Source organism: Homalodisca vitripennis, chromosome 2 (genome assembly GCF_021130785.1).
Source record: "Homalodisca vitripennis isolate AUS2020 chromosome 2, UT_GWSS_2.1, whole genome shotgun sequence".
Taxonomy (NCBI): Eukaryota; Metazoa; Arthropoda; class Insecta; order Hemiptera; family Cicadellidae; genus Homalodisca; species Homalodisca vitripennis.
In genome coordinates this window covers 129,208,841-129,353,019 of record NC_060208.1, presented here as the reverse complement: position 1 = coordinate 129,353,019, position 144,179 = coordinate 129,208,841, and the positions used below count along the sequence as shown (strand labels likewise).

Genomic DNA, 144,179 nt, shown 5'->3' with positions numbered 1-144,179 from the left:
GATGGTGGTCATTCGTAAACTTTTTATCTCGGGTATTTCAATACACAGATCAAAATTGATGTTCTTAAAATGTTCAAGCAACATTTGTTCTTACTTATTTTTTTGGTAGCTCTTAACATTTCGAGATGATCACCGTTTCAAGTAATTGAATTATACAATTGCTCAGTTTAAATAATTTCGGATTTATTGTAAGTAAATCAAGTCTACGTTTTTAGAAAGAAATGTAAATGCTTATGACAATTTTTGTCTTGTAAGGTTTTAAGATATTGAATTTTCAAATTTTGTAAGTATCACGATTGTGTTATTATGAAAATATTGTGAGTTATTGTCCCGTCAGTGTTTTTACGAATTAAACATCTAAACTAATAATGCATTTTCAGTTTGACATTTACAGAAGACGGTCTTATATAAAATCTACCTTTATTTCGACCGAGCTCCCGCTCGGTCGAAGGTATACGAGTATACCTTCCTAGGTATACTCGTATTTCAGTATATTTTGTTCAACCTGTCCAGTCATGCTAAGGAAGTATTAAATTATCACTATATTATTTAGCAATATAATATACCAAGAAATGATTTGCCCTTCCTAGAATCTCACTCAGGCAGCCTTCCGCCACAACTCACAACAGAAGATGGGAGGAAGAGGCGTCTCCAGTACTTCCTGAGTGGCATTCCTTGTTTGGAGATTACACGAAGAGCCCAACCTCGACAGAGGACAAGTTATTATGGAGTTTGTTTCTTCAACCTCTACCACATTTCTCAGAACTGGTCGCTTAGTAAGCCAGAAGACTGAAGTGGAGACACAACCAGTACGTGCCATTTAAAACTATAAACTATCATGAACATTGTCACCGTATCGTACAGATTTTCAATGCCTGAAGGAGAACATAGGTTCCTATCCTCGAAACGTAGTGTTCTTTTGTAACATATACCGATGGCAAATGTCTGAAATCCTGCAATCATTTCAAATTTGACAACACCAAAACTTTAAATGTTCTCATAACATATTCTTGTGCAATATTTCATCCGATCCATGGTATCCGTTTCTGTACCGTGGTTACCAAGAATGTAAATTTGACTCCTCTTAACAGCTGTAACAGAGTTAATTTTTAAAAGGTACTAAGAATATACTAAAACTGTATTGTACTTCAGATGCTATAATGTGAAATAAATGTTCAACACTTTTAAATTATATTGAATCTCACGTTTTGTTAGAAAATACAACAGGAGTTGTTGTTCGGGAAGTGAAATGAATGCCTTAGCCCTACAACTGGTTTTTATTTTTATTCGGGCCAATATCATCACTAAATGCCATAGTCGAGTTTACATTTATTTTTCTTAATTAAACAAGTTTTTGTGAACTATTTTGAAAAATACCTTCCTAAAGCTCTGGTACAACTTTATATTGTTTATTTCCTTATATTGCAACTAGAAAAATTAATGTTTTATGAGTACCGAATGTTCTCTCCTTGACCACATTTCACCAGGTCACAAACTCATCCAAGATAAGTCATAAACAAGATTGTTTCATATTTGAAGAACGTATATAGCCTATTATAAATATGTTTATATGATAATACTTCATATACATATATATTATATACTATATTTAGGATGTAAATTTACTCTCTTTAGTTCACTTTTTGTTTATTAACATATTATATAGGGAAATAAGAAGTGGTGAAAAACATATCTTGACGTGACAATAGTAATAAAACCAAGAACAAGTGTGTATTTGAGCGTAATATTAGTTTGCGCTTATCCAACGCGACTTTATTTACATTTACAAAACTTTAAAATTGCATGATTTATAAACGATTCAAGTAAGAACATTATGTCGTAAACTTGAAAAACACTAGTACTGTAACGTGTTCAATAGACTAGGATCGGCTCACATTCCACCTTCCCGGGGTCGGGCGTTAGTGTTGCTACGCCAGCGAATTATTATTGCAATTAGATACTGATAAAGTTTTGACATGTAGGAGAGAATGTATCGTTTGCGTACCTCAGACACATTATACATGACCCAACATGAGCCCTAATCAACTATTGATTAGATGTATGACCTCAATGGCACTTGAATTGATGTTATATTAATTTCCAGTTTAGGGTTATGTCAAAGATTTTTCTTCTGAACATTTTGTTCTCGTGGACTAATTGTTTCTTTATCGATTTGCATTTTAGAACAATACTTTCTTAAATTCATCCAACGCTTATCACGTAATAGTTATGGTAATTCAATAAAAATGTTTAGTTTACAAGTAAAAACGCCTTATAGATTGAATAAGGCCGTGCAATGATTTCGAAGTGAACGACTGACATTTCACCATTGCTGCAATCCTACTCGGGTAGAAGCAGTAAAGCGTGGAATGTAATTAAATTTTTAATTGCGTTTATGACCCGTGTTACCTCGTGTATACGACTACCTGAGGATATCATGGTTAAGTTATACGACTACGACTAGATTGTTGGAAAATAAGAAACGAAGTAAACACTCTAATTACTGTGGAAAATTTACCAAGTATCTAATGGGGATGTAAAACAAAGCGATTTTATTTTCAGTTTTAACCCGTATCAGCTCAAATAATAAAATGAGATAATCACACTGTTTATAAGTATTGCACATACTACTATGACCATGTGGCCACACCAGGATGTTACAGGGTCTGTACAAATGTATTACTGTAGTTTGTGTAAACTGTATAGCAGTAAAAACCGTTATATTGTTAATAGTTTTTTAAAGGACGTATATTTATATTTCAGGACACTCTTAATCAGGCCAAATGGCTGCAAATGCCCGAACAAACCAGCATTCTAAAGAATAAGTTACAATGCGGCTAATGGCGGCGCAGACAAATGTGTGTATTGATCCTGCGGCTGTTGAGTTAATTTTAAAATAAAAGCCAGCTACCAAAAAGCCCAACATGGACAATACACACACAATACTTACTTGTACTTTCACAAACCGAATTTTTCCATATTTGAGTTCTTCTTTTGCAACTCTCTTAACAAAACTAAGAGAATTGAAAATACTAGACAGACCGCAAAAATTTTTTATTTGTGTTCATGATTTTTATAAGTATATAATTTACGAAAGAGAAACAAGGATTTATAAATCTTGTGGTATCCAGACGTCAAAAAAGGATTTCAGTTGGGTTTACATATTTACCTCCCAGATGCCGTTTCTGTGTTGAATAATAACATCCCTCTGCATACTTCTCTGCTTCACTTCAATGGCAGATTTCCTACTCTCAAAGATAGGGTCACACCTATTATACACAAGGCATGTTTTAAATGTTACGTTCGTAGAGATTAATCCTATCAAGCTTATGCACAACTGTATATTTGGATTATTGATGAAGTGCATGTCATATTGGCATGTAGTAAATGTAGATCACTAAGTGATGTATAAAACTGTATACAAATGTCTATAGAAGCCTTTGGCAGCTGTAACATATGGCAACATTCCCTTAATATACTTAAAATTCTTGTACAAGTGAAGTCATTTTTGAAATGTCTACAAGACATATATTTTAATTAGCTCTTATTATTGTGAGACAAGACTAAAACCCATTGAATGCAAAATTAACTACCCATTACTTCCTTATTAGGAGTTCTATTACTAGAGAAACAAACACATTTACAGCTGTTTTCAATTTAATGTCGTAGATTTACAACGTACTTTTACAGATCAACAGTTAATGTCTGATTCTTATCAGTAATTAACCACCGTCTGGGCACCTGAACGCGGTCAAACCTGCAATTAACATGGAATAATTGCACGGTAAATGTAATTAGCTTTTTTAATTCCATCCTTTACGGGTGAGATAGCATCTGTAATTATTTTATGCTGGTAGTACTTTTGTTTAATGATATCTCTCCGGCACTAATTACCGCTAAATAATTTTATTTTTATTAACTAGATAGTTATGCTCTTTTGTATACGTTATAAAAAGAGTTAAAAGAGAAAATGTTTTTAATCTGTTACATCTCTTTGTACATCTCAGTTGTGGGAATTGGACTACCTGTATTATTATTTTCGAGTCTGCAGTCTACGAAGACGTTGGCAATTTCATGAAAAACATGTTTTGTTAATTTACGAAGAGACATCAAGATATTAAAAATTGTGTTATTACCTTAAGCCACAAACGTAAATGGGAAGATAATGAACAGTACCTACATGAAAACAAAAAAATAATTTAGTAAAAAATACGAATACAAGATATATGAAAACCTCAGTTATTTAATAATACTTTGTAGGGTTTCTCATAATGAACAGCTGGTTGTCTACTAAAAAACAAAATATGTTTTCTAGTCTTAAGTGTGCCTTACTTTTGTAATGCTATATAACATGTGATTAACTACTATAGTTTTTATGAAGAGTTTACAGAATTGAAATCTATTTTAAGTAATAACTATTAGTTTGTAGATTTATCAAATTAATTTACCGAAAAACTTATTTAATATAATTTTGTAAAAAAGGATATTAATAAAAATAAATGCAATTAGATTGTTTAAGTTGTTAAGATCTCTTAATCTATACAATCGCATTAAAATAAATATAAATAATCAATGTATTAATGTTCAAGAATGCTTATAAAAATTCTTCACTACATATATGAAACAATATCTGAACACAGAACGTATAGAAAATCTCAATAAAATCTGATAAATATAATTTTTTAAATAAATACTAAGATTAATGTAATCACTAACTTTCCATAAGCCTAAGATTATCCTATAATCCACTTTCACAAAGTCTGTATTTCTATTATCTTGTTATATTCCTATTATATAACAAGATATTATATATCCTACTATCATTACGCTTTTCTATAATCAAATTACAAAAATTAAATCAATGTCTCTTCTTCTCGATTAAAAAGTTCTAACCGAATATTACAGTATTTTTACATCCTAAATTAACGTCATCCAAACAATGACTTCGGCTTTTTGGGCCATTGATTAACTTGACCAATAGTTACAACTTATACTATTATGTAATCATCAATTATTAACTCTTTGCTCTGATATAAAAATATCATAGCGTACATACAATATTTTTTTAGAACGGGTTAATATAGGAATATGCACGATAAGCGGTAATAATAGAATGAGGTGATGACGTTTTGACCGAATTCAATTATTATTTTGATTACATCCGCAGCTGCTGTCATTGCCACCGAAGTTGGTTTTGCTTGGAAAAGTATTAACACAAAAAGTATTACTCTGCCTGTATGATTCCGATATAAATATTTCCGTTAGTATAAGCTTTAGTTGCTTATCTAAAGCAATTTATTATTTAAAACAATGTATAATATGTAAAATATATTTTTTTAATTCACCTACTATGCAAACAATTATTAAAGTGTAGAGTACTCAGAAAATAAGTGAAAACGATTGCATACAAAATAACGAACTGTTAGAAAAATTACTTGAGTAAAACTCTTATAAGATTTTTATTTAAATTTATCCACGAATTCATATATAAATAAATTCCACTTAGACGATGTTTTCCATTTTGAAAGCAGTGAAATTATAATTCTTGTTTTTTACGTAGATCTTCAGTCTGTAATACCAGATTGCTGAAATCCCAGTTTCGGGTGATAAACCCGTATCCTATGAGTTTCCTCCTGCCAATGAGTCTAATTCATCTTTCTTCCTACAAACTTTACTATTATCCCAGCATGTCATTGATTATCTACGACAGGTTGATATAGTAATGCTAAATCTATCTGTCGTAACATTTCCAACCGAGGTATTTCACATTTCTGGAAACCAAAGATATATTGTTTTCTTATAGGACTTTAGCGTACGTTGGTTTTCATTTCTCACACTCGAGACGAACACCTTCCTTTAAACTGATGTGAAAAGAGCTTCACGTATATCTTTTTCTACGAGATTATATTGTGTTATAGATCTACCGAAGGCCGTTTGCGATATGGTCATCGTAATAAGGCTATTGTGCAAATTAGTATTTTCTAGACTCTCCCTTCTGTTTTTTAGGATAACCCCGACTTTTTCTTTTTATCCGTGAATGGTATTGCAATAATTACTGTGTATTAGTGTTGCAAACATCTGAGACAAGAAACTAAAGTACAAAGGACCTTCATCCCAGATTTGCGACTACACCAAAATAATTTAAAGTTGTTCCATTAACAATTTCTTAAAAATAAATAACCCCAAAATTGTCAATTTTAAGTATAATTAATTAAATACGAACTAATTAACAAACTAATGATTGAGTGTCATTTTGGGTATTCAGAGGTAAATCGGTTGCAGTGGTAGGTTTTTAACTAATTGGTAAATGACAATCAGTATAAATATAATATATATAATTACTTAAAATTCAAAATCGGTGTCATGATCTGCAACTTGATTAAATTTTTTCCAGAATTAACCCTTTTATAGGTTATTAAATTTTATGTAACTTTTGTTAATTATTACATCAAATATGATGGAAACGAATCTTATCTTAGTAATTATTGTTTTGCTTTCTTGATTCCTGAAACCAGTCTCGATGTCGGAACTAGTGTACAGTTTTACATCTTTATGTTCTTGTTTAAATACTACTTTAGCTAATGCTAAAGTACATAACATAAATATGTAAAACTGTACACTAGTTCCGACATCGAGACTGGTTTCAGGAATAAATAAATTTTAAGGAAATAAATTGATAGTTAAGGTTTCTATCATTTGGTTTAAACAATCCAGAGATAAATAAAAATGAACTATCTTCTAAAATATTACAGAAGATTGTTGTTAATGTTTTATTTGATGACATAATCTATGCCAATAATAATTACCCAAATTCCTTTCTTGGGCAATTTTAGCTCTTTATTTTAAAACTGTTATTGGTCACACGTTTAGAATAACACACTTTGATCCCATCAAAGTTTAGGTCCATTACATCGACATAAATTCTTAATGTGTGACAATTCTCTGTGGTGACGTGTTTTCTGCCAATCATTCTGTAATAATAAGAGACGTTTTAGTAGCAATCCAACTGTATTATCTGCATTTCAATGAGATATTCTAAACTACTTAATATGAGAGATTAGATAGCAAACCCTCCAAATTTAACACTTTCAATTCCACTTCTGATAGTAAGAGGCTATTATCGTCCTCAACAACATATATCATCAGACATTGACAGTGCAAGGATTATATACGATATACAAAAAGGTTTTAATACGCTATTTTCCATTTAAAGATGCCAAACAAATATTTCCCGGAGAGAAGACGATTTCAATTCTAGCCCGGATATGAAAGAGCCAGCGCCGGAGGGTTGAGATATCGGGGTCAAATACGGAGGAGCTGATATCGGCTGATGTGCTGTAGACACGTCCTGTGTGATCAGGTCTAGGGGAGGAGTAAGGGGGTGACAGTCCCTCCCCCTCACCCTCACCTTCCCCCTTGTTACACACCTGGTTACCGCACCCCCCTCCCACCACACCCCCACACAAAACCCGATCTGGAGTTTATCGCTCTGGTGAACTTTCAGCTGACATTTTGGTGATAACGACTGTAACGACGAACGCCGATAAATTACTGGTTTAATCACTTCGACGACGCATTATTCTTATAAACATCCACATATTAACCAGCTACATGGGGTTTAGAGAATCTCAGTACCCGGCAACAGTCTGGTGGAAGTGCAGAAGATACTTTGAGAACAATCATGGCCTGGGTCCAGATGCTCTATAAGGATTAAAATATTTTGCTATTGGCTAGGCTTTTAGTGAAGTCTCTCTTGCCAGTTGTTACTCAACGAACTCCGATTTCTGTCTGTCTGTACAACGAGATGACCTAGAGGGTTGAAATATGGTATGAAACTTTACCTCTAAATTGCTATTGAAAATTAAACATTGGTCCTTTGGAATCTTGATTTCTGTTTGTAAAAAAGTGGCTCTAGTTCTATTGGTCGTATGGTTTATTCTCGTTTCATTAGTAAACTGTATACAGCATAGAGATTAATGAAGTTTTTCAGTAAATTATTACCTATGTGATAAATCTACTTTGTCGGATTTTGATTTCATACAAACATTTTAGCTTAATCTGCAACGTCATTCTCATACTAAAATACAAGATAAAGGGGTTTTACTGCGTTGTGCTGACTGGGATTGCTGATGAAAACTGGGATGGAAGGAGCATGGACTTCAAGTACAGTAGTTAAATAATGTATTTCGGCTCACTTTTTGTCTATTTGTTACATAAAATTTTATAAAATGAATTCAAGTTTTGTCTGCTCATGTATAGAACATTTAAAAGACAAAGTTATAACAAAATTATTACTCGTAAAATATAGGGTTGTGCCCTTAACCATGTACATGCCATGTATCAATTTAGATACATCGTCCTAGCTGTAACTCATCTCAGTTGTATGACACAATCATTATATGTGGCCAAGTAAAGAATTACAACATTCTCATATAAAATTAGCTATCATGATGTTTATTGGCTGAGCCTTTAGCGCAGTCTCTTCCGCCAGCCGATGACAAAAACATATTTCTCTCTATATGTGTCCGTGTGCAGGAATCGATATCTTTCGAATGAGTTACCTTGAATGTTTGAAATTGAGTTCAAATCTTCACCACTACTCGCTATATATCTAAATTGAAAATAGTAAATATCGGACCTTTGGGGCTTTCTCTCCACAGCAGGATGTGAAATGTATTCCCCAGCTCCCACGTCCCGGAATTTGGCGCATCTTTAACCTGACTTTAATTACACCATATTATAGTTCTTAGGTAAAGTAAGTTAGAAACTTTTTTGTGGATAGTACATCATAACTATCAAGAATTATAGAACAATGTATTTTTTACTATAATAAAAATAATGAACACATTGAAAGATGGTAGGAGGACAGAAGGGGGTGGTGGGCGGGGAGGGTCGAGAAGTTTGTTGGCGTGAAGATATCTTGGGAGACGAGTTGAAATGAGATGGGGAAACCACCCCTTTGCAACACCACTCCTTCCTCTTCCTTCTCAAGTACATAAACAATTATTCTTGGATTATTAACTCTCATTTTTCTACTTTTGTAGAAGAAAAATGTGTGAAACATGTTTTGAAACTTTCAAAGATAGCCCTACCCCCTACTTATTCTAAAAACTACCTATACGGTTGTAACCACGTTTTCCTATTCGTTGACTACTTTTAAGTGCTTCATTAGTATGCTATAATTTCCTCTTCATAATTGCTTAGTTAAATCGAATTTGTTTACATATAATGCTTACTGTTAACTAATCATATTAAATAATTCCATTTAATTTTTTTTCCTGTCGATCTCTCTACAGTATCAGCGTCAATGTCGATGTTTTTCCTATATTTCTTTCCTACTAAATTTCCTACTTTGAATCATCAAATGTGCGAAACATGTTTTGAGATTTTTAAAGATATCTCAACAGTATCAAAGACAATGTTGATGTTTTCCCTAAATTTCTTTATTAAATCCTTGATTCCAAATTTCCTACTTTGAACCATATCAGACACGGTTGAACCTTATCCATAGACAGTTCAAACATCCTATAACTAATGAAACAGAGGCATGGCTAATATGTAATTTGAGCACTTTCTGAAAATTATTTGTTATATTAAGATTTTGAATAGATGGAATAGGTATCAACCATACAGACTGTGTGTAGCGTTTTCATTATTCAAAATATGGTGTTGGTATTATAGTACGTCTTAATATTATTCTTCAAATATTAAATGTCCATTAAAAATATTAACTGTTTTCTTTAAAACTATTTCTATATCTTTAAAACATATGGTGTCAGACAGTAATATGACGTCATCCATATATAATATTATAATGCAAGCCTTATCCTTCTGGACAGGATCATGTTCATTACAACAGTTAAAAACACGATCTATACTGGTTAGAGCTGCAATAACCGATATAATGCGTGGGGTCTGGTTAAATCTATTCGATTTCTGATCCGTTTAACAATATGAAATAAAAATCTTTCTTTTGTTCTGTGCTAACCTAAAAAATTGACCCTTTACTCTTTTCACACCAGTAGACACGATGTGAGAGGGTAAACTGGTTTGGTTACTATCCTCCACCAGTTGCTGCCGCTTTGTTCTGTACAGCGCCGCGGCCCTGTATCTGTACAATGGGCTCATTGTGGCTTTGTTACGCGAGGCTTCACGTTTTACACGCGCGACTAACCCGAGTGCACTGGAAAGTGAAGCACTCATTTATCGGAGGCTGCACGTACTCTCCGCACAGCTCGGGCTTAGTTATCCCTTGTAGGTGGGATCCAAGAAATTAATCGTGTAGTTTAGATTTCATCCTGAATCATCTGTCAAGAAAGTGGAAAAACATTAGGTCTACACACCTACTCATTAAACGATTTTTCAAAACGGAATAATAGGAACTTTAGCATAAGGAGATAACTACAAACGTTAACAATCGATAGCCCTTACGTGTCTAACGTGAATGCCCACAGTTTCACAGCAAAGAGTCTCAAAATCCTTTGAATTTGCTTTATACATCGTTCGCTTGGTGTGTCATAAGAACACGTTGTATGAGCAATTTTAAAACTACGAATGTATACAAATGATAAACTAACTATTATTGCAAAATAACCGTTATTTTAAAAATACAAAATATATTGTACGTTAAAATATAAGTAAATTTTATATATTAAAAGAGTATGTAAATCATTTTAAAACAGTGGAAAACTATTAACGTTGAAGAATACGTGCAGTTCCAAAAATAAGAAGATTTTATTACACTTGGGCAAAAACATTGATCTCGTGCTTCTGCATTCGACATTACAAAATTTAATTTCATTTCTAATCAAAGAGAATAGGTGGTGCCGTTCACGAGAGGTTTTGGGCGGTGGAGATAACAGCTATCGTTGGAGATAACAGAGGATATCCCGCGGCTGCTGCGCTGGGCCACGGTGGGTCGTGAACGTTTGGGACGAGGAATGCGGTTCTCCCGGCTCGGCGCTGTCTCGCCTTCTTGCTTTGGCTCGACAGCAGGCAGTTTAGCCTCTCCACCGCGTCTGTATCTTGTAGTTCCTACCAACTACCATGCAGAGATGTGTATCTTTCACCGGTAAGAAGCATAGCATGTGGCGAGAAATGACTGAGCTACCACATTATGGAGGCTTTTGGTCTGCGTTAGCAACAAATGTTCTCGTCAATCCTGCAAGCGTACATCCCAAAACAATCCAACAGTCAACAGAAATTGATAGTGGTGCGATAGGTCCCACCATTTTTAGTAAAGTACTAGGTCTGATCGTGGAATCGCGCTGTGAATAGATGTTCCAGTGAGACTTCAGTGATTTCTCAATTCTGTGCTAGACGCAGTAGCATATTATGTTAAAAACTAACACTCTTGTATGTAGTGTTTTTAATTCCTCCTATCGTAATCTATATGTAGGAGGCCGCTGTTACTACAGCAGCTACACCCACTCCGATAGCTGACGCTTCACAATCGAAACAGATCAGAAGTTGGTGGAGATAGAACACATAGCTTTTTTCCCCCTAAATCTCTTCCAGGTTTCCAAGGAGGTGAGAGGAGAAAGGAAAAGAATATTTTAAATCCTAACAGGTGATCAGTATAGTACAGTACCGGCACGAGTAGCGTGATGTGTAATCTGATTATTTGGAGATAATGTTTCCAGGCAAGGGAGTATTGAAATCGGTCCTTCTCTGCACCTGGCCTCGGCACGAACCCCTCGGGTGACATCGGGCCTTATAGAATTTCGAGGTCACCGTTGGGTTGGAAATGAACAGAATATTGTATTAATAACTGGATCCCAAAAAACTAGCAATCCAGCCAGAAAACCCAAGACAGTGAAAAGTACAGGAAGTCTTCATAGATGGACTTCTTGCAAAGTTGTAATCTTTGATATTGGTACAAAGTACAACTTTACTAAGAGTAGTTTCAATATTCTACTAAAGAAGCATTTTAGTAGTAAATGACTTTTAACTAGTAAACAAAATCAGTTAATAAACAAGATTAACTATTAAGTAAGGTAAACAAATTTAGCTGATAAACCAGGCTGGTTTGTAAACAAAATTTGATAGTACACACGAGTAACTAGTGACCCAGATTAGTTACTAAACAATATTAGCTAAAAGGCAAGGGTAATAAACCAGGTTAACTAACTAGTAAACCAGATTTGCTCTTTGGCATAACACTCACATAGCTACTAAACAATGTTAGCTAAAAAGCAAGGTTAATGAACCAGGTTAACTAGAAAACCATGCTATTGCTACCGAACATACCACTCACATTTATTCATTATACTCATCCTTTATTCACAATTCATCCCTAACGGCCGTCTTGTATTTAGGTGCTTATAAACAATGTTAAATCTTTTGTTCCGGTCATAGTGTTCCGGAAGAAATACCACTTTAAACACGTGGTCATTCCCGAAACCTTTCTATTTTTATTAATTATTGTAGTCGCCAAAACATTCTTTATCGTGTTATTTATGAGCAATCTTACTTTTGGTGACGTATTCTTTTGAATCGTGTTTCAAGGAAATTTATGGACAATGTCCTTTCAATTTGGTTTAGAGGTTTTTGGGATGTCTACCTCTTGATGGTCTGCGTCGTTGTATAAATGAAATTTTATATGAAATATTGACTCCATATTTTAGTCTTCTTTCAACTCCATATAATATTCCTAAATCAAATTCATAAATTGATTATTAGAAAATGTCTAAATGTATTTGTTTTTTTATTAAATTGAAAAGGTTTTTTTATGTGTTAATAAGTGTGTTAGGGTCATTCGAATTTTTTTTCCTCCTTAGTATTATTTTTACAATTTTTATAAATTAATATTTCCAAGTTTTTGATATTAATGGTTTGATTTAAATTTTCAGGAAATATTAATTTCACGCAAGTCAGGTTATTTGATTTCAATGCGTAAATGTCCTCTATATCTGAAGATAAAATTTCCAAAGAAATCCATTTCATTTTCATGTTCACTCCATTTTAATTTGTATACTCCTGGTTATAAAGATACTTTTTATCCAAACTCTGTTTTAAATTTTTATATTTTGTTCATTTTTTGATAACTGCTTGTTCAATTACAGTATAATGAACTATAATATGATCTTCACATTTTACACCAAGAGTAAAAGTGAAGAGTTAAAGAGTGGTTATTTTGAGGTTGAGTGGTACAGAGGGCTTAATAGCCCTAACTCCGCCTCTTTAATAAAGACATTTTTTATTTCATTTCATTTTACTGAGCATGTGAATAATAGCAATATATTAGACAAATATGTAAATTAAAGTGCAACTAAAATTATGAATATTTTACCTTTAATGCAATATGTAGACTCAAGTATTTTATTTATTTATTACTTTTGTTTTTGTTGTATTTTAGGCTATTATTTACTACTGTTATTGCCTTAATTGCGAAAGATGTAACTACGTATTACAAATTAAGACATTCCAAGGTTTTTTTTAGTACACATAATTTGTTATATATTTATAACATCCTCATTTGGTGAATCTAATTCTACCTAAAATAAGGGTGGAAAAGCACTGCAGCGATTGATGTGGAATGTACAGCAGCGATTGATGTGGAATGTACAGCAGCGATTGATGTACATCAACTGATCGCGGTTATAGTTCATGTAAAACACCAACAGGACAACATTTTATCGGGCAAGAGCACTAATAATGCAGTCAGATTGGTGGCTATTTCCTGTATTATACGTCAGTCGTACGTAAGATGAGATAGTTTATGTAATTGCACTATAGCGCGAGCGTTGACAATAAACGAGTTTTATACCGTAGCTGTTTCTCGTAAATGTTCCCATTACAGTTATGTGTACTTTACTGCATGTTTAATGCAGGAAATATTCTAATTCCATGACAAATCGATTAAGAATTAATTGTGAGAAGTGGTGGCTCAATGACATCAATATGAACTAGACGACCTGGAATAAATATTTCAACTACACGTACTATAACGTATTCTACACGTAGACTAACCATTTCATCCTGTATGAAAACCAGAACAGAGGTCTCGTCATGAATACACCAAATGTCCTTCAGTAATTCAGTAAATGTTCTTTTTTAATTCAGTAAGAAAGGTAATCCAAACCTAGGCGTCTACTTGTTTGTAGTACCTAGAACTAGCCAATAGAATTCGCTGGTGTTGCGCTTGGTTCCGCTTTTGGTCAGTCCGTAAGATAAACCGGTGTGAACAGTGATTTCTGATTTATCTTTACTGTGGTTAAGAAAGTGTAACTTTTTAGGGTCATTAATTTCTAAAATAAATCGTCGATTTTACATGAGTTTATGATGAAAGGTTGAGAAACATTCGGTCATAAAATAATTTATCACAAATTATAAAAACAAAAAACTATGCATTTTGAGTTCCAAAGGGATTACCAAATTCAAGTCAAGGCTATACTTTCATTTGAAATGTGCCATCTTTAAATGCTAATGACATTCGAAGCGTCAACCGCAAACTAAGATAAACCCCCAACAACGAATTTCTAAACGAATTTTAACGATTGTTATTTGTCAGCTGATAGAAGGAAACAACAATAGGCCTGACAGCAATAATTGACAACGGAACAAACGGTGCCAACTTTACCAATTAAAACTTCCCTCCTCTCTCCCCTCGCTCCTGGAAGTTTTAATATCTCTCAATTCCTTTCAGTTCGTAGTATTTCCTCTCCTTTAAAATTCAAGGTCGGCCTCCGCCTACCACTGCGCCTGAGACGAATATCATTACAGCTTCACTTTAACGATTAAGAATTCCCATTACGCCTTTCTCGTCTCGCATTGTCCGGACAATTTATGTCGTGTTAAGTTACAGATCCTGCCTGTCTGAAGTCAAGATATATTACCATATCGCCATTTACGATCCGCATCAACGGGTTTATTCTGTTGTTGGATCCTGTTGTAAAAGTTTCCTAATTTTGAAAAAAGGTAATCTTGATTATGTTGTAGTTACATAAGGTATCAAGCCGTAATTAGGTTAATAGTGACAAAAACACGTAATTACCACTATACTTTGGCACATCTGTAATCTAAAGGATTATGGAAAGTGTAGGAAGAAAGAAAGTACATTTGACCTCATGGTTTCTATCTAAATGTCCCTTCAAAATAACATTTAAAGGATCTTAATCGAGGATTGACTCTTGATCATTGTACTCGATGCTATTTAGTTCATGAGCCAATTAGGTTTGTAATACTCACATCATACGGTTAGATAAATACAACCTGATCGAGGCTTGACTCTTGATCATTGTACTCGATGCTATTTAGTTCATGATCCAATTAGGTTTGTAATACTCACATCATACGGTTAGATAAATACAACCTGATCGAGGCTTGACTCTTGATCATTGTACTCGATGCTATTTAGTTCATGATCCAATTAGGTTTGTAATACTCACATCATACGGTTAGATAAATACAACCTGATCGAGGATTGACTCTTGATCATTGTACTCGATGCTATTTAGTTCATGAGCCAATTAGGTTTGTAATACTCACATCATACGGTTAGATAAATACAACCTGATCGAGGATTGACTCTTGATCATTGTACTCGATGCTATTTAGTTCATGAGCCAATTAGGTTTGTAATACTCACATCATACGGTTAGATAAATACAACCTGATCGAGGCTTGACTCTTGATCATTGTACTCGATGCTATTTAGTTCATGATCCAATTAGGCTGGTAATAATCACATCATACGGTTAGGTAAATGGAATGTTAATCAATTATATTTGCATAGTTCGAATTGAATTTTCACCATGAATTAAAAGTCAACCGTTTCTTAATTTTGAACGACAGTTTTTGGGCAACTACGGATCGTGCTAATTTGGCCAAACATATATTACATAGGGTATTGAAATGAAATGAAAATGGCCCGTTTTTATAAATTTTCTTAAAAATATATCAAATTAATATTGGTATTTTTTTTTAGTAGAACGGCTTTTTATGTATAAAACTTATAAAATATTTAAAGTAGAACAGGGTTTTCTGGGTATTTAATAATTGAACCACCAGTTGAAATTACGCCGCCTTCATTGTCAACACTGAAAACCCAAAAAAACTTAACCTAAATGTTCAACAGAATAGATATTTCTAATAAGTTGATGCCCATTCACAGTCTGGTTTAGAAAAATTCATCTAAATGAACAAATGTACCAAATAGTAAACCGTTCGTTGATTTGCCACCATATTTTTTGCCGTGACGATCATCATTTGTTTTTGCCACTTTTCAGTCGTCAATATTTGTTTAGAGCGAATAGATGTATTATAATTTGTACTGTTTTGTTCAGTTTATAATAATTAGTGTTCTTTTTATTAAATGCGTGTCTTAGAGATATTATGCACTTAGTTGGCATGTAACATGTTTGCTCTGATTTTCTATTTATACACAACGCTGTGGTATGACTTCAATATGTTGTGTGACCTAGAATGTAGCTGTGGTAGGTTAGTTACACACCAGAGGAAGAGATCGGATTATCTGAAAATGATTACTTATCACTGAACGATGATAAGTGCCGAAAAATTTCATTTACATTTCAATAAGCAGAATCTTACATCAAAAAAATCCTAAAACAGTGTATTAAAAATTATTTGAGTACGTAAGCAGGATTCACTCGTATGACTGCCTCCAAAACTGTAAATACACAACAAGCGCCAAATAAATGTTATTTGATAAGAGCAATGATTCATGAGGAAAAAGGTTTTTAAAAGAGAAAAAATTATTCCTTTTGTATATAATTTGTAATGTAGTCATAAGTTAAAAATAAAAACTCCCTTTCAACTTTCAAGACACTATACCAACCTTTTTATTCGTCTGCCGCCAGAACAGAAAACAATCGACCGTTTTTACAATATCTAATCCCACATAATGTACTGTCCTAACTTACAAGTGTCATGACATACAGCACAAGTGTTGAAATATGTCCAAATGTACTATAACATAACGGCCCGAATAATGCCTTTGACCAGAGTGGGACATTACAAACTTGTAGGTTATGCAGTATTTGTAAATGACGTTTTAGTTAGTTAGACACTTTTCACCATACAAACTAAATACTTAGTATAGTTTCAATTACTACTCGAGCGAGAAAAAAGTTAATTTCTAGTATGGTAAAATATTGAACCTTACACGTTATCAGTCATCACGTACTAGGGAAATCACTTAGTGGGAAATAAGTCCTTAAGTTACTGTTAAATTACGCTTCAAACTGTATCAAAATTTAAGTAAGGAAACTTTACACCCGGCTTCGCGTTTCGCAAGTGTTTTTAGTTCAATTAAGTACTCGTTAAGTAAAATATACTAATTTAGTTAAATTTGTTATTCATAAAGCAAAACATTACAGATGGTGTTACAAAATTATAATTAAATAGTAGTATTTACGTATCAAATTTTATTGAAAATTCCAGCTATGATAAAATAACGAAAGCAATTACAGATTAAACTAGTTCGTTCATTATTTTAACAAGGACATTCAAAGGATGGTCGAGTTAACTGCAGTTTGTGCATGTTCACAATAGTATAATTCCAAAAAAACCCATGTTTGTAGTGTATGCCAAGTATTATTAATAAACTGATTTATATATGTTGCATTGTTACAACGTATATATTTTTACAATATCTTTACAGCTTGTTTCATTTTGAACCTCCTTTAGAAGAACTCATGAGGATTATAACACCTGTTACCTCCCTTTTGCTACACTTTTAGATTCATATTTTTCAGATAAGTTTTATACTTCCTTTTGTTATTGAAAAGCTAATGGATCAAAGTTTATAGAAACCAATAAAACTGACTTTGGTTACGTATAGAGGCTATCATTGTTTGTCAAATAATAACATATTTATAATCTGTTTGTGAGATTATACAGCAGCAATACATTCAAAGACAACAAAGTTCAGCTAGATGAATGAGTAATTGTGTAACCATCACACTGATAGCGACATATCAATAACTGATACGAGATATTAGCTCTTAATCGTCTCGAAACTCTTATTGTTAGAATTTACTTATCAATTTGTTTTTCATCCAGTTTTCTGGCATTCTATATAAATAAATTTTCATTCCATTATTTAATTATATTATAAAATTAACTGTACAGTACGAATATGCATATTGAAAATTATTCTCTTAAAATATATGACCCCAAAATATGTGTTATCCCAAAATGTCTGATTTCCTTTACGGTTTCATGCTGTAAGTCAATGCTAGAAACAGTTTTGAAAAACCCTTCCTAGGTTAAGATCACAGAAATCACTCCTGAAATGCTTTTGAACTTTCCTCAACTGCTTCATAAATTTCATATTTAATTTCACTAACATGAATCTAATACTGAAATTTTAAAATAATTCCCCGTTATCATCGCTTTTTAAAACTATCAATATTATATTTGTTCTAAAAGCAGTGACAAGTTACACTACATTTTCACTGACTGACAAACAAATTAGTGGAAATGTGCATTATTTTCTCATTCGTGTAGAGCGATATACTTAAATTAGTAGAATAACCCATTCAATTAATTAGCTACCAACTGAACTGGTTCACTTTATGTAGATTGTTTGTTGTATTCGGCTCTGAGAGTGCAATGTTTTATGTAACGCTTGGGTATTAGGGAGAAGATATCGTCCCTCTATCTTCAAAGATTTAGGGCATTAAACAAATTACATTTTAATCAGTTTATCTTAAAAGTACCCTCGTCCCCAGGGTTGTTATGAGCTTCACTGCCTTGCATAATGGTTCGGCCGGAATTATTTATTATAAGTGTACAAAATATTGCAATAGATTTTATGAACTGCACGATATACCTCTCATATATTTTGTTTCAATGGTGATCCACCAATTAATTAAATAAGATTCACACTCAGAAATAAACTATTACGGTCGCATTAACAGTAAGACGTAAAAGGCGTAACATATTAATCCGTTCTTTTATAACATATTCATCAAATTTAGGACAAACCAAATACTCAATCCTCTCTGAAGTATTATGTATGGAAGAAATCCAGAAGAACTGAGAGAATATTATTTCAGAGGATGCATTTAGAAAACATTACAATTTTGGAGAATTTGTATAGTTAAGAAAACGTGTTTTGTCTCCCTTAAAAAAACGAGCCTTTATATTATTTTCATATTTAAAAACAAGTGTCTACAGTAGTTTCAATAGATTACTTGGAAGTTGAAATTAAATTTTAAAATGGCATTGTGGAGCATTTGGTTGAGGCAAAAGTTGTTTGAGTTGTTTAATTCAAATTGTTTGTTTAATATATAAAGAATAGGTTGTACTATTCGATAATACAACTAATTCTTTGCTTCAATAACGTTACTTGCAATGAATTTAAAACAGCTAATACATTTCACTTTTTAACAAAACTTTCTGAGAGAATTAACTTACTAATCTGTAAGTAGTTTCTTAATTGTAAGTATAAACAAATATACAGAAATAGTGTAAAAAACCTTGTCTGGTGTCTGGTATCTGCTATAAAATTCCCGAGGTATGAACGCCGACAAAATATCGACTTCGGGATCCCTTTTCTCCCCCTCGCCCTGCTGGGATAGGCTACGGCTAAATCCGTCGCCACGTCAGTTTACAACCCCCTCCACACCCCCCACAGTTACGACGGCAGTTAAGTCCCTTGTCGTTCCCTACTTTTATTCCTCCAACAGGCGCACTAATCCCTCGTCGTAAACACAACTGTTAACAGTAACCATCCTTCTGTTTGTACGCGACGTTTAGTTCTACCGTATAAAGGCACTAGCTTTGATTTTAGAAAAAAACTTCATTCTCACTAGTTAAAGAATTATACTTGTTTTCTTTTTCATTTTCTTCTTTTACTTTACGCCATCGTCATGTTGTGTTTCCACATTATTTATCTACAACAATACTGCAGATAGAGACACATGGAACATCAAGTTAATATTTAAACCTAACAACCAACAATTGTCTGAAAATGCAATAGTTACATTGGCTCTTAGTTATTTGGCTCTTATTTTCTCTTTGATCTAGCGAGTAGCTAGACTTATTCCCAAAACTTTAACATTAATCAACTGGACTTGTTATATGAAAAGGGCATTCTTTCATGTTATTAAAAAGTCTTTCCAGATTTGTTTCATTGTATTCACCTACAGATATACAAACATAACAGATTATCAAACTTTGTGTTAAGCAACTGTGTTAAAAGACTACATTTTGATCATGTAGCAGTCGTTCAATCGTCTGTTGATCGCAACAACAAATGACAGAAACGGTAAATATAAATATATTACAGAAAGGTACTATACATGTTATACTTAAACCCTTCTGACAATACAAAAATATCAAAAATTTAAATTTAACTCTTAAAAATTTGGTTCAAATGGACAATTTTAAAGTACATAACTTGGATATCTGTTTGAAAAACTCCCCTAACAAGGAATTCAGCCGGCCGCCGCGCTAGTTTGGTGAGGGTTGAAATGAGAGGATATCGACCGGGTTAAAAATATGAAACGACACCTAAACAGACTGGGCTGTATACGGTTAGACAACCTTGATTTAACCTTTATTTATTTGTCTGGCCGTCTTATTTGTCTGTAGGATTTATTTGCCCTAATGCCGATTAAATTAATTTCCTAACAGTAACAAAATTCTGAAAAATATTTATTGAAAATTTTACTGACATAGTGTTTAGAATGTCATGTACAGTATAGCTGTAGAAAAGTAGTATACACAAATCTCATGTTATACACCATAACACAACTCGTTGGAGTTTAGTATCCACTCCAACCTGTTTTGTTATGGCTTTAATAATGCGACGGCTGGGTAAAATACTGTTAACGGGTTTAGAGAAAAGTGTTTGTCACGAAACGATACTCTCTCCCAGTCTTAAAAAGGGAGAAAACAAACTCGTTATAATATTCGACTTATCATTGATAATCAGAACATACTAACAGTAAAAGTAATTACTCTTTAGAAAACTATGCTTTGTGGAGTATCATTAAAAAATAAATCATAATTATCTGGAAAGAGCTATTAATAGCAGTCATTAACGGTTCAGAAGAAAAGAAATACTGGAACCTTCTTTTTCTTCAGCGCTTTGATTAAGATGTTCAATGAAGCATCGAAGTAGTATTAACGACCTGTCTTTCTCCAATTAAATATTACTTCAATTAAAGATATAAAATATAATTTTACAATCACTATTACTGCGAATTATTCGTCACAATAACAATTTGAATAACTCGTCCAGCAGTGAGATTTATTAGAAATATTCATAAATTACAAAACTAGAACATAAAACTTATATGTAAGATCAGGTATTAAAGTAATAAATGCTCATTTGTATTATACGACACGAAAGAGTACGTTTTATGGATCAGACTAAATGTCTTTTACACAGTAGAAAAACACAATAATGTTGAGAACTAATTAAGTCATCTGACTTGAATACTAATTTAAAATACTAACATTAAAATTTAGAGCAGACTTTGAGAACATTATGAATTAGAGATCTTTGATTCTGTTACCAGAACAGCTCTTGGAACAGGAAGTTTCAGGTGTCATCTTTATATTAGGGTTCATACCTAATTGTTTTGCATTTCATTTTAACGAATTGTTGCAATCACTAGACTATTAGTAATTTCCCTGCAAGGATTACAGAGACTAGTTTATTGTGAGCCAGACCGTGTATTTATTAACGTAGTCCAGCGCGTTAAATTTCCAACCTACCGGGAATTATCTAGATGCCAGGAAAGAGAAGAATTATCAGCATCCACATGTTCCAGATACTGGCGGAACTTTGTCTGTCCAAATACGACTACAATTAGTACTACCGCCAGAAATGTCGAGTATTTCGCTCATGGATATTATATAAACTGGTCGACCGACCGATCCGACTCTGGTGGTTGTACGTCGTTTACTGGGAACTCGGTAGTGATTAATGTGGAGAGATTTTCTCACGTGTGAATTGTTAACCAAATACCGAGGTCCTGCTTGAGTTGCTACCTTGTCAATGACTTTTAGAAGAAACTGTTTTTGCTCTTACAAGGCGCATTATTATAATGCGCCCAGTACCGAGTATTCATAATACGTAGTCTTCCTCAGTGCCAGATATTTTTGACGTTTTTTACTGCCTCGCCAACTATTTCATGACGCTCTGGAAAATAAACATGATAGGGCAAATAAATAATTCTTAATATAAAAAAATAAATTTTCAATAAACTGTTTTTGTGTTGTGTATAAAACTACTATTTTACCATGTTATATTAGTTTATGAACCTATATTCTTCTTGAGTACCTCAGGAATAATATAATAAGTTCCTAAAAATACTTAGTTTACAATTGAGTTTACAGTTTTCTATATAAGTTGACAATTTTGAAACATCCACACATGGGCTTCCGGTTGCTCATTGCAAATACCGTATACGGATTGTAACGAATGCAATAATGATAATCATACTTAACCATATACATTATACATGTCATAACAATTCAAAATAACTTGGAAGTCATAACATTTTAGGAAATCGTTCATTTACTAAGTGGACTTCAAATATTCTAAAGGCAGTTCTAGTCGGTTTTTGGCACTATCCAAAACCATATCATGATCGATATAGTTGGCCCTGAGATGTTACAGAAGGTTTAGGCGACAAGTCACGGCTTATGAAAGATCTACTTCAATAATGGTATAAACCAGTCACAGTGTCTGTTTCAAACCAATGGTGTATTGTATATTGGTAATGAAGCATATATTAAGAAACGAGTCCCAAAACTTAGCACTAGTTTAGCGTTTAGCATGTTGTTGTGTAAAAGTACTTTCCTCACAGCGACGCATATTCTCCAATTCGACTGCAATGATTGCTCTCATAAAACAGCCAAAACAAAACCAAACAAAGTGAAAATTACGATTTGCATACGCAAACAGCCAATTGCAACCAAAAAGCTCACTGATGCAAAATTCCAATTCGTTCAGACAACACCGTTTCGCAGATAACAAAACCGTACATCCAACATTTTACAAAAGGTCAATGTTTGTTAAACGTGCGGAGAGAATGAATATGCATGCGAGTGGCATTATGGCAATATCTAGTCAATGCAGAGCAATAATTGGACTGGGTAAGGATTAACTATGTAAATTAATAACCACTCATTTGTACAGTGGAGTAGTTGGAGCGGTACAACTATTGGCAGATGTCCACGACAGATAGACAGACAGACATGTCCCTCGGGGGGGGGGGGGGGTTATCGACCAGCCACACCCTGTCACACCCCTCCCCCTCCCAACTGCCACCCCACCGCGTCTGATTGCGAATCCGATTGGATTTTTCCCTTTGTTTGCCCAATTAATTTCATTCACCGCTACTTTCGCAGTATCGGCATGCCGCTGTGGTGAAACAAACGCTGAAATTTTAACCCCTGCGCGTTCGGTTAATACCAAATTACATTGGTTTGGTTTCAGGGACTTTCAAACGTGCATTTATGTTCTATATAGAATTATACCAATGATTTATTCGGTCATGATAAATAAAAAACGTTTGCACATTACTCGGTGTGCACGAACTTCTTTTGAAAGTTCTATGACATTTATGTGGAGGAAGATTTGGCAGAATCGTCACATCGGTATCCCAGAGAGTGTATGATTATTGTTACGAAATATTTGTTAATACAGCATTATATAAGAACCATGTCACCTATATATTGATAATATTCCAGATATAATTTTGCTTTGGAATCAACCTGCGTCTGTTGCACGCTGACTTCCGACGTTTCATCCATGACGTAGCTATGAGGAAGGGCTGTTCAATGTCAATGTTGAGATCAGTTCCGCTTCACCTTCCGCTCAGTGCCTTATCTGAAATCTGACGCTGTCACAGTCCTGACTCCTGAAATATTGGAGTCCACGTCCGATTGAAGAGATCCAACAAAATCTAAGACGAAGTTACAAAATTTATCCCTTCATCGTTTGCGCATCTAATAAAACAATGAGAACACCTCTTCATCTACATTACACTTTTGTATAGTCTAGGTGTGTATGCTGTCGAAAAAAGTTTGAGAGTTAAGAGTTAAAGAGATGCGAGTATTTTTTAACTTGCTCGTCGCCGACCTTTCTGGAACTCTTCAGACGAGCGTTGACTTCAGATCTTTAAGAGTCACGTCTGTGACGGCGCTTAAACGTGAGACTTTTTCGACGCATCTCTCTTTTTTTAACAACATCAACGTTTCAAAACTTTCCCAATAGAGTACCGCAATATATATTATATGGGTACTTTGTCTCCGGTTTCACAGTTTCATGTTCCTCGTGGAGTTCCTTTCCTCAGAAAACTATTTTGATCCGTATCTTACGTCTTGATGCCCAGATATATAAAAAGGGAATTAAAGCTTTCAAATAAGGTTTGTTTGGAATAAAGTTGCTTTTTGTCTTTCTCGAATAGCTCCATCATCTAACGTGTACAAATTATCTTTCTTTTTGGTACCGCCTTAAGGCTGGCATTGAATATCTTAACAACTTCCTGCACTATATAAATCTTATTGTAAAGACGATTTTAGAATGCAACTGTATGCTCAATTAAAAATGATATTATCAACATACTAGTGTTAGACGCTTAACACTGTTGCCCTGTGATTGTATATTTAGATAATTGAAGCGCAACAATAATCGATAATGGTAATAGGCTACATATCGCTATATACATTATATATTACCGAGACTACAGCAAGTCAGCTTATGCATCTGATATCAGCTTACAACCATCGTGCCATGAAGCGATTACTGGAGAGACCGACAAACCGGGCATTATCCTCCCCCTTCCACCCTCCTATTCTCACCCCTCCCCTTCGGCAACAATCAGCTAAGAACAGCTGATTTATTTATTGGCTCTGTCTTTACAAGCTTGATTTAGCGCCCACAGCTGGCCGATCTGGCACCCACTCGACGGTTTCGGTTGGATAAAAAAATAAACCGTGCCAAAATATGATCGCGGTTAACAGATACTTCTAGATAGCGTCGGTTGGTTGGTCATGTAATCGTAATTTCAATACAAACAAAATTAGGATAATTAAAACTGGTGTCTTTGAGGATATTAAAGAGCCAATGCTATTATGTTACAAATAGATTGTGATGATTTAAAAAATATTTAATAAAGGAAGGAAAAGGAGTTTCCCGGACATTTGCCATAGTTCAGAGATACAAGAAATCAGTATCACTACGTTTCGAGATTTGCATCTCATCTCTTCTTCATGTGGATAGCTAACTTAACAAATAGCTACAATCTAGGTTAAAATAAACAAAATAAGCATACCAAAGCGTTATGACACGCGTTTCACGCTCCTTCTATGGTCAAAAACACTCGTTAAATCTTAAGACACTGTTAAGCAAAATCTAAATTTGAGAAGTTTGTTTTATTTATTTATTTGTAAATTAAATTTAAAATTGTAAAATCATTATTTTCGATACAAGTACAATGTATTAATAATTTGTAAATATATACCGTGTGTATACGCGACTACTCGGTTTCATGTATTAACCTGTCTTTAGTTTTCGCTTAAGATTCGGAATACTATATGTTATATTTCACAATTGAAGAAATACCTTTAAAATCATTATTAAATATTACTTACATAATTGATTCTACTGCAAATTGGGAATTTCTGAATGAATACTATAAACACAAAATGTATATTTAGCTGAGATGATTATTTTAAACTACATGATAACCTCGATTATTAATCTAATATTTCAGCTTAAATTGAACTTTCCGCTGTCCCCACACAAATCTTATCTGTTGTGTTCTAAGTTCAATTTATTTACAATGCGTAAATTGTTTTGTTTACTACTTAACTTCTAAGTATTGTTTTTCTATTTTGTCCCATACAACGCAATGTTTTTCTTAAACATAAATTACAAAGGTTTATGTTATATTTCAGAATTGGATTGTGTTATACTATACTGTTATAGGTATTTATCATAATTTTACCGTATTTTACAAATAATATATTAATATGTATAAAAGATGTAATAAAAATGTTAAATTAGAATCAACATTATGTAACAGCATTTTTTATGCAAGCAAACATGTTTTTAATTAGCATAGTTATTTTTCCAGAATACAATATAAACTAAGAATTGTAAGCAAAAATTTAATTTAATTATTCCTGGTGAAATATAAAAACATAAAAATACAAAAATGAATATTACAAGCTTTAATTTGTTACACAATTACTGGCATATAAGTGGGTAGTGAATGAATCATGAAAGATGTATAGTATTCAAATACATTTTACTGATACGTCCATTAAAGTTAAAAATAAAACGTTTCATTAGATAAGACTAACAGTGTTAAGCTCCACCTAAGCTGATAATAATTATTAATTAATGTTTCTTCAATGCGTTGTGTTTTATTATCTGAGTTCTAAGAACGGCTTTTGAATCGACATCTACACCAATAATGTTTCTTCAATGCGTTGTGTTTTATTATCTGAGTTCTGAGAACGGCTTTTGAATCGACATCTACACCAAGGCAGCGTATAATATCTACCACAACCTCGAAACGTCAAATCGCCCGTCTAGGTGTCGAACAGAACACTGATCTGTGATAGGTTAGAGGTGGCTAAGTGGTTAGGCTAGGTTATTAGACAAACCGGTCCCACAGCCGCAGGGGTACCAACCTGTCATTAACTCGTATTTATTACCTCCTCTACATCTCAGGGAGAAATAATTCCCCTATCAATTATCTTTGTTTTGCCCGTACTCAGGTAGTTCTGCGCTCTGTTACTGCTTGCTGTCCGTGTACAATTAAAGCACTCTGCGTGTAGTAACAGATGAGCAATCAAGTTGGCATTTTACGATGTCACGTCATTAATGTGCTAGTGGTATAAAATATATAAATTACACAGATTCCTAATTGACTGACGTAAACTGTTTATACGAGATTATTTTATTCTTATCAACTCCATATTTAATTTTTAGGGTCTTTTTCGTTTAAGGGCCAGCACCTTACAAACATACTATACCTGACTGACAGTGCATTTAATAGTTTTTTTTGTGTGTTATTAGTTCGTAGGGCAGTGGTCCAGGTACTACTTCTAGTATAAACTCGTCTTATCTTTTCAGTGATAAAGGCGCGCCGCTTATCTTTTGCCTGTGAGTTATACTTAGTTTTTCTTGTTCAATAAAGCGTGGTGAGTTGATCTGGGCTTGGACTTTGCAAGCTCGAGTTATATTTTTTTTTTAAGCGCTGCGCAGCGGGCAAGCATTGCGTGATCTGAGTTTTGAATATGCAAGCTAGAGTCTTTTGTGCTGGCCCTTAAACGAAGAAAACCCAATTTTTAGTCTACATGAAACTAAATCATTACGAACCAGAGACTCTTTACAATTTCGTAATTCTATTATCTGTCATTATTGCTCACATCAAAAAAGGAAATACCGGGTTTCTCAAGCTTTTGTGACATTATATTACTAAACAAAAGTATCTTCTGTAAAGCTGTGAATAAATGCAATTGTGTATGTTCTATTTCTTTTTAAACTTTTAAAAAAATTTCTTAGGCCATATTAATAATAATATGTATTTGATGTATGTGTGGTAAAAATTCCTTTTGAATTTAAAGTTAATTAATTATATTTAAAGGTCATGAGTCATTTATACAAACGTCTTCTAATGTTAGGTGACGCAGTTTCATATCTTTCGCTTGCAATGGCAGTGGTTGGCTCTTGAATGACGTCACCGAGTAACGGAATAACATATTGCTCGCTATAAGGAGCGCAGCACACTGTGAAAGTGTCTGTTGCATTTCTTTACTCCACTAAAAACATGTTTGCTTAAGATTTGTTTACTATACATCCATGTCTGTAGCGTGGAAAGAAGCCATAACCTCATTAGTTATCACTGTGGATAAGAGATAGAGCCACTGTGCTGTATATTAATCTGCGTCTCTATCTATAATTTATCTTATCTCTAATCTCAAACGCGCTCTAGCCAGAAAGATGACACAGTTTTTCAGTGGACGAAAACTTACACAGACTAAATAGGCTAATTAACATGTCATGAACTAAATAAAAGAGTATAATTTCATTCCCGAATTGAAAACATCTGTCGCTGATCCAATTTACAAGTTCAAAATTAATTGTTAACTCAAACATAGAACTAAGATCTTTGACAATACCTCAAGATCCTTTATAAAACATAACTAATTCTCTATATTCTTTAATTTAAATTTTGTAACATAAAAATGCCTCATTTAATAAATTGTGATTGTAAATTAATTACAAAATGTAAATTTATGAATTAACAGGATTACAACAGTGTAATATAACGTAATATATACTTATCAATATCGTGTTTGATCAACTCAAACATACGTTTTAGAAAATACTAAGATGGGTTATCATGGTGAAAGCTAACCTAACTTATCGTCCAAGCCATTCAAGCTTAATTGTGATATATGGCCTGTCCGGTCTTAAAAATGAGAGGCTCTTAATGATTAGCTCAATGATCAGAGCACGCTAAGTAAGGATGTAATCGTATGATACCTAGTCTGATGAGGTTGTAAGATTATCTATCTCTATTAACCTTTGATATTTCTGTGAAATGAGTCATTCATGAATGGTCAGTAACAATTACATAATACTTCTGTACCAGACCTTTATACCTTTGCTCGTTAGGAGCAATTATGGTAACTTTGAATGTTCTAGGTTCTTTGATTCTTCAGTTTTTCATCCTTATGTTTTGTTGCTGATGATAACCTTCTCTATAGCGCCACTTTGCGTGATTTTCTAGCATTACATTGTTCCATGATTTTGGCATGTCGATACAAATTTCAAAATATATTTTTAATGAATTCATACTCAATAAATTGATTCAATGTTTACAGAGCAAATGTTTCTACTACAAAAGGATTTCTAGACTGGTTGTAGTACGTCGGCTTTACAAATACAATCTTTTCGAATTGTGCGAAAAAAACACATTCTGGTCTGATAATTTGACAAGTTTAGTAAATGTTAAGAAAATACTTTTATTTTAACCCAAATAGTTAAACTTTTCGAGCTCACCTAAACCCGAATTGAAAAGTACAAACTGAGGATGTACAATACATTTATGTTGAAATTCCCATACATTCTATTCGAATAAAATCTATTTTATTTTATTCTACTAAAGAAATTGTTAAACTAACTTATAAATTAATTCAAATTCCCTAGTTATGTATATCGTACACTGGAATAATAATATTAGATACCAATTTTGTATTTGGGAATGTTATTTTCATTTTTTTTAAATTGATGGACAAAACATATATTATAACATATATATATATTACATTACATTACATATATTATATTACAATAACATATATTATTATTACTGTTATTTGATTAAAACTTACAGTGTTTGATCTATGATTTACATTAGACTAACACGTCAAGTGTTGTCGACTTCACGGTAGTTAAAGTAAACTAGTTCTTGAAACTAACCAAGTAGACCTATATTATTAAGGGATCGACAAGCTATTCGTAAACCGAGTCATTGTCTGTATGTTCGTCTGAGTGATAACTCTTGATGGAAAGGTCCTAGCGAATTATCGCACACTTACAAAAACCGAATCAGCGCCCTTATAACGTTTCTCTCTGAGAATATACACGGCGATCTCACATCTGAAAGTCAGGAGCGATAACACAACAACAATTATTTCCATCATAAGCGATGTTTTTATTGTCCCCACATGGTTTACCCGTGCATAATGGAGTGATGTGCTGTCTTGCCAATCTCACGTAACGTTAACATTGAACATTAACACGGTTATAGCGTCGCCGCACACGACATTAACATTAACAGAGGTACTGGGAGGTAATGGCCCATTAGAATATAATATTCCCAGCCCCAATGGCGGTTTGGCGTGTGCTCGGCCTGTAATATTCATCCGTGTCGCGTTCATTGCCTACACGGGCAGACTGTAATCGATTGTTTGTTCGATTGCAGTGAACCCAGTGAAATGCAATATGTTTCGGTGGTAAAATTTTATTGGTTATAGTGTCATTCGCACGCATTGGGACTTCGATAAATCGATGACAAATTGTTTTTCGATACCCGTCAACTCGCCACGTTTAGTGGAACAATATTTCTGAAGCACCCACAATTAAAACCAATAAGCAATATTTTTATCATGGTTTATTTTTTTAACCTCAAAGGTAATAAATAGTTTAAATGTTTGATCTAAGAAATGTTAATCCTGGAATGCGATTAAATATTTCAAAAATTAAATAATTAGTTGGTATTAATTTTCTATTAAACTTTTTGTAGTAAAATACCAAATCTTAACCTACTGTAAATTGTACAGTCACCTCTAAAATATATTCTATGATGAAAAGCAAAATGGAACACTAGTATATTTTAAGAGGGCCTGTTGCCATGTTAGTCAATTTTGTACCAGGCCCAAGAAATAATGACTGAAGGGAATAAATTCATGTGTTTAATAAAATATTAACTCGACACGTTAATTGTTTTTTTTTTTTTTAATTATTATTATTATAAACATGGTGCTCCGTTCAATCCCATTTCATATATGTACTGTATAAATGCATATTCTTCAATTGCCTCCCGTAATCTTGACTTAACATTGACCAAATAACTACTTTAAATGCCTGCTGTTTCTCGGGGAATTATACAAAACTATATTTTTTTCTGTCTTTAGAGAATGGTAGTGAATAAAAATATATATAAATCAACCGAACCGACAACAGATATCGAATTGTCACATTATATCTATGTTATTAAACATATGCTATTATTACATAAATGTTATTAGTATATTAGTGTTGTTCTGAGTTGATACCAGATTAGGACAACAGGAAAATGGCATAGTTGAAGTATAGAAATGGAAATAATTAACCATCTCTCTGTCAACCGCCACATGTACGCGTATTAGATATGATCTGAGCGAAACGTACACCACATGCTATCTCTCTTGTACACTCACATACGGATACACACACACACACACACACACACACACACACACACACACACACACACACAAGCAGCTTGCTCTGAATTATCCATATTCAGAATTAACCAGAGGTAGCAAGAATATGTTTCATAAATGTTTATGTGCATAGTAGTAGTTTCGTTGCTCATGAGTCATGACCAACAATTTGAGACTATTTTACGTCAAGTTTTTATGACACTCGGTGTAAAAGGATATCATTATGTCCAATGTTTGCCATATTATATTATCAAAACTGAAACTTTACCTTTAGAAAGCAAATAGTTGTCACTTTATCATATGACAAAACTTAAATCGCAAGTTTATATATACACAACAATGACCATCAACATGAGCAAACCAACACCCCCAAAAAAATAAAGAAAGAAAGAACAAGCTCAAATAGTGCTTCATGGCACACAAGTTATGCGCCAAAACATCAGACATATACATGAATTTCTGAACCAAAGTCTGGAGAAGTGTACACTAAAAGTGTTACACAATACAGGCGCATTACTGCAACACAGGACACACAACACAGCACACGTGTGTCTAGTCTTGTCCAGTGTCTAGGACAACTTCATTATAGCGTGTTCATCACCATATTCTTGTTCGCTCATTTATCAATTTCCGTGTACACGTTTCACATTGTTTTTCAACTGGTGATACCAGTTCTGTTAACGCAGTGTTACAGTAGATGTAGCATAACTATGGAAAATGTCTTAAATCACGTTATTATTTAAAATACTGAGCTATATCGTCAATATTGAGCTTAAACAGTCACTAAAATGTCAAATTACAATATGATTGAATAAATACATCACAATATGAAGTCAAAACGTATCCTATAATATTGTATTTAAACATGATCCATGTCCACAAGCAGTTGGTTAAGTACAACAAAGCTGGATACGGCCTTATAATGAATCTTAATACAAAAATATATTGCGATACAACCTCAGTTGAGTTTTAGCGATTATACTTGTAAAATAGTATACAGTTAACTATGACAACAAGAAAACACATTATTAAAATTATTTCATTTCATTTCATTAAACTATGAAGATAGATTGTTCTGAGTTGAAGCTGTGTAGTTAATTTCAGCTGTTCAATATAATTTTAATACACAGACACTTGCAAAATATAAATGTAGCTTATTTCATAAGAGCTTATTAAATCCATCGTTTGTAAAAAACCTAAATTGCACCTTTGTAAAACCTTAAAAAGTTTTACGTGAAAGACATATTTAACTTGTTTCCATCAAGTCAAGAATGAAAGAAATTGTTTGTTTGAACATTTCACAATATGAAACTGTATTTAATATAAACGAAATACATTTTAAACTTTGACTCGATATTAAAAGCCGAATGCGGAAAACGCTCGGGCAAAAGGGTTCTCTGCATTTTCGTTTTGAAGTCGGCGGACCGTGAATAATAATCGCTTTCAACTAACTAACCTAATTAGTCTTGGGGGGAGCAGAATCCGCTGACATATTGCATAAACTTTGCATAAACCCCTCCCCTCCCCCTCAACCTTCCCCTAACGAAAGGAGCGTTGAGGGAGGGTTCACTTTAATCATACAGCCCCAGGAAGAATGACTTATTTATTGCCTCAACTTTATTACTCTTTTCGTGTCGAGTTTAAATTTTGAATGGAATGTTTAGAGCCCCATCCATTTTCACTTGGAGACAATAATCACTCGGTACTTTTAATGACTGAGGTCTCCAGAGGTTAATGAGCCATGTTGCGGTTAGAGGTTATTGTGCAGGAAATATCAGTTCAAAACACTTCTTTTACCACATTTAAAAACTTAGTAGTGGAGATTTCAGAATTTTAAATACAATTCGATGAAAATCCGTTCATAAATCTAGAATATGATTTACATATGATAAATACAATTATTGTTGTAATAAATCAGTCGTCTAGTTTATATTTCACATGTATATATTCTTTTACATAAGATATCACAAAATTCGTAACAAAGAACAGAGTAAAAATATATAAAATCGCTCAAATAAATTACTTAGATTAATACATCAAGTCAGAATCGGATTTATAACTATAAATATATACAATATTATATATAATATATACACACACATATATATATATATATATATATATATATATATATATATAATATTAATAACATTGTACACAAAAATAAATTCTATTTATTTCACTCAAATTAATATGGGTACACTGAAAATCGTGCACTGCTAAAATAATTTTAAAATGTTTAAATTTGTTAAATAATTATTAATGGTCGTTTATAAAATAAGATAGATAAAAGTGGGGGAGAGGATAAATCAGAAATACATACCGTATATATTTATCTTTATCAAATAAAATTGTGTTTTCATGCTGAATAGAAAAGGTTTTATTAGTGTAAGAGAATTCGGAAGATATGGTAAAAATAGTTTATTTAAGTATGTTACACAGTTACCGTTATCCGGCTTTGATTTTAGACCCAATGTATAAAAATCCGTAGATTATTACTGTTATTAAATATTTGTTTAAGTAATTCAAACATTTCCCAAAGCTTTTTCGATTGGCTGGTGTAAGAAAGCTAGGAATAAAGGTAACGTATACGTCCACAGTGACGTCCACATACTTATGAATGATCTTATGAAATAGTTAAGAATTAAATAAAGTTCTATCTTCAAGACCTTTCTTCTCCTGATATTTTAGAAGGAGTGGCACACAAACACATGTGAATAACAATACAATTTATACAATACATAACAATACATTCGAGTACGTTTGAAACTCGGACTTGCAATACGGCACAAGGAATTTTTAAATTTACTAAAAGGTTTGTCAATTCATTGTGGAAAATAGAGTGATAAAAATTCTGAAACGTTGAACTTATTAATTTGCCAGTTTAAAATAAATCCATTATTTTTATTTAGAACTGTGATTTTTATTTTAGACAAACCAGATAATATTTAATAGTTAACAAATTTAGTAATAAATTGTACTTAATATTCACTAGGAGCTTACTAATCAAAAAATATTTTATATCGTCTTGGATGTCTTATTGTTAATTTAAATATTAATACTCTGGAATATTAATATCTACAATCCAAGTCGTTATAATACTGTATATTCGTATGAGGATGCGTGTATACTCTCACAGACACGGGTGCTCACCTGCTAAATGACAGGTTCAGAAGTTTTATGTACATAACGTTTTTATTATTTTGTGTTGATCTTATTTGCTTTTTATTATTCTTTTTTTGTCTATGTAGGGGTAATTTGTTTATTTAGATGTGCGGTGAAATGGGCTTAGGGGTTTAAGGTTGAGTAAGATGCATCTATCTTCGTATCTGTGTTGTCCAATTGTGTGTAATACATTGCAGTTTGAGAAATACGTTTAGTAAAGTATAATCAACTACTTTGTAGAAAGTCTACATTCGTTATCATGTATGCTTCATTTGCATTTTCATACTCCTTTGAATGTTTTCTGCCGCTTCACCCTATTATGACGGTCGGTTTAAAGAAACCATAATGCAAAAATACTGCCAATGCATGACATGTGAATTTTCTGTAGCTGTAAACAACGCTGCCTTACTGCGTTTTCTTGAAGAAGCCCTCGTGCAAATGTATACGTATTAAAAGAGTTATGTAACGTCCATTGCCAAAGAGGTATTCCAAAATCTAACGAAAGCATAATCTACCACGCCAAGCAACCAACGTTAAATAAATAAATCTATATCACTATGGAATATCATAATATAAATATCACTGAGATTGTGTTTTAAATCGAAACAAGTTGTTAGTGAAGTATGCTATTTCTCCGATGGAAGAGTTTTTTTTTTATTAAACGTTGTGAACATTGCATGGCATCACGCATGAGCTTAATCATATAGACAACAAATCTCTCGTAAGAACTTACATCGTATGTCCAAACGTGTATGACATCATATCTCCACTTGTGGTCGTCTGAAAGGAAGTCTAAAACCTCTAGACATGACAAACCTCATGACAAATTTGCAAGTCACTCTATTGTTCATATATATTCTAATCCAATGAAAAACTACAGTATTTAACTAGGCTAAATTGGCCCTTTCGCGGATCAATGACGTTAACAGTCACAAAGGTTTATTGCTGACGCATCGGCAGTCCATACTCTACTAATGCGTTATACTCGGTGCTGGTAGGACTGCGTTTAATTTGCCTCTTTTTTCAGTAACACAGCAATACTGAAGTTGTGGCAACTATAAATAGATCTGCCCTAACTTTAGTAACTCATCCACATACAGACTTTCTGCATAACGCATTATTTTGGTTTACGTATATAACCTTTTTCAAAATATAATAACAAATATCAATCTGAAATTTATACGCATTCTTTTAAAAAGATCTGAAAAGGGTAACAATTTCGTTATGTTTTTGGAAGTATGTTGTTTTTATTTAGCGATTAAAGAAATTAAAAGTAAATCACTGCGTTTTTTTCTCTTACTTTCATTTTCATATTCTATCTATTAAAACAAGGTTTAAGTTACATGTTTAGTAATTTTTAAATTAATCTGTATTTAATGTTCTGCTTAAAATGATTTACAAGAGTGCATATTTTCTTTCTAATATAGTGTTTTTAGCAAGTTCTGAAAGTAATCTTTCAATCTTACGAACCAGTGGCTGAACAATGATCAGAGTTGTATAATTAATCACACGAGGGTTCAACAATAATAATTTGTTTGTTATATTTCAACAAAAAGCCTTAATTGTACATTGTGTGAACACTTTCAGAGTTACAATGTTTTCATTTTTTCGAGGATATAATGGTAGATATAAAATTAGCGCTATTCTCCATTGTTTCCAGGGTATTTTTAGAACACTCTCTATCTTTCAAGATGGTTTATGGTTTAAGGTGTCAAGTGGTCTCTGTGAATAATGTCTCGAACAACAAATTCATAATTCCTTGGAAGCTTATCAAGATTAGGCAGCTCTACTTGTACGCATTAATCAATGTGGAGTGGTTCGCGGAATTTTCTTCCCTCTTTAAGATCGAAAAGCCTTTGGAAATGCAGTACCGTAGTTAACGTATCTGAAATTGTGTGACAAACAACGCAAAGAAAATAACAATCACTGGCTTATGATTATTTTTTGCAATATTTAAATCACTCAGCTTTTCACTAGACACTATGAAATCAATTGATCTGTTGTAGAAAGTAAGGCTGTTTCTGTTTCTAGCCAATAAAACTAGGTCTGCAATTTATAGTTGACTTACCCTGGAAACAATTAGCACGTTTCAATGGTTCTGTTATCTACAGAATTTTCTAAAGTAGGACTGTTTCGGTTTCCAGCCAATAAAACTAAGGCTGCAATTCATAGTTGAATTATCCTGGAAACAATTAGCACGTTTCAACAGTTATGTTATCTACAGAATTTTCTAAAGTAGGACTGTTTCTGTTTCTAGCCAATAAAACTAGGTCTGCAATTAATTCATAGTTGAATTATTGGAAACAATTAGCACGTTTCAATAGTTATGTTATCTACAGAATTTTCTAAAGTAGGACTGTTTCTGTTTCTAGCCAATAAAACTAAGGCTGCAATTCATAGTTGAATTATCCTGGAAACAATTAGCACGTTTCAACAGTTATGTTATCTACAGAATTTTCTAAAGTAGGACTGTTTCTGTTTCTAGCCAATAAAACTAGGTCTGCAATTAATTCATAGTTGAATTATTGGAAACAATTAGCACGTTTCAATAGTTATGTTATCTACAGAATTTTCTAAAGTAGGACTGTTTCTGTTTCTAGCCAATAAAACTAAGGCTGCAATTCATAGTTGAATTATCCTGGAAACAATTAGCACGTTTCAACAGTTATGTTATCTACAGAATTTTCTAAAGTAGGACTGTTTCTGTTTCTAGCCAATAAAACTAAGTCTGCAATTCATAGTACAATTACCGTGGTCGCGATAAGCTTGTGTAAACTGTTCTGTTGTATAAAGTATATTTCTAACCAATGAAATTAGGGTTACATTAAGTCGTAGTTGAATAAAACTGGAAACCATGTGTCTTAACTGTTCTTTTGTAGAATGTAGAGTTATTTATAGGCAAGGAAATTAGGGTAGCAATTTATAGTTAAATGTGTCTCAATTAATCTGTTGTAGGATGTAGGGTTAATTAAATGGAAATGGTTAATTTATTGATAAAAATTCGGTTGTAGAGAGCAATCCTAAAGACAACATCAGCCATAATGACAAATGTTTGCAGTATGCAACATAACAAGTTGCAGTATAACAAGTTTGTTTTTTCATAAGTGATTCCAGAAAACTTGCCATCCAAAACCATTTTCAATAGACGGCTTATTAGAGTTGTGTCAGGGCTGTAATCGGGAATGTAAGTGTTTTACCAAAAATATCAGTATAAAATTAGTTTTAGGTACTTAAAATTACCGTACAAAAATCAATAAACCCTTTTTAATGACATGATGATACTGAGGGATAATGAGAGCAGAGCTGTGGGTAATGGATTGAAACGTTTAAGGGGCTGTTACAGGAGCAGGGAAATTGTAATTCGCATCGCTCCATCACTGTGACGTGTCTCAACACATTTCGGGGGCAACAACATTCAGTTTTGTCCGCTTCATTAGCTTTCAGCTTTCGGAACATTTCACTGAAACTGTCAAAGCTGTAACACTCTCTCTGAGTGCTCGGAACACACAATCAGACAAAGTAGTTCTCCTGGTCACTGGGTGATTACTTAATTATCCTTTTTATGAGTCTATTGACCTCCATCCATTGACTCACTCGAATGAAGGTCATGTCAAAGAGATCTAATAGAGTATAAATGGTTCCTTAGTCTTCCTACGCATTAGTGAATGGCTTGGGAATCAGTATTACATACTAATCAGTTCAATAACAAATCTTTTTATTTCTCAGTTTGTGGTAATCAGAAATGTCTGTACTTACATGATTTGAAGAAGAAAGAAGGCCCTTTTTCGGTGGTTTAGATTAGGTGAATCAGATAAAGTCAAAACTAAATAGCAATCCGTAATATACTGTAGGTCACATAATTATTCTTTGCCATTATTTATTTACCAATCAGAGAAAACAAATTCTATCACACAGTCAATTAAGGTGACCTACTCGGATACCACATTTATACTAATTATACTATTATATATCACTTAGTCTGTAAAACGTTTTGATTCAGAATTCTAGAATGGTCTCTATCGTTAAAAAACGTCTAACCACCAACGCTTTTGCTTATCGTTAAAAAAGCAAATTCACTAGCATAAATGTAAACAAAGAGGAAAATGCCAACTAAACATGCTGGCATTAGCAAATGAGCTCGCTTAATGAATGGAACAAGTCCAATACCGCCGGGGCAATATTGATTGAATGGCTCTTGATTGAAGCAATGTTATTATTCAATATGATGGCCATGATTATTCATGAGTGATCCCACCGATGCGCTATCATATTGTCAGTGCTAATGGAGGTATTGAATGCAGAGGCACTATATTTCATCGTAAACATTTCGAAATTAAATCACTTCAGCTTGATGTAAGTTTTTATTGTTAAAAACATATAATCCCTGAATCGTGCTTTAGTTAATTATAGCATTTCAAACATAATTCAATCAGTTTTTAATTACGTTGTATTATTTTCATTGCTCCACAAACATTGATGTAATCCTGTTTCCAGCTAAGTACCAAAACGTGAAGAATCTTATTTATCAGTTCGGTTAAAAATGTCCCGCGTCACTTAAGCATAATATTTGTTAAAAATTGATTGACTTGAAAAAAAGGCACGTAAAAAGATATAAATGTGTAACTCTTCCTATTTTTAGTACAATTTACTTAACATTAAGTTGAGTAGTAACTAGTAATATAATCACACTAAATCATAAATTCTAAACTGATATATTTGGTCCTCGTCCTTGACTACCATCAGTCGACTGAGTATTAGATAATTTCAGAACAGAACACTATAGTAAATTTAAAAATATATTTCTTATACACAAAATGGCTGCACTCTATTCCCTCACTTTACATAAACACTTTTAGTGAATTATAAAGTTTATAGTGCGTATTTCTCAATAACAAAGTGAGTGTTTTAATCCCACTCTTGGTAACAATCAAAGTTAAATGTGCTCATACCTCGATCTCGATGTAACGCCTCTTGAAACCGAGTGCCTGTGTGTGTATTTGACATTTTTAAATCGCATTTTTAAACAATATTTAGTAAACTCTTAATGTTGATATGATCTAACAATTAAGTCATTTTAAAATTTTTCACAATAATTTCATAATAGAAGCAATTTCAAATATGTAAACTAGAATGTCTAAAATAATATTATAAATTCAGTTACAACAATACTTTGACTTTGCGGTCGCAGTAACTTTTTAATAAGTCGCTAATTTTTTGTTACATTTCAGATTGTAAAATGTGAATAATTTATTGTAACACTTTCAACAAAAAAGACCTTGGAACCTTTTTTCAGTACAGTAATAAACTTTACACATTTAAAATATAGTATTTTCAGTTTTTAACTTGGTTTCAGCCATCTACCTTGTAAAGGAACTGAATAACTACCCTTGGTTATTATTTTGTTACATAATATCCATGCCATTTATATTAAAAATGCAAATATTCAGAGTAATTATTGAGAGAAGATTTGTTTTCTCTTGCAGCTTATCTATATAGAATACCTTGGCTTTAAAAGTGAACAGTAACCATCTTTAGCTAAGTTATTAATTATAAATTTTTCCTTACTGCCCATTCATTATATTGGGCAATTTTGGATTTAGAAGAGGTGATATAGGGAAATAGTAATAATCCCGGAGGTATGCATTCTTGCTCTGCAATAGACATATAGGCTACTAGTAATTTAACATTACAGAATTCGTTTTGCTAAGACAAGTTAAAGCTAAGTGTGTTATGAAATAAAAATTACAATAACACTACGATTCGAGATCTGCAATCTAATCTTTTTCTCAGGTGGATAACTAACCTCACACTTAACTACAATCTAGGCTAAAATAAACAAATCATACCAGATCATTGTGACGCGCATAAGGCAGGAATCACAAGAGAAATATTGTATGTTAACTCCATTCATGTGTCTCTAAATTTTGAAATTTCTATTGGTTAATTCTTTCAAACCTCTTTAAGTTAATAAATCGTATCAAAGTAAAAAGTTTACAATATTTTAAGGTTGATTAAATAGAATTAAAACAGACGGTCGAAGAATAAACAAAACTACATAAGTTTCTGCTTGCTTGCATTGCGTTATTGGCGTTTTTTTTGGTTCTTAGAACAATATCTTTAACATCTTTTAATGCGAGTTTTGAAACACTCTGTATCGTAAATATATAATATGTGATACTGTGAGTTACGTTGTACACCAACTATTAGCCCTTAATTCAAGTTAATTATGTCAAATACACATATAATAAACTAATAGCGTTTCCGTAATTCATTTACGATATGAACTGTAGCAGCCAATATACGTATATACATATCTGTGGTGTGAGCTAAAGGCAATTGACTATTAATTATTTCGGAAAGTGTTGATTACTCTGTGAATTTACACTCGCGCAGTATGCTATTTACCGGATCCATTTAAATAATGGCATCCAAAATTACTAGAACTGGATATAACACGAGTAGTTGAGTTACGCGAAGTAATTTATTAATGGGGAATAAATTGAACATCGGATAGTTTGCTCTAACAGATAATATTATGATAGAACTGCCGGCTTGGAAAATGGATATAACACGAGTAGTTGAGTTACGCGAAGTAATTTATTAATGGGGAATAAATTGAACATCGGATAGTTTGCTCTAACAGATAACATTATGATAGAACTGCCGGCTTGGAAAATGGATATAACACGAGTAGTTGAGTTACGCGAAGTAATTTATTAATGGGGAATAAATTGAACATCGGATAGTTTGCTCTAACAGATAACATTATGATAGAACTGCCGGCTTGGAAAATGGATATAACACGAGTAGTTGAGTTACGCGAAGTAATTTAATAATGGGAATAAATTGAACATCGGATAGTTTGCTCTAACAGATAATATTATGATAGAACTGCCGGCTTGGAAAATGGATATAACACGAGTAGTTGAGTTACGCGAAGTAATTTATTAATGGGGAATAAATTGAACATCGGATAGTTTGCTCTAACAGATAATATTATGATAGAACTGCCGGCTTGGAAAATGGATTCCCTCAGCCGGATGCTATTAAGGCGTGTGCGGATTACCATGGTTCAACATATTCGTTGATATTTTATTTTTTTATTCTCTTTACGGAAACATAAAAGGCAAACGTTAGTTTACTGTTTTTCCTGGCATGCGATCTGGTTCGAATTTTGAATAATCGGATCAAAAGTTACACCAGCTCCTAAAATATCAGTATTAGTAACACAATACATTCTTTTATTTAATTTTTTGTTCTATACTACGTTATATTATCCAGTAAAATAAATGTTCATAATTTGAAAACCAATTAATTTTGAAGTAATACTGTAACCTAAAGTGTATTATTATTAGAAAAAAAGCGCTTTTAAAGTGTAATGCCAGCCCTGTTTTAATTTAGTCCAATTAGCAAAGTTTCAAACGATCCTTTATCTACACTAATATGTAGTTTTGATAAATAAGTTTCATTTGGCTATATGACTGATATGTAGTTCATCTTAATTCAAAATTAATCAGTTAGTTAAAATAATGTAGTTATAACAAACACCTTGCCACGAAAATACTAAGCTCCTCTTTATATTGTTTCATACAAAATACATTTCAAAGTAAATATATAAATGTAGGCTATAGTAATTTTTCAAATTTAAAACAATTTACACGTTTCCATAACGATACATAAAGTATGTTGAGGTATTGTATCAATAAATCACTAATCTAACCAATAAATAATATGCAATACTAAAATTTTGTTCAACTATAAATTTTTATCAACTTAGTTTTTACACTCTGTTACATTATCGAACACTGTTTTGTGTAACACATAATGTTGTTCGTTGGCGATAAGACACACACAGAAATTACTCTGATATGACAAATCCCAGCTGAACAACCAATACAGGAAACATGATCAGGTGTAGCTGGAGGTGTTGTATGTTGGATAAACATTGTTTATGCCTGTTTACGGGTAGGTACAGGATAGCCTTTACACAAACTTGATACAACATTGACAGTACAAGCCACGTCGATGTAATGGCAATGTCGCTCAGTTACTATACCCCCCTCACCCCATTCCCTGAGGATGGGGGTGGAGAAGGGTTGATTGCCTCCAACTAATGCAGATTTAATCACTGCAATGCCGCTTTCAATGTAATAACGCGTTCGATTAGATTTGGTTAGAGTGGTATTATTTCTTTGCTTAATTGTTTCTTTTGCAGTGCTCTGTATTTCTATTAATACATTCACAACTATTATAATTACTTTTTAATATGTTATATTTTAATTGGCTATATCTACAATTCCTAATTAGTAGTGTCAACAGAAAGTTTACTTTAACTTTCATTGTTCAATTTGGTCTTTGGTTTAGAAACGTCACTGTTTCTTTGTCATCGTGACAACTCACAAAATACAATGTCATATTTTAATTTGATTCACAATGTGATTCACAATTTATAACAATTTTACAGAACCAAGAACAGTTCGAAACCTTCAACATAACATTTAGTTCCTAAGATTTCTAATGCATCTTAGACAACTAACTAATCACTACTGGCATATTTAATAGTTCTAGAAATTTAAGATTTAATAAATGGAATAATTTAAGAATTAATAAAGAATAACTATAATAAATAATAATTTAACGAATTCTTGTGTTTTGTGCAAATCGCTTGTCCTAAATATCGTTTAAAAAACTGTTAAACAAATACACAATCGTTTACCCTTCAACTTCTCAACATTTACTGTATGGTGTTGGCTTCAAAGCATTGAACTAATTTACTTAACTTACACAATTTAGATTCAACCGAGTAACGTTAAAATCTATCAGAAACCGATATTCCACGCCTTTTGTCTAGCAGGTAAACAATTTATTTGTATTGATCACGGATAAAACGCGTGAAGGATTGAAGGTTTATCTTGTTTTATGTACTGAAGAAATATTGTTGTAAAATTGTACTACAGCAGCCCGCACGAAAGTGATCCTATGGTGGCTTATGGGTCTAAATCCTCCCTCTACACCCCGCGTGGCGCCCAACACTGTTGCCACTTCACGTGTATGGGTATTACTGATCCGTCTCACCATCTGTCAATCATCTGTAGAAAGCAAACCCCATCACCTTTTGGCGTAAACAAATACGTTTAATATCATACATCTGTTTTAAAAACTAACTGTTTAACATACAGTATTTGACCAGTATTTGACATAGCCACGTCTTAGCAGAAACAGCTCGTGGTCAGCAACGACATGGCAACACTGCCTAAAGTCATCTGAGTAATGTTTGTGCTGGTTACAAAAGCTGAAGTTTTCTCAATTTTATAAACGTAATACATTTGTCCCGTAGTTTTATATTTTCAGTATAGTTTTAAATATTAAACTAATTAATATTTGTTTAGTTACTATGTTTAAAACATCTAATTAACATTTTTATTTTTTAATTCCACTTCATTTATCAAGGTAAGTTTCCCTCTAAAACTTCAAATAGTTTTGTAGTAAAACAAACAACATACGTTATTTGTTTATTCTAAAAAAGAGATTTATCTGATTTATGGAAGGTTGATAGTTTTTTTTTCCTTACCTAATAAAGAACGGATTTGTGTTAAATAAAAAATCGTTATTTAAGTATTTTTCTAAAAATTGTATTTATTAAGAAGAACAAACTTTCGTAATAAAACTAAAAAAGTACAAAGTACAACAAAAGATTTTTGATAATGATAAAACAAAATACCATGTAGAAATATGAAAACATAATACGCTTTTATTTAATAAGAATTGAGTTAATAGGCTACATATGTTTTGTACTTATTTCTTTGTTTGTTTAAGGTGGAAGAAAGGTTGCTGAATATGAAATCACCCATCTCATGCTTGGTGGATAAGAAGGACTTTTGCAGAGAAAATCCCTACTTCAATTTAGGAAAAACGATATTTATGACAAACAAAATGGCACCTTTGTGGTTTTAATCCGTGAAATACAAAAATAGTATACGTATATTAAAAGTCTGACAGAAACATTCCATTAGGTCTAATTAAAAATTTAACAATTGCAACATTGGGACGTTATCAGTGATTGGTAAATACTTAAAGTGGGGAGGGGTTGAGTGGGGGGGGGGTTGAGAGGGGGGGGCACTCGACGATCCGATGCGGCATTGATAATCCAGCATAATGAACTGCTAATGGATGCAAGTGACCTCATTAATACTTGCTACGTCACCAGTTGACGGCAAATGGAACAGTAAATAGTAAACAGATTACATGTTTACATCGTGTCGGTTAATTAACCCCAGTTGATTGGTGTCCCTTCAAAAACTACAGAATTGACATGTTTACTCAAGTCTTCAACATAAATGAATGAATCTACTCGAAACTGCAATGGACGTGTGCCAGACTTGGAACAATGTTTTCGTATATTTTCATTCTAGTCTTCAGATAAACACTTAACGATCAGTGTGAATTTATTTTGAAGCATAATCTATTGTTGTTATTAGGGTCTAGTTTAAAATACGTGATAAATAATTAAATTACAAAACAGAATCTATGGATTAAGTAAATTTTAAATTGGAATATCTCACTATTAAAATATTCTTTAAGACTTTACCTTGTGTTTTAACTTTATTATTTGATTATATTTTGAATTATTTATCTCCTAGTTCTTAACTTAACTCTTAGTTTTGGAAATTTGTAGCTAAGCTAGTGTTAACGTGTCATAAATTATATCTTCTATGACATACTGGAACTTAGAATTGGGTAATTTGTCTTCTTAGATGCATCCCTTCGTATAGAAAGTATTTCAAAATAAATGGAAAAAGGTATATTTCCAGTAAAATGTGTTAATTCCTTTTGACTCCTCACATAATACCAACATACATCAACTTGAGTCCGAAATTAAGCATTTATAATTCTATTATATTGTTTGCTCCTTCCTTGCACCACAGGACAAACAATTATAGGTTTGGCCCTCTGTGACTGTTCACATCGTTCACCTGAGCGTTAGCAAAGGCTTAGGCGACTTGATAAACGTTCTCTTCTATTTATCTGTCTACATGATATATAGGGAACTAATGTTGCTTTATACTTGACATTTGCACGAAGCTTCATTTGTACTTAGGTGACATCGAGTTTGATTATGGTAGATACCAATACATCGGATTTTGCTGAGTATCGTAGGTTGAACATGCACCAACATGAAACTCATTCTTGTCTACGCAGAAATAAAGTTTCATGCAAAATTAAAAGCCTACAGATTAATATGTTTTTGTCTACAGAAATACAATTTGTCCATCATTCGAGTAATATGTTTCACAAACGCTCAGCAAACAAACAGAGTCATGGTGATTTTTACAACTGTCAGTAATTATCGACTAGACAATGGATTTTTTCCCTAGAGTCGAAAATGTTGCTGTTATCTAGTTTCCAATTCCAAACTACACGCAAAGATAACCTGAACTTGTAGCTGTCTGAAGAGCTACAAAGCGAAACTGATTCCAATATACCCAAATCTCAATTCACCTCAAAAGTCTGACCTCCAAATAAATGGAATATAGAACTTTATCGTCGCAACTCGATGACGTATGACAACATGAACGTGACATGTAAAATTTTGGACTATCCGAAAAATAGTTCAGTTTGAGCATCTTTGATCTGCAAAGTTCTCAAGGCTCAAGTAGGCTAGGTAAGTTAATATTAATTAGTCAAGTATTTCCTAGATGACGTAAAATTATACTTCACAACGTTGCAGCTCAGCCTCAAAAGTCTGAACCCAGCTGATCATTTTGTAACAATTCAGGGTTCACATCCTGTCCTAGAGTAGAGTTGAAACTGAAATCTGTTACACCATAACTATAGAGGATTGAAGAGACAGGAAACGCAAATATGTCAAGATTTTACGCCCATAGTTATGTCTCTTTGCTATGTTCACCCCCACTTAGATCATGAACTGTGTTATATTTCCTTAATTCATGGTAACGGAATAATTTAAATAACCGATTCCTATGTTTGAATACTGGATCATTTCCAACAACCGAACTCTGCGGAAACCACTTTTTCAAAATAGTAATACGGCGAAGCATATATAGAGAAAATGTTTTCGTGTGTCATTTTTTTACCATTAGAAGTACCGTATTCGCCGAAAGCTTTTTTGAATGTACTTTGAGCTTATGACATTAGAGGTGATAATTTGTTGGTTTTATTAAAGCCTGTAAATCCTGGAGGATGGTTGATTCAAGGCCCAAACAAACCAAGAGTTCAGCGCGCTCCCCTTCCGTTGTTTATCCTGGGAAACCGTAACACGTGTAGGATTTTCGTGCGTGGCTTAGTTTGTTTTGCCCATGAAGCCACGCACTGTGCGGCCCTAGGTCGGGTGTGGTGTAGGAAGGGAAGGGGGGCAGTAAAGGCTGTACAATAATTGTTGAGAGGGAAGCGAGGGAGCTGCACTCACTGCCGGTAGAGATATTAACATCCCCCGACCACCCTCCCCCCACAACCGCTTCCGCCTGTACTTGACGTTTTACTCATGCGAAACTGTGAAACCTTTATATCAGCTCGAGTACGCGGATCGCAATATTATTAGTTATGATTGAGAGGTCGAGAGGTTTATTAACACTCCCTCTTTGTTCTGCTGTTCAATTGAAATTTTGAATTAATGACATTTTGTCAGGAAATGCCACATGAGTCTCCCTTTTTTTCTCTCTGAATCCTCAAATAACACAGTTATTTCATAACTTCAACCGTTCGCGTTGCTTAGTAGGATAATGTCACGAATGGGCGAAAATAAATAAAGTACCTATCAAAAAAGGACACTAGATAAGCCTCAACATTGTTCTAACGTATGTACAATAAATGTTTGATTTTTAAAAGTAATATTATCAACTTTATTTGCTAGAGCTATATTCAAAAATCCATTGGTTAACAAATATCATACATCCCTTAGGTTATAATAATGGAGTTTAAATTTATTTATTGACATTGCAAAATACGTGATTTATAAATTTTCAAAATAGAAGTACTTATGAATTTCTTCAGAATAAATAATCCGGTTTCAACAAAAATTATATCCGAATCCTATTATAACTGTTGAACTTTCATTTGCCTAGATATGCAATTGTATTGATAGACAGTGGGTTATATACCAAAAATATTGATCCTTGATGGAAATGTAATCCAAACCGTTACAGTCATTCAGAATGTTTAAGTATTTTTACAAATTGCAATTGTATTGATAGACAGTGGGTCATATACCAAAAATACTGATCCTTGATGGAAATACAGTCATTCAGAATGTTTAAGTATTTTTACAAATTGCAATTGTCAGTGGGTTATATACCAAAAAATATTGATCCTTGATGGAAATGTAATCCAAACCGTTACAGTCATTCAGAATGTTTAAGTATTTTTACAAATTGCAATTGTATTGATAGACAGTGGGTTATATACCAAAAATATTGATCCTTGATGGAAATGTAATCCAAACCGTTACAGTCATTCAGAATGTTTAAGTATTTTTACAAATTGCAATTGTATTGATAGACAGTGGGTTATATACCAAAAATATTGATCCTTGATGGAAATGTAATCCAAACCGTTACAGTCATTCAGAATGTTTAAGTATTTTTACAAATTGCAATTGTATTGATAGACAGTGGGTTATATACCAAAAATATTGATCCTTGATGGAAATGTAATCCAAACCGTTACAGTCATTCAGAATGTTTAAGTATTTTTACAAATTGCAATTGTATTGATAGACAGTGGGTTATATACCAAAAATATTGATCCTTGATGGAAATGTAATCCAAACCGTTACAGTCATTCAGAATGTTTAAGTATTTTTACAAATTGCAATTGTATTGATAGACAGTGGGTTATATACCAAAAATATTGATCCTTGATGGAAATGTAATCCAAACCGTTACAGTCATTCAGAATGTTTAAGTATTTTTACAAATTGCAATTGTATTGATAGACAGTGGGTTATATACCAAAAATATTGATCCTTGATGGAAATGTAATCCAAACCGTTACAGTCATTCAGAATGTTTAAGTATTTTTACAAATTGCAATTGTATTGATAGACAGTGGGTTATATACCAAAAATATTGATCCTTGATGGAAATGTAATCCAAACCGTTACAGTCATTCAGAATGTTTAAGTATTTTTACAAATTGCAATTGTATTGATAGACAGTGGGTTATATACCAAAAATATTGATCCTTGATGGAAATGTAATCCAAACCGTTACAGTCATTCAGAATGTTTAAGTATTTTTACAAATTGCAATTGTATTGATAGACAGTGGGTTATATACCAAAAATATTGATCCTTGATGGAAATGTAATCCAAACCGTTACAGTCATTCAGAATGTTTAAGTATTTTTACAAATTGCAATTGTATTGATAGACAGTGGGTTATATACCAAAAATATTGATCCTTGATGGAAATGTAATCCAAACCGTTACAGTCATTCAGAATGTTTAAGTATTTTTACAAATTGCAATTGTATTGATAGACAGTGGGTTATATACCAAAAATATTGATCCTTGATGGAAATGTAATCCAAACCGTTACAGTCATTCAGAATGTTTAAGTATTTTTACAAATTGCAATTGTATTGATAGACAGTGGGTTATATACCAAAAATATTGATCCTTGATGGAAATGTAATCCAAACCGTTACAGTCATTCAGAATGTTTAAGTATTTTTACAAATTGCAATTGTATTGATAGACAGTGGGTTATATACCAAAAATATTGATCCTTGATGGAAATGTAATCCAAACCGTTACAGTCATTCAGAATGTTTAAGTATTTTTACAAATTGCAATTGTATTGATAGACAGTGGGTTATATACCAAAAATATTGATCCTTGATGGAAATGTAATCCAAACCGTTACAGTCATTCAGAATGTTTAAGTATTTTTACAAATATGTGATTTTTTTAATAAAGCAGTTACAAACTTTTAACTTAAATTAATTTGAATAATGTAAATAAATAGAAATGTACATGCAAAATTTGACCAAAATTATTTGTTTGGTTACAAAATTAAAGGTCATGTCTTGCATATAATAATCGTAGGCGCGAACAGACGAAAAACAATTTAGACATTTTAGACTTTGGTGACGACATTTTTTATCTTCACAGAATTGTAAATGAGAAACTGCAAGGACTTGCAATAGAATAAATTATACCACCTCTCAACAATGGACACTTTCATTCCAGGGTTAGAGAATTCAGCTCGGCACAAAGATCAAGAAACCTTTTTACATTCTTCATATAAACATTAGACTATTACGACTAAAAATCGTGAAACTTATAAATAAATCAACGGTGATATTGTAGAGGACAGTGTCACCTGAGGTACGATATGTGACTATTAGTTAAATGTCGAACCGGACACCGCGGACGAACCTTTGATGTGGTTCTCGCAGCGGCAACTGCTGGCTCAACAACACTGACCGCACACAATCAATTTGTCTGATGAAACTTTACTCGTCGTTATAGCATAGGACTCATCTAATGAACGACATTTTACCACTTCAGAGGTAACACAGCTCTTCTATTAAATTTGAACTGTAAAAATCCACAATATTTCAAAAGAATAATGAATGTAATGGCTTAACTCCATGCACATTAATCAGCCAATTGTGAAAAGGATATTCAATAGTAAACATTTTTTGGTCTAATAAAAATCATTGAAAGACTTGATTCACATTTTCTAATCACCCACAATATTAATTATATTTAAGAAGATAAGAGTACACCAGATCATATGTCAAATATCCTTGTGAATGAATGGACCACATCATTAACGCTCAACCAAATACAAGGTAAGGATGTGCATCATCTACGAACTGGAACTTGCCTTTGTTAAAATGTAGGTTCATGGAAGATTTCAAAACTAGGAACCATTCTCGAAATATCTACCTTGAGTGATAGCCCGTCTAACACTCAGCCAAACACACGGACGGACATCGGCAATCATCATCAACGATTGTGCCTACGAAGAAATTAAGGTTATTGCAAAATTGTATGTCTATAAGTCAGTTCGTTATCGAGATATCCTGCGACTGGGCAGACAAATAGACTAACAGACAAACTATAGATTTTTCCAGCCCTCTGAGATAGGCTTCGTGTCGTATCGGCTTAACGATAGGCTTCGTTATCGTTCAACCAATGATAAAATGTAAATTAATCAAACACTCACATCGGGTTTCAGAAGGGATAGCAAGAAGATGTTCGTAACAGAACAACATCCTTAAGCGTCAATCATTGTCATTCTTTCTTGAATAGCAACCAATTTATTGATCGATTAGTCACACCCACCATGATCTGTTCAAAAAGGCACTATGTGAAACAGTAAGAAAAAAGACGAGTTAATGTCTATAAAATATTTACTAAATATAAATATTCTATTGTATTTTTCAATGTGGAACCTCTCTTTCAGCATCATAGTATGAATTTAGTTCAAGCACTGGCTTCGTATTTTAGACTATATTTCAGTTGTGTACACGTGTTCGCTATAAATTCTCATTCAAAATTGCTCTCTGGAACGCGTAAACGGAATGAAAAATAAAATTGTCTCCAATAACTAGCAAAAATATTAAAAACTTGAAACCTTTCTGAAAAAAAAATCTTTTTTACATATTTTACTATTTTACAAGCTGACAGCATCCTGCTGATACAGTCACAGGTTACGAAGATTTTTGAATCTGTGGTCCTTGATAGCCTTCAAGCCCTTTTTTCAACTTTTTTGATCCCTGAGCAGCACGGCTTCACGGGCGGCCATTCTATCGTCACGAATTGTGTCTAGTATGAGTTCATCTTGACAGCCTTTGCAAATTACTCTTAATTTGATGCTATTGAGAAGTACCTCGATCGAGACTACCTCGATTTCAGCAAGGCTTTCGACAGAATCAACCATGCCCTCCTGATATCTAAGCTGGAGTCCTACGGAGTTTGTGAACTTATGCTGTCTTGGCTAAGAAGCTATCTAACAGACAGATCGTCTATAGCCAGATTTAGGTGAGGGTTCACTGACCCTTTAAGTGTAAATTCAGGTGTTACCCAAGGCTCCTTACTGGGCCCCTACCTGTCAACCGTTTTATCAGCGACATTGGCGAGACCATCGAGGGCTATTTCTTGCTGTTTGCCGACGATATAAAGCTGTTTGCCGACGATATAAAGCTGTTTGGCGAGTTCAATGAAATCGATGATAGCTTCGTTCTGCAGCGTTCACTCAATAATATCTCCCAGTGGTGCAAAGATAACTTAATGCAACTTAATACGTCCAAATGCATGGTAATGTTCTTTAACAGAGGTGGCACCGTTCTCCAAGCTAGTTGTGATGTCCAGGGCACAAGACTGCAGCATGTGAAGGTTATGAGGGATTTGGGAGTGCACCTTAGTCAAAAACTTCCTCCTGATCATGATATTGACATAATGCGTAGCATTCCAGTAGGGTGTTTGGGCTTTTATCACGTGTAACAAAAAGTGGTATATATTTTATATATATATATATATATATATATATATATATATATATATATATATATATATATATATATATATATATATATATATTTAAATTCTTCCTAATAAATATAAGGAATAAAACCGGACCAAAAACAAATTCTTGAGATTCATAGACTTTCCTATTAGGTACTGCGGAAGACACGCGATGGCTTAAACAACAAAGCTAATTAACTGTTTGGCAATATAATAAGACAAGAGAAGTACCATGGGTTCCTGCAGAATACCAAGGTCTGTATTGCATAGCACGCTCTTTCTAAGTTTTCCTCCATCTAATGTAGGAAATTTCTTTCAAGGAGTTTACCTATTACTGAGAAATCCATTTTAAGTTCACATAATAGTACGGCTGGATCGACCACGAAAGAGTCATTTTCATTTTTTTTACCGTGAAGTTGGTGAAAGAGTTCCATTTTTATTAGGCTGAATGACGTACCAAACTGTGTTTGTTCTGCGCCTAGCTGATGTATCCAAACTAGGCCTATCAGAGTGAACATTGTCCGTTGTTTCTTGATGTCTCGATATTTCTTTAGTATTGCGCACAAATAACATTATTATTCACTAACAAAGTTTAAGCTCATTTAACGTTAGAATTTGTATTTGGAAATCCTGTTGTTGACATACTTTTAGATCTCCAGTTTGAGCGTGGTAATCAGAGACTATCTTTATGCCTACTTGAGTGTCCTGTTCTTGTGCGTAAATGTTTGTGAAAATATTTTGAATTAATGATATGTACCCATTGAGCTCCCTGTTATGCGATTTTATCATATCTCTGCATTCGAAAGAAAAATTAATTGGGTCATTTCTTTAGCAGCTTCGTTTTCAGTACAAATCAGTATTGAAATCGCTAACTATAATGAATTAAAATTGTTTCAAATAGATTCCAATCTTTCTGAATTATTCATTCGGTTGAATTATTCATCAGAATCATTCAGAGTTGAAAAACAATTAAATATTGCACAGATCGGAAAGTGGGGTCCTGTAAACAGTAAGAACAAAACACGGAGTTTCAGTTAACTCATCAACAATACCAGCGAGCTCACAAGAGCTCTCTGTGCAGAATCCGGAAACTTCGACAGCACGATGTTTGGACCCGCCTGAAATAGGATGTAAACACCAGCTCGTCCTTTAACGGGCAGACAATAACAAGATATCACAATAAACCCGGACAATGCACAAAATATTCATTTCAGACCTTCTTACAAATTATTTCTAGAAGCACAAGATCCGAGACAAAAGCAATTCAGCTTGTCCTTTGGCTTGTCCCAACACCGGATTACTGTCCTGAGAGGATCTTTTTTAAATGATTGTATTATTTCTTCTCTTTTAAAAGATACTTAAGAATCTTACTCAGTAGGGTTTAAGGGATAAGTGTGTCTAGTTGCGTCATAATAATGAACAAATTTTAGAGACCACGAACTATATTGATAACATATACATATTATGCATTTACTTGATGTAACTATAATTTTTATTAAAGTACCTACAGTATTCGCGAGAGTGTGTAAATAAAAAAAAAGTAGGTTCGAGCTGAATAACTGAAGAGTCTAAATTACTGCTATCGCGATATATTTTCTAGGTACGCCTTGTCCGCATAATACCAAATTTATCGCTCCTAAATCAATATTCATATTTTAATTTCAATGTTTAACTCTAAAAAGCAATTACATTTGCAGTTTTTAGTGACACTAAGCTATTACTGGACATATATATTTGTATGAGGTCTTCATAATTTTCTGTACACAATTTGGGGGGGGGGGAATCACCCCTCTCTCCGAGTCACTCCCGAACACGCCCTTGTATCTCATATATTACATAATCCTATATTCAATACCCGGTTGATTACAGCAGAGAGACACAAGTTACAATCCTTTGTATGTCATTACAGAAACTCTGCTTCGTCTTGTACGACGTGCTGTAATGAGGATATTGTATAACTTGTTAGGTAAATACTTATTGCCAGTCAAAATGCAGCTGTAAGTTAGAAACTCATTTGTGTGACAGGTCTAAAGAATTGTGAAGCGTCAATGAAATGAAACGAAAATGAAATGAAAAATTGTTTATTTAAACAGGCAAAGTTAGTCAATCAAACAAACCTAGTGGGAAAGTGGCGACAAGTGCAAGTCCTCGCAGAGGCATTCCGAGAAACGCTTCAAAACGACATCAGTCATAATGGTAGACCCGGCGGAATCGTATAAACGGAGGAAATAATTCAGTTCCCGGCAGTCGGAGCGTCCACAAACCAGTTACATAAACCGGTAATGACAGTGAGGCTCATGTAACCACCGGTGGTGGTGCCACTAACCACCTAACCACCGCCCGGTGGCACCGGTGGCCATTACAGGACAGATGCTGCTGTCATTATGGCAGCTCTCCGAACCGTAAACTGATGGCACGCCATATGGTGACAGCCTCATAATTGGCGCTCGTGGAAACGCTGCAAAAACCTTCATTAATATAATTAGGGTGAATCGTAATTTGTTGGTTATTTTATGGACTCTTAGTTTATTATGGATGGCTCGATGTTTGAGACAAGTAATGTTTGTTATGGATAACACGATATTAGATACAAGTAATGATTACTATGAATAACTCCATATTTTGCTTATTATGCATAGTTCGATATTAGATACAACTAATGTCTATTATGGACAGTTTGGTATTATACACAAGTAATGTTCTTATGGATAACTCGATATTAGATACAATTATTGTTTACTATGGAAACTCAATATTAGACACAAATAATGTTTACATGGATAGTTTGATATTATACACAAGTAATGTTAGCTATGGACAACTCTATATTTTACACAAATAATGTTTATTGTGGATAGTTCTATATTAGAGACAAATAAATTTTATTATGGATAACTCGCTGTGAGACACAGGTAATCTTTATTAATTTCTTGCAAGTGCTTATTCCATTTATACGTAAACACATGTTTACATTAAGAATACATTAAGAAAATGTTAAATAATAAACTAATGTAAATTTATTTAATCTCTTCCTATGTTGATTGTGATTCTGATGTAGCAAGAATGTACAAAATTTAGCTCTGAACCTTTGAAATACATGTAAATCAAGTCTGTGCAATACAAATTGATTGATTAAACTGTTGTTGCTGTTACCAACTGTTGTTCTCCTGAGTTTGAGTTATTATCAATTGTATTTCAACTTCTTTTCTTACAAATATCTTGGTTATGAGACCTTCTGAAAGTTGATCAGAGGTACAGTGAACAGTTCTTAACGGTGAAATTTTTTTATAAGCTGTTATATATTTTTACTCTACTGTTTTTCATTGTATTCGCAGAGTTTTTTGGTAATTTTCTATGAATTAGCACGGTGTAAAACTGGGAAAATTTTGTACTGTTTTGTGTTTGTACTGTCACAATGTATAACATATGCGTGTTCAGGAAAAGGATGAACTTCTCTGCACCATTAATATATAGCACAAAACCTTCATGAGTTCTAGATTTGTATTTTTTTGTCAAACCCTAAGTTCAGGGACGGATGGTGCCCTGTGTCGAATAAGAGTTACAGAAAAGCTAGAGCACAGTCTCACTGGAAAATTGTTTAAAGCGCGATCCGATGGCCAGACCTAGGAACAAACATTGGCGGGTAAAGCACACCAATAGTAAATTTCGTTGTCACATCCTGTCTCAGTAACACATCTGATTTAATTATGTAATCAGGTTTTTATTTTATTTTTATTATAAACGTATTAGTAAGTACATAATAGATACAAATTACACATAATGTAGATATGGTAGGAAGAGTTGATTGAATTGAATTTTGAGTTCAGCTCCAGTTCACCTTCCAACTCGGTTGCTCCACCGTGCTTACAGAACGTGTCTATCACATCTTAGTGCAGTCAGTTGTGTACCTGATGAGGCAATAAGACTATATAGGTGCTCTGATGTCGAAACAGTGTAAGTGTTTCGTTTTGAGTTTTTTCGTTGTCGACTTTCTTTAGGTCTCTTCAGACGAACATGACTCCAGATTCCAGGAGCCAAGTCGCAGATGCTGCCATAAATGGAAGGAGAACTGGAGCTAAACTCATTTTTTATAATTTTTTATAAACCATTAGCCATGGCCTACTTGATTAATATATTTTGCATACATACAGGAATAGGAATTATAATTTATAATTACCACTGGAACCGGATTTTAATATTTCAGAGCGGCTGGGGCAAGTACCGTTACACGGAGTAAAGTCATAAAAAACAAGATCCGGTCGCTTCAGTCCAATCGGGTTGAATGGATCAACAGAGTAGTAGTAAGTAGTAAGTGGTCAGTAGTAATGATACATAGTGTATACAGTGGAAAATAAATCCAGGAATATTTATAAAATAATATAACATACGTATGTAGTTTATATTGGTATAGTTATACCAAATGTTTTTAAATATTACATTTGTACAGTAAAAAAATAGTTTGTCTATTTTAAACATTTTTGTACTCGTATATAAGAAGTAAGAGAATAACTTTACCTCCTACAAGTTGAATTCACAGGAATGCTCAGTTATGATGACACTATCGTGTGAACCAAAGTCCTTGGTTTAACGTGATTTAATTCAACCTTGGTTAGCATCACAATTTACGAACATCGTGAGGAACCTCTTTATGTTACTTTACAAGACATCCTGTACGTATTTGATAGAGGAGACGGTGAGATGGCTTTAGCACATAGCAGTGTTTTTACAGAAATCTTTGGAAGATTTTCTTAGTTTTGTGCCACGTGTGAGAAGTATTTCAAAATTAGTTGATACTACAGGAACAGTCCATATTCAAAATAATTGCATTTGAAGGGTCTTCAAATTTACTGTCCAAATAAGATTTGATCCAAATTCCTAGTACGGGATAGGTATAATATTACCAAGAGTGTACTCAACCCATATACTGTATACTACTGTATAAATTGGTAAACGAATTCCTCAAATAATTAAAATTAAAAATATATAAAATACGTAAAGGAGTTACTTTTTCATTACATGAGTGTTTGTTGTGCATCATTAGATAACGTTAATATTGGGCAATGTATACTATACTGTTTATTTTTTTAATAACAAAAATCCAAAACTAACAATTTATGCAATAGTATTGATATACATAGTACATTATTATTATCTTCAAAACAAAAATTTTAGGCATGATCCTAAATAGCAACGATTAATTTTAATGAAGCTAGAACATACTGTGACATTACATACTACTAGAATTATGTTTCATACTAGCATTACGTAAGTCGCATTTGATATACATTTAAGTATAACATTGTTAATTATATTCATTGTCATTTCGTTATAACCTTCTGAACTCGGTAACATAAATCCCTGCACATTACACAGCAGCTATAGTGTGAAGTGTTGTTTCAATGGTAATGCTGAGTTTAGCTCCATTCCACCTCCGGCTCGGCGCAGCTTCTGAGATCTGACACTTTCACAGAAGTGATTCTTGGAATGTGGAGTCCACATCCGTCTGAAGGGATATTTGTGTTGATCAGCAAGTCAAGATATACGACATCAGATAGGCTTGTCAAAGAGTCTTGTCATCAAAGATTTTATCATGCATGATAAGTCTTGTATGTTTTCCAAAAGGAATAAATGTGTTATTCAGAATCTATAAATACTGTAACAGAACATAATGGTGAGTATACAGAGTTTACCAAATGAGATAAAAACTTACAGAACTAATATTATTTACTTTATGATGCCAATATAAGTTTGTCCAAGTAAACCTATGACAATAAAAGTTATTTAACGTCGTCTCTGCGTTCATTGACCGCAACGGACACAATACGAGATTGTCATGCGCTGGCGCAGAGCATGCGCAGACTCAGGAAAGGCTAATTGGCCAAGCCAAGCGAAGCGGCGACGTTGGTACCCGTGTTATGTTAATCGGGAACCACTTGATCTCGCTAATTGGCAGTTGGTACCACTGCGTCCTGCCGACCGTTCTTCTCCCGCGTCTAATTTGTCCGGTCAGGGCTGCCACCTTGACGTGAAGAAATCATTAGTGGCTTCGGCTCACTCACGCGACCAACAAAGGCGCCGCCTGAGCTGTTTTTTAGTTGTGGTGTTTTTTGCGAACGTCGGAATCGGTTTTGTGTGTTTATTGAGACCGAACGCTCGTTTTATATTCCTTCAGCATAAGGAATTTTTCTTTCTGGAGTTAACAAAAAATGCTCTGATGGAATTCCTGTACCTTGCTAAAATATGTTTGTTAAACAGTGTATCAAATGACTCAGTAGTCTCTAGATCCAGAATAATTTGCATTCTTGGCAAGTAGTGATTTTCTCCACGTAAGTTAGCTGTTTATTATTGAACATTAAAACTACAGGAAATTTTAACTAAACAAATTATGGCTTGATAGTGTCGAGGTATAACTTCTAAGTTTTGCATCCTACTTAAGCTGATCCAGTTTTCATAAACTTTCACCAATCAGTGATCGTAAGACGTTTCCATAATATCTTTAGTTCAGTGTATTCTAGGGGTGGTGAACGTCCAGGAAGTTCTGAATGTCACAACTTTAAGTGTTGACGGTCGGGATGGCGTATTTTCGGAACATCTTGACCACTCCGTGTAGCATAATAAGCATGTAAAGTGGATTTCAAAAGATGAAGTAAGCCTTGCGAATAAAGTTCGAAACTGGTCAGTAAAAAAACTGCAGGTTCATTGTTTGGGGTATCATATAAGATAAGGTGGACGTTGTTTTCAACCCCTTGTTTTTATGTGGATAATATTATGAGATCCATTACCAGAGATTTTGGCTTTGGAATTGAGAAGCAAACAGATAAAACTCTTTGAATTTTACGGACTAAGTTTTATTAGTGGAGTCGCTATACGATCGTCAAGCAAATCTGGTTGGGTAGGTGAAACAAGTGAGTTCAGCACAAGAGTTTACCTCTTGTTCGACTGCATTAATTGTTTGTCTCTTATCTTGAGGGTAGGTGTTTTTATTCTAGATATTTACCTATCGGGACGTCTTTAACATTGCCGGTGATTTCAGATCGAGTCAGGTTAGAAGAAAGTGAATGGGTACATTCTCTTACATCTTAAAAGGCAAAACAACAACTCATTTGAAAACCCATTAATGCTTGACAATTATTTTACTAGCACCTTCGAATTTGTTTTCATAACAAGTTTGTGTAGTTGTGATCGCTTGATTGCTCTGTTCAACCTTCAGTTCGCTAATGGCTTCTGCTGCAGGGCCATGCTGGCAATTCACAGGCACTCCACCATGGGATGTGAAAGAGAGCCTTATATCCTAAGAATGACACTTAATAATACTTTTCCCTCTGACCTTAAACATAACATTCATAACTTGCCTTTAAATGTGAATTAAAAACGTTTTTCTGGAAAGAATGCCATTTACAATAAAAGATCTCTTCTCATAACAACTTAATATAATATATCTTTTGTCAATATGTTTTATTGCTTTATAATTTTATTTATTCTAACAAGCACTGCTTTAGTAAACAATTTTACTTGTACGTAACGTTCTTGCATTACTTTGCCTAACTTATTTATAAATATACTTGTATTAATTGTAAATTATGTATTGAACGAATAAAAGCTTTGATGCTTTGAAGGCATGAACGGGTGACCAGGTGTTTTCTCCTTGGCTTCCACATTTTCTGCTTTGATGATTCGCAGATTACGAAACATTGTATTACAAGTTGTTATATTCTTTCGTTACAGCAGCTTTCCCCAAAGTGTGTCGAAAAGCGATTTACTTAAGAAAGGAATGCCTTTATATAGAGAATCGTTATTTACGAATTGTCTATAGGAGAATTGATGGGCCAGAAAGCTTCAGGTTTCACTCTCTCGGAGGATTGCTATGTCAACAGCGCATTTCCCCTAAGATGTCAGCAGCACATTCAGTCGGGATTATGTGTAATTGGTCCCTATTCAAGTCGGCTAGCTTCCAAGACTATTTATTTACAAGGAAAATGCAGCATTTAAATATCCAGCGTGTCGGCTGTCATGTATCGAAGATTGGAGCTTGTACTACAGAATGCATACATTCAGAAAGCTTGGTGGTCTTGTTAGGCTACGACCTCATCAACAGGTGTGTAATTCTCAATCTGACTGTGTTTGGCAGTGAAAGGGTTCTTGTTCTCTTCATTCTGAATTCTCAGGAATAAGTTTGACTTTAAAACAAGTCTATCTTATTATTGAGATAATGGAAGGAGTTTTCTCATTCAGGCTTCCTCTACACAGTGACGACGGTACTAACATTATATTTTCGTACGATGATATTGTGCGGATCCACGCTGCCGCAATTCCTGACAGCCAATTACGTCGCGTCTAAGGATTTTCTCATGCAGGCTTCCTCTACACAGTGACGACGGTACTAACATTATATTTTCGTACGATGATATTGTGCGGATCCGCGCTGCCGCAATTCCTGACAGCCAATTACGTCGCGTCTTGGCGTGGAATCTGGATACCACGACTCGAATTCTCCGATACAGCCTCGCAAACTAGTATGCGTTAGTAATTAATTAGTATGTGGAATTAAACGATCAGCAAGAGATTCGCGCCAGATAATAAATCATCCTTCCCACGTGTTAGAAGATGGGAAAGAGGCAATTGTGGGTCTCACTGAAATTCTCCATTCATTTTTTCCAACAGTTTTCTACTTTATTTATGTTTATGTAAATTCTGCTATAAAAATGCTTCAACGAAGTAGTAATTAAGTCCAAAAAGTACTTTATAACATCACATAAAGGTGTGCAGAGTTTAGATTTTGTAGTGGGAGCCGGTACTACGAGATTAACAGGATGTCTCCAGACTTTTTATTAACCCTGTATAATAGTTTGCTGGAATGCGAATTATAAGATCTAAAATAGAACTTCCATAGAATATATAAAAGCAGTAATTGGAGAATACACAATTTTCACCGTTGTGATAAAAAAGGGGACTTCAGGAAAATGTGTTGCTTTTGCATAATTCTGTATTCTTTTATTTGTTTCCATTTGTTTGCAGTTTTTCATTTTAAAAGTATTGGTAAAATCCATTGTTTAACATTAAATCCTATTGTTCAATATTTGTACAAATTACCGTTGGTGGATGTGTAGACCCCAACGATATAACAGTACCCCAAACAAATAAATCAGTCACCATTGGGTACGGAGTAAGCGCACATACATATACGCTATATTTTAATACATATACAGAGTGTTCCAAAATGTTCTAGCCTAACTTAGACAAGTGCTAGAAATAAACAAAAAATATTTCGTGACTAAATGCAACACCTTGCTATTGGACTATGCCGGCAAGCAAATGAATTTTTTTAATTTTCAACACGTATACACTTACAATAAAAACTCAAGAGCATGTGTATGCGTCTTTTTCATATATTTATAAGAAGATGTCCTATAATATTTTACGACCAATAAATAACGGCGAAAAGTTCGTATGTGTAAAATTTAACTTGGTTTCACTACATCCGGCTCTGAACCAATATTATGGAAATGAAGAAGATGTCACGGCGCGCTGGTAAGAAATACTGACATTGAAGTCGTGAGAGCGTTGTGTAACAAGACGAGATGATACGGGCGCCACCAGGACCCGAGGGGGCATGAGGGCATGTGGAAAATTATTATCGTGTAAATGAGACAACTGGTGAAGTAGGTTGACGGTTAGATGGTGATGAAGTTTTGAGCCTGTAATAAATATTCTAGCGCTTATTGGTGTGGAAATGAAGCAATCAGTGGAACCGGTTGGTCTATTGGAGGTAAACGTGGGTCGGTTTTATATGTTATATAGAATCAACTATGTATTTTATTACTTATGCTTAAAGTATAGTCGAATAGTCAAGCATTTAAATAACCGGCTCGAATAATTCAATTTTTAGGTGGTAAAACAATACTAGGACTCGATACCGTATTTGTCGAGTACAGTCGATGCTTATAAACACTACGAGGTTTGTTAAATTATAATAATTCATTGAATTTGTTCAATTTAGACTAATTCATGTGATTTTTCTTGCCTATTATTACCAGTATCATCATTATACCTGGGCAACAAAGCGGTATTGAATCGATGTTTAAAGTCGATACAAGAGAACCGATGAGCACCGATGGTAAAGTAATAATTGATCGATACATGGTATTGAATACTACGTAATATCATTACGCCCCTTTGAAACAGAATCGAATCTAAGCAGTAAAAAGACTGGTACTGAAAAGGAACGATCCGAATAAAATTCATTTAAACGTTTTTCCTTGTCAATTGTCCAATTTTCAAGTCCTATTGGTAACTCAGTAGCCAGTGTATGATTGGAGTTTAAAATCTTACAGGATTTGAGATAAATCAACCTATCCTTTGTTAAATACTCGGAGTACGATATGTACAAAGTGTTTATGAAATGTGGATCAAAACTGTGAAAAATGGTTACGTAGATTTTATAAGACAGAGAAGTATGTTCTACCTCCTCGTCATGAAGTACAGGCCTGTCCCTATTTACAATCTTAAGATGAATATCATGAACTTACTTAGCATTTATTACTTCTATCGTTTAGTAATACCTGATATGAACGCAACGGCCAATGAAATTCATGTCATGCTTTAATGTTTATTTTATAACAATTCCTTTCTCGTCAGACTTGTACGTATAGCCTTAGTAAATACTTTCTCGGCTACATATAAAAAAGGAACATTTTCAGATAAAAGTGTATATTGTAATCTGCACTCTTACGCTCCACCATCTATTTCAAGAGCTGGCTAACGTTACTTTCCTTGCACTTAAGTAAAGGTATTTGACAGCTACCAATCAAACCGTTAAGCGCCTAATCCAATTTCATAAAGACGATAAACAAATTTGTTAGAGTTGTGGTTTTTAGTGTATCATGAAAAATAAATACCATTCCTACCTGAAGATTTAACACTCATTGCAATTTAATCTGAAAACGCCACTTCTATTAAGTTTTTAATTAATGATTTTGAAAAGTAACAGTAGACTACTACGGGCAATTGCCACTTATTATTTTACCTTGGAACTCTCCAAGTAAAATCACTCATCGTGAACCGTTACTTAACCTTTACTCAGTAAACTGAACTCATAAGGTTGTGACTGTTCGCCTACAACTCTATAGGTGGGAAATGATCACATCTCGTAGGTGAGAACTGAGACGACCTGGCTGAGTGTATTTTATTGAGAACGTGAGATCCGTCAAAGGAGAGAACAGTGAAGTACGAAAGTCGACCGTAAAACGGCCTGTCTCAGCTATAAAGGTGGCTAAGTGCCGTTTACAACTGGACGTCCAGAACTCGTGTTTTGTCGATAATCGCCAAGCTCACTCCAACGTTCTCTGGCGCGTTGTTCCATATCGTCTTGGCTCGTTCCAACTAGACGTCCAGAATTCGTGTTTTGTCGATAATCGCCAAGCTCACTCCAACGTTCTCTGGCGCGTTGTTCCATATCGTCTTGGCTCGTTCCAACTAGACGTCCAGAACTTATGTTTTGTTTATAATCGCCAAGGTCACTCCAACGTTCTCTGGCGCGTTGTTCCATATCGTCTTGGCTCGTTCCAACTGGACGTCCAGAACTTCGTGTTTTGTCGATAATCGCCAAGCTCACTCCAACGTTCTCTGGCGCGTTGTTCCGTATCGTCTTGGCTCGTTCCAACTGGACGTCCAGAACTCGTGTTTTTCGATAATCGCCAAGCTCACTTCAACATTCTCTGGCACGTTGTTCCATATCGTCTTGGCTCGTTCCAACTAGACGTCCAGAACTTTTGTTTTGTTTATAATCTCCAAGGTCACTCCAACGTTCTCTGCAGCGTTGTTCCGTATCGTCTTGGCTCGTTCCAACTGGACGTCCAGAACTCGTGTTTTTCGATAATCGCCAAGCTCACTTCAACATTCTCTGGCACGTTGTTCCATAACGTCTTGGCTCGTTCAACGGAATTTCATTTTATCTAAGCTTATAATAAATAAAGCTACACATTGTCCATTTGGAGAAGTTGATTGGTGGATTAGTAAACCCATTTGTTCTTGCACTCACGGTAGACTGTTCATCCGATGTATTGCCACAAATATGTGGAACATAATGCACAGTTAATACGTATGTCATAGAATATTTTATTCCTGCCTAATTTATCATTGAGATTTAATTTAACATAAGTGAGTCCAAACACGTGAATCGTATTTTAACATGGTTTATTCGTTTCTTTATTGTACAAAATGTAAAACTTATGTTATAATGGTTGTTTGTAACCAACTGGTTTGTTTTATTTAACAAAATAGCCGAATAAATAGGAAATAATCAATACTACTGGAACTTCTTAGAGCTTCTGCGTATACATGTAGATGGTATTACTTACGGGAATTACTTCGAAAATACGACTGTCACTGTTTTGTTTATGTCATTATTAAAAGTTCACAGAAATGATTAATGGAATCACGTGACTTCCTTTAGGACGTTAAACTCTTAATAGACGAAATATAGGCTGCTTTAGGCCATGCGCCTAATATTTCTTTGCTTTGATAATGCTTTTAATCGTCAAATAACTCAGTGACCATCGACCACTCTTTGCTACTGCATCATTGTTGGATTATACCAAAGAAACTTTGTGTACAATCACCTCCTAGATGATGGTAGATGAACCCTGATCCCTTATCAGAGGTCAAAGATAGCGGCGCGACGTCTGAGAGAGCATGAATGGGTATCAAGTCGAGGTCAAGCGGTCAACTGATGCCTCTTATCACAGAAGGGCATTGTGTCGTCTGCGTGGTAGTCCACGTGGTCGTGAATGGCCATGGACCCATCATAGGCTGACCCTCTTTTTAACATTCAATTGAGGAGCCTTAAAAAGTAAAAGGGCAACATTACGTAGTAAGAAAATAGTTAGATTGGGATATCATATGAAATACTAGAAGAATACATTACAGTAAACATCAACCTCTCTTATAGTTAAGGATTGGACACAATTTTAGAAGCGAGATAGCAAGACTTTGTAAAACCGAATTACGCCATAGATTTGTGTGTGTCTGAGGTTTGGGAGCATGTGGATTAAATCAACAACTATTATTGTATATACAAAGGATCTTATTAACATAAGGTGGACATTTAATTTTTTTTCAAATCACTCAGTTTTATTTGTCAACAATTTTTGTTTGGTTTCGTCACAGTTATTAGTTTTTATGCTGCGATAATGGTAATGCATTAGACAGTGATCTTTAAGTTCATAAAAGGTTAAGATTAACTGAAAACGTCAATAATGGTGTATTTAATGACATTAAGAGACAATTCATCTTTGTAATTTACAATGTTGTAATTCATAATAGATTAAGCTGCGTTGTGACTTTCTTATCAATGAATTATGTTCCATTAATAAAACAATAAATACATATTGGTTATCTTCTAACATAATACTGTCAGTCGTATGTATTGATTTCAGATTCACGATTTTATCCCAACTTGGATTAGGTCGTAAGACTACCAACGTGTTAATGTGTTGACACTTCATTACAGCGCAAGTGTTCCATGACCAACACAACTTTCCAATAGCTCAAAAACTTTGTTAATGTAGATTTAATCTGATCCAAATCTAAGAGATCGCCTATTACTTTAATCGGCTCATTATGCCTGCCTTGTATCCTACAGGGATCGGTTTTATCTGCGCGCGGGGACCAATTAAAAATGTTGTAATATGTTAACGGAGACTCGTACACACGCACACGCGCGATTTAATTACGGGAGTAATGCCTGAGCCGCGGCGCGCCACCATTTGCATCACCACAGGAGCGTAGAGAATGTTATTAAAAATGGTGAAGATTCTCGGGAAGCGATTAGACGGAAATGAGAACCGGTTTTTCACCAGCTCATTAAAAACATGACGGCGACTTGTTCCGAGGAGCGAGGAATCAACCTGTTCGTGTTACCCTTTAGAATTTGGGGAACTGAAGATCGCAGAGATGATTAAAGCAGGTACTTTACAAAGAAATACAGATGTACAATTTATGTCCAAAGTTCTACTTATTTTTCAAGCTCTGTTTTTACTACATTTAAAAACTCTTCTGCAATGAAGGTTTTTAAGGACTAATACAGGTCTCGAATTTAAATTTACCAATTTTTCGTGTTTATAAGGAAAAATGAAAATTCAAAGATGATAAAAATTATATATGACCAAAATTAAAACTGCTTGAATATTTGTCAAAACAGTGCTGAAATGCTTGGCTTGTGAGAAGTAATTTTTTTCTAAAAGAACTAAAAGTTAGTCAGTAGACTTTTTGACATTGTGTAGTTGTAATTTTCCGATTTCCTTGACTTTCAGTCCAGTCTGTACTTAAAAACAGTTTTTAGCCGTGTTTAGAGATATAGTAAAACATGATGATGTAAAAGTTACTCAGTTTGACAGAACCTTTAGTTTAATGTATAGCACGGCATACCATTTCATTACAATTACTTTAGTTAATTCGAATTTTGACTTTTAAAAATTTGGAGTAGGAGGTTGTACTCAAAAATATTAATAATCCTGCCTCGCGAGGTATCATTCAAAAGGTATTTTTATGTAGAGTAATAAATTAACCCGGATCTTATGATAACAACAACCTTGATTTTGGGGATGGGGAGAACAGAAAACATCTGTGATTTGGGACACTGTATATATTCCTATCAGTTACAAGTTTGCCAGTAGTCATTAAGATCACCCTCCGTTGTTTCATTAGTGAACTTGTACGCCAATTGTTATTCAAAATGAACTAGCCTAAGTTCAAGGTGTTCTTTCAACAGAAGCTTGAGGCCCCCATAGTGAGGGGAGTGAAGAGTGTACGGTACGGTGGTGTGCTTGCCTACGTAGGGCTAATGCTATTGTAATGCTAAATAAGGAGTCAAGCACCTACAGCTGAACCTATGTTTTCTTTCATTGGGCTGTACTCCGCCCTTCCAGTTAATACACCGGACAAAACCGTCAGGATGTGGGAAGTCTGAATAGTCGAAATTATACACGTATATGCTTCCTTATCCCGAAAAGATTTAGGTACTTTTTCTTTTATATTTGGCAATAGTTGACTTGGAAATGGAGTATAGGCCCTAATATTGTATGTTTGAACACATGTGAATTTTAGATCAACGAAATTACTTTAGAGGTAGCCGGAATCAAGATTTAGAATCCAGTAGATAATATAGAGAAGATGGTATGTTTTGTTTAAGCAGAGAACAAGGGCTTGTATTATTGGTCTCTGGTTTCAGTCAAATGTAAAGTCTAACCCTGGAAGGTTTATTCAATCTATTTGTCGCCCATCCAAATTTTGAACTAAATGTTTGAGATTGTGTGTTTAATTTGCAATTTCATATCATAGACTTCATGCATAACAGAATATAATATGTTTCATATCCTCCACGAATCGAGACGCCAATATCGACCAACAGTTTGTGACTTTGTAGGAAGGTCCAGGATTCAAATTTCACTTTCCTCTACAATTACGGAATTTTATTTTGTAGTGCAATTTATTATTCCAAAATAATGTGTTTGTTAAGTATACTAGAGTAAAAATTGTAAAATTTGGCTCCGATATGTCCTGGGAAAACTAAACAATGGTTAAAGTCACTTCATTCCAAAGTTAAATCCTGAATTCTTCCTTGGTAACGACATTTGGATAAACGCCCTCCAAAGTCATCATTTTGAATACTTGACTTGAAAAGCGAAGATTACAAGTTTCTTACAATAGGCATTGATTCATGTTCTAATATTTAGATTGCCATTAACTGTCTGTATTATCTGTTTTATATACATATGTAGCCTATAAGTGAAATGTAGGTACAGTAGTGTGTTTTTGGAACTTATCAGCCATAAATTAGCTCCCTGCGTGTAAATACTAAGGGGGTTATGCTAGTTTCTTTTCAACAACAGGTTATTTCTCAAAGTAAAATTTAATTTAATATTATATACTAGTGCAATATAAAGTTTATTTCAGATTTACCTTAAAATAATAACACGTTAAGAGTTTCTATCGCTTTTGAGTACTTTTTATGCTGCATCGTATTTCAGGTTATACTCACATCTGAAACTAATTCATGGGTAGCACCGATAAACTCAGACCGCTTGACCAACACCTGCAAGATAACAAGGCTTCCTAGGTACAATATGACGTCATCACATAATAGCTTGTCGATGGCAAACGCAGTGTACAGATCAAATCACTAATAAATAATAATGTACATGAGTTTACATATAAGTTGCTGAATAAAGCCAGTTGCCATATTAAGATGGCAGATCAATATCTCTTTTTTGTGCTTAAACAATATTACTTTCAAATTTTTAGTTTTCTTACTTTGAAATTTCGTCACCAACGAATGTGAAAGTGAAGGTCTACTGTATATTCAGAACATATTAAATTACGCTATTGTACATAATAATATCTTATTAATAATTTACTTATTTTCATATTACAGATACCAAGAAGATATATTATAAAATTAACGTTATTTCGAAATTACATTATAACATCCTAATTTTTAAATTTAGCCAGGAACTATATTGCGTACGGGTAATAATTTAGTCATATTCATAATGAAAAGGCATGAAAAACTATGCGTATAAGGTAAATTAATACGCTGCAGCATTATCGTGGAGCGCTAAAGGGCAGCTGGCCGAATCGTGTCTAGGGGCGGTGCTATAGGAAATTTCCGCCTCTTCAGATGTCTACTCTATTCTTAATTTATTAATGTAACAATGCATTTATTATGCATTCTAAATTTCTGATAATCATTCTACGTCTTGAGTATCCTTTATAGGAATACTAAAGGAGTGGCTTTAAAACTTCTAAATGCAAAAATATAAAATATAATTTACTTTGTCGCCTAGATAAAGCAAAATATCGTAGTTATTTAGAAAGTAACGACTGTCGTTTAAATAATGGGAGGCTTTCTAGATTAGTCTTCGTCATTACAACATTCACTATCAATGTGTAAAACAAGATATATTGAAACGATCTGTGTATTCCCTGAGAATAAGTTAAACATATGTTATGAAAACGTAAGTACGTTATTCCCCAAGTTAGGTTCCCGATTTATATTCCTGAAAATTTAGGTTATTCTTTCGGTATTTTACAACCATAATTGTATACCTGTTACAAATAACAAAACAAATACATAGTTTTTCCTCAATAACATACCAAACTGTGTTGTTTTTCTATGATTTTGGTAGTTAAATTAAATGCCCAGAATGTAATACCAATACCTTATTTAATCTTAAACATTATCATCCACGTGACTTGAAGTTTGTTATTATGCATTTTAAGGTACCGTAATCTAGATTTTTACGGTCATAAACAATATTATAAGTTACAACTTGTATGTACTAATTTAGTGATAGTTTTCAAATAATTCATTCATTTATTATGGTTTCTCAAGTTAATGCGTCCTGTACTGTATGAATGGTATTTTTCTATACTCTATACCATAGATAAAAACGTATTTCTATAAAGGAGTACTATGTATTTATGTAATATATCTGCTGAAAAATAGGTGTTATTATGAAGGAGGCGGTCGACTGAACCGGACGACTGATGCTCAAAAGTTGCAATCTGCGTTAGTAAAGGTTAGGTTATGTTCGTGACATCACAACAGTAGCGGATGTCGGAAGCCGCACATCGCCGCCGGAAGCGGTTGAGTTTCGCGCGCTTGATACCCCCCTTCCCCTCACCATACACTCCCCCCGGCGTTCTTGGCCTAGCTGTCACTGGAGGTGGTTTGGGGAGGGAGTAGGGTGATTTGGAAGCCATAAAACTTGGCAAGTTGGCGTGTAAAGTGCAAGGGTTACTTTGACTTTGTCAGTTATCTTCTCTCACAAATTTTGTGTAATAAAACCAGTAACTTTGATCGAACGTAGTGTTATGAATTCTAAAATTAACTAATAAAAAGGAACATTTTATATATGGAAATAAAGAGAGGCCTATAATACAAAGCCAATTTTAGCAATATTATAACTGGTTGTGAAGGTTAGTGCCTCAAGAATTTTGGGATTCTTCCAGTATTTAATATTTTAAATCATGGAAATCGATTATAGATAAGTGGGGTCATTTCTAGTGTGTCCCCGCATTTTCTATTTTAATTTCTATAAGTTAGATTACGTTACTAGAGCTACAAATGTAATTTCTAAAGGTAATTGAGGTTAGGTTAAGCTAGGTTTTTGACAATAATTAGTTCGTAGGGCAGTAGTCCAGGTACTACTTCTAGTATAAACTCGTTTTATCTTATCAGTGATAAACGCGCGACGCTTATCTTTTGCCTGTAATGAAACCTGCGTTAGTTCTGTCTGAGTTTTGTGTGTGTAAGCAGTCATGTTTTTTCTTGTTCAATAAAGCGTGGTGAGTTGATCTGGCTTGGACTTTGCAAGCTCAAGTTATTTTTTTTTTCTAAAAGAGCAACTGCGCAGCGGGCAAGCATCGTGTGATCTGAGTTTTGAATAGGCAAGCTAGGGTCTTTTGGCGCTCGGTACAATTTTAAAACTCTTCTCAAATCATTTACTGCCTCTATTAATACCGATAAGACTCACGTTCTGTAATAATGAATGGAAAAAAAAACAGTTGGTGGCTATAGAAATTAAAATAGAGAATGCGGGGACATATTAGAAAAGACCCAATAAGTGTATAAGTGTTTACTACCAGATGGGAGCGAAATATTTATAATCGTTCATGGGAGATATTATATAAGGGATAAAATTATCTCTCACTAATATACATATTAATTGTGAAGGAAACACAATTTTCAACTGCTTTGTAGTAATGAAACCTATGAAATGGGCAATTGAAAAATGAAGTATTTATGCCTACTGTTTTCTGTCCGAGGTTTACTGTGAAGATTAATCTATTATCATATAATTTGAATTTCGCAATGAAAGAGGTGGCCGAGCGAGATGAACAGAACTTAGCAATATATATTTGTGGAATATATTTTGTTAAATATTTGTACCAATGGACCACCATACTTATTCAGAAATTACCGTATTCCGTATAATCTTGAACAGCAAATACTGTGACATCTACCAATATTGGAACTTGTCACTTCTTACTATACACATACATTTTAATTCTTAGTCCCGATCAACATTGCACATTTAACATCACGAGCTTGGTAAATTTAATTACTTACTACACTAGGTAAAATTAAAATATTCCTAGGTACACTGTGACGGCCTTGGTGAGGAGAGAACATAGATCATAACCGTACAGCTATTGCACCACTAGACAAACAAAGACAGTGAACAAACAGCAGAAATAAACGTGTGACGCAAGTTAAATCAAACAACGGTTTCTAAACAGTAAAGTGAACAAACAGACGCCATTGGAAAGGAATGACACGATGTGAGGGTGAAATCAGCAGCGAAGTGTCTAGCCTGAAGACAGCCAATTCGTTCAAACTGAAATAGACTCAAAGTCGACCTTACCCTACGAGTAATTCTTTGTCAAGGACTTATCTACCTGACTTTCTAAAGGGTTCCCTTTACGGCTGGGATCCCTAAAGGTCAAATACATCCTTTCAACTCCTTTTCATCAACTGGAAAGAACGTCAAATGTGCTCATATAAGCAAGGGCGTATCCAGGTGAGAGTTATTTGGGACAAATCCCTCCGATATTCTGTTTGACCTTTTGAGTATTTTCAATCAGACACGACTAAAATCGTTAAAAGCTTATGAAAATATTGTGTACACACATATCTGGACGTATTCATAACAGTTTTTATTATTTTTTTCTAAATTTATAATTGTACATGTACGCTCTTAAAACTCCAAAATTATCTCCCCCTCCCCCCAGAAATAGATTTTTGGGTACACCACAGCAAATAAATGACAGACCGAGCTGTATTTTTTTATTGGCTCTCACTAAAGAACCAACAGCACACCCATAAACGAATACAATTTCTGGAGTTAGGCGTTAGTTTTTAACATTTAAATAGCTTTGCAATAATAATATATACTTTACCATTCGAAACATATCTGAAATTCGTATTACTAACATCATAATCTGGTGGATTGGTAAATTTGGAAATGCAAAGAACACTCATATTAAGGCTATTTTGGCTAACTTTTATTAAACCGAAGATAAAACTTAATCCTTGCATGCATTGATAAATATGAAATATTGCTTTAACAATGAATTTATCGTCGATTCGAAAATGAATTCCTAACTATATTAAAGAATATGAAGGGGCCTAATTTGAGGAATATTCATCAGTTATTCTGTTTTGTAGATATTTACACTTAAAGATATTATTCTTCTCCTCGCTTTGAAATTGACTTAGGCCCTAAACCTTCCGACTCCACTTTGGGTATCTCTGTTGTCCACTATTAACGATTTTGTTACCAAATAAATAAAAAGGCGTAAAAAAGTAGACTATGTTATCTTGTTAAAAGGAGAAACCAGAGACAATCAATCCGTCATATAATTTCCGATCCTATAAACACGATTTGGTGCTTCAATTAAACGTATTCGATTCCTCGAATTTTCAAACGTATAGGATATGTGAGCCAACAAATCAAGTTGCTGCTGCTTCAACCATAAATCACCGGTGTCAGTGTCAGTGTCAGTTACGTTAACAATTTTTGTTGCCGAACGACGTGCTGTCACGTAACGCTGACGTACTGTTGTTGAGGTTATGTTTGCTCCGCTAATCTCGCACTCCCAGTTTTAGTGGTGCTTGGCGAGAGTTCTCCTTCTGCTGTCTTTGTCAACAACTGCGTCACTCACACATTCCACCGGTCACGGATGACACCCCCCACCACCTCTACTAATGTGTCTACAGCCTCTATCTCTGTCCAGCTCACGGTGTTTGCTCGATCTGTTTGGTGATAAACATTTACATTAGTACCTAACGGTCTAGAAGAAACGACCAAATAATTTCTTCTGGCGCTTTGGTGTTTGTCGTCGAGGCAATATTTGAATAGTCAGTTTGTATTTTAATTTATATAAGTAATAGCACGAATTGATTCTTTGTTTGAAGTTTATTTTTGACGATGGAGGGATTGTGAAAGAAAAAGGATTTTTCCGGACATTGCCATCGTTCAGTGACAAAAAATCAGTAACACTACGTTTTGAGATCTGCGATCTGATCTCTTCTTCAGGTAAATAACTAACCTAACACATAATTACAAACTAGATGAAAATAAACAAATCATACCAGTCAGGAATCACAACCATCGTGTTGTGTGACAACTTCACTAACTTTAAAACATGCACTTAATTAAATAGATCTCGAAACGTAGTGTTACTGATCTTTTTTCACTGAACGATGACAAATGTCCGGAAAAATCCTGTTTCCTTCACGAATAGATTGGTGCTCAGACTGGCACAAACCTTGCCGGTTGATGCACTTATTGCAATCAATTCGTGCCCCGAAGTTACGTCCATTGTATTTTATGTCAAAGATAGAAAAATTCTATTCTAAATATGTTAATTTTTCAAAACTAAAATATGGAATTTATAAATAACAGGTATTGCTTTAATCAACCATCCTTCAATGGTATTGTACTTATTTTTCGTACGTTTGAAAGTAAAGCTTACAGACACTGTTTACTTGACTCAATTGATAGGTGTTTCTCAAAGGTTTAAATGAGTCACAACTGTGCCTAAATTCAAATATACACTTTCTTCAACATCACTTGTATTATTAAAGTAAATACAATGGAAAATTGTGAAGTTTCCTTTTTTATTTTCTATTTAAGCCTTATTTAAAACTGTTAAAAACCAAGTCGCATGAAACTGATCAAGTGATTGACAATGATGCCAGAACGTGTGTTCTAGAATGTTGGGAACAAACAGTAAGCAACACGAGATGCATCCATCCAAGACAAAGCCATGAAAACGCAAGGACTGGACTCCATTGTATTCCCGGACAACTCTACTGTACTATGACGTTCTTCCCGAGTTTGCCAAATGTTCATAAATCGAACAGACTGCTTTCATTACAAGAAACCTTTTTCACCACTAATATGTCAACAGTAAAAACAGTGTAGAATCTTTAGGAGTGAGATAGACGGTAAGAAAGAGGCAGAGAGTGAGAGATGTATATATGCACAAAGAAGGCATCCAGCGAAGCGTCAAAATTTACGATAATTTGTTGTCGGTGACGTTTGGGTTGGCACGACTGAGGCGGCGAGGCGGCAACGCCAACTCCAGCTGTTGAGACTGGACCCTCGACCCTCTCGCCCCTTGCAAACACTATGGACTGTCAACAAACAGAACTAATTAATCAATTAGACGCTCGTCCAAACCAGGAAGGGTTCTCGGTTGGTTTGGACAGCCGACTCAAATGAACAACAATAGTGTTTCTTTTTATTTTCTTCCAAAAAGGCACTGACCGCGCTACTGTCAACAATAAACACTTCCGAAAGAGCGCCAAACAGTAGGAAATAAAGAATCGGTGTTTATGTTTATATTTCGTTCTATCAAAGTTTTACAAATATATTTAAGTAAATTACAATATATTCATTGCGATGTATTTTTCGTTGCAACACACTGAACGATAATCGTTGCATGTCACTTAAAGGGTTGGGGTTTCGAATAATATTTAGGGCATTATACAATTTTTCAAAATAATGAATAGCACATGTTTTCTAAGAAATAACTGCTTAATAACCCACAAAGATTTGCCCCTTTTCGTGCTAGACCTTGAATTCATTTCCACACCCCCACCCGAGCGGACAGTTCTGGAAAGGCATGGCTCAGACGTTCTTTATTAAAAAGTTGATTTTATATGAATGCGTTTGAGGTGTTATTTTAGTAATTAGGGAAATTAGTAAAATTATTCTTCAATTTAGAAAAAAAAAACTATTATATGTTCTACTTGACCCAAGGCAAATAGCCTACAGCCTTAATAAAGAGTGATTAAATATCACGATCTATATTGCGATTCAAAAGGACGATTGTTAGGGCAGGGCTTTATGAAGTGAGGTAAAGAATTAAATATTTTTGGTCCCAAATATTGTAATTGGATAGTATCGCCGTCTTCAATCACACACCTCACTCTCCGTTGCTCAAAATACATATAGTTAAACAAATTGGGAGTACCTAACAGAATTTACAATGCTCAGTTTGTTACTAATGAGCAATTGCAACGTGCCATACCGGCCGTGTGACGTGTGTCCGCACCCTTATCGTCTTATAATATGCTTCGTGAGATCGAGAATGCAGACAGATTTTGACCAGTTCTCTCGGATATAATAAATGGTATATCATGTGTGTTGCCTATAAGAGCTTTGATAATTTTAAAGAACATAATTTTAAAGAATTCCATCGTAAATTATATCTGGTGCCATGTCGACAACATATATTATTTCATACGGCAGACATCAAGACATGGACCAATTATTAAAGCCTTATTATGAATTTTTTAGTGTTTCCAATGAAAATTACTCTAATAACTAGTCTGCTGGACGCAATCGGTACAGCCATAAATAAATCGCCTAATGAATAATAATCAATTATCAGTCGTAAGTTATATAAAATGTAATCATTCACTTTTCAACGACAAGAAAATTGTCGCCAGTAACAGGCTGATATTAATTTGACTATTAGCTGACGCCAAAATCGCATGTTCCAATCGGCGGCCATAATTGATGCAGTGGTGCCAACTGCCGACAGAGACTGGAGGGAGTGTAGTGGCGGCCCTGCACACAATTGGAATACTAACCGGCACTTCATTATGCATGCCTCGTTGTAAAGCGCATTACCTGTTACATTTTGTATCTCTGTTTGTGGGCTACATTAATAACTGATTGTTCGATTGTCGAGCGATTCCATTTCACTTCCAATTTTTCAAGCGCGACTTACCCGATAATGGGGTCGTTTTCCGTTTCCAATCTAATTCAATTGGATAATACAGTGAAAACATTGTTGCTGCTATCTATTATGTGGGTTTTATTGGTTTCATTATGTTCTTTTTGATTTATAGATTTAGATCAACAACGCAATATTTACGGATTTGGTTTTTGTATTGAAAAAAAGTAACAACAATTCTACAAACAATTGGTTTGAAATTGATAAAGTAAAAAGCCCTATCTATAAAAATAAATTTTTGCATGTAAAACATTTCAAATTATTTGAGATACAAAAAAGACAAACGAGTACCTATATTCCTTGACGTTTGGGTTAGGAAAGGAGAGTCCTGGATACTTAATGTCATTGATGATTTTGATTCATATCACAAACGCTTCCTCTTGTGACCATTCAAACCTTGACAGAACAGTCTTGAGGGGGAGGGGGGGAGCTCAGTGGCCTTCTTGGGTACTTGAGTTGCTAGATGGATTTTGACCTCATAAACAATGAACCCCTTGTTAATGAATTTTGGGCTTGTGTATGAATCTCTCCCAAAATGATGTTGCTTACTAAAGACCCCTAGGTATTCTATCCCATGCCTTCCAAATTCTCTCCCAAAAAAATTATTTGTTATTCCAAGAAAATTAAAGTGGCTTGGTCTTTATAGTAGATATTACGATAGTGCAGCAATATCTGATGTACAAAACTCTCAGCTTTCACTTGAACTGTACTTCCCCCCTCTTCAACTGTGTTATATATATTTTCATTACCATTTTGTTGTAAGAAGCTGTGTTCTTTTACTATTCTATTAGATTCTTTGATTCTGATGCATACATAAGTTACTCCAATAAGATTAAGAAATAGTTTTTTAATTGGCAAGTATTTTGTGGTTAGACGAACAACACAAGCTGGACCATTACTTTAAATACAGAGTAAACTTTGTTGTTCATCACTTATTGTACTTTCATTAGGCTGTAATACTACTATAATACTACGCAGTCTTATTGGCTGTAAGGACCAAATTATTCAGTATTGCCAATCATACGAGTACAAGTGGTAACCATAAAACCTTCCTTGTTTTCCTGTTCAAATCTTCATTGCACACTTTTCCTCTTCCGACATTGAATCTTCTACGCGTTTTGTCCATTTGTAGGAAGTTTTGTAATCAATCTACAAGTACCGGTAGAATCCTCCCGTCACATAGATTAGAAACATTTCCCATTGAAATACTTTACACTATTGTAAAGTATTTCAAGTATTTGAAAGAAGTATTGGCAGTAGTCAAAAAACATGAAACACGATTATAGAATACTACGAATTGTAGCCTATTGTAGTTATTTAATGCTTTATAAATAAAAATAACGCAGTTTTATTGACATACATTTCAACTAGTTTCTAAATCTACAAGACAGTTTTAACAGCACTTAAAAGTACTTTGAATAAGTTCGTTTTGGTTTTATTTCTCAAGATACCGTTTTTCATCCAACAACGTCTTTCTCCTCGCTTACTTGTAATATAGAACTAAATTAGGAACCAAATGGATGGATTTCTGTAGTAATAATTCTAATATGCTGAATATGCATCTCAATTGTTTCATTGTATATGCTCGTACTTGTATGTTCCGAGCATCACGCAACTATGTACCAAATAAACTATTATATTAAACAAGAAGAATTCAAACCCCTTTCTATTACTGTACATTACAATATATAAAAAAAAACTTAAGGGCACCATTTTCTTCAATAGGCTACTTGGTAGCAGTTTCATCTTTACTTTACTTTACTCAGTTTCATCTGTAGACTATAACGTGGGCATTTAAAGGCAATAGAGTTAACATCTTGAAAACAAAATAATTTATTCTTGTCTGCTCTTCAACAACGGAGCCTAATAACAAGTTCTGGGACCGAAAACAGTTTCACAACACGGACTCACAGCGGGGTGCTTTTATTACAAAACGATCGTGTTTGTTTTATTTCAATTCAGAAGGCGGACGACAAATAACTGAAAAGTTGTATTACAACTTGCTTACTTGGTCTTGCGCTGGGGGACTAGTTTTTTTTAGTAGGCAACCTAACCTCTCCCCTAACACCGAGCGCAAAGATCCCATCACCGTACACGTTCCTTTGTGTGGCTCAGCGCGCCTCTACTGGCTGTTGCTAGGTCGAGCCGCAGCTGGCCTGCCGTGCCGATCGCTCTGCTCAGTGGAGGTCCTACTGCCAGCCGTGACGAGTGAAATGTGCTTGTGCTGTAGTGTTGTGTGCCTGCCCGAGTGTTGTGAGTGCAGTTTAGTGTTTTAGTGTAACCGACCACCAAAAAGGAATACAATTTTGTTATTGTTATTTGGTTTATCTGTGATTTCGGTGTTACTGTGATACCATTACATTTGAAGGAATATACTTACGCCCATTATTTTGGATAATCACGTGTTTTCTGTTGATGGAGCTACGCATATTTCGCACACGGAGGTCAGTAAATTTGTTTTAAAAAGTATTTTACAAGCTAGTCAATAGGATACTAATTAGACTTACTCAAAACTAAGTAAGTACATTCCCTGTCAGAGATTGTACCTTGTAGATGCACTGTAAAGCAATCGATTTAGTACACAAATTAGTTTTAAAATAAATAAAAAATAATTTTCTTTGTATTGATAAATAATTAGTATAAGCTAGTCCCCAGTTGTTGCAGTGAAAAAGAGAGTCATTCTACTGTAAGATAGACTGAAACTATGTAAATAGAAAACTGAAGAAAAGGTAGTATTCTACTCCTAATAACTAAGACGTAGATAGAAGCCATATAGAAGAGGAAGCCAAATAGAAACGAACGAACGAACGAACGAACCTACGATGCTATTTGTTCACAGTACTTGTCCACCCAACGATCTGTATTTGTAGCTAGGCTTGACTTAGAAACTAATTTAATTGCATGTAATTGTTGCCTAAAAATATCGTAATATAGATCCTGAAATTTAATCACTCTTTATTTAGGTGTAAAGGACATATTGCCCTTGTTGGGTCAAGTAAAACATATAACAGGGGTTTCTAAATTCAAGAATAAAGAAGGTAGAAGAAGCATCCTTAATTTGACACTAAGTAATTTTGTTTCATAACTGAACATTGTAACATTCTAATGAGTGGAAAATTATATTTTAAAACATGTTATGCCATTATGTAAATATGCAGCATAAAACAGTAAACATGCTGGTTTCTAGTCACTTTTTACATAATCTCAAATTTTCATGTTATAATGCTTATGTTATGATTATATAAAGTTGTTTGTCATAAGATAGTTATTACATGACAAACCATGTTATTTACTGAGTTGAGAGTTCTAAATTCAGCAGAACCTTTTAAAATGTGATTTTTATCTTTGTATTTTGTTTATGGTCATAATGTAAATATTTTTTATCTTTGCAACTGAAATTTCACAGGAAGTCACGTGATTGCAATAGTGAGGGGAACATGAGAGGGGATGGGCTTGTCCCGATTCACGTAGGGAGGGAGGGGAGTGGATTAAGTCTTGTACTTGAGGCTATTTATTCAGCGTGTAATGCCCCTCTTGTGGTTTTTAATTGTCTGCATAAAGATCGGTATCAATCAAACCAAGATTAAATGATTGGATGGTATAAATTATTCCAGGACATGAGCGCTCTGAGACTCAAAATTAAATTCACCATAAAATGACACCACTAAGTTTCCATGTCTTTTTAATCGATGGAAATTAAAAAATTACAATCATCCGTACCAAACCGATATCCATACCTGGTGGAAGAAATCCGGTATGACTTAACGTGGCAACGGTCGATGTGTACTACGAGTCATCAAGATGCTTCATCACTACCTTCATCATCATCATCATCATCATCAGATTAAATGGTAAGCATCAAATCGGCTAAGCGAAACGGGAGATCCGTTTACTGGATGTCATAAAACTTTTATAATGTCTTTTAATTTTTTAAGTTGTGAACGTATCAACAGTTTTATACAAAGAGTTCTTGGCGAATACAAGAAGGAAATCTGGAGATGAAGATGGAACTTGAGTTTTATTAAAATATTTGTTGTAGATATTCATAGTTAAACTTTGTTTGATGTACTCAATTTGATTTACACGGATTTTTAATAAAATCAGCCCTAATATTTACGTGTTTTGGATCAGCGCAAACCGAGGAAATAAAATAAATGCATTTGCTACTATAAGTTCCGGTGTGATTTCTTCCACAAGAGGTCCCTCCCTTGAGATGTAAATGGACTGAGAGTGGTGGGAGGGGGAGGAGTTGTCAGCCGCTCCTGAATTATTGACTCCACTTCTGAACTTTCAGGGTCTAGGTTGTTGTTCCCTCACCCACCACCCGGCTCTAGAACCCGTAGGTGCACATTGCCTGTGGACCCGAGGTATATTGTAGCTGCACGTACGATGTACTCGTGACTCTCGTAAACGAACAAGAAAGTATAAACTAACGAAATTGCTCTTTGAAAAGAAGATGAGCCTACTTGTCATGTAAAAACAGCAGTAAACTAGACTGTGTTTTACCGCACTCTTCAACCGACCGACTTTCATTGCATGTAGAACACAAACCTTCCTACATTATCTTGGATGAGTAAATAATAAGTAGCCTCACTCGAAATTGAATTTGAAGATTTGTATGTTTTGTTAATAAAACAGATATTACACTCTTGTAAATTTGTTGAGTTTGAATATATCGTGTGAGAATTGATAAATGTTGAACAAATTGTGTGCTTTATGCTGATGACAAAGTAGATCTGGTATAGGTACAGAATGTATTGGAATATAAAGAACAGCTGTTCCTCTCTTTAATTATTTCAGTTCCTCTGAGCAGTATAACATCAGTTACAATCCCAACTGCTCCTGTTAAATTGAATATCATTATTTTAGTATGAATGATATTTAAGTGTGTCTACTTGAAACATCAGTGATGGGCCAGGGTTCACGTCGGCCCCGAATAACATGTAGGGATGGATTCTATGTAATCTTGTGGTGTAAGGGCGTATGTTTCTAATAAGTGATATTGTATGTTGATCAAGTATAATTTCGAAATACGAATCTTCCCGATGTATCTGCTATTAGATTCCGCTCCTCTACACCTTCCTACGCTGGGGCCCCAAAGGTCGACCAGCATAAGTCACCTTTCCAGATATGTTAGTGACTCAGCTGTCTTGGGAATGGCAAATAGTTATTTACATTCTCCTAATATTATACCTGGCCATGTTAACAGGAGGTGCACTCTTAACTTTTCTTCTATTATATCCCCCGTTTAGTGCGGGTTTGGTGTCGGCAACATTGTGAAGCGATGGCGAGAGCACCCTTCTCCCTTATCGCGGGTTCTCAGGTGCACGTCATAAGACATTTCTTTCAAAGTAACAAATTTTAATTTGTTTGCTCTTAGGAAAATGTTTAATGTATATTAATATAGTTATTAATTTTGCTTTACTCATAAAATATATGTACAAACAATAAAAATCCGACAGTTTTAGGTATTGTTTGAGTTAATATTATAAAATATAACAACATTAAACATTATGTTCTAAGTTATACTATTTTTTCAATGCTATTACTTGTCTGATCAAAATATTGATAGATATTCATGGTCGTGAGAAAATCCTCTTTAATATATTATTTCTTTTAATTACATTTTAAAGAAAAAGTACGGTTTTCAGAAAAGCCTAGTTGTGAATCTTCTTCAGATCGGATAGCGAGCTCGCTGCGTTGCTAAAGTTGCAGAGTTGCAGAGCACGCAGTGTAGTTCCAGTATTCATCGTCTGGTCGGACACGTATGACAGGCGGGACGAGATAGCGAGCCCGCTGCGTTGCTAAAGTTGCAGAGTTGCAGAGCACGCAGTGTAGTTCCAGTATTCATCGTCAGGTCGGACACGTATGACAGGCGGGACGAGATAACGAGTCCGCTGCGTTGCTAAAGTTGCAGAGTTGCAGAGCACGCAGTGTAGTTCCAGTATTCATCGTCAGGTCGGACACGTATGACAGGCGGGACGAGATAACGAGCCCGCTGCGTTGCTAAAGTTGCAGAGTTGCAGAGCACGCAGTGTAGTTCCAGTATTCATCGTCAGGTCGGACACGTATGACAGGCGGGACGAGATAGCGAGCTCGCTGCGTTGCTAAAGTTGCAGAGTTGCAGAGCACGCAGTGTAGTTGCAGTATTCATCGTCTGGTCGGACACGTATGACAGGCGGGACGAGATAGCGAGCCCGCTGCGTTGCTAAAGTTGCAGAGTTGCAGAGCACGCAGTGTAGTTGCAGTATTCATCGTCTGGTCGGACACGTATGACAGGCGGGACGAGATAGCGAGCCCGCTGCGTTGCTAAAGTTGCACAGTTGCAGAGCACGCAGTGTAGTTCCAGTATTCATCGTCAGGTCGGAACAAGTATGACAGGCGGGACGAGATAGCGAGCCCGCTGCGTTGCTAAAGTTGCACAGTTGCAGAGCACGCAGTGTAGTTCCAGTATTCATCGTCAGGTCGGACAAGTATGACAGGCGGGACGAGATAGCGAGCCCGCTGCGTTGCTAAACTTGCAAAGTTACAGAGCACGCAGTGTAGTTCCAGTATTCATCGTCAGGTCGGACACGTATGACAGGCGGGACGAGATAGCGAGCCCCCTGCGTTGCTAAACTTGCAAAGTTGCAGAGCACGCAGTGTAGTTCCAGTATTCATGTATGACAGGCGGGACGAGATAGCGAGCCCGCTGCGTTGCTAAAGTTGCTGAGTTGCAGTGTAGTTCCAGTATTAACATTCCTCCAGATTCAATTCCGAACAGAAATTCTTGATTAATTCTTGTGAAGTGAAATTTAAAATGTGTCAACTTATTTATTAACTTTTACATCGTGTATGGGTAGGTTTTCGTGAAATGGAGATATCAATATTTAGTTCTCTTATTTGAAATCTCCATTTACTCAACATAGGCCTAAATAATTTGTTGAACATTTAACTACAGTTTAATACCATAGATTTCGGTTATAGAACTATTGCTATGAATACAAATGTGTGATCATGTAAAAGTATCCGTCATTACTGGCTGAGTATAATTCATTAGAGAAAGCTATGATTTATTTGGGTTTTTGTAGTAGCTTGTTATGTCAAGGAAGTCACCTTTTTGTTGTTACGTGAAAGTTGCCGCTAGTTTTATCACCCAGTTAAAAATCTAGGGATAAAATTAATTATATGAACTTTACCAATGAAAAAGCGGAGTTCACACATTACAATTATTCTTAATTTAGTAAAATCATTACCGAATTAATCCTGTCATGGCTACACACCATATGAGAATAGAGATAATTCACATTAACCATTATAAACTTTTTACCTCTTTAAGTACTGAAAACAGACTTAATTTTTTAAATTTATTCGTTTACCATTATATTATAACCAGGTTTTATGTACTAAGTAAAACGTTTATGTACTTGCTGACCGTCTGACATGATTGTAAATTTTATCGTTTCTTTTGTTCTTAGTCTATTTTCACTTCTATTATAGCCTACACAATGTGAACCGCGCTTTTGGCTGGAGCAGTAGGACTGACAATGGTGTGCCACCTCGGTTATGTATCGTGTACAGTATCCGTTTTATTATTTTGGTTGAGCAAGAATGGTGGCAGGCGTACATCTTATTTTAAATTCAACCTTAACCAAAAAGGTTTACACAAACCAGTCAGTTTATGCAAAACACGTACATACATATTTTTAATAAAACTTTTGGTCGGAAAAAACGAATTTTGTCGGTGATTGAAGTTAACTTAGTCGTAATTACGTTAAAGACGGATTTCCTATCTTACTATTATTTAACACTCTTTCCAATTTGTGTTACTGTGAAAGTGGGCCAAAAATGTACGGATACCAGCGTTTGACTGGCCCGTTTCCTTTTTAATTCCTTGAAACATTCGGAATCTTTGCTGTTATTTTCCTTTAAAACGGAATTTCCTTGTTTATTTTACATTTGTGGCAAATTACAGAAAAGGAGATGGAAGAAATGTAACGGATGATGATAAGACACAGTGGTATGTGCACCACAATACTGAACCACAAACAAAGGTTACCAAAGTTACCACATCAGAGACGGGACCGGTTTTGGGTGGTAACTCATCGATATTTCACCCCTCCGATACGTACAAACCAATTAGCTAACAAGCTGCTGTGGTTTCACTGTCCATTGTGCCCTGAACTATGTATATTAGGTAATGTTACGGGCGATTTACAGCCATCATTCGTCGCTGAGAAGAGGGCTACTAGTTTTGTCGCCGATAACTGAGCGATAAGCGCTGTTAAGAGCGATAACGATAAGTGGAGTAGGGAGATAAGAGTAATCGCTCAGACCTCTCATTAACTGTCGGATACGGGTACAAACAAAAACCGGGGCCCATTAGTCCCCGGGTTCTATTCCGTTCCCCGCCCTGCAATCTGCAATCTCGTGCACGCACGCGCACTCATGGCCGCAATTAGCGTGCAGCAGGATGTATGCAAGGTCGTTAATTAGCACGGATTAAACCTGTTATTAATTGTTACAGTAGCACCCGTAATATAATTGCAACAACAAATTAAAGCTGTTCTAATCGTTTCGGTTAATTGGGTTGTATTTAAATACAACGGTAGCGCATTGTTTTCTAATGGGCATACTTTGTTTCAGTTAGTTATTTCGTTGATAACATGTTCTATTTCAACATTAATTTATTTGTACACACAACAGCGTAATTCTTTTTCTACTACATGTACAGTTTGAATAGCCAAGTGGTCTACAGTTTGAATAGTCCATACATTTTTCGAGAATTTGGTTTTTCTATATTATAGGCGAGAGTAAAAAAAGACATTGAGTATCCAAACTTAATAGTTAACTTAACGATTTGGAAATCTGTAAAATAGTTACATCACAACAAAATACAAACATCGCCAGATCATAACAGCAAGTGTGTGATAGATAAATTTCATTATTTTAAATATTTTTCATTTAACACTACATAAATGTGCTTTACAGTATTTACGAAATAACTCAAATTAATTTAGAAAACGCTCTGTATAAGTTTCACAAATATTTTCTTTTAGTTTGACCCGAAATCCACATGCTGTCTATTGGACAATGGAAGAAGTAAACATGGCTTAAAATAGTTCTGAATTCGTAAACAATTAGTAAACAACATTTTAATGTAGGAATACTTCCCTAAGAGTGTCAATGATTGACAGAGAGAGGTGTCAGTGTGTGGGCCGAAACAGAGATAGAAAGAGCAGTGGGCCCAGCGCCGATCCCTGGGGCACCCCACGCAAGGTCGTCCCGCCTCTATAATTGAATAGCCCGACCAGAGGCGATGATATATCTCTCGTCTGTTTGCATAACTCGTTCCCGGGCCTGGGACGGACGGCCGTGGCGTGGCGTTAGCGGAGATTGCCACCTCGATTCCGTCACCAATTTCCTGTTCGACTAATTGGTCGGCTTCCTCAGCGTCTGTTGTCCGCTTGACGTAGGAATTCTAAGACTTGTAGAAGAAAAAGAGCTCGTTTCTGGCAAGTCCCAGAGGAATGTCGGACGCAATGCGATTCCTGGACTTGTGTTACACTGATTGCTTTCTTGCCAGTTTTAACAGGTGTGGAAGTCAGTTTAGTAGTAGAATCTACGATGGCTTGATGTCTGCTTTGAAACGATTTGTCATGGGGCTTGCGGAATTTGTCGAGATTGCAATCTTGTAACCTGTATAGACGTATAAACTGTTACATAATGATGTTTCTGATTGCATTGATAATTTTAGAGTAATTCCATAATTATTATTTTTGCTGCTTATATTAAAATCTATATGATGAATTCGAAAATCAAGGTTAGATACGTTGATACGATTTGCATTGTGGTGGAAGTCCTGAATAAGTGTATTTCTTTCTTGACTACATTATTGATTTTGGTATTTTAATTTTTAAATATATTTATTATATCTTTCGTTTATGGCAACACCTCTTTTGGATGTAACTCCGGAAATTGTTATTCGAAATATCTGGATATGAATATATTAATATTTTAATTACATAATAAGACATTTTATAACTCGAGAAAATTACATTTATCTCGTCGTAACGTAGGAACGAGTTTAAAGAGATCAACAAAGTGTTTTAGTAATCATTCCAAGTTTCTTGGCATAAACTTTGATAGTCTAGAGTTATAAACAAGTGTTTTTTCTTTTGAACGTAAACAAGGTTGTTATCCAACAGATTGTGGCCTCATGGAGTAATTAAGCAATTTGACGAACTTGACCGTTTAAATAATTTCTTAGTCACATTATTTTTAATGGGTTTTCTCTAGTCCTATTGATAAGGGAAACTCTATTTTTAATGCTAAACCGGTATTTAAGTTTTTGTGTTGATAGAGTGTCGTTTAAAAACTCTTAGGCACATATTTGCATAACCTGACTCAGATAATCTCTCTATTACAATTTTGTTCCCAAAAATGCATATTCCTAACTCAAAATCTTAAACCCATTCATACGTAAAATGCTTATTTTAAAGATACATTATATTCAATCATTATTTCTTTTACGTATTTCTTCAATACAAAATTATTTTTTCATAATAACAGACAAAATTTGTTGTAAATTACGGTTTGAGACCATTTACATAATGCATATATATATATATATATATATATATATATATTATGTATATATATATATATGCATTATGTAAATATATATATATATATATATATATATATATATATATGCTGTTTCATTTAGATAATTAAGTTTAGAGAATAAAAATCTCAGTTTCTATATAAATTACTGGTCTACAAAATTGAAGTTATTTTTTTATGATCAAAGAAATTGTGGTTAAGTCCCTGCCTATTATTTACACAAACCTATCGGGTAAAAAAGTCGCATCTTTCAGTATAAATGCCAAAAATTTTGTTTCACTTTATAAGAGTTTTTCAGTTTTATTTAAATTTTTGTTACATAGAAAATTAAGCAAAGCAATATTGTGATATAAGAAGTACAAAAAGAAGGAAGTCTAAATGTTAAAGATAATTTTAGGATTTGCTACAGTGCACCGGTGAGGCGCGTGATTCCGCTCCTCTTGCCCCGTTACAGTTCCTGGCGGTGAGAAGTTCTCGCGGAACCCTCGGTGGTGGAGCCGGGCCTATCAGTTTCGCTAGCAACTGGAGTGGAAAGGCTGGTTGGGAAAGGTGAACACCACACCGGCAAGTGGTACCGACTACCTGAAATCCGCTCAGATCCGGTTACCTGTGCAGTCAACCTTCCCTGCCGTGTCACTTGTCGTTACGTGGCGTTAACTGGGCTCCGTGGAGCGACCGCATTCTACCCGGCTGGACACATTTCTAATCTTAAACGCGAGTCAATCTATGCAATGTGCCTCTTGTGTCCATTGTTATCTGAGTCATCTTTGTCACAGAAAACTGGCTTAGCTCTCACAATTGTTTTTTTTTTTTATTATGAGACAGCCTCTGTTTTCGTCGTTCGAGGCTTTTCAGAATCTGTGCATATTAACGCTCTGCTTCTGACCATATTTGGCAGGCTACAGGTTTGTCGGAGTTGGCCGAGAAGGAAGTTGCTGAGCTCGATATGCTTTGTCTTATGGCGGTGCCCTAATAGCTACTTACAAAGAACCTGGAGGAGAAGTTGTGGACTAGAGGCCATTTGACAATTTCGACTACAGGTTTGTCGGAGTTGGCCGAGAAGGAAGTTGCTGAGCTCGATATGCTTTGTCTTATGGCGGTGCCCTAATAGCTACTTACAAAGAACCTGGAGGAGAAGTTGTGGACTAGAGGCCATTTGACAATTTCGACTACAGGTTTGTCGGAGTTGGCCGAGAAGGAAGTTGCTGAGCTCGATATGCTTTGTCTTATGGCGGTGCCCTAATAGCTACTTACAAAGAACCTGGAGGAGAAGTTGTGGACTAGAGGCCATTTGACAATTTCGACTACAGGTTTGTCGGAGTTGGCCGAGAAGGAAGTTGCTGAGCTCGATATGCTTTGTCTTATGGCGGTGCCCTAATAGCTACTTACAAAGAACCTGGAGGAGAAGTTGTGGACTAGAGGCCATTTGACAATTTCGACTACAGGTTTGTCGGAGTTGGCCGAGAAGGAAGTTGCTGAGCTCGATATGCTTTGTCTTATGGCGGTGCCCTAATAGCTACTTACAAAGAACCTGGAGGAGAAGTTGTGGACTAGAGGCCATTTGACAATTTCGACTACAGGTTTGTCGGAGTTGGCCGAGAAGGAAGTTGCTGAGCTCGATATGCTTTGTCTTATGGCGGTGCCCTAATAGCTACTTACAAAGAACCTGGAGGAGAAGTTGTGGACTAGAGGCCATTTGACAATTTCGACTACAGGTTTGTCGGAGTTGGCCGAGAAGGAAGTTGCTGAGCTCGATATGCTTTGTCTTATGGCGGTGCCCTAATAGCTACTTACAAAGAACCTGGAGGAGAAGTTGTGGACTAGAGGCCATTTGACAATTTCGACTACAGGTTTGTCGGAGTTGGCCGAGAAGGAAGTTGCTGAGCTCGATATGCTTTGTCTTATGGCGGTGCCCTAATAGCTACTTACAAAGAACCTGGAGGAGAAGTTGTGTGGACTAGAGGCCATTTGACAATTTCGACTACAGGTTTGTCGGAGTTGGCCGAGAAGGAAGTTGCTGAGCTCGATATGCTTTGTCTTATGGCGGTGCCCTAATAGCTACTTACAAAGAACCTGGAGGAGAAGTTGTGGACTAGAGGCCATTTGACAATTTCGACTACGGATTTGAACTTAGGAAGAGTACAGAAGTCACTGCCTCACTAGATTGAATCCGTTTCCCTTGGAATCTCAAATAGGATTATATTCAGTTCGAATCTGCCTCGAACGACAAGAAGGCGATCTTTGGACAGAGGTGGTGCCATAACGTGTCAGAGATTACGCTCGCGTGTTTCAGGTTTACCACAAAACTCAAATAGGATTATATTCAGTTCGAATCTGCCTCGAACGACAAGAAGGCGATCTTTGGACAGAGGTGGTGCCATAACGTGTCAGAGATTACGCTCGCGTGTTTCAGGTTTACCACAAAACTCAAATAGGATTATATTCAGTTCGAATCTGCCTCGAACGACAAGAAGGCGATCTTTGGACAGAGGTGGTGCCATAACGTGTCAGAGATTACGCTCGCGTGTTTCAGGTTTACCACAAAACTCAAATAGGATTATATTCAGTTCGAATCTGCCTCGAACGACAAGAAGGCGATCTTTGGACAGAGGTGGTGCCATAACGTGTCAGAGATTACGCTCGCGTGTTTCTGGCAACGTCGCGTCGGGGAGTATGAACATTTGTCATGTTTATTACTGTATTGCAAATGTTTCGATAAGCTTTCAAAACAGCAGCTATTTAAAGTTAAAAAAAAGAGAATTTGTTATACCTCAGCTGTGATCATGGAGCAAATTGAGATTGGATCCTGGGATAATTTATAAATAATTATTCTTTCACTTCTTCTAGATAAAAGTGCTAGAAAAAAATATAATATAATATATAAAACATATATTTAAAAGTTGTGAGATAAAAAGGGAACTCGTCGTCACCACAATTTCTGTTTCCAATCAAACCTACCATTATTTAATGCCATTATTCATATAACAACAGTGTCAGCATCCCCGCAGTATATGTTAATTTGTAATATATTATTAAAATTAACTTATCTAAAATGTTAGGCATTTTCAGTTTATAGGGATTCTTATTTGGGCTACAATTTCACACAGAGCAAATTTAACCTACAATTGCATTTTTACAATGTTAATCTAGTAGAGTTTCAAATTAGTGAGATTTCAATACATTATCATTAGGCTATATAAACTCCGCTGTAAGCGAATTTAATTTCTTTACTAAGGTTTCGGTTTCAAAAATACTCTTTTAATATTAAATTTAGAGGACTAATATTTTCATCGTTACTAAGTAAATTTAACCAAACTATGTCCTTGATACTAAATTTTATCAAGAATACTGATAATTTGATTGGTCTTAAAGTGAATCTCTCACTGAGAGATAAAATCAGAAGTGCAAATATTACCAACTCTACATTCTGTCAGAATTAGTCATAACTTGGATGAACACGTAATACGTAATATTTACGATAAACCGAACATAATAGACGTAGCCTATTTAATGTACTAGTGCTGAAGTGGAATGTCGCAGTTACGTAATTTCGTTGTGAAATTGCTTGTGAGAAATGTAAGAAGAATGCCTTGTTATATAATATCACCTTGCTCTTCTTATATTAAATGTTTTGCAAAGCGAGGTTTTTACCTTTTTATAGTTACAGATTAAGAAGAATGTTTTACACTGTAAATTTTCCTGTGGGTTTTAAAAGTTGATATCTCGATGGTTTGACGTCGTAATAAAATTTTAATCTTGGTCTAGATAATTATTACCGCACTGAAAAATAAAATAAATTTCTTGTATTCTTTTGAACCGGCTGTTCTGCGATCATATCGATTTTCCCCAATAAGAAAACTATTTTCATTCCATTTTCCTAGGATTCTGTGTGATGTCTCATTTTAAATGTATGAGATAAATAAAAGTATAAGCACTCGATCTTTTCCGTATATTTATTATTGAAAATTTAATCAAGTAACTCATCAGTTTTCTCCGTACGAAACGCATGATTATTAGAAATGTACATCAACGAATTTCTCAGAACTAATTAACGCCTGTACGGTAAATCTTGAAACGTGAAATCTCAGAAAACTCCGTTCATTCCCTGATATAAACCTCAAAATACTATATAGTTTCGATACAGACAACTCAGATCTCACAACTCTCACCACGACATTCCCAATATAGGATAATAGAGTGCCAGGTATGACGTCACAAACCCTGTCGTTCACGACCAATGTCGGAAACGTAAGTGGCGACCTTGCCGCCTAGGCTAGACTACTGTTCACAGGCCAGACCTCCACGGGTGAATTGTATGGTAATGCGGCTCTAGCCAGAAATTACATCACACTGCAAGCAAGGTCTTTCTGTGCAGCTTTCATCTCGCCGACACCGACACGTCTAAGTTGACACAAACAGGTTTGTTTGCTGCTGTGGTGTGTTTGTCGGCCCTTCACATGACAAATATCTGCGTTTCGATTCTTGACGGATTCTTTACCGTTGTTGAATTAGTTAATGGGATAAAGATAAAATACCTTAATTGTCCAAGGTGGCTAAAAACTAATTGATTGAAACATCTATTATAAACCCAAGAATATATATTAAAAAACCAGAAATACCCATACATCATATGTTAGATGCATTTGGTAATCCGAAGGCTAATTTTTATAATGGAAAGCGTTAAGAGTATTTGAAGCGGGTGTTACTTCATCTTTATGTTCTGCTTCATTGATATTTTTTCTCGTTCTAAAACTACAATGAATCTGGAATGTTGCTCCGAATAGTTTTTACAACTCTTTACTATCTTAAGTTTATATTGATATTTTTTCAATGATTTGAAACACTGTGTTCTAAAAAACTTAGTTAAATGTCATGTTTTTGTTTTAACGAATGACAGACAGATCCTTAGAGAAATCATGTCACTATTCGTCCTCTAAAGTAATCGAATTGTGTTTACGGAATTACTTCATTTTTAGTTTTCATCTGGCGTTCCTGAGTGGTTAAAAAGATTTTCTTTTGTACCTCTGAAATAAAAGAGGGAAAAAGTGAAAATAGGGTAAGAAAGAAAAGACGGAAAGAAGGGTTGGAACCCCTCTATACTGGTCCTTTTTAGTTTTATTCACGGAACACTTGAACGAACGAGTTGATATTTCTATACAGCACACGCAGTTCTGAAGCGCTTTTACTTTGCCAACTACTATATTTGTCCACATAAAGGGATCTTTGATTGCTGTCTCGTCGAATCCAAACGGAAACCCCAATAGGGGATATATTGGCTCTTGTGTATCGAGATCTCTAAGCATCGATTCAACCTGAGCCTGTTTTAAATATCCGCGAAAAACTCAAATACGATGTTATTAGCATCAACATTTCTCTTCCATAACCAGCGTCGTCACGCGTACTTAGTAAATATATTTTCACAGGCACCACACGAGAGGCTTTTCGATTTGAAACACTGCTTAGTGCTACTCTACCTTCTTGGTACGGGAAGCCGCTGAATGATGACCACCTACTCTAGCTTTGCACCATGTCAAGTATCAAATAACGGATGCCTAGAAGAAAAATTCTATCGTCGCAAATTGTAGCGAGGTACATTTTGCACATTTACTTTACCACAGCTCAGATTTATCAGGCATTCTGTTTTTTTAATTATTATTTCAAAAGGTACTGCCCAAACACGAAAATAAAATATGTAGATAGTGAAAATCACGGAAATTTAAGGGCTGTTGGGGGTAAATAAAGCTTGTGGAGCGCTAGAACTAATCACGCTATAAGGTACATCTTCTTTTTATGGACGTCCATTTGGGATCCCCAAGAGCCTAAATTATTAAGTACACGTAATTCCAGGCCAAGCTCTTCTCCTAAAATCCATAGAGATTTAATTGTTTAGGGGCTGCAACACATAAGTTATAATTTCTCTAGCCTTTATTCTCTATCACCGCTTGCCAAAGAAAGGCCGTTGGCAACACGGGCTGAGGCTCTTTGGATTTTAGTTAGAGATATCGCAGATTTAAATCCTGTCTGTGACCGAAGCACCCTTATTCTGTTAAGATCCTCCAACAGGTCAGTGGCCCATTATTATGGGACAAATAAAGCTCAAAAGATGGTCGGCCTCTTCTTTTTTTTCTATAAAACAATTCTTGGGGGTTTCAGCTCCAACTTTCGAAACCTCAGTGTGCTCGGTTAGATCCCACAATCCGGATGAGCAATCTACCCCTTCAAAACTAAAACAATCATGTATATATATTATTAAAATCTTCTGCATGAATTTAGTTTTCTTAAGTTATCTATCTGCTGATTCATTTGATTAAGTCTGAGTTGATTTGTATTTAAGATAGTGAAAACTGTCGGATCCCTTTTATTATTCTATATCAATTTATTGGAGACTTTAACGGCCCGTAACCGCCGCGGGTTCCTGGGAGAAGAGCGGTCAGCCATAAAACTGGTCGGGAGAATGTGGTATTGAATACTCATTACCATAATACCAGGAACCGGTTAGTTAGGAGTCATTTCAGTTTTTATTGTGTCCGGCAGTCAAATTAAGTAGCATGTCGTCGGTTCCATTACTGTACCGGTATTTTACATTATCAGTAGGCTGCTGTGACGAATAACTTGTACATGTTCTTGTTTGTTTAACAATTACTTTTTACAGTTGAACTTTACATGTAGCTCTTAATTGACTTGTTTATGTTTTCCTGTTTATTTCCCATTAATCCATATACAGTAGCCAATCAGATATAATTAAATGTAAGTAAAGTAGGCAATTATTAGATAACCAATTCTCTTTGCGCAAACAAAGGAATAATATGCTGTGGTAATAGGGGTCAACAATATTAACGACAATAGTACAAGGAACATTCCCCTTTTTGGAAAATTCTGGTAACGGTACTGACCCAGTGTGTATGATAAGTAAGTTACGTGGAATATAATTATCATACAAATAATCGCACTATTTTTACGTTGTATTATTTTATATTTACTTATCAATGAACATTTACATTACGTCACGTCTTACAGATAAATAAAAACACAATACTTTTTATAATGAAAAGATATAGCAATCAGTAACATTTACAATGGCTTGAAAAACATTTGAACTAGCTAGTGAACAGCATACAAGCATGTGGAAAGAACTAAAAATAAGTAATAAATAATAAGTATACAGCAGCAGACAAATAAAACATTTTTATAAGGCAAAAAATAATACTAATAGAAAACATCAGCTCAGTAAAGAAAATGCTTTAATTAAGATTAAGAAATATTTAACTGGAAATTGGAGAGGAAACAAGTTGAAACCCGAGATGACTGTTTACCATTGAGGTCTGTATTGTATGTCTTGCACACTTTATGGAGATGTGTGGAACTAACTTGCTCTCCGTCACATAGTTCGCATGTGTAGGGGTGTTGCTGGATCAAGTCCCTGTATTAATGATACAAATTGACAGTTTTTGACAACCCACAATACATTCCTAAAACATTTTTTGGAACAAATGATTCTATTTTAAATTTCTCACATTTGTGCATTCTTTTAATCTCGCATATTACTGTATTGTGAACTGAAAACTAATTAGTTATATTTTTGTACATGCATCATATAGCCTAGGAAATAGCCAAGGAAAATAGATTTGAAAGCTAGTTTTTCATTGTTGAACACAATTTGTTCCACTGCCATTAAATTCGTTCTGGTATACGGAGCGGGAGAGGGAGCGGGAGCGAGAAGACGATAGCCGCCGCATTATTACTGCAGCGCTGACAGGGAGCGAGCGACAATTACCACCGTATTAGTCAAGGCCTTCCTTTCTCTGGGCCGATTGTTAGCCGACCCATTCGCTCCCGCTTTACCTTGTACACGGAGACAAGCGACCGCTGGAGCCGTTCACAGGAGCTCTTAAATAAGTTACAATTGTTTTCCTTTTACCTACGGTGATAGAAGTGTTGGTTCAGTCTAGATTTTTTTCTATAGTCCAATCTTTCTGTTTAGTTAATTTAATTAACTTGTTACGTCAGTAAGATCATTTTTTTCTTTGGAGTAGCAATGTAAAGATTTAATTGAATGAGGACTATAATCGTAATTATCTTCCTGATCTCAATATGTAAGATAGGTCACGTTGTGACAAAAACGTCGGTTTTTCCAGGCAACCAGATTGTCAAAAACCCACCACCCTTGCCATATTTTCTAGCGTCTCTTTTCTTGCTGGAATGGTTTCTTATCCTTTAACGAATTATAAAGTTTTCGAAAAATTATAAATTATTAACAGTGAAGTGTTACTGGCACGAGTGGCTATTTAAATTTAAATAAACATTTTAATAAGGTCTATTCACAGTTTTAAACTTAAAGAAATAGAATTTCCTCCGAAGTTATTAATTTGGTCTCACAACGGTAGTTTTTTATGAGGAGAAGCGAGCGGGTAGGACAGCTATATCCGGTTCTATCTGTGGGCTCTGCTGTGATGGTTTCATTACAAAACACGCTCTCAGGTTTTGAGCGGATAGTGCAGACGAGCTGCCCCAGCAACAGTAGGGAAGGGGGTGAGTGGCTAATCATAAGTAGCGGCTGGCGCTATTATTTGAGGCGTGTAGCTGTAGAGGGCGCCTACCCCTCTCCCGGGGGTAAGGTAGGGTGGCCAGCCCTGACTAGGGGGGCACACATGGGGAGGGGTAATCGTGTGTTCCGGACCATTGGCTAATTGTGTCGCCACAACTGCCGTGCTGATGGGTGGAGTGGGGGTGTGGGGCTTGCCTATCCATATATCAATCATGGTAACAGATGGCCTACACTGTACTGTACGGGGTTAGCTTGTGCACGAACGATAGCGCTGTTGATTCCTCAGGCTTACCAACTGAGGATACTGATATTTGACAGTTATTCATATATTACAAGAAATGCTGGAAAATCTATTACTTTTTGATAATTTGTCTAATTTAATAGACAGATTTACCAGTCCTGAAAAACATTTCTTGGTTATTTAATCCTTATTGTATCAAGGCTGTAACTTTATTTCTGCTGTAATTATAACACACAGGCTTTTACTATCAATTTTCAATTTTAATTTAAAAAAACTCCTAACTCACCTTGATAATTCTTTCTTTCATTTGGGCTACTGCAGCACTTACTGCTTTTCGATTTATATCTTCAACGCTCATGGTTCGTACACTAGTGATAATGGAAGTATGCATTTATAATTGTCCTCCTTGAAATATGATTGCTGATTGCTTTGTGCGGACGAAATTAAGTACAGTACATCTTAGTATATACACCTAAAACCTTAATAGTCCTAAATCCAGATGATCAAAGGTTGATTATGTTGTCTGTTTTATTCATTTAACAGCTTAAAACTGCAATTATTGCCAGTGAAACAGTTAAACATTTGAAATTTCTCAGACGTATGATTTAGGCGTTACTAGCATATCGTCTTATCTTTTCGCAGTGAATGGTTTAACTTGAACAATTACAAAAATGATTTCAATAATCACAATATCACATTTGAATAAATCTATCGCAATACAGCCGGAGTGTAAGTCCCGCACTTGAGGAGTTTAAAATATGTTCAGTTTGAGAAGTCCAGAAAAAGCCATTTAAACATTCAATAATAATCTGAATTCATAATTATTGCGATTTACTGGTTATGTAAAGGTACTTACTTATTCTTAAATTCGTGCGGATATAGATATACCAGTGTTACAGCTAATCCTACTCTTTGTTTAAAGTCGAGTATAGAACGATCGACGGTATGAAAGAACAACAGAATTGGAGAGATATGCCATCGGTATGTTTTACACCTTTAGAATAATAATTTCACGATAATTTAAATGGTATTATGTTTTAAAGTACCAATCATTATTTTGATCTGAATGTGTAACAGATGTCACGTTTTAAGAAAGAACTCAGTTTACGCAAAGGGTGTTCCACTTAATCAATAAACCAGACGACGCGACGTGACAACTCGAGTACTTGTGTCTGCTCTATTTTTCAGGGATTAAATATTTAAACACAAGGATAAGCCAAAAATGAATAATTGTGTAACTCTTGCCAATGAACAAACTGAAGTTAATATTTACAACAAAACATAATTATATACTATTTTATAAAAGTCTAATGGTGTCTGTCTGTGAGTTACTCAGTCACGTAAAACCTAATAGACCGATTGTACTAAAATACTACATGGGAATATTAGGGACCCTTATTAACACACAGGACTACACGTATTTCGAAAATCCCTTCTGGCTACACCCCACTAGTCTTGAAAACTCTCTTAACACCCCATTATCAATTATATTTATGGACTTTTCTTAATCAGCAGGTAGTAAATGTGTTTTTAATCACCTTTGACACATTTAAACTGATGATAATTAACGTTTGTTGTTATCTGTAAAGTCAGTTACATATTACACTTAGCAATAATTGTCATGTTACGTGCAGACATTTTCTTTGTTGTTCATCTGGGATTGTTTTATTGGTATGAATCAACTATGGTAAAATGACATGAGTTATTACATTATAAGTGCGTCAACTGAAAAGCTCAACTTCGACTTTAGACGTAGGATTTTTCAACACTGACCTAAAATAATCCAATTTTTGCTGAAATCATTGGAGCTATTCAATAAAATATGAAATATTGGAGAGGAATTCGAGAAATTTCAAAGTACTAAAAAAAATTCTTTGCTAAAAACTTAAATCTATTAAAATGAATCAAGGGAGTGGAATATCTTTAAGTTACTATCACATCTCTGGAGTGTTTGGAATGCCATTTAAGAAGAATATGCTAATGGTGTTCCTGTTTTCAAAATGAGATTGCGTGCGAAGCCGCGGATAATTAACTACTTTCATTTACAAGTCAGGAGAAACACACAAACAAGTTTATCACAGAAACATAATCTGCGCAACACTGCACGCCTAATAGAGTTACGTTTAGAATGCAGAGACGAGATGCAAGTTCGTGTTTTTATGCTGTAATGCATAGCACGGGTCCGTAATCCTAGAACTGGATAAACTGGTGACCATCTTGATTTTAACCTCGTATGGACAATGTTTAACCTCTAACAATTCGAACACCTTAACTTTGTCATAGAATTATTTTATACTAAACAACTCGTTTTAAACATACAGTATAGGTTTTCATATTTGTTATACTTGTTTTTTTTCAAATTATTTTTATGTTATCGTTTAAATACTCAACAAGTAATAGAATACGCGTTGGATGCGTAGTAATAATTATCTCTATATAATGAGCCATAAATCACAACAAAGCTACGACTAAAACTAAGGACATTTGACGTTTAACACTGCCCTTAAGAGGCAAAATTCAAGGTTGTTTCGCTACAACCGGCTAATGGTGGTATATCAATCATCATGGCGTAGTTGGTTACTGCGCATCAGCAATGTTGGTTCAAAAATTCTAAAACTTATCTTTCGATTTTCTTTTTATTGACTGTAGTTTAAAGGCGTCTCTTGCTGCAGCACAACAAATATGAGCCATTTGTAGCAACTCTGAAGAATCGCTGTTCTTCAGTACTATATAAGAATCGTAACACGCTGTACAGAATTGTGGGAGCGCCACGTGGAGCTCTTGCCAGTGTGATAAGTTATCGCAACTACCACAGACAAGTCTGACACGACACGACACACTATACCGCGTATCTACACTGTACAACGCCCATTACTATAATCTACTGTGTGCGGCCACGGCCTTTAAACTAATATCCGATAGTTTCGTCGCTCTGCTATCGCCAATTTCCGATTGCTACGTTGTAGTTTACACGTGTGTGTGTCCAATCGCGACCTTTCCAACAGTTAGCCTTCATTTTAAATGAGCAGATAAACGTCTAGAACCCTTCAACACGGACCAGACCTTGGACGCTCAGGTGTGAAATGTAAAGTTTTTCGAATGTATTTAAAAATTGTTATTAGTCAAGAGCTTCATGGCAGAAAAATTTTAACAAGATGACGCTCAAATACAATATTCTTACAATCGACGAGATTTGGATTGTAGATAAACTGAATTACACATGTAATAGGGACATTTTTAGTCCACATGGAACCACTCAAACGTGTCTCTGTGTTTGTACACATTCCTAACATACGCAACCACAACACAAACAGGAGGTGTATCGTAAAAGCCGCTGTTCACGCCATTCTTTTTCTTAGAGTGAATCAAGAAATAACATTTTAGGATTTATTTACGTAAGTAAATTTCATTAGATTAAATATCTATTATGTGGGTAGTTTTCAACCTTACATTTGTTTAATCTTTAATAAATCTGTTGCAATAATTATTTCTGTGGTTCTTGTAAGTTAGGCACGTAGCAGTTTACAATACAAATACTTCTGACTTATTAGGCCTACATTTTAGAATTGTATTCGTTTTTAACCATATAAATCCTTTAGTTACTCAAAGGATCTACCCTAATTTCATCCAATTTCACGTTATACTCTTTAATCTAGCGGGGAAATTCCATCTCTAGCTATTATCATATTTTGGTGTACATTTGTTCATAATTTACACATTTATTCATGCTGTTCAGAACTTGTCTTGGTATTTTCAAATACCAACGGATGTCGTCATAGATTTATATAAAATGAATAGTCTAGGTAATATGAAATGCAGGCTGAATCATAGAAATTCTGTAACCTAAGTAAACGGGAAGACCAAAAGCCTTATTTGAACAGAATTCCGAACCACTTGTTTGCCAATTCAGTCTAATGTATAACACTGGATGACATATCAATTGAATATTTTATACGGCCGGAACATGACAGGCATACCTTTCTTCAAATCAGCACATGCCTTTTTGTAGTATCGCTTGTTCTCCTTTAAGTTGAGTTAATGTTATTTGGTATTTCCTAACCCTTTTAAAAATCCAACCAGTTTCTGTGAGCAGAGACTGGTACTGCAGCAGCAATCTCTAAACCGATACTTGCAGAATGGTGTTGTCGTTATGTGTTTAGTTTCAGTTTTTGGCATAGACCTTTCCGCTGTTTTTCAGTTCAATATCGTTTCCTTCTCCGAGCCCAACTATGGATAGGGAGTATTATACCGGATACCGTTAATGACAGCTTAAGTACTTCCTGGCTCACAATACATTACCATTAGGGCCACCAATGATGCGTGGCTCCCCCCCTCCCCCTCGTGAGAGAGTAAGTAATGTCACCACAATCACCGGATGGTGACAGCGTGACGCGGTCACTGTGGAGGTTGACTTGTAGGAAGGGTCGATGACCCAAAGTTCTGACGAGGCGCATGACTTCATTGGATTATTAATACAAATACAATTCGGTCTGTTTATTATTTAGACAATTCGGTTAATATTACCAGTCAGTCAGTCGTCTCTCAATAAATAAGTAAATTCTTAAAAACTTACAAAGTCGACGTAAAGTTAATAAAATATCTTTTACACTTTGTGTATTGTGTCACTCTCTGCAATTGTATTATTAAAACTATGCATGTCTATCTAAAGGTATAGTAGTACATTTTGTCACTATAATCACAAGGAGAAGTAGGCTACATTGTCGAAAATTTTAAAAATTGGAAACGATATCAACATTTATTAATAAAAACTCAATCATTTTTAAACTTTCGTAGCACTTATATTTTAATACTTATATTTTTAGCATTCAAGACCCTTTTGATGCCTCTAGACGTGCACGTCTCTTTGTGTCTTGATAAAACCTGTTGTGGATGTTCTAGGAGAAAATAAAACGGAGGAACAGTATAATGGACAGACGGGTTGGGAATATGAATTGGTACTTGCCACGCTTAATTGGAAATAGAAGCTTACAACGAACAATTCAAGATTTGTGATTCCTATCCTCTTAAATCGGGACTTCTGGGAATCGCGGGTAAATTACCCAAGTACAACTTTAATGCGTTGGAGGTTGCTAATGAGTTCATAATTCCTCAGATTCAAAATAATATCCGATCTACAATTAATTTTATGACTATTTTAGAATAATATAAACATTTCGCAGCACCTGTTTTATTCTTCTATATTTTAATTCTTGTTCTAATTGTGTTTTATGGTAGTCGTTCCAATTACTGTTAAATATTATTGGAGTTGTCCATCTACTATACAGAATTTTATAGGCTAATAGCCTATCTTACTTTTTTTAGTATAACTTTTATTGCTATACTAGAGTCAACATTTTCAGGGTTAAATATGGCCACTACAGTTACTCATGACTTGCTGTGTTGGTGGAGTAGGTAAGAGTATAATAAGAACCGTTTTAAAACGAATGTTTTAAAACAGAGACATACAAACGCAAAGTACGCTATTACTATATTTATTAGATGGAAAAGATAACGGATCTAGGAAGTAAATAGCACTTTGCTATTCAAGCTGAAATATTTGTGAAGAGAACACAACCAAGAATCGTTGCTGTTGACTCAGTGAGAAGAAATATTAGTATCTGTGAGAAAGTCAATTCAGCTATCAGTTTTGTGATAGGGAATGTGATGACACCAGGAAGTTGTGACACGTCCCCAATGTGGAGCTGTAAAAGTCAACAAAGCGTAGTGAACTGTTGGTTGTTTCGTAATCAAGACATCGGCACTGCCGAAAATGATTGAATAGTTTAAATTATACTGGCCCTGTCTAGTACTCTGTTCAAATATTTTATCCAATGCTACATTTTTACGACATCGCCGGCGCTCGAACCCATGACATCTTGATCCCCATCTGTGGTAGAGGCCAAATAAATATTCAAAGCGATCCTCTAAGAGCAACGAGCCGGTGTATAAGAATCGAAACTAAGTATCATCTGGTGACATGATGAAAAACATCTTCTTGATCGGTTAATGTAAAAAAGGGTAAAGTATTTGGGTTTTTATTTTCCAACTCAGCAAAATGATGGAATTAAAATGGGGGATTCCAAGTAGGTTGTGCTAGGGTTGGAAGATTTAATTGTTGCAAAACTCCTAACAGAATAAACTAATGCAAACCAAGCAATCAGTGTCGATATTACAAGTATATTCCAATAGTATAAAATATAATTGTAGGTATTTTAACACTACAATAATAGTACTTGGTGGGAGGAGGGGAGTTGCGTAAATATGACACATCTTCTAAAATGACTGAAATTGTTTTGTAACAAATATACAGGCCTAAGTGCTAGAAACCGTTTAATATAGAATATATATATATATATATATATATATATATATATATATATATATATATATATATATGGTTTACCTATAATTTGTAAAAATTAAAAAAAGTTTTATCTTCCTTAGTACACTTGAAACAAAGTTATTTTCATGTGGAATGTGGACTGAAAACTAAAAATATATCTGTAGCCAATTGCTCTGCGTTGTGTATATTATAAAGAGTAGCCATTGAAAATTTATTACAGCTCGCCCCCTTGCTTACTCTGTAATTTGTGGGAGAGGTGGAGTGGGAAGCGTCGCTGTCACACGTGCAGAATAGTCACGTGATCGTGCACGTGCGGGGAGACCACTCCATAGAGTAAGCAAACACGCCCGTTTGGCGCCTGCTTACTAACAAGGGTAGTGGTACTCTGTGGCGCTCAGCTGGGGCGAACAGCTTTGTGAGTAGTCGATATCGATTTGTCTCAACATAATTGTTTACATTAGTAGTTCCTCTGACGGAATATTGATTATTATAGTAGGCTAGCACATATCCGCGGCTTCGCCCCCAATTTATATGCAACATTCCGTGTATTTGTTTGAATTGCTCCCATGATTAGAAACACTTTTAACTATTTTAGATCAATGTAGAGAAACTCCATACTTGAATTCTAGTTTTCTTAGTGAAAGCGCTTGTGATGTAATATGATATGGTCCGATGATATTTTTAAAATGGGATTATTCATAGATCGTGCATCAGGTACCCATTTTACAGTGTTCACGATTAATAGGACCAAAAGTTAAACAAAAGTGTGAGTAATTCTTGCTTCAGGTTTTTCACTTCTAACTCAAATTGTATTTCCAACACAAAATTGGAGTTTGCTACTTTGCCCCGAGAAACAATATAAATAGAAATTTATAATTTCTTAATGAAATTGGATTCTAAACAGTATAGTTTTCTAAATTGTACGGATATAGATATTGTTAATGAAAATTAAAAAGTAAAATCAACATCATTAATACTAACACATTTCAACACTTACATTATGTCAGTTGCCATCCATATGTAAAGATTATGAGTTCTTGCTTCCCAATCCATGTCCGGTATATCATACTATATCCTCGGTCCAGTCTAGGAATTATATCAGTCTTTGTATATCTAATCAATATCGTAAAGTGGCCTACGTCATCAGTGAGAAATGGATGCGATGTCACATCGACGAGTTTGTCATAAAAATTGCATTTAGTGACTCGTGTATTGATTTCTGACCCAGAATAAATAAATTCGTTTGCCTTGTTGCCACGATATTGAAGTTAGAAGTGTTATTACTTTTGTTGTGCTTTCACTCTATAATGTAAACAAATTGAAAATATTGGTTAAAATAGTTAAACATATGGTCATGTTGTTTGTCATAATACAATGTTTACACACAACTGTAAGAGACCAAGATGGGATTTTTCCTGCTTAAAAGATCAGTGGTGCGTAGCCCTTGAGGATTTACGAAATAAGAATAGACCTATGTTCATCCTTAGGATCCTATGAATGTTCATGTAAAATTTCAGCAGAATCGGTTGAATAATAGTTTATACGTGAAAGCAAAACAAACAAAGGCACTTTTGCATTTATAATATTATTAGGATCGCTGTGGCATCTGTTTAATTGTTGCCATCATAAGCTTATTTAATCAGAATTATTACTGTAAATCATGTCTACTTCAGTGTTACTGCTATTTATTGGTTTGTCTTTTTCAGGTTAGTGTCGTCCATTTTGAATGGTTTTTGTAAGTATAAATATTTTTTTATTTTAAATCTGTAGACCTTTCTTATTTTACCTGTGATTTTATAAGTCTGTAAATGCATGTGTAATCAAGACATTTTTTGTTTCTTCATTATTTTTGTAATTTTTTTATTTATAACGTAGTACAGTGTAACATGAAAAAGTATTGCGATGTTTGAAATCGAATGAAGTTTCATAACATTGGTTGAAACACTTTTTCATTTGGCTAATTGTAGAGTAGTAGATAATTTTATGATGCGGTGGGTGGATAAAAATATTAGTTGTGCTATAATCAAAGGCTGATAGATGACTCAACCGATACTAGAGCAGTGTTTGATTGCCTGTGCAATCTTACTATGCAACGCCAGATGAAATTTAATCCCATAGTTCAAGTCTATCCGCGTCGTATTTCATAGGCTGTTTTTATTCCCCTCGGGGATTAGTAACTGCAGTATGGTGCAGAACATCACATCAGATTCATTGCATTTACGAAATTTAATCGTAAGTACGTATTTTTACAATGAGTAATGTTATTATTTAACGTATGGTGCTAAAACTCTTAGACGTTCGCTTACCTTACATCAACATTTTTTAATTGCAATATTCTAAAACATCAACAGTGTACAACTTAGCTGCCGCCGAGTATCTAAGGCTCCAATTTTAACATAGAACAGAGTGTAATTAAGACGTGGAAACTCGTATCAAAGCCATACATGTTTCACTCCCGAACTGGGATTTTAGTGCTTCAATGATAATGAATTGTTGAAAACTCCACTATCTTTTCATACGAATGATTTATAATTTATATTCAAAAGAAAGTTTCGTGTAGGAAGATCTATACTTCATATAAATTAGAAACAATTAGTACACTCAGCTGATCTTTTTTTTAAACAATTTATTATTATTAAGACTTTAAAATAACGGTTTTAAAAAATTTCACATTTATGGATTCGAGACGAGTTATCATTTAATAACTCATATTCAGAATTTGTCTGCATGTTGAAATCGGAGCCTGGGTAGTATGCTGGGGTGGCTAAACTAGCGTTACAAACGTAAAAATGCTAGTGAGTGAGAAGTTGAGTTTATTTTTCGTTGGGCCATGAAAGGAGAAACTATTTACCTTTTCACCGGGGCCGTTTTGGACGAACGAGTGAAGCAGGTATAAATAGAATTTTGGTTGAAAAGGGAAAGGGTGTGACAGTCACTCCTGAGGCGCCCTAGGCGAAGGGACAGAAGACTTGTTGACGTGCCACATTTACGGTATTGTAAACACGTCGCCTGGGTGTCTTATTCTGTCCGGAGAACCGTGACCGTTAAAGGATTATAGAGCTAAACATGCCACTACACACACACTAGCTACACAGCTGACCGCCACAACCAATTGTAGGTCTGTTCTATCAACAGGCACCGTGGTGTACATAACTACTCACTTATTATGTAATGCGTTAAAATAATTTTATAAATATTTTATCTCCATATAAATAAATAAATACTGAGCCTAAACACGGAGAATAAGTATAATATTGTTAGTGGGCCAATATTGATTTTAAATTGGTCATTTTAAATTACTAATCATAATTACTAATTCGTATGAACATTACATTTGGACTCTTTTCTATTTAGTTCTGATAATTGCATGATAATAAATTTAAAACATTAATAAGATGATTGATGTGTACTGGGAACATAATCAATGAATGACTGACAGAGTAGTCCGACCATTTCGACCGTGAATGTGCGTGTGAGGGCGCGGCGAGTGTCCGTGTCCCTTAGGAGCCTCCGTTCTGCGGACATTCACGTTCTAGTATACTGGTGCATTCCTAAAATGTCTATACTGTTCTTGTGTTTCAGTTCCAGAATTTAAAAAGTATTGAAAACATTCGGGAAAAACTACGTACAAGTCGAGAGTACAATATAAATGCCTTCTACAAGTGACAAGTCGACAAATAACGTGAGGTGTCGAGAGCCTGTATATGCCAACTTGTGATATCGTGGGCTATTTCAGCCTCAAGCCAGTTACTGTAATAGAAAATACATTTGTCGTCCACTTATAGGCAGACAAGTCGACAAATAACGTGAGGTGTCGAGAGCCTGTATATGCCAACTTGTGATATCGTGGGCTATTTCAGCCTCAAGCCAGTTACTGTAATAGAAAATACATTTGTCGTCCACTTATAGGCAGACAAGTCGACAAATAACGTGAGGTGTCGAGAGCCTGTATATGCCAACTTGTGATATCGTGGGCTATTTCAGCCTCAAGCCAGTTACTGTAATAGAAAATACATTTGTCGTCCACTTATAGGCAGACAAGTTGACATTCGGCTATATAACCGAATCGATCAGTACTCGCGTAATTGGTCCGTTTCCGCGGTTGCGAGTCGGAGTGATCTGTTCAGAATCGGCAATCGCCTCACAAATCAGCCAAAGAGAAACCCCGACCAAAGTGACGAGTATTTACTCACTTAGTCATAAATCCTGCCGCCTCCTTAATGTTGGCTCGGGCCGCTACCGCCAGCACACACTCAATCAGGCCTAAATACGGCTCGCGGCGCATGCGCAGTGTCGGCGCAGGCGCAGCTAATGGTCCGTCACTAACTATGCTAATGGTAATGCTATTCAAGGGCAATGATCCTAACTGTGACTTTCCCCGACACAAGGCCGCCGCGCCACCTGCCTCTATGACCTTTTCAGGTTATGTAACTCCGATCTCGCTATATTTACATTAGCATAGACCACTTAACGTCTTGTTCATGACCCTCCAGGCCAACTCGATTTGCACCCAACACAACACAACACGTCGAGTCGGCGACACAGTGTGCACGTTTTATCACTTACACACAATTAATTCAGTTTTCGTTATTATCCTTTTTAAGAGGGGACATTTTGTGTTTACAGAATCTGTTGAAAATGACTAAATACATAACTACTCGGAACTTGGTTTGAACGAGGCTTTGGTCAGGCGTGCGTTGACATGTAGGAATTACACAAACTGTGTGATTTATTCGAGTGGTAAACTCTTTATTTGAAAACCGTCGTATACAATTCTTTTATTAGAATTGCTGTGTACAAATAAGCAAAACTGTATCACGATGCGATCTGTTGATAAAATTGGAATTCAAGTGGGTAAGAAGACATAACCACGTAGAATCTTATGTAGATTCTGTAATCAATTCAATCAGGTTCTTGAGCTTTATACGTTCATTTTCTCACCAGGCATAGATCAACACTAAATTTAATCATATTCAAAACTGTTATATTCGCTATTGTTATATGTTGAAACACAAAGTATAACTCTACGTTTTGAGGATTGAAAATCTCCTATTACGTATCCCTACTTATCGAAGCGATGGTAAATTGCCGAAGTCCTACCATCGTCAGTAACAAACTTTAAACAAAGAATATTATATTCCGTATAATAAAGTAATCATACGGGTAATTTCATTTACGATTCCTTGGGGGGATCAAGTGTAATTTATATTTCGGTATAAAGTCGGACTTTATTGGTATTGCCTACCAATATCATGCTGTTTACTCCAGCGTATATTGTCGCACTACATACTCCTCCGTAATGTCAGTAAAGCTGATGTTAATCCGTCAACAGGTGACTGACAGTGACACGTAACGATTGATTACGTTTTAGTGCGGTAACTGGGTGGAAACAGAACGTAGGCTACTATGGGTGTTTTCTCTGGATCTGCAGCAGTGGAGCTGTTTCCACCTTTCGTACACAGCAATCAGTATCCCGCATCTTGCCAGGTCTTGCGTGAACTGTAGGCTACTAGCGGTACTTACTAGTGCTCGTTTGTCAGAAATGTCCAATTTCGACGAGTTCATTCTTGTCCTGGCTCTTCAGCTAGGTTATTCATTTCTTCTGTGTGCACATATAACTATATAGAAACATATGTTTATTGCTACTATGGCGATACCGTTTATCACATTTACCGTTAACTCTTAACTAATTTTTTTCAGAAACAACAATTGGAAATGTAGTCATGATTGCATTCTCTTTTAAGCTAATATAATTTATTGGACAGGCTGTCCTTGAAGATAAACTGCCCTAAATCCTATCTCTGTTTTGGATTTTTGTTTACCGTACCGTAATTGTAGTGACGAGTATCGGATATTCTGAGTTTCAACCACACTCCCTAAAGCAGTGAGTCTCTAGCTCTCAAATGTGAGCCAGAATGGAACAGCTCTAACGTGTAAGTACAGCGTGTTGGCCGATGATCAAGACCGCCAGAGATGTAGGTTAGCCCGAGGTTAATCTGGCGCAAGCTCGTCTGTCATCGCGGAATTTGGAGCGAACGGCTCTAGCGCTGAACGGCGATGCGCTGCATTCCGCGGTGTACACTGCAGAGCCGTGAATACGGTCCGCATCTTCGTGTCACGGCAATGTTCGTTACAATGTTCGCGAACATTTCTTTGCTCTTTCTATGTGCGTAATATTTCGTGCAGTGTACGTTGTGTTTGAAAGGTTTCGATGCTTCATTCAGTTACAATGATGTGTACAAATTTTCAGCGTGTAACAGGAGTGTTATGTTAGCTAGTGGCTAATGCGTGCTCGTCACACTGTACAGAATTTGTTTCGCGAACACGCTGACTTACGGGTATTTGTTACGCTGATAAGTTTTGATGAGCAGATACCTAACAGTATGAATACAATTCGGATCCAGTGAAAGTACGTGGTTCGGATTGGCAACATTTATAATTACAATTTTCGAGATGGTTAGTAACATATCGAAATCCATCAGTCGTAATATGAGATATGATAAAAAAGACATTAACATCCTTCCTGCAAGTCCTGCCTTTGTAATAGAGAATTCACGCGTTCGTTTCCGGGGAATTCAATAAAAATATTAAATGTTTTGGACGGTTTCCCCTTAAAACGTAACCATTTAGTTGTCACTGAGCTTTAAATAAATCCACTTGAATAATCGTTATTTTGCCTAAACAAGCAATGATAACAACATTTCATCTTTAATTAATAGTCTAACCTTTAGTGAAACGATTTCTACGGCAAAGATGTTTTATGTGAATTCTGTTAAGATTGGGAAGAATTAAGGTTATTGTTGTTCATAGGAAAATTAATGTATGGAACACAGTCGCCAGAATATTTACCCTTATATCCCAAAGTATCAAGATCCACGTTATATTTACTATTCCATACACACCAGTGTTCTTGATGAGGTGAATGACGTTGAGTTAGCGTGTATGAATGATAAACCTTTATTTGGTGTAATTATATATTAGCAGGTAACGAAAATTATCTAAATATCAAATTACCAAATAAACAAGTGTTAGGGAGAAATCTTAAAAACGCATAGCCTATCTGATTATATAGCCTGCGCAATAAATTGGTTGTGGATAGTGGTCAATTGGTCGTTTGAGCACAATTTGCGTACAAGTTAGCTGCAGGCGAAACTGCTTTTAAAATGCCTCCCTTCCAACATGGGACGATAATCTATATTGATCATTTAGTACGCAGCACACCATTGCTGTCCTCAGTCACCGCTAACGCACGTGTACCACACAGTGAATTTGTGGCATATCCAAGTTATCAAACTTTTCAACTAAGACACGTTTTATAAGAGTTACAGTATTAATTGCTTTGTGAAATATTCAGTGTGTCCGTCGTTTTAATATATCAATAATTCATCTCCCAGTAGTACGTGAATTTGAGAAAAGTTCACTTATAGAGTAATTTAAGCCGTCTTTGTCCCACATATCTAATATTTGCACCAAGCGGGCGCTTTACTTATTTCTAGAACTGAATGCTATATTCCAAGTCAGTTTTTGGATAGTATATCAGAAGACAAAATGCAGATGTTTTGACAGATAACGCGCTTAGGTTTCCTTGACATTTCCGCAAGTGGGTTCCGCCAATGATCGATTGGACCGACCGCTCGGAAGATTAACCCAGATCCGATTCCGTGGCCGGGCGCCAGCAGTCGACTGGCCGACACGGTTCAAGCTATAAATCTGGCGTCGATGGCCTGCCCGAGATACAGAGCACAACAGTGGCAACGGTAAACTGTGCCAACTGCTGTAAACATCCACATCCACCCGCCTCCGAGCTGCTGTGCTGCTCTGGCTCGTAGCAGACTCGCTATCTCACTCCGCTTGTCCACGTGACCCACAACTAGGATGTTAGTGGTAATGGTAAACTGTGCCAACTGCAGTAAACATCCACATCCACCCGCCTCCGAGCTGCTGTGCTGCTCTGGCTCGTAGCAGACTCGCTATCTCATCCTGCTTGTCCACGTGACCCACAACTAGGATGTTAGTGGTAATGGTAAACTGTGCTAACTGCTGTAAACATCCACATCCACCCGCCTCCGAGCTGCTCTGACTCGTAGCAGACTCGCTATCTCATCCTGCTTGTCCACGTGACCCACAACTAGGATGTTAGTGGTAATGGTAAACTGTGCCAACTGCTGTAAACATCCACATCCACCCGCCTCCGAGCTGCTCTGACTCGTAGCAGACTCGCTATCTCATCCCGCTTGTCCACGTGACCCACAACTAGGATGTTAGTGGTAATGGTAAACTGTGCTAACTGCTGTAAACATCCACATCCACCCGCCTCCGAGCTGCTGTGCTGCTCTGGCTCGTAGCAGACTCGCTATCTCATCCTGCTTGTCCACGTGACCCACAACTAGGATGTTAGTGGTAATGGAAAACTGTGCTAACTGCTGTAAACATCCACATCCACCCGCCTCCGAGCTGCTGTGCTGCTCTGGCTCGTAGCAGACTCGCTATCTCATCCTGCTTGTCCACGTGACCCACAACTAGGATGTTAGTGGTAATGGTAAACTGTGCCAACTGCTGTAAACATCCACATCCACCCGCCTGCGAGCTGCTCTGACTCGTAGCAGACTCGCTATCTCATCCCGCTTGTCCACGTGACCCACAACTAGGATGTTAGTGGTAATGGTAAACTGTGCTAACTGCTGTAAACATCCACATCCACCCGCCTCCGAGCTGCTCTGACTCGTAGCAGACTCGCTATCTCATCCCGCTTGTCCACGTGACCCACAACTAGGATGTTAGTGGTAATGGTAAACTGTGCTAACTGCTGTAAACATCCACATCCACCCGCCTCCGAGCTGCTGTGCTGCTCTGGCTCGTAGCAGACTCGCTATCTCATCCTGCTTGTCCACGTGACCCACAACTAGGATGTTAGTGGTAATGGTAAACTGTGCTAACTGCTGTAAACATCCACATCCACCCGCCTCCGAGCTGCTCTGACTCGTAGCAGACTCGCTATCTCATCCTGCTTGTCCACGTGACCCACAACTAGGATGTTAGTGGTAATGGTAAACTGTGCCAACTGCTGTAAACATCCACATCCACCCGCCTCCGAGCTGCTCTGACTCGTAGCAGACTCGCTATCTCATCCCGCTTGTCCACGTGACCCACAACTAGGATGTTAGTGGTAATGGTAAACTGTGCTAACTGCTGTAAACATCCACATCCACCCGCCTCCAAGCTGCTGTGCTGCTCTGGCTCGTAGCAGACTCGCTATCTCATCCTGCTTGTCCACGTGACCCACAACTAGGATGTTAGTGGTAATGGTAAACTGTGCCAACTGCTGTAAACATCCACATCCACCCGCCTCCGAGCTGCTGTGCTGCTCTGGCTCGTAGCTGACTCGCTATCTCATCCCGCTTGTCCACGTGACCCACAACTAGGATGTTAGTGGTAATGGTAAACTGTGCCAACTGCTGTAAACATCCACATCCACCCGCCTCCGAGCTGGTGTGCTGCTCTGTCTCGTAGCAGACTCACTATCTCATCCTGCTTGTCCACGTGACCCACAACTAGGATGTTAGTGGTAATGGTAAACTGTGCCAGCTGCTGTAAACATCCACATCCACCCGCCTCCGAGCTGCTGTGCTGCTCTGTCTCGTAGCAGACTCACTATCTCATCCTGCTTGTCCACGTGACCCAACAATTAGGATGTTAGTGGCAACGGTAAACTGTGCCAACTGCTGTAAACATCCACATCCACCCTCCCCCGTGTTGCTTGGCGTCAGTACTGAAGATTATCTACTGTACATTCTGTGCTTTACATTTTAGCACAGAAGCACTACACTTGTAGTACAGAAGTATTGAGCTTATAACATAAAAGTATTTTACTTGAAGTACTGAATACTGAAGTTTTAGATTGTCACTGGTTTTTCACGCGAGATTTAAATGTACCATTTCCCAACAACGCAAAGCAGATTAGTGTCATTGTAGCTTCTGTAACAGACTCGCCTTACTTACTTCATAGCCATAAATACATAGAGGAAATTTATGTATTCATTGATTGCAGTAATGATATTCCAATATTTTGATATGTTTTATAATGATAAGGTAGTTTATGTTAGCTAAGAAATTGGCCTAAGAAATGTGTTGTTGAGTTCTTAATTGGTTATTGATAGTGGAATGATAACATGATTATGTTATATGCCACAAAAAAATCAAAAAGAACGTTTCGAGAACCGGCATTCTCTGTTTTATTCAGGTGCGAATACTTAAAACGTAACCTTAATGCATTTGTGCATGGCGCTTTTTGAAAGCAATCAAGAACATAATGTGAATGGAGTAAAGTACGGGTCACAATATTGAAGAAACCATCTTGGACCAAACATCACGATACATCAGTACAAAGACAGTCACCCAACAGGAAGTACTGGGTTATAGTACATTTGGTTGTGTATCGTATTCGACTTTCCGTGTGTTAGTATCACGATCAACGTTTAATGAAAAGTCGTGTATTACTTACGCGTATATCCGTAAATTGTATCAACTCCAGAACGAACAGTTGTAACATTGAAATAGTTCCTGTTGTCTCTGCATTAGTTTTCTTGACGCTAACAAATATATAGCCAGGAAGCAGGGATTGCGACACTGAGGAGAGGAAGTTGCACGATCTCCCCACCGCACCCTCCTACCGTAACTGCCCCAGCCATCGCTTTCCGCCCCAAATCTCTCCTTTGAGCCCGCGGGGAGCACTGCCTCCCGCATTCACGTATTCAATCTCCCCAAACCCCTCGCCAAACACAAAACACCATCGGTCTTTTGATAAAGAGAATATTTGTTATACCCGCGTGTCGTTGATATTCAGAAATGTTTTCTGTTATTTTAAAGCATTGTCTGGAAATAACAGCGGGGATGTAAGCTCAGTGGGATTCGAGAGCTGGTTATTTAATGCATGTTGGAAACGATGAACGATTTTGCAATTTTGCGTAGTACATTGGACTTCATTTATTCTTGTACAAATGGAGGTTAGACAATACTAAAATTATATATAGCACATTGATGATATCTAGGTTAGTGTGGTGAGTATTCGACGTTAGTCACACAGTACAATACATTCGTCTCCAATAGTACTATAAAAACCTATATGTATAGAATTAAATGTTTTTGTTATGTTTCATGTAATACTGTAGGTGATCGAAAATGCAGTGCCGTTTAAAATGGTAACGATTAAGATATTCATTTTTGTCGCCTTCTGGGATTAAAGTAGAGTTGAACTAAAAATAAAATTTTTCTGAGAATCGTAATAAATTTATGTTTTTACAATTAACTACACAAATTCTAAAAAGTTTTCTTCTTTCGGGCATTATGAAATAGAGACGTACTCAAGATTGTGGAGGGGAGTAAGAGTAAAAAAATGAAAAATGTTGAATTCTTAACAACTAAACAGATTATCGCGGTTGAATTCCAAAATATTTGTGGATATTTAGTTCTCAATAACGACGTCTACTTCACAGTCGAGGTTAAGATGGGAACAGTGGCCATGCCTGGTAGCCGAGTGTTAGCGTCGCAACTTACCGCCCAGAGGGCCCGAGTTCGAGTCTGGATTTGTGCCGAGTATTTTCGCATGCTAAAAAAAGTAATAATTTCACTCTTCCTGGATTGATGCAATGTGATCAGTAGTTCCGGGTTAGAGACTCTAATCATTCGCAAGGATATAACAATACTGATTATCGAGATAACTTTCCTACCGCAATAAATACTGTATAATCAACCCTGGGAAGTGTAATATAACAATCTGACAGCCTTAGTTCAGATTCTGATTTGAGCTTCACAGAAGATTCCGTCAATATTTCCTGTAGAATTGTGTTCGAACCTTTTTAAAATGAACTTTTGGTAGCTGTTTTTATTTACATAGAATTTGAAAATTTAGAATTTCTTCCCATGACAGGGCGTTTCCCTTTGTCTTTATGGTGTTCTATCAGACTTGATATCAACTCATTTTGAGATGAGCCCACAGACATGTTAGAATGCGCTCCTGGCACGGTCATTATCGTGGATAAGTATATCGGTATATCAATAGCAACAGCAATGACTAAATACGACTCCGGGCCTGGCACACAGCTCACCAGGAGGCAAGGTGAGGTGACTACGTAGTGACCTTGTGCAGCTCGTGCCTGCAGAGAGAGGTCATGACCCAGCCAACCTCCGGCCTGCGGTGTGGACCTACACTGTACACACGCTTGTATTTGTACAGTCTACCAGGTACAGTACCTGCCAACAGTTGGTCATCACACGCTTTACACCTTCTGATTATACCCCGATACTGCCTGTACGTAGGTTTTGCCTTGGATTGGAAAAGTTGTGTGTCAAGGCGAGTACGGTCACAATTACTAAACTATTGTTGATTGAGATGTATGTTTCAATATTTAAGATCGTCATTGATTGGGGGAGTGTTCTTTGTTTGATGCACCTGTTCTTATTGGTAGTTACTCAGAAACACTGGCCATATTTTCCAGAACGTTCGTGTATCATTATTTCGAATGGCGGCAGTCAAATTCTGCGAAACCACCTAGAATACCTGATCGTTGCGAGATTTAAATTTAATTCTGCTGTACTCAACCTTCAGCACGTTCATTATGTAGATCATTCAGTATGGCTGCAGTGTAATATTTGAATATAGCTCATTAAAAGTATGTATGATCGATCAAAACAATCGAGTCCTGAAATGGAGCTAGGTACTGTATATAGACAAAGATGTAACACTGAGATATAAATTAGAGAAGACTCACAGCAGGCTTACTCATGGAGAAGAAAGTAATCAATATACAGTATGTGAGGTGCGTTCATGAGAACAACCAATCATCACCTTTACGAACATACGAGTAGATATCAGGACAACCCGACTGATATTCTATGAACACTAATAGAGAGTTAAGTCGAACTAACAACTCTCAAAAAGGTCGGTCAAGAAAACCGAATCGTGCCACAAAATAGTAGATGGTAACATTTAAGACTCGACTGTACTGGCGGCAATCTTGGTTGTAGGCCCATAAGGACTACCTATGTTAATCCCCTTTCACTTTTACGGCCTTATGTTTAGTTGCAGAATCATGGGAGTTGTCTCATTACAAAAATAAAATGAACACACATCCTAACGATTTTTGTTTCTAGATATTGTTATTTGTTATTCAAACATTATATTAGTAACGTATACACCAGTGAGTGAGTGACAGGATACGGTGTGTGGAGTAGCCCCAGCCTGGTCACGCACGCCCTGCCCAGATCCTCGCCTCGCTTCGCCGTGTCGTGTCGGCTCAAGTAATTGACATAATTACCTGTAATGGTGCTCACTGCGGCGAGTGCGTGCGTGCGTGCGCGCGCGCGCCTTGGCCCTCTCACCCCCTTATCGCCCCTACACGTAGCTGCTGCGTGCGGTTTGTAATTGAAACTCCCACCCTTCATATCTCTTTCATACGCCTGGTTGTGTTTCACTGGAAACTTTTTTTTCATTTTTGACATACACTCTTGGTTATATTTTTTTATTTTCGTTACTGGTAGTTTATTTAGTTATGTGCAAGTTTACTATACACTCTATATTATTGGAAGCATCAGATAATCTATTGAATTGTATTTTACAACTAGTTTGAGTATGAACGCTCTACAATTTAGAGGTTATGTTCGTGTGTTTTTGTGCTATCATTAATGGAGTGCGTGCTTGTAGCACCTTGCGTAGAAAGTAACCCGAGTTGATGTGTATAGCTGACAGTGACCGGGCAATGAGGAGCCTAGAGCGGATGTCGGCGTGATGTCCGGGACAAGTGGGACAACGACCGGAAGTGGACGGTCAGCTGATAGTAGCCTCTATCCTGTCCACCGGCTCACTTCCTGTACATCTCTGTCACAGCTGACGGCTGACTGTTACCGAACAGCAACTCATCCCTGTACAATTCTGTGTTATCAGAGTGCTTTTTCACCGGTGTTATATGCTACGCTCTACATCGATAAAACCGTGTTTGTAAAATACGAACCAAAAACTCTCGTGTTTCTCAGATTCTCATGTATTATTATACAAAATAATTAAGTAACAACAAATTAAATAGAATCGAATAAAACAGAAGAACTGCCTAAAACAAGGGTTTTAACAACAGTGCGCGTATTAATACTTCGTTTTAACTCACGTAGTAACTCACGGGAATTTTGCCAAACCACTGCAATAGCTATCACAGTTTGCTGCTCATTAAAACGTGTTGCTTAGATTTTAATGATTTTAAATCGAAAATCTAGAGTCGAAATGTATATGTGTGCCTGTAACCGAACTTGGTGTCAGATTATACGTACCTGTATGTTAAGAGATTGATATAGAATTCCTATTTATTGTATTTTAAACCCGTTTCGTTCTCATACTTACCAAAAATCGTACGATCTTTTTGGTTGGTTTGATATTGTGATGAGAGCTTTGAGGGGAAGCTCATGTGTTTTGCTCTTCTCTGGAGATTGACCTGCGAGCAGATTTAAATAATGAAAAGTTCGCTTGGTCAGAGGTTCACCCCAAAGTGGAGGAAGGAGCGGTTGTACAAGGAGTAAAAGTGGGGCCTTGAGCGCGGTTTATGCGGCAAAAACCGCACCGCACACAAAGGCATCCAAGGCCGGGTCTGTCGGAGCGTGTAACGCGGTTGGCTGGCCTCCGTTCGCTGCGGCGATTGTGGCGCTCCGGTTGAAAAACAGACCGAGCATAATCGCCTTTTAATTGCGCCCTGGAACACTGGCGCGACACGGTGACCGGGTGACAAATTAGATTAAATTTAAGACGCTGCTGGATGATTATACTTGCATATTGACAGGTTCACGTCCTCTGGTCGTCAAAAAGTGAGGCGATTCTAAAGTACTTTTGGAACACCGTAGAGGAGCGGTTGGTACTCTGCTCCGGTTCCCGAGTGTAATACAGGCTCTACACTACACGTACTCTAGATTCTTTGTTTGAAGTTTGTCATTGACGATGGAGGGTTTGGTTATATTTTTCTCATTTTTATCTTTCTTTTTTAATGAACTAATTATTTTTCACCTGGTGAAGAGGTTAAATTACGATCCTCGAAACGTTGCGTTATAAGTACATTTTGTAACATACAACGATGTCCGAAATCCTATCACTAATAGATGTTGTGAACGGAAATAGTTTGTAATTTTGGACAATTTTACGTAGCAGATACTTTTTTATTACATACGGGTCTAGAAGTCACTGTTCGAGTAAGCTTATTGCCTTTGCCGCGCCAGACAGACGAGTGACAGCAGATGCAGAAAGTGGTGTCTTTTGTTCGTTCCAGATAAATATTAATTATCGTTTGTCGATACTTACCTGCCTGTAAATACTTATTAGGTCCTTGTTCTATTCGCTGATATATATATATATATACTTGACTCATTCAGAGTTAATCAATTGAACATTACAAGTACCACACGTAGTATAATGTTTCACTATACGGGGTGTAAATTAAGTCCTGATACGCCTGGATATATTCCAAACGGATTGATATATCAATTTACAACCTTCACCATATTTACTAAAATACTTTTTGGATTTTTGAGTGGTTAAGAAAACGTCCTCTTTTCAATTTTTAATTTCCAAATTGCAACCTCTATCTTCTGACATATCATTTTAAAGGTCTATTCAATCGAAATACAATGACATGAACAAAACATCAGTACGACAATGCTGGCAAAAGTTATGGGCAAATAACCCCTTACATTGTAATGCCACCTAGAAAAAGACCACAAACCCAAACCATGCAAGAACCAAAACAATGCACACCAGAAACATTAGTACTAAGTAAATGCATCTAAGCTGGGCACTTAAAAGACTTACTAAAAGATATCACGCATACATTGTGTTGAAATGCACAAGACATTGGTATTATACCTACAGATTATCTTTATTTTTTGCGTTATTTGCCTATAACTGTTACTAGAAACGGCGTAAAGGTGTCATTGTATTTCAATTTAATAGAACTTTAAAATGATATGTCACAAGATAGGGGTTTCAATTTGAAAACTTAGAAGTTCTATGGTAAAGGTTGTACATCGATATCTCAAATCTGTTTGGAATATATCCAGGCGTATTGGGATTTAATTTATACTCTGTATGTACGAGTACTTCCACAAATATTCGTGGAAGAATTCATTTGACCGAATTGTCTCTAAACATCTGCGACGAGAGGTAAACCGACCACCGGGTAGGGCCTCTGACAATTGACTTTGTACCGATGAACGGGTTGCTGGAAAATCCTTGGCACTCGGTAAGTGAAAGAGTAACTGAAAGAAATAAAAAGCACTAATTGGTGTGTGTTGGGCGGTGGCCAAGAGCGAGGGACGGGCGCGCGGTTCCGGGCGTACTTGGGCCAGAAATAGCGGACATCTGCTCGGTCGCGGGGGTCTTCTGGTTATTTATGGCTGGTGCATCCGTAGTATGTATCAAATTGTCCCAACCTCGCAACTTCACTATATACTCGTTGGCACTCTTGCTGACATGTTGTAATTCGTGAAACATTGTCTTAAAGGCAAGTAGGTAAGGAAGTTTCAAGGGTTCAAATTCCTCAGATTTCCCTTTCCGATAATAAGACTACTAATGATTGGCAATTTTAATCAAAATATTAATATCGTATGGGTCGTCGTTTCTTTGTTTAAATAATTATTCTTGTTATATTTAGACTACCAGTAGCATAACGTAACTAAATTGATAAATCAGGTTTTTGTAAGAATTTACTTGCTGGCTGGTGTTTGTAAATATAAAAAGCACCAGAGGCGCTAGTGTTGTTTCCACGACGAACAGCAGCCTACTATAGCCTTCTTTTTTCTCCCATGTACATGTCCCATGCGCTTAGCAGCTTTGTACCACGACTTTTTCGCTCCAGTTTCTTCAGTCACTATCACTTTGTATTGTAGGAATAAGCGTGGTTTAGTGACTGTAGTTTTAATAAACATCAGATTGTAATAGTACATAATCTGGTTTCACGTGAGCTGTGAATTCTATGGAGTTTCTATTTCTCGACCATTATAGGTCAAACAGGTTAGTAGAAGGATGTATTTTATAAACCTCTCACATTTTCGTAATAAACTGTTAAGTGGATATGTACGCCTATTTTCAGCAAAACAAAATTGTATTCTGTTTTCTTAACAAACAACTTTATTGCTAAAACTATATGGAGTAATTCAAAGTGTTATTATTTTAGTTTGAATGTGTAAACATGAGTCAAAATAACCCTAGTAGCTGGTAAAAAAAAGAGAATTCAGAGGAAAACGGTGCAATACAGAATGTGACATTGAAGTTGAGGTTAGGGTAGGCCTGATTAATACACTCCAGCCCCATCCAAAGACCTATTTCAGCCAGAATTTACAAAAAAATGCTTACATGGACATGCTAGGCAAAATTTAAATAAAAGTTTCAACTCCGGACTATTTTCCAGGATACCAAAACTTAATGTTTATGGCATTCAAAGTTTGAAATGTGGTACATATGACACTTGAGACAGTTTCAATGAAGGAACAGAGATCAAATTTTCCGATTAGCAAATGTTGATTCACATCAGGGAGCACATTGCTTGAAAATTATTGCTCTTGGTCGATGTTATGAACCCCACCTTAACATAAAATTATCATAGTGCATTTAGGGCAGGTGGGAAGAGTAATGCCCCTCTCTTGGCTATGGCCTTAATTTGATTTGTTTTAGAAATTACATTTTGGGACTGAAATTTTAGGATTCCATTTAAAATTTTAATATTTGTACAAAAATAAATTTCTCTAAGTCCATTAATAATTGAGTTGTTAATTTTTATAAAAATTTGAATGGCCCCCACATTGGAAAATACTGGCTTACCTATTTGGCCAATGAACTTAGCCAAGATATTTGTAAGAACAATCTTAGTACCAAATTTGAACTTGTTTCAGCATTTCTTTTGCCGGTTCTTAGCGATTGAAAAATTTGTAATTTAATCAATATCTCGAAAATGTAAATATGATATAAGAATTGCAGAATACATTTGGGCTTTTTTGGACAGTCATGTTTCAACAACTCTCATTATATAGGCTATTATAGATATATATATATTTTGAAATTAGAGGAGGCCATGTTTAGTGAAGTTAATTAGAAAATTTATGTAAATGCTATAATGTGGACAATGGGCAGACTTTAATATGCAGCCTAAACTCCTTATTCGATTGCTATTATTGATTGGTTCAATTGTTTTTATCCGAGGGATAATTCGATATTACAATTTATTTAATTTAGCATATGGTTTCAATTTATTAGCTATAGTAATTTTAATGTAAACATTAAACAACAAGTAATAAATAATATTTTGAGACTTTGAAAATGGCGATGAATATGAGGAAAATATGTACATGATATTTCTATAAGTGATGAGATTTGTTTAAATGGCATCAACATGTGGATTTGGCTCCTCCTAACCCATGTGGAGAATTCTTTCCTCAATGTCACAATTAAAAGCAGCTTTTACTCGTTGATATCAAGCTGGCCAAGTTATAAATATTGTAAGGCTTCTTTGATATAAGTCTAGGCCATAGTTGATTTTGTTGTTTTGTAACGTTAGTGTTAAATTTATGTTTTTAAAATGGTAATTTACTAGATTCTTCTTGTTAAATGGTAATTTATTATGTACGATTTTAACATACATCGAAGTTGGATAATATATCAAATTGTTTGATAATAGCAATCAATTAACGGAGTGTAGGCTGCTTATTAAAGTCTCCCCAGGACAATTCCAGTAGGTTGATTTTGTATACAAAATTTAGATCTAAAAGCGATCAGGAATATGTTCCCTGTCTGAGTATTATAGGCTATATATTATCTGATGTCCAGCAACCTTGGCTGTGCTGGGAGGGCATTTCACTACCGATACTGATCCATAGAACAAGGAAGGAATCTCTTCTCAGGATATATTGTGAGATAATGGATTAAAGTAGCCAATATTCAAAACAAGCACATATTCTCCAGTGACTAGACAACTTGTCTGTGTTTTTGGGCATTTTACCTGTTACTTAGGTTGTAATAATTAGAGACAATGCTTTTTAGTTAGGGTAATTCAAAGTTTAAGGGATCAGTGAACCTTTTCACATAAGTATTTTGAAAAATTATCCAATAAGGAGGCTTTTCCATTGATCATATTTTATTTGTATATATACTTTGTCTTCATTTTTGAGACAATATGAAACATATTTCTATTTCTAAGTTGTGAGATAAGCCTATCAAGAATTGATTGTTATCTTGTAACTTGTTAAAAAATCAACTATGTCGCCATTACTCAATCCTATAAGGATTAGAATTGTCAAGTCATTGGTGTCAAAAACATTTAGATAGCAACTACACAACATTTCCACTTGTGTGATAAGAACTGCAATGAACATAATGATAGCCTTTATCTGACTACGCCTGCCATAGTGTATGGTGGTTTTACAGCTGAGATGCTATCAACACATCTTCATGCGCCTGGTATAAACTTAAATGTTTTCTCTGTCACTCTTTCTCTCTCCTTATAAAGACAAGATAGGAGTACCGGTATGACACATGATATGTCACTTAACAGGTTTCACTGAGGAGGCATGCGACATTTCAAATCTACAGGTAATTTTTTTTTCTCGAGATGTCCTGCAGACAGATAGACAAAAATATCCAGAAAGAAAATTTTATATCGCAGCAGAGAAAAGAGAAATTGTGTCAGCGTACTGAGTGATAGGCTATAATGATCAGTAAAAGTCAGTGGTTGCACACCATTAAAGAACTTAATCTTATCTATCTATAGGTAAATACATTTTCATGCTAAATTTGAAGTGTACAGATAAAATCTTTCAAGAGATATCTTGCTATATGACACAATCTCGGTTTTTGTTAGCTATGTTAGGTTAAGAAAATATAGATGTATTAAAAAATAAGAGTAGAATATGTACCGAGTGCAAAAATTAATCTTGTCACCAACTTTTTACATTGACTTTCCTTTCTCTCTACTCTATGATTAAAAATATCACATGTTAAAGTCTTGTACGGGTGTACTCGGTTTATTATTCTGCTATTTTTTGTTGCCATCTTGGTTACCCATAAGACTAATGTTAAATTATTCGCTAACGTTCAGCCAAGTCCGATGAAGTGACATGCACCATCATCAAACTCAGTGTTGCTTATATAGAAAAGAAGCTTCATGTAAAATTCCAGGTCTATAGATAAGTTTTTTTTAGATAATGTGTGGACAGACAGATAGATAGACAGACAAGCTGGATTAGACAGGCATTAAATACTGGTATTTTTAGTATTTAATGATGAAGGTAATCTATTGTGATCATTCACCCATCTTATTAAATTCCATTCACGTAACTTATTAAATTCTAAGATTTCTTGATAGATTATGACTCAAATACAATTTTTAATAGAGATTACTAATAAAAATTTAATTGAATTGATAAAACTGTTCCTTTAGATGCAATTGCTGAATAATATTAAAAATGTGTTCATGCAGTAAGCATTGTAGATCATTTTCATAGGATTTTATATAACATCATTACCTAATTAGTAGCTAATTGTTTTGTTCCGTATGCGCTCTTGACAAAAACGTCTTGTATACATAGTTAGTTTATGGATGGCTTTAATGATTGCAGTTGAGATCCATTCTCTTGACTTCAATGAAAACAAGATGTTTATTGACATATCCTAGAATAGCTTCACGAACAGCTGTACAGCTGCACGACCTGTTATTGAAAAGGCTACATTTTAAATTTGCAACATTTTTTCCCTTTAAATCCCTTAACACATAGAATAAATGAAAACTAGAGCTGCAAGTGTAGTATAGGTTAAACTACTTCATATATCCATATAATTTGAAAGGACTCATAATAAGTTACTTCTATCACCTATTTAGTAACCAGTGTGGTATTTTTCAGTTCTTTACTCAATCATTTCAGTTTATTTTTATTAGAATTTTAAGGCAAAATTGTAGATTTTCAATTCAATTGAAGGTTGAAGACTGTACAACTGCTGGTTATGTTAATTTAGTAACTAAGCTAATATCAGTTGTCACGATATCAGAAGTAGAGTAATATCTCATAAATTTGTGGACTCTTACCTTGACAGTGACTGTGATCAAGGCTGCAGTTGGCTGCATGCGATGACCGATTTATCGTATTCATGCAACTGTCAGTTCAAATTCAGAAAGTACTAGCAAGGTCCAGACAAGTGACTATGGCAATTAAAGTAGTCAACAGAGTTTTGCTAACTGCTCTAGTCGGTCAGGTTTTGGTTGAGAAGCTGACAAGAGTAGTTAATGTAGTGATCATGGTGCCAACTGTGTTCAATCTTCCAAGAACATTGTTGTAGTTCAGTATTGGAAGGTACAGAGAATCTACTACATGACAATACAGTTGGAAAAATTATAGACGGCCTTGTAGTCAAGGTGGCAAGAGATCTACTATATTGGAGGCCAGCATCGTTAGTTATAATTTGATTTCTGCCCAAGCCTTCACATTTAATAAGACTACTCATATAGTTGATTAACCATTTATGTATTGTGGTTAAAAAATTGTAGGTTTTGTTACAGTTTGTTCGGAATATTTTATAAAATCAAAATGTACTCACATCACCCCAGTAGGACAGTAACGAAATACAATTTTCTTTTAGAAAAACAATATACAGTTATAATAAAATAATATATATGTAAACCCATATAAATGTAAAATCATGTTTAATAGAAAATAAGTTTTATGTACAACACTTCTGTTTGCTTCTGTTCGTTGATGAAATGTACTCGTACATAACATGTTACATAGACAATATTATTCTAATATACCCAATGAATTATTTTGTTATAGTACTACAAGATTAAAACTTATTTGATTACATTATAATTATATGATTACTTAAATTTTTAAGTCCTGTAATGAAAAATCAATTACCACTGATCCTTTAATCAAAGTGAAAGTACTAAGATTATTCTAAAACATACGGAACAAAACTAAGAATTAGGAAAATAATAAGGAATTTTGTTATATATTTAGATATGAATTACATTAATACAGTTTATTTTATATTTTGCACAATGTAAGTGTCATAATTCTGTTCATGTCAATGGTAACAAAGATTGATTACCATGATTTGATTTTACCTGCTTAGATAGACTCTGCACTAGTATTTCATCAGTAAAATGGATTATTAGTTGTCCAAAATTCTTTTCCCAAAAAATATTTTTTGCACACCTACTTGGACGACTCATACATTCTTGAAAATTCTATATGATGGTACTGACTTGTCCATATACAGTAAATGTTTACTATTCAATGTGGTTACTGGTACTTAGTGAGGTGTTGTGTTCCAGGAGATAAGATGGTTGTGGGGGGCGGGCCGGGGTCAGCACGGCCCTCAACACTCGGCTCGGCTCCCTCATGGCTGGCCCAATGAGAGACAACTCGCTGGACTGCAGCCACCGAACCAAGGTACAGTCAAGCAAGGTCTAGAAACACTTGTCAACAATCTTTACATCAGGTGCAATACTGTAATCTGTTCTTATGCAGAGTCCCTATAGATGAAAAATGTAGTTGAAGATGTTGTAACAGAATTTATCTATACATAAGTAAAAGTGTTGTAAATCTGTTTTATTTGTCCAGATATTTTCATTTAAAAACAGGTACATCATTCAACTGAAGGCCAAATAAGCTTAATAATTTAAGTCACCTTTAATCCTATTATTTAAAACATATCTTCTCTTTGTGTGGTTGTGAAGAACATTGATGTTGCAACAACTTGACATGGATTGAAGAGTTAATCAAATAGATTATGAACTCTTGTCTCTAAAGTCTTTGTCTGAATTTGCTTTTTAAGCAGTCCTGTATTGTGGGTACCCTTTACCTACCCTAGCTTACTTGAAACGCTAGGTTCTAGTTTCTGGCATCTCTACATGATCCTTAATTCAAATTCATCAATATTATATTTATTACCAAAAACTAATGATTACCGTTTATTACGGTTTAAGTAGAATTTTTACTAATAACAGCCAACTATATTTGATTGCGGCTTTGTTCATTGCTGTATAAACATTACTTCAATAATATGAGAGAACCGTAATTAACAATTTAGATCTGTAAAGGCATCCTCACTAGGTCAGCAAAGTAACTCGCCTCTCACTCAAAAGTATCCTCTTCACATCTGCATCTAAATATCTTTCCCTTTCGATAACAAGAGATTTTCAAGTCGACTGTTTTAATGATGATGACTGTCGTCATTTTATTATTTAATAGAAGATTTGTTTATCTGGAAAGGTCTCTGTTACTATCAAATGGTATCCTTACACTTACCTGCCTCTCATTGCACCCTTTAAAAATAACGATTTATAATCTCTTACAAATTATTCGTACAGTAAATGTTAATGCACATGACATGATTTTTTTAAATGTACTGTCCCACTTTTACCCAAAGCTATTTTTTTCCACTTAACAAAAAACTATTTCTACAATAACATTATTCAACAAAGTGGCAATGAGCTTTTGGTTGAAGGGAGTTTTAAAGTAATAGCTCAATTTATCCATAAATGTATAATGCATGCTGATTAACAGTGATCCATCCATTGTGAGCAGGTGGCAGACCCCAGGGCGGCGACGGCGGCCAAAGCGGAGACCAACTTCGAGTACGATGACAACGAGTGGGACATCGGCATCGGAGACCTCATCATAGATTTGGATGCTGATATAGAGAAGACCAACGAGCGGACGAGCGGAGGTGGGCCCATGGCTTCGGCGGCAAGCGGCCCGCCTACCAAGGGCAAATTGGCAGTGGAGCATTCGGCCACCGTAGACAAGGGGTTGAAGATGAAGATCAAGCGGACTAAGCCCGGTACCAAGACATCTGAGGCAAAACATGAAATTGTCAAGAGTGGTGAGCAGCAGAACGGTAGCACGAACAGTGGGGAGAAACATGCGGGTAATAGTGCGAGTGCAAGTGCTAGTGCGAGTGCGGGAGTGAAACGTAACTCGAGTGGCCACAGGAGGGACAAGGCCCGTGACAAACACGAAGTGAATGGTGTGGTGCGACCTGGTGGTGTACAAAGAGTGGTGTTCCCAGTGACTGTGTCGGGGCCCGGGCCCCCCAATCCCCCCGTGAGTGAACCCCCACCTGTGCCCTCCCCTGCACCTGCCACCCCCCCAGCCATCCAACCACCTCCCGCCATAGAGGAGCCAAAGCCTGTGCCTGTGTCGCCTACGGCAGCGGCTCCCACCTCACCTCCGCCACCGCCCAAGAAGGTGAAGACCTCCTGTCCTTCTGATATCAGCAAGGTAAGTCTTGCAATAATACAATTGAAATTATCATTTTTGTTTTTGAATTTTTTTGGGGGGGGAATGACTTGTTTGGAAATCTATAGAGTGCTTATTGCCGTTGGTGGAGGTGACGAACCTTTCCGTTATTACCAATTGACATAAGGTTCAAAATTCATTTTTATTTATTCTATAGTACACCAAAACAATTATCGCTAGAGTGGCTGTATACTGTGAGTAATAGACAGCAATGTTCTGGAAGGATACAAAGATGCTATTCCTAGTTCCTTTCCTATCAATACACTTCTGCCCTGATCATATGCATCCCCTGCATGCTTCCAACAGTAATGCAGACCATGAAAATCCACAAACTAAAAGATAAGCCTTGCTTTGGAATTATTTTATGTGTGTGTATATATATATATATATATATAATTTCAATAAACATTGAATTGCAAAAAGTACGTGCTCCGCCGGGATATATATATGTGTGTGTGTGTGTGTGTGTATGTATGTATATGTATATGAATGTATGTATGACATTAGAACACCAAATAGACTAGGTTACTATTTCATAGGTAGCCATTACTAGAACTAAGGAAAGTTATACTATATTGCAGTCCTGATGTACTGGTTGTTTATTCTAGATAGAGAGGACATCAAGTAGGCTTAATGAAAAACTTTTTGAAATGAATTCTATTGTTATGATCAAAACTCAAGGTAGTGTTGAGTTTGCAATCTTGCCATGATCAAGAGAGTATGTTGAAACTGTATGTTTATGATCATTGTAATTTACTAAGGTTACAGTATTATTTATTTTGTTCTAGTTTTTCCCCCTTTACCAATTAATAAACAATATATATACATATACAGCTCTGAGAAGCCTACTTCTGTAAAAAGACAACTAAGATAGGTTTCATAACAGTCTTTAAATGTATAGTAAAAGACTACCTTAATCTTTTATATCTGCACTGCTAGCAGTTATATACTGCTTTCACGCAATTTAGTAAATGTTGCACGTGTATAACCACTACTGATTTTAATGAATTATATTTCCGACGCCAATGATGAATTTACCTTGTTGTCGTCACAATTAAGAAAATAGGTCAAAAAGTGTATGTTTATCCCTATGGTAATTTACTGTATTCTTAGTATTTTTGTTCCATAATTGATTTTACCTTATTTCCCAATGGGGAAAATATATATATCACAGATAAGCGAAGCCTACTTCGGTGAAAAGTCAACTAAGGTGGGTTAAGGGGACACTATTTACATGTTTGATTCTTTATAAACTGAAAAACATTTGAAATATTTTAGAACATTTATAGCTGGAATCGGTACATTAGTTCAAAAGCACAGTCCAACGAACTTTCATCTACCTAGTTCTTGCCGACTACTTCAAAGGGAGTCTTTGGAGTCAAATTCTGACCATTTTATGTTTTATGAAATTTTTTAAAGTAGGCGAGTATTTACCTAATCGCTAAAATCAAAACACGATTTGAAAACTAATGCTTACTTCTTAGAGAATTTACACACAATAAATGTAAACAAATTGAACATAGCGGTTAAATTAATTAAACATATGGTTGTGCGGTTATAAATCAATTTTTACCCCGAACAGTTGATTACATTTGACAGGCTCTTTCAATTAATATTTCACAACTTTAAAGACCAAGATAAGATTTTTTTGTTACTTTAAAGACAAGTGGGGCGTAGCCTGGAGGGATTTTTGAAATAAAAATAGGCCTATATTCATCGCAGGGACCGTAAGAATGTCCTGTAGAATTTTAGTACAATAGGTTGAATATTTATGTGTAAAAGAAAACAAACAAAGGCACTTTTGCGTTTATAGTATTATTTATTAGGATTAGAATTTAACTATTGTGTTAAATTATACTGAGCATAATCTACGGAAAATTAAATATGTATATGTTAAGTGTAACACTTTATGACATTTCTACTCAATTTTAATGTACCTATTTGTTATATATCTTATACTTATTTATCTATTCCTCCAGATTTAGAAGTATGATTTTCTTGTTTTACCCAAAGAACAGTAAAGCTTTTACGTGATTTTTTCTAGGTAGGAATTGTCTTTTGCTTGTAACAATGGTAGGAAAGTAAACTATAACAAAGCTAACTGTGGAAATAGCAGAAGTTAAGGAAATGCTATGGTTGTATTTGATCTATTTCAGTCTTTTTCATGGTATTAAATTATAGGTGCTGCCAAGAAAATGATACTAAACACTGTTAAAAGATTAGGCATATGCTATTTTTAATTCTCTTAATTAATAAGAACATAACAATAATCACAGGCATATAAATTCACAAAACTTGTTAGAAACAATATTATTTTCTAACAATAAAATATTATTATGAAAATTAACCTGTTGAGAAGATCATGTCAAAAGAATAAATGGATAAGATCTAAAAATATGTTACATTCATGAAACAATTTATATTCCATCTGCTTTCTTCAGACAGATATCGGTTAAGCGCAGGACTATTGTAATAAGATAAAAGTTTGTAATTGCCAATATTAGTACATAAACAATCTAGAAAAAATCTGCATGTATAGCCTCATCAAAATGAATTGGATACATTAGTCTAATTTCATACTATTTTCACTATAAGTATATTTTTATTTGTTTTAAAATAATACAGGAAAGTGTTCACAAATGCGGGTACAATGGTTTTATTTTAGAATCATGCTGGCCATTTGTGTAGAAGCACCTAGTTGTGGCTCCATGCAACTATTACGTGGCAGCTCGACTCTAAACCGGTTTTGTGAAGTAACTTGGCCTTGAACTTCCTTATGCCACAATAAATTATTACAACTGGTTGTTGAACTTGGTATCCACCTTACAAATCAATTCCCTTGATATTGGAGTGGGGAATCTGTCACTTTTTACACATTACACATTTATTACAATAAGGATGGGCTTCTATAGTATCCTCCTAAATTAAATTGACAGTAATCCTATAAGGCACTTTTTCTCAACTATTCTACCAGCACTTTCCATTAGATTAGTAATGTGTAGGAAAATGGAAGAATGGGCGTAAATAATTCATAATGTTATAAATAAATCTTTGCTGTACTAAATAGTACATCATACTACAATTGGATTTTCATTCATCTTTTCTATCCATATTTTTAATTTCATCTTAAGTTCAAGTTCAAGTTCAAAACTCTTTATTCAAGTCAACGTTTCAGTACATAAATCTCACAGATCCCAATGCGGCTTCACAGGGCGCGTGTGGGAAAAGTTAAAGCTTCTTTGTTTGTATTTATATTTTGTGCTCAGTCAAGATATTGAAAATCCTTAACAACACTATTCATAGCACTTGGAAGATTATAAATTAGGCCAGTGTCATCAACTATGTGTCATAAACACTAAAATTACATATTAATTTTAAAAAAACTCCAATAATATAGGTTTTTTAATTTTTGTGAGGCCTTTCATACTCAATGAGAACATCTTCAGACCCACATAACTGAATAAAAGTTACATTTTATTTAGATCACTACATAAATAAAAATTATGTAATGTTTTGAACTAAACAGTTGGGATTTAAATAATGTTATGTCTTTCAAAGCTACACATTATCCATGTGATATTTATATAAGCATAAAGATTTTGACGTGTGGTTTTAATAACACTTATGTATCAGCTCTTGTTTATTTTTCTGCAATATACTTTTTAGTCCATACTTCAATAACATTTGTATCACTCAAATAAAGAATTGAAAACAAATTTACATCAATTAAGTTTGTTAAAGCTTATCTTTGAAACATGGGTAAGGGCACAAAAACATAGTCCAACAAATGCACACAGTGTTTAACGTTTGGTCCCACATTACCATATTATGAGAAAGCATTTGTAATCGACTAGTTCTGATAATTAATGGAATTATTGATTTATTTTTAGTATAGCAAAGTTTTTTGTAAACCTTTTTCAACTATTTTGATAGGCCCACTGTACAAATCCTAGTTGGGTGTATGTAAAATCCTAGTTTGGTGTATCTAACAGTAATGCCTACATCTATTTTATTTGTACTAGTTTGGCACCGTCTATTCCCCAGTGGCCTGTTACCTAAAACACTCTTGGGTGTAGACTTCATAGTGCATTGTGTACACCTTGAGGACTTGTCAAGGTTAACATTTTTTTTCCGAATATTTGATTGAAAAATTATGAAGTTTTACCTTTAGAGTTTAATAAAATAATCTATGAAAAGTTTTTACAGTTAACATTATTTCAAGAATATGAATTTATTGAAGCATGAGCATCTTCTGTTATAATTAATATTTATAATTTGTAACGCACACTTGTGCCTTCAAAAATCATATATTTTACTTTACTATGATATTATGATTTATTCAGATGAGGGCTTGACTCAGATTCAGGAACATGCAGGGTGGAGGCTCAGATGCTGGGGATGGGGTCTTAGTTAATTACTTACAAGGGTGGTGTAGGGGAGGAGAGGTAATCCCCTAAAACTAGTCCCAGAGGAGGGTGGGTAATTGCCAAGCACTCCCCCACATACTAACTATGGAGATAGGCTCACAGCTCTCAGGCTAGAACACAGCCTACATTGTGATTTAATCAAATCTTGTGTACACAATATAGGTTATTACTATCATACTAACTATGGAGATAGGCTCACAGCTCTCAGGCTAAAACACAGCCTACATTGTGATTTAATCAAATCTTGTGTACACAATATAGGTTATTACTATCATACTAACTATGGAGGTAGGCTCACAGCTCTCAGGCTGGAACCCAGCCTGCATTGTGATGTAATCTAATCTTGTATACACAATATCAGTTTTTACTATCATACTAACTATGGAGATAGGCTTAAAGCTCTCAGGCTGGAACCCAGCATACATGACGATTTAATCAAATTTTGTGTACACAATATCGGTTATTACTATCATACTATTTTTCTTACAATATTACATAATGTACACTACAATATAATTTCATTGAACAATTAATTTATTTATTTAATTGTATCTAGTATGTAAGTGAATACCTAAAAATAAAAAATATTGAATTTCCAAGGTTGATACATCAAACATTCCACATGTTATAGTAAAATATAAACACAGAACCAATACTACAGTTAGGTGGTTTTTAAATCCACCTTAAGTTAACATGTAGCTTAATACCTAAGCTTTAAATCAAGCATAATCACATGTTTTAATGTAAACAAGTCACACATTTTCAAAGTCCCATGCCTTTCTTATAGGGAACATTTTACATTATTTCTCGTTCACTAATTTATTTTATCATAATGCTATTTTCACGATTCCCTTGGATCAAGACCTTTAATTTGAGCCTTTTCTCATCTCCTGCAATTTGCTAAATGTCTACCATTTCCAGTACAAAATTCTGCTTCCAGAATTATATATATGTAACCAATGTTTGTCCTAAAACCTAATTTAGTTTGTAATATAAAAATTATTATTTAGCTATAAATAAGTACTCTTCTTTTGTACAATTTGAAATAAATAATACTGAGCACAATTTGAGTTCAGTTTTTGATTACTATTTGGCTTATTTGACTAAAATGAACATACTGTAAACTTATATGGGTCACTAATAAGTATTTGAAATCCCCATTCATATGTGGATGTATTTACAAATAATTAAAAGTCAAATTAGGTTTATTTCTGTAATGATGGTTTGAATTTGATTTATTTAAAGGTTAGAGTATTATATATTAGTTGTGTTTGAAAACTGAATGAATATTAAAGGTTGTCTACAACCACACCAAAAGATCCAAAAGATTTTGGATATTTGGTTGGATCTGTGTGGATGTCAATTCTGACATCTATTTATATAATATGTTTTTAAGCAATGGCAGTACATGAAAGGAAAAAGAAACTATTGTAGTATTGTCATGACTATTATAGTACAATATATGGCTATTAGATTACTGACTGTATAGTAAACAGCATTGTAAAATAAAGTGATAACTGAAATAATAAAACAAATATAAGCTGTTGGGCAGGTACAAGCTTGTAGAGAACATACAGCCAGACTGGATGTAGTGCGAGGTATATCCAAGGTATATCTGCTTTAATACATTTCATAGTAGCTATTTACTCTTTTTAAGCAACATAGGGTAAAGTTAGAGATGTTAGCTGCTGTAAAAACTTATTTGCAGTTAATTTATTCAGATTGCAAGTGAGGAAAAAGTTGTAGATATCTCAAAGGAGGCTTAGTGAAGCACCTTGTCACTTTTGTGAGAATTAGCTCCATCTCACATTTTCGGATTTCTTTCTTAGTGTGACAAAATGTTCCTTTTAATTTATTGTTTAAATTTGTTCCCTAAAGTTAGGGAAAAGATTTTTCAAACATCCTGTATAATTATCATTCATTCTTATGATGTGATGATGCAAGTAAAAAGTAATTGTTATTTAAAATTTTGTTTCAATATCGCTTGCAAAATTTGTTTAATTTTCAATTAAAAACAATCCAAGTGGGTTCGGGTAATGAGGCAGGGACCAGTGTTTTTCAACTTTAAACACAGCTAAATGTGGAGATGAAAAGTTGTGGGGTGAGCGCCAAGGGCTGTAATGTCGTCTCGAGGCAGACGTTTAATTACACGAGTCGGCTCCGGTTTAATGGACTACTTCCTTGCCCCTCTCCCTCTCCGGGCCGAACCGTGTAACTCCCTGTAATTTGCTGAGTGAGCACCACCGCAATAATCGCCGTACATCAACACGTCTTCCGTTGCTTTTAGTGTAGAGTTCGCTCATCGCAGCACAGTTTTACATAACACATACACATACATAACAACAACATATTCTAACAATACAAACAAATACACACATTGTACGTTGGTACATTCTAATAATTTAATAATATTTAAACATTTTAAGCTAAGATATTTTTTTTATTACAAGTCACACTAGTTTGACACAATACAGAAACATTTTATAAGATAATGCAATCAAAAATAAAAGACATTGATGTTCTTGAAGAACAAAATTCAAAGCTGTAATTTTGAAAAGTGAAGATTATTGTGTAGAAGACTATATTTTGTCGGAAAGAGTATAAAATAATAATAACAATTAAATAATTTGGATGATCCTCAGATCTATACAGTTTGAGTATGAAAATATTGCTCTTCGAGAAATTGTGTTTAAACAGTAGACCTACTTACAACTTCTTATCAAAGGTATTGGAATAAATATTATGTAACATTTCTGATCTAGAAGGAGAGAGCCAATTTGCGTAGTATAAGCACAAAACCGTAGTATAGTTTTTCATGTAATTGATTGGGTAATTTCCTCTTAGAAAGAAATCAATTGTTAGCTGCAATCTATAGTATTTGTTCCAGTTTCAGTGCTATTTACATCTGTTCCAGTTCTGGGCTGTTTATTGCTGGGATTGAGAGTTGAATGTCAATTAGTTGGTAGCATCAGTGCTCTCTCCCATCAGTCAATGAAATTTACCAGTGAATAATCAAGTGCACAGTACATCCTGTCTAATCATCCATCACCAATTAATTATGAAGAGCCATCGAAACGAGAAGAGAAACAGTACAGTTGAACACAGAGAGATTTTTAAACGTAGTTGTTTTTAATTCTGTGTTTTCCTTTTTTAATTTTATGATGCCATAAAACTATAGACGTAAAATTATTAAAAGAATGGCAGCTGTTAATATTTTTCTTCTTTAAACTAATAATTATTCATAAAGAAAGCTTAAAAATGAATTTTAATATAAATACTGTATCATGAGTAATAATTTCTTATTGCTTTAAGAAAACCAATAGTACATTATGTTTTATGGTCTAACTCTTGATCTATAAACAAGTTATACACACTTACTGAATCTGATCAAGTTTAAACATGATTCCATCACTGAAAACAAATTGTTTAAGTATTTAATACTGAAATTTGTAAGTATTCTAGCTGACAAACAATAATATGATTGTTTGCACTGGGTAATAAGCTTAAAAATTTGGATAGTTTGAATCTTTTCAAACTCTGTTAGGACTGGATTTTGTATTGTTAATGAAAATAGAGAGATTGCCAGGGAGAATAATGTGATATTTAAATGTTACAAAAATTAGAGTGAGAAATTAGTTTAAATGGAGCCTACACATAAGTTGTAGTTTCAGTAATTCCTGTTTTGGAAAACTGGATGTGATGACAGGAAAATTTGATCTGACTTGACACTAGGCTTGGAGGTGAAAAAGGGGCTGTGTCTGCGGTTGGGTGGATATATGAGGGGTGAAATTTATCAAATTTGTAGGACCAAGGGTAGATGGAGCCACATGTGACAGAACTGTACGTGGCTGGCTTGTAGAGTGTTTGTTTATCCGAGCCAGGGGTGGGAGCTGGATCAATATACTGTGGTCTGCAGATAGGGGAGTGGCAGGGGGTGGGTGGCACTTTGCACCTTCTGGCTTACCCCTTCGCCTGGCTTTCACACTAATTGAGTTGGTGGAAACTCAGGAAATTGATAAGTGTTGAAAGGGTCTTCTCTGACAATATATTTACTTTACCATTAACACTTCCTTTGCTGATCAATCTATCGAGTTGCTCGGAGTTATGAAGTTAATACCTTAGCAGATCAATGTTCGAATGTTCGTTTATTATTTATATTCAATTGATAGCTCTAACTGTTTGAAAAACAATTTAATTCTGAATTTATGCCCTGAAAATGAGAATTCATGCTTTGAAATGCTTTATCTTCTGGAACATGTCACACCAAGAAAATCCTATTCGAAGGTAGCAAAAAAGGTCCAACCAAGTTAGTCTACACAAATTCTAGTCAGTTACTTAAGTTAATAGAGCATTACAAAATAATAAATATTATTTTGAAATACTCTGAAACAAAAACCGTGTGATAAAAGTGACAATCTGAGAGGACAATGTATGAGAATGCCGAAGGCGGTGGGAACACAGTAAACAAAGCTAATTGAGTTGCCCTTTGTAGGCTTTGCGGGATCCTGTTATGTAATTAGATTAAGTACCCTTGGTAGTACGTGTTTACTTCTTCTCTCACTGTATATTTGCGTTGGTTTTGGATTAGAGAATAAAATATGTTTATTTGTACAACTTGTGAATGGGGAAAGGATTTTGTGTTTAAACCTTCTTAACAATTTTATTTTATTTGATAGAAACTTATTAAATTAAGATAAGTTCAAATGAACTGTTTGTAATTTCCGTGTGGAATTATATGTCGTTATATATCGTTGAATATGGTTTTGTCTCTTTCCACATGTATACAAAGAAAAATAACCAGTGTACTTGTGGGTGTCATCTGTTAAAAACCTTTTCAGCTGTTGATTTAACAAATTTGATGAAGTATTTTTGATTATGTAGAAAATTTCATACAAACCTAAAATGTCCCACCCATGTCATAAAGTTATTTCTGTTACTTTCAGCATTGTTATTTCCTTTTACAAAATGCAAAGTTTAAGATAAATTTAATTGAAGACTGCAGTTTCTTTATATCTATTCAGTAGACAAAAGGCGTGTGTGTAAAATATTGAACAAGTGTTTTATGCCAGTTAACTAAATAAGGACAAACTTTTCCAAATATTACAAGTGTCGGCTACTTTTCTGACGGACTTTCAAAGTTTACGAAAGTTAAACTTTGCAAACTTAAATTCTTGTTGCATAATCTCGAGATTTTAGCGTTTTTTTTTCTAGTTTTAGGATTAGTTTACCTCTTTTACTGTAGAAAGATACATTGTATTCACAAAGATATTAGATCTCAGTAAAGAGAGTAAATTGTAGAAACATTGTCTTGGTAGAACTTTGTGATAGAAACTAGTCAGGAAAAACATCCTTCCGGTTTATCCAGTAATTTTGCAAGGTTGGATCTACTCAGCAAGTCTGACCCACTGTGTTGACTGTTACAGGAGATGGTGGATGTGTGTGTGGGGACCAGCGTGGGGACCATCACGGACCCTGACTGCCTGGGACCATGTGAGCCGGGGACTAGTGTCACATTGGAAGGCATTGTTTGGCATGAGACTGAAGGTGAGAATTTCCCATATTGTATCACCTTCGGTGTTGTTTAAAACGGGACTTTCTCCCTTAACATACATATTATTTTCATCAGAGCCCTTCGCACAAATAAACAAGAGATTCAACCCAAGTATGCCGTACATTGTATACCTCGTACTGTGATGTAAAAATGTAAATTTAGTTAATGTATAAGGCATTAGTTAGTTTTTTTTCTAACAAACGTGAAATTATTTATTGTGATGTTAAAGTAAAAGTGAGGTAAACTGAAAGAAACGAGTATAAAATAACGTTTGTAATGTTAACAAATGACCATAAATTGTGTTTTCACAAGCTAAAAATAAATTTGCTCAACATTGTTTACAACCAGTATCATAATGAAATGCAAGCATCTCTATCCCTGAGATTAAGTGTAGTGAGACAGTGTATGACATGTAGTAAAGTGTGACATACTGACCATGTTCTCTTGTGTGGCAGGAGTGTTGGTGGTCAATGTGACGTGGAGAGGGAAGACTTATGTGGGAACACTACTAGACTGCACCAGGCACGACTGGGCACCTCCTAGGTGAGTAATTAGTGTTGTGATGCTTAAAAAGACGGAAGTGACCGTTTCTAAGTATTCAACCTAATAAATTACAGAGTAAATTATTTCTTTTATGCCAAAACTTCTTTTTATAATTATAAAACTTGTGAAGCATTCGGTTCCCTCAAATTTCATATAGTTTTTTTGCATGCAATCTTGACAAGTTAGGCTGCTATGGAGTAAGAAGACATTGCAGTTAACTTTGAAACATTTTTTAAATGACAAAAGAATGTTACTGTTGTGTTTTTCAGTAAATGGGTATGTTTTTTCATGAGTAAATGGATACTGGATATATTCCACTTTGATGACACATGTTGTGTAACATTAAATACCCACTGTAGACCCAAAGACATGGGTATGTTTTTTCATGAGTTGGATACTGGATATATTCCACTTTGATGACACATGTTGTGTAACATTAAATACCCACTGTAGACCCAAAGACATGAGGTTGACATTTCAAATGACTTAATGCTTAAAGTTAGTCATTAAGGCATTGTGACACAACATAATGATAAATATATCAAATTTTGACTGTATAAATAGCTATTGTGAAACAATTTCATAAGAATATGAAAAATAGTTAAAATCTGAGGAAAAAATGTATATCTACATTGAAATACTTTGACAGGTGCCTGCATGTTCAACAAAGAATATTCTAAGAGACTATGACCCAAAAACTAAGCTGCACTGATGTATATGTATGTACTTATCTTGGGCAACTTGGATTTTTGTTTAAACTGTCATTCAATAAACTTCCTGAAAATTGAGGCCACATGTCATTATAGCTCATGTAGTACATACAATATTATAGATCTCTCCTATTTTAGCGAATTATTAACATTTTACTGAACTTTTTTGTTCACAATCTAATTGACTAAAAATACCATACATAAATATTTGTCATAAAGATTTTTTCATCTTAAAATCATGACAGGTTTTTGTTTGTATAACAAAATTTTTGTTCATAACGTTTTTATGTAAGTCTCCACAGGTTCAGGTCATGATATGGTTGTATGGTTCATTACCAGTAAAATTTTTATAAATTATTCAGTGATTTCTGCATTGAACAGTTATATGGGTTTTCATTATTACTCACCAGTTTTGTTCGCAGGTCAGCTAGCCTTGTACCTAACAAAAAACAATTATCCATATTCTTTGTGAAATATCTCTTGATATATACAGCATACACAATCCATATGGTTTGTAATAACATATTTTAGCCTTATTTAATTTGCATTGTCCTGAAGCAAAGAAAGATCTCCTTGAAGTTCAAAGCATAGTTGACAAACAGTCTATGTGATTTTTGCAATTAATTTAAAAGCATAACAGTGATGTTCAAGGCAGTTGCAATGAACAAAATTTTAAAATCTTACATTGATCACTCTGAAAATGCTTTTGCAATAATTCACTCGTTTAATCACTCATAATCTAAATGTGCACTGACAAAAAATTTCTGCCATAGGCTAATTTTAGCTGATATCAGATACTGGGATTAACTCTCAGATTCTCAAATCTTTATATGAATACTTTGAATGTTACAGTAATATTTGATACTCCCTTATGATTCTGAAAACATAATAGAATGTACTAATGTGTAAACATAAAGTAATTCCAAGGATTGTCGTCGTATCATTTTTGTGACTCATCTATCTAGTTTCTTCAAGAGGATATGCTGCTCCAGGTTTCCTCAATTTTACCTACTCATTTTTGAATTTTAGGAGCAAACTAATGTTTTCAACCTCCCACTTAAGTATTGACTCTCATCACTAAATAGTATATTTCACAAATAGTGGGGAAAATAGAGCTTTTCATAGTGCTAGTCATTTGATGAAATAAATTACTACTATGATTATTGTTCATTTTATTTCATACAAGGTTCCATGTAAAGAATCACAAACATAACAACTAAAAGGAATTGAATTAACCTAAACAAAGTCAAGAACAAGCAACGCAATGTTTTTACATTTCTTAGATTTTTAAAAACAGTTGTTGCATTTAACAACACAAAGAAACTAATACCTGATGTTTTTGCTACTAGTGAGTATATTATATCCTCACTAGTGGAGATATTACGGGTAGTATTGTGTAAATTATTGAACTCCAGTACATGCTCCAACAGTTTGTATATTTTTTATGTTGTGGGTGTTGACCTTAATGTTACCACCTGACCTTAGGTGATTTCGTTTTCATAATTTGAATATTTACAGGTTCTGTGATTCCCCAACTAGTGACTTGGACGCAAGAACGCCGAAGGGACGAGGGAAGCGTGGGCGTCAAGCCACCACAAATACGACGACAAGTAATGACTTAAGCAACTTCACTGAGACAAGGTCTTCGGTCCACAGCAAACTGAGGAGTAACAACAATGGAGGAGCTAAAGGGAGGAGAAATCCCGGGGGCCCAGCATCACCCACCCCCTTTGTGCCTCCTAAGCCTGACACCACACCCGGCAAGAGGAAACCTAAAGCCCCTGAAGAAGAAGCTCCGGCGAAAAAGAGTAAACCTCCAGTTGTGGCCCCAGCACCACCACCACCACCTGTCACTACAGTCCCTACTACTCAGACGCAGACTTCTTCTTCATCGTCCTCATCTAGTCCTCCTCCCTCTCCTGTGCTGCTTGAGTGCCCAGAGCCCAACTGCTCCAAAAAGTACAAACACATTAATGGACTGAAGTACCATCAATCACATGCGCACGGCAACGCAGATGATGAGGAAACAAAAGAATCAGCCGGAAGTCTGTCAGAAGCAGAAGAAGAGCCTAGTCCTGCTCCTGTGGTGAAAAAGGAAGGAGAGCCATCTCCAGCTGAAGTCACTGCTCCAGAAACACCCACACCAACTCTGATGGAAGTTCCCCTTCCATCACCCCAGCAGCCCCCTTCCACTCCTACCCCAACCCCTACTCCTGAGGTAGAAGCCCCACCCCAACCGTCCACTCCAGACAAATCTGTTATCAAGCCAGGAGTATTGAGGTTTGGAACACAGGAAGAAGCTCTGTTAACTATTCCAACAGTGCCACCTTCAACAAGGCCTGTCCAAACAACTACTTCTCTCCAACCATCATCTCCCAGACAGCCTTCTCCAGCTCCTAATCCTCAGACTCCTATACAGCTTGTAATCCAACCCCAGACTCAGCCAGTTACACCACATGTTGTCCAGATCGCACAATCCCTTGCCCAGCAGAATCCTGCAATCAATGCCAAGGTTCCTCAGTTCAAAGTCAAACCTACCTCAGTCTTGATGCCGGATGATAAGAAAATTGTTAAACCTCCCAACCACAAGAAGAAGAGTAGGAAATCTCCAGCAGGCAGTCCTCATCCTCATCCACATCTTCTAGAACCACAGCCATTGGGACTGGAGCCAGGAGGTAGAGAGGATGTACAGTCACCAGCATACTCAGATATCTCAGACGACGGTGCACCTGTCTTAGACCCCGAAGTAGATGGTTCTAAGAGCAAACCAACAACAGGAGACAAAAAAGTGGATGTAAACCCTGGTCAGTCTCCACATTCTATACAGCACTACAACATGTATCCATACTATGGCCAACCCCCATACCTGGTGCCATCAGTCACGACCGACAACAAGCCCAAGGACAACACTAATGATAAAAGTTTGGAGGCAAAGCCAGGTTTAGAAAAGGAGAAAAAGGAAGGTAACAATGTAGGTGGGGAATTCCAGCAAAAGATGTTGCCTCAGCATTACTATCCCTACGGTTATGTTCCCAGCTATCCTTATAACTTAGAACCTGGCTATTCAGTGCCGATGGTTGCCGGTGAGGAAAAAACTCCTGTGATAAAAGAAGAAAAAAGCCCTGGACCTAATGAAAATATAAAGCAAAATATTCCTCCAGTGTCCACGACGCTACATGTTCCAAACCCTAATAAAATAAAAACGGAACCTGGAACAAAAGAAAAGCATCCCAATGAAAACCATCAGATTTTGAAGGAGAGTATCGAGATGAAAAATCAGATGAGTCCTGCGTACTTGTACTCAAGACCTCAGCAACAACAGACTCAAGGCGTTCAACAGCAAGATGAGATGAGAAGGTATTACATTTATCCTGAAAGGAGGAAAGACCACTCGGGACAATCTGAGAACAATCCTGGACTGAAGGCTACACCACCTCCACAGCCGAAACAGTCCGCACCAGCACCAAGTCCTAAACACAAAGACAAACCAACAGTGGAAGACAAAAAGGAAGAGAAAGTGAAGCAAGAAGGTGTGAAGCCCACAATGGAAACACAAGGGCCTCCTCCTCCACCTACATCTTCTTATGCGTACATCCACCCAGGCTACATGCAATCACCACACTATGGTGCGATCCCATTTGATCCCAGCCACTCCATGTATGCTCGTGGTATCAATCCTATGATAGTACCCAGCCCTTATCCCAACAACCCCTATATTCACCCCCAGCTGCACCCACCCATGCCAAGATATCACGCACCAGAAGACCTCTCCCGCCCACCTCCTGGTGGTCCAAAGGCTCTGGACCTACTTCAACACCACGCCAACCAGTACTACACTTCACATAAAATACACGAACTGCAGGAGCGGGCATTAAAGTCTCCCACACCAAAGGCAACGGTGGCCAGTGCTTCTCCATCGGCAGAGAGACAGAATGTGGGTGCAATCACGGGCCCTCAGGGTACTCCCACATCGACCAACTCGTCACAGCCTCCTGCGGCGACGGGAAAGTCCGGGGCGGGAGATAGCAAAGAGGCTCGCTCTCCCCCGCCACAACGCCACGTGCACACGCACCACCACACCCACGTAGGCCTGGGGTACCCCATCCTAACCGGACAATACCCGGCGCCGTACGGAGGTAAGCCTCTCTGAGCTACCTAATCGCTTGTTTCCGTTGATCGGTCGACGGCCAGAGTACACCATATTGGTGCTGTAGCATCCCCTCATTCCTAAAACACAAATTGAAGAGGCGTATTTTGTTACCAAAAATGTTTGTAACACGGTTCGTTGTGCTTTATGGGTAATACAAATAACTTAACTAGGTTAGACGAGTCTGTGATATCTTTTACGGCATTGCAGTATTTGTAAAAATAAATTGTGAAGTGAGGTTTGTGTTCACATTTTATTTTACTCAGCTGAAAGTGAACAATCTATTGTCTAAAACTGATCTCATCCTGACAGACCGCTGTATAAGTGTTCATGTTTTCAAATATTGGTCATGTTTCGAATGTTGGGGATGAACTATATTTGTTTCAATGTTAATATTCATGTAATAGCGTGTACATTTTCTAAAACCTGTATATTTCATTGTAAAATGTGCGATGTAACTTTTTGTAAAGTTGTATATATATATTTTTTTTAACTAGGCATACAAATTTATTGAATATTTGGAAACTAACAAGTTTAGATTTTGTGCATTGCCTAAATAAAACCTGTTTTACTTGGTTTAGTCTGACTGGATGTTATAGGTAGTTTACCAGTAAAAAGGAAGAAAAAATGTTTTGGAACTTTCAAAATGAAAGAGACTGTGGAGATATTTAAACATATCTTGCTTGTTGAATTAATACAATTTTGTCGTAGCCAGAAATACAGTTTTACTACATAGTTTTAGCTAAGATCAATTAAAAAATAAGTAATACTTAATACTTGGATTTGTTAATTTTTCATTTTATACCAATTTTTTCAATTCAGGACAGAAATTGTATTCATGTGAAATGAACTTAATGCTATTTTAATACTTCATAACGTAACAAATTGATGTTCATAACTCGTGTGGTTAACTATTTAAAAGTGTCTTAATGTCATGTTTTAACATTCATAAACTCAATAGATGTCCATTATTAGGTTCATTAATCCAGTGAATAGACGTTATTTGTGAATTGTTATTTTTTTTAAGTGGTCATGTACGTCTTTTAAACTGCCCACATTTTTTTGTAATGGTGATGAAAAATATGTTTAATTTATATTTATGATTCATAATTAAACGTATCTTTAAAACGCTTATAAGATATTGGGCTGAAGGCTGATTTTTTATGTAGCATAAGAAATATTATATTTTTGCTTTTAATGAAATTAATAGAAGTGTTTATTTTGGGTGTTAGAAAATTATTATTTTATCTATTTTTAAAGTGTTTGAATAACAAAAATATGTAACATTTTTGTTAATTTAAAAAAAAACTCTGAATATAACTGTGTTCTATTTTTCTTGTCACAATAATGCACCAATAAATAAGGTTTGCTGATTATTTTACTTAAGTTAAGAATTATTATTATTTATGACACAGCCAACCCATTTCAAAAGCAGAGTCATTGATAATTTTATCTTTATAGATTTCATTTCTGAATAAAATTTATATGTAATATTACTTAGTAATGTGATCTGTTCAAATACTTAATTTCAAAATTGTCAACATTAAGTTAATAGCCTTAAATGTTTATTTATGTTATTTTCAAAATTGTAGTTTTTATAATTATGAAAATAAAATTTAATGTCAGCAATTAAATGTGAAGTTAAACTTCTTTTTGATAACACTAATAAATTGTCTTGAAAAATGTTGTTCTATTTTGAATAGTCCCAAACTGTATACTAACAAAGCACTGTAATGTGTATGAATCTATTGTTACTGTGGGTGAGTAGTGAGTGGGTTGGCTGGCAGTCGCAGTTCCGCTCATGTCTGATGTCCTGTTCTGTGCAGCGGCTGTGCTCGCGTCACAACAGGCAGCGGCAGTCGCCTCCTCCGTCATCTCCCCATACTCCCCCAAGTGAGCTACATTCCACCCCCACACCGCTACTATATTTTTTGTAGTTTTGTAATAATCGATTAGCCTCTAAGTCTGTAAACATCTCTGTACATTACTGTACCCCGATAGTCGTTATAGTGTGGCCGATATATTCTATGTGTAAATATTGTACAAAAAGTAACATAAGTTGAACGGTATTATTTTTCAATTCTCCTTAGAGTATATAGGTGAATCGCGATAGATGTCTCCACAAGTGTCGCGCTTTCCAGTTTTAGTGGGACGCCCGACCAGACGCCGGAAGAGAACGGTTGGCCGCCGGTTGGGTCGGTCGGCAAACCGGTCACTACCGGCAGCTTGTAGCCGTTTGATGTACCTAAGCTTCTCTAGAGCGACCGGGCGGCTCTGCCTGACCCCTCGGTAACACGTTATCATTTACAAAATTACAGTACTACACAGTATGTTTGCGAAGCTATGTAATGACTAATACGTACTATATAATGCTGTTTTCAACTATTCGATGTATGTATAATCGATAGGAAGGTAATCCTCATTGTTATAATAGATTTGGATAATACACTTAATCTATTTACTGACTTAAAGGTTGACAAACAAAATTATGTATTTTGAATACACGAGAAAACATTATATTAATGGTTTGAATGTCTGTTACGATGGTGGTTAAGGCTTAAGACCAAAATGTACAGGAAAAAGATTTCAAATTAAAACTATTATTTCTTGGGAAAATGTTTTATTATTCAGCTAACCTTTTCCTTTTTTTTGCCTTGTTACAAATCAAAAGTAGATTTTATACAATACCTGAAACTGTTGTGTTATTGTGTAAAATACTTTGATGTGTTATGACACAGATGTATTGTAAGTTAAATGATGTACATGTATTCACTCAACGTGAGTGGATGATGTTCTGCAAGGCTTGACATATGAATTTTAAATTCTGAAACCATTAGCAATTCAGTATGCTTGACCAAATTTAAGTGAGTTACTGAAATATTAATACTTTTATTATTGTATGCAACTGCGTCAAAATGGAGAATATAATTAATTATAATTTCCTATAGATTTGAAGATAGATAAATGGTCATGCTTTGTTTAAACATTAAAATCAGAATTAAGTACTAACTGCTGAAACATAATTAAATTAATAAAATCGACAGCTATTAATTTAGGTAAAAATTTGTTTTACGCAGTACGTATTTTTAGTTTCTCAAAGGCTTTAAAAAAGATTTTTTATCAAGTAAGGATGGCTTGTTATGGGATTTTTACATGGAACATACACGGATCATATAAAGTTATTTGTTATTTAGAGTTAACTGGAGAGTTATTAGAATGTTTTTCACACCAGTATGTTTTATTATGCTGTAGTGGTAATAGAATATCAAACAGATATTGGTACATTTATAGTCTCGAGTGAGTATTTTCCTTTGGAAAGATGTATTCATCAAAAAGACTCAGTTAGCAA

General features: G+C 35.3%; 1 protein-coding gene across 2 annotated transcripts; it reads left to right on the top strand.

The window, feature by feature from the left end:
- The first annotated feature begins 77,545 nt into the window (after positions 1–77,545).
- Positions 77,546–143,446, top strand: LOC124354737 (zinc finger protein 608-like). 2 transcript variants are annotated; one of them, XM_046805405.1, is made up of 8 exons: positions 77,546–77,850; positions 102,847–102,875; positions 123,484–123,601; positions 124,739–125,434; positions 135,303–135,423; positions 135,886–135,973; positions 138,202–140,819; positions 142,657–143,446. In XM_046805405.1, exons 3-8 carry the CDS (start codon positions 123,551–123,553, stop codon positions 142,725–142,727), a joined length of 3,645 nt encoding a protein of 1,214 aa, XP_046661361.1. In that variant the 5' UTR covers positions 77,546–77,850; positions 102,847–102,875; positions 123,484–123,550; the 3' UTR covers positions 142,728–143,446. The 2 variants fall into 2 exon arrangements, with proteins under 2 accessions (XP_046661361.1, XP_046661360.1); XM_046805404.1 differs by lacking the exon at positions 102,847–102,875.
- Positions 143,447–144,179: the final 733 nt, after the last annotated feature.

Coding starts and splice junctions, on each gene's coding strand:
- LOC124354737 (XM_046805404.1), top strand. CDS start 123,551: ATGGCTGGCCCAATGAGAGACAACTCGCTGGACTGCAGCCACCGAACC. Junction 123,602..124,738: donor ACTGCAGCCACCGAACCAAG/GTACAGTCAAGC, acceptor CATTGTGAGCAG/GTGGCAGACCCCAGGGCGGC. Junction 135,974..138,201: donor CACGACTGGGCACCTCCTAG/GTGAGTAATTAG, acceptor GAATATTTACAG/GTTCTGTGATTCCCCAACTA.